The 143,504-nt window shown below is 46.7% G+C and overlaps 2 protein-coding genes and 1 non-coding gene across 3 annotated transcripts; 2 read left to right on the top strand and 1 right to left on the bottom strand.

The window, feature by feature from the left end:
* Positions 1-25,573: 25,573 nt before the first annotated feature.
* SMOX (spermine oxidase) lies at positions 25,574-77,157 on the top strand. The gene is made up of 8 exons (XM_049779461.1): positions 25,574-25,671; positions 58,777-59,010; positions 65,481-65,707; positions 70,860-71,033; positions 71,827-72,342; positions 72,421-72,610; positions 74,126-74,286; positions 76,796-77,157. Exons 2-8 carry the CDS (start codon positions 58,803-58,805, stop codon positions 76,931-76,933), a joined length of 1,614 nt encoding a protein of 537 aa, XP_049635418.1. The 5' UTR covers positions 25,574-25,671; positions 58,777-58,802; the 3' UTR covers positions 76,934-77,157.
* Positions 74,801-74,925, top strand: LOC126019464 (small nucleolar RNA SNORA40). The gene has a single exon (XR_007499154.1). It is a non-coding gene; the product is annotated as a small nucleolar RNA SNORA40 (small nucleolar RNA).
* A 25,634-nt stretch (positions 77,158-102,791) lies between the features above and the next one.
* On the bottom strand, positions 102,792-123,826 carry ADRA1D (adrenoceptor alpha 1D). The gene is made up of 2 exons (XM_049779215.1): positions 122,644-123,826; positions 102,792-103,747 (listed from the first exon to the last, which is right to left on the bottom strand). The coding sequence occupies exons 1-2, from the start codon at positions 123,797-123,799 to the stop codon at positions 103,176-103,178; spliced, it is 1,728 nt and encodes a 575-aa protein (XP_049635172.1). The 5' UTR covers positions 123,800-123,826; the 3' UTR covers positions 102,792-103,175.
* Positions 123,827-143,504: the final 19,678 nt, after the last annotated feature.

Below are 143,504 nucleotides of genomic sequence, written 5' to 3'. Positions count from 1 at the left end.
AGCACTGCCTGGAATGACCCCTTGAGTACCAACTTGGGTACTCTGAGTATTCCCAGGGGTTAAGTAACCTCTAAATCAAAAGAAAATAATATAAACAACAAAATAGAAATTCACAGAATCAGAAGCTTCTTAAACTACATGGCATTTAGATATGGTTAAATATGGTAAGCAAAAAAATATAAACAAGCTATTTCAAGAAGTATTAAATACAAATCTAGGATTAAAGGGCCAGAGAGATAGTACTGTGGCCTGAGTGCTTGCTGTATGACTCATGATCCCTGCCAAGAGTGATCCCTGAATTCAAAGCTAGGAACAAACATTGAGCATTGCCATGTATGCCCCAAACAAATCTCTCTAAGATTAAAGAGCCTAGGGCCAGATAGATATACAGGGGTTAAGGCACTTGCCTTGTGTCCCACAGACCCAGTTAGAATCCTTGACACAGTGTATTGTCCCCTGAATATCATCACTCCTGAATACAAAGCCAGGAGAACCTCCTGAGCCATAGCCTTTGGTAGTCTTTTCCTTTTCTTTTTCTTTCTTCTTTGGCGTTCTTTGGCGTTGCCCCCTTCCCCACAAACACCTTGGAGTGCTCAGGGACAATTGGCTCTGTGCTTGGGGTTTGCTCCAAGGACCATGTGGTGTCAGGGATTGAGCTGGGGTTGGCTGCAAGCAAGGTAAGTGCCTGAAATCTTCCTGTATTATCTTTCAATACAGCTCTTCTTTCTAAATCAGGCTTAGAATAAGAGTGTATTTTACAATCCATAGTGTTTCAAATAAGATGAACTAGACACATGGGTTGAGGTAATCATTCAAAGAACTGGAGCACATGAGGCCCTGAGATTGATTTTAGAACTGTATCATTCCCCAACATGAGATGCGTTGAAGGACCGATGAGCAGAAGAACTTCAGATACATTGAAGGACCTATGACCTATGAAGGAAAAAAGATGCTCAGAGAGATTTATGAGCAGCTTCAAGAACCAATTTAAATTAACTGATTAATTAATTAATTTTGTTTTGGTGGGGCAACACCCATTAGTGCTCAGGACTCGCTTCTAGCTTTAGTTTAGGGATCAGTGGCAATCAGTAGACCATACTCACAACAATCAGTAGAGCATATGTAGTTCTGGGAATAAGTACCCAGTAGGTTGCAAGCAAGATAAGTACCTTAACCTTTCATGCCCCTTAACCACCAAGTTCATTTATTTGCTGCAGCATGTTATATGTTTACGTGAGTGTTTGGGAGAGTGGTGGATCACAAGGGAGGAAAACACAGGGAAGATGGATACACACACACAAAAACAAATTGCACAATTTCACTTAGATAACATTCATAAAATTTGTAGAGACACTCAGTATGCATGTGACTCTTCCACCCCACCCTACCAGGAATGGCCCCTGAATACCTCTGGGTGTGGCCCAATTTTCTATGACCCAAAATTATAGGAATAGAAGGTAGGCCAGGCATTACCAGGCTTGAAAGTAGGAGTGGGGGGGGCTCAGAGAAATAGTGTGGAGGTAGGGCGTTTTCCTTGCATGCAGAAGGATGGTGGTTCGAATCCTGGCATCCCATATGGTCCCCATGCCTGCCAGGGGCGATTTCTGAGTGTAGAGCCAGAAGTAACCCCTGAGTGCTGCCGCCGGGTGTTACCCAAAAACCAAAAACCAAAAAAAAAAAAAAAAAAAAAAGAAAGAAAGAAAGTAGGAGTGGGGAAAAGAAAGACTTATTATTAAACACACACAGCAATTCAGTTTGGAAAGTCAAAATTCAGGAGGGCTCGGGCTGGGGCTCAAAAAAGCACAGCATTTGCATGGCATGTGTGAACCCCAAGGTTCATCTCTAGAACAAAGTGCCTCCCCAGTACCATTAAATGTGGCCATAGTGACTCCCAACGTTGCTTCACATGATGGACCTGAGCACCTTTGGGCCTGCTTGAAGAACTGAATGGCACTAGATTTTCCAGCACCCTTTGGGGAATGCTTCTATATAAAAATAATTCTGAAAATACAATGGTGGGGTGGTTTCATTGTACTCAATGCCACATACTTGTGAATTATGCCACTTACGTACTTATGCCACTTCAATGGTTAAAATGATACACGATTCTATCTACTTTCACAGACAGAAGCACACAAGTGGGACAGAAGAAAGGAAGAATTTTATTTTAGGCATGTTGTTGAGATACTTAAAGCAGGTGGAAAAAAATCTCAGCAGACAGGCGTGTCCTTGGGTAATAGAAGCCATAAGGATGAGAGAGCATAGAGAAGTTAAGTTCTGAGCTTCAGGGACCCCATAGGCTTAGAGGAGTTACAGAAAGTGGGAGGAAAGCCAGGGAAGATGACAGATATAAGTACAATGGTCTTGGGTCTGGAATGTTTCTAAGAGTCAAAGAAAGTGGGTGCTGTGGTCAGTCAGAAGTATAATGGGAAGGAGAGCACAACAAGGGTATTTGGGAGCAAGAAAGGAGAGTGGAACTATTAATGACCCTAAATTGTGAAGGTGTTTTGAAGAAACCTATCAGAGGGCAGGTAGGTGAAGATAGGTCTAGAACAGACTTTAAACAAACAAGCAAACAAATAAACATAAAATGTTTTTAGACAGGGGACAGACAGGACAGTAAGTGTAGCATGCAGCTAAACCTGGTTCAAATTCCTGGCATCAAATTTGGTCTTGGAACATGCTAGGGGTCTCTCCTGAGCAGAGTCAGGAAGAGCTCTGGAACACCACAGGATGTGGCCCCAAACAAACAAAATTATTTTTTTGTATTTTTGTTTTGGCTGACCCAGATTTTATTTCTACATTCCATATGGTCTCCCCCAAACTCCATCAAGAGTGATACCAGGGAGCAGAGCTAAGAGTAAGCTTGGAGTACTGACAAGTATAGTCAGAAATAAAATACCCCCCCCCAAAAAAAGAGCCTTACCCACTGTTCTATTCTATCTCTCTGGCCTTTATTTATTTATTTATTTATTTATTTATTTATTTAGTGTTCGATTCTCACTTGACTGTGCTGAGTGCTCATTCCTGGCTCTGTGCTAAGGAATCATTTCTGGTCATACTCAAGGGACTATATATATTGATTGCTAGGGATCAAGCCCAATTGGCTGCAAGTGAGGCAAGTAAGTGACTTACTCGGTATTTCTGCAGCCTGACAAAAATTATTATTATTATTTGGCTTTTGGGCCACACCCTGTAACTTTCAGGGGTTACTCCTGACTTTGTGCTCAGAAATTGCTTCTGGCTTGGAGGACCATATGGGATGCCTGGGGATCGAACTCCAGCCTTCCTCGGATAGCGCGGGCAAGGCAGACGCCTTACTGTTTGTGCCACTGCTTCAATCCCCCAAAAATTACTTTTAAAGATGAGAGATGCTGGAAGATGTTTGCCTGCTTATCGGAATGATTTCTATAAGAGAAGAACTGAGCAGGCATGAATGATATAGTTCAAGGGTTAAGACTCTTGCCTTGCATGAGGGTGAGCTAGGTTCCATCTCTGGTACAATATGGCTCCCTGAATACTGAAAAGAGTGACCTCTGAGCATAGAGCTGAGAGTAGTACTAGCACTTCAGGGGGCTGGCCCAATTTGCTTTTATCACAATAAACCAATAGAGAGACTAAGGGAAGAAAAGTGGGGTGGAGTGAAGAAGAAGGGATGTGAGGGGGATAAAGGTATTGGAAATAGCAGGTCACCTTGTTGGTCTCTGACTTGGATGGGCAGGGTCAGTAACCCTGAGTCAGGAGGGTCTGAGAATTGGGGAGAGAAAAAGGGTGATTTTCTCCTCATCCCTGGCTGGATGTGGGAAGCAGGCACAGCAGAGTAGGGTGGGCACCTCTGTGAAAATAGTGTCCCCAAAGACAAGGCCGACTCCTCCCAGTAGCACTGGGTCTGGATACAGAGGGACCAACTTGACCTGCTCCAACCACACTCACTACCTAAACGCTTGGGGCATGGGTGGGAGTGGGGGTGTTTTTAGACTACAATAATACTCCACGTAACTCCATGGTCTCATGAGCCTGTTGAAAGTATAAATGACAGTGCCCATATCCAACCTGAGGCATTGGCATATCCAAAGTTCTCCAGGTGCTTGCGACTGTTGGAGGTTCTGAGTTAGAGTATAGAGGCTGAAGCTCCCCAACTTTTTGTTGTTGTTGTTGTTTATTTGTTTTAGAACCACAAATGGCAATGCTCAGGCCTTACTCCTGGCTTTGCGCTCAGGAATTACTCCTGGTAAGCTCGGGACACCATATGTATGGAGTACCAAGGATTGAGATCAGGTTGACCACATGCAAGGCAAATGCTTTAACTGCTGTATGATCCATCCAGGCCAAAATTATTTCACTCTACTCCTCTTCTTCTGTTTCAGAAAAAAATCACTTGTGGAATTTCTGGAAATCTATCATTCTTAAGAGGCAAATAGAAAGTGCCCCCCATGACACCATGTCTCCTGCTTTTTCAGCAGCCCTTAAAAGGAGGCAGCATCCCCTGCTTTGAGAAATGCTAGTGCCATGAGCTCTAGTGACAAATCCATAAACAAACCCTGTAAGCTTAACTCTGATATTTTTCAGGAAAGAATTATTTTACAAGGCAAAACATCTTTCTTTTTTTTTTTTTTTTTGGTTTTTGGGCCACACCCGTTTGACGCTCAGGGGTTACTCCTGGCTATGTGCTCAGAAATCGCCCCTGGCTTGGGGGGACCATATGGGACGCCGGGGGATCGAACCGCGGTCCTTCCTTGGCTAGCGCTTGCAAGGCAGACACCTTACCTCCAGCGCCACCTACCCGGCCCGCAAAACATCTTTCAAATTATGCCTCCTCCAAAACCCCCACATTTTTTGCAGCGAGGTGGGGGAGGGTGAGACCAGATCTTTAGTGCTCAGAGGTTACTCCTGGCTCTGCACTCAGGAATAATTCTAGAGGTGCTGGGGGAAGCATATGGAATACTGGGGATAGAATCTTGGCTGCAAGTCGACAAGCACCCTAATCACTGTATTATCATTCCACATCCATCCCCCAGCCTGGAATTTGTTTTATCTTCTTCTTATTTATTTATTTTTTTTTGGTTTTTGGGTCACACCCAGTAGTTGTCAGGGGTTACTCCTGACTCCATGCTCAGAAATGGCTCCTGGCAGGCTCAGGGGACCATATGGGATGCCGGGATTCGAACCACCGATCTTCTGCATGCAAAGCAAATGCCTTACCCTCCGAGCTGTCTCTCAGGCCCCTGAATATTGGAATTTCTTGATTCTTGCTCTTTACCCCTGCCCTCAGGGTTTTAATAGGGCTGTACTCTGTCTGTCTGTCTGTCTGTCTGTCTGTCTGTCTGTCTGTCTGTCTGTCTGCCTCTCCCTCTCTCCCCGTCTCATAGTTGTGCCAAGAACCTGCTAAAAGTTCACTCCCATTGTCCATGAGGCTCAACTGTAGCTTTCAACTCTGAGAGTAAACAGTGATGAAAAGGCTCCTTGGCTGGAGTCTCCAGTGAGTCAGCATCTCCCACCTCCAGAAGGACCAGCCTCCCAGTGACTCAGATGGCCTGTTAATAGGTAAGTCTCCTCCCAGGAAGCCAGCAGCCCTAGCAACCCTCCTCTTGAGTCATGGGGCCCTGGGCCCTTCTATCAACACCCAGCTGCCTCCAGGATCCAAGGAGGCAGTCAGAAAGATGAGCGATAAGCAGAGCAGGAAAGAAGATGAGGTTGAAAGACTGAGATTCTCAGGAGACTGGGACTTTTGTGATGGCTCGAAGTACCAACCACACACTTCACATGTGAGAAGTCTGCGTTGATTCCCAGCACTACATGGTTTCTCCTGAGCACTGCCAGGGACATCCTCCAAGCATGGGCCCAGGAGTATCTCTTGATGTGCTCCCACCCTCTAGATTTAGTAGGCTAAACTTGCTCTTCACTTAGGGTGACTTCAGGTGATTCCAACAAAGGGTTCAGTGTCCCGAGTCCATCCATGCTAAGTTAATGAGTCAGGAGTGGTTAGGAAGGAGAGAAGTTGAGTCTCTGGGAATGTATTTGGTTGAAGACAAGTTGGCACATTTATGCGCAAAGGGAAGGGACACTGAGGGGCATTTTGTTCTTGAGGATTTCTTTGTCCCAGAGTAACTTGCAGGAGGATAAGGAGAAAGGTGGGTGCTGGCCCAGAACTGGGAGGGTAAGGAGGAGCAGTTTGTACCAGGTGGGAACACAGTCCTCTAAATCCAGGAACCAGTTGAGTGTCTGCTTCTGGCTCTCTCTGCTCTTCTCATTCCCAGCCACCAGTCTCTGTGCAGATACAGTTTTCTCCTTTTTCTCTTCTCTTTCTTTGTCTCCTCCATGGCAATGTGGGAGAGATGAGTCTCTTCCTGTCGTGTGTGTGTGTGTGTGTGTGTGTGTGTGTGTGTGTTTCTTTCCTGTTTGGATTGGTGATTGGCATCTGTGTATGGAGGCAGCCTTTAACCCATCCTGTTTACTTGCTGCCGACACAGTGGGTTGTGACTGGTGAGACTGTCAGCCACAGTTCCCACCACAACCTGGGGTGGGGACTGGAACATAGACACACAGAGGCACACAGAAGCAGCAGCCACTAGGTCTGCCTACTCTACTGAGATCTGGGACTCTGCAGCTTCGTGTCTGGCATGCTTAGGGTTGGCTCATTGCACTGAGGTCACCTCCCCTGTCACCTTCTCTGTCACCTTTTCCATCATTTTCCCCACTGCAGATGTGGATGGCTCAGCCATATCAGAGCCAGAAAAGATCACCTGAGCACATGCTACTCATACCTGCCATTACTTTCCTTTTCTTTTCCTTTTGGTTTTGGGATTACACTTGGCAGTGCTCTGGGCTTACACCTGGAAGGACTTTGTCAAAGAATCATATGAGGTGCTTGGAATTGAATCTGGGTCAGCTTCAAGCAGGACAAATGCCTTAACCCCTGAACTATTTCTCTAGCCCCAGTTACCATTTCCTCCAGGAGGATGTTAGGGCCAGAGAAGACCAAGGTGGAAAGTGAGGCCCTATCCTCCCACCCTCATTCTGCTCATCTCTCCTGGCCAGGCCTCACCTGACTCCAGTCAGGTGAGTCCTAGTCTCAGATGGTTTCTCTTGTTGTTCCCAGACTCTGCTCTGAGGCCATTGTGCAAGTGATGCTGGAGACTGACAGGCTTCCATGGGGGTGGTGGCATGAGTGTGAGAGGGGCAGGTGTTAGAGCAGACTGGGAGATGAGGCAGTAAAGACATAGAAGGAGTGACTGAGTCTGAGAAAGCCAGGCCAAGACCTTGGTGCTGCTTTCCTGGTGCTCCCTCCAGCTTGTTCCCTTGGAACCTGAGCACAAAGGCCCAGATTGTCCAAAGAAAAGGCCCTTCCAACAAACCAATACAAGACCAGAGTCTTGTGTATACGGTGGGATTCTTCCAGGGGTTCCCATGGACTTCCTGAGGTCATCTGGAGTCCAGCAGACGCTGACTCATGGCTGACTATGCACAGCTGTGACAGTGAAGGGCCAGCAGATCTGGTCAGGGTGGGGGTGGAAGTGCCCCTATGCAACTCCCTGCGCTGGGTCCACCACGCCCCCACTAAATACTTAGTCATGGCTTGTTTGCACTTCACTATGAGCTGAGGCAGATCCTCTATTTTTGGTGCTCCTAAGTGTTTCTCAGGAAGTCCAGGGGCCTCTCATCAGACCAATGCAAGGCCTGAGGGTGCCATGTTGCTCCATCGCTGCAGTGGCATGGATACCAGGGCCATTCTGGAGGTGCTGGAGCCTCCAGGCCACACCAGTCAGGGCTTGGTGCCAGAGATCAAACCCAGGTTGGGTGCAGGCATCCTTACCATTGTCCTGTCTCCAGATCCCAGATTCTGTATTTTACTTGTCCAAACCCTTCAATGGTTGAATCCCACCATGAGGCCATCAGCAGGAACCCCAAATTATAGTCTGGAATTTAACCTTAAAAAACACTTAAAATGTGCTTTTCTGTGTGGCAATGAGCATAGAGGGATGGCTATGAAGGCCTCAGGCACACTGTGAGGGTACAAGGTGGTGAGCGCACTCCCCAGATGCCAGGAACCAACCCTATTTGGCACTTGATGTCTCCTTCAAAATCACCATTAGAAGAGGACAACTTCCTCTTCTGCTTTGTGTCTTAGTTGAGGAAGGTGAAGTGGTGTGTGTATGCACATGCAAGCATGTATATGAAATTGTCTCTTAGGAGCACGTAATGGAGATATCTCTCAGGGTAAAGAGGTTGTGCTGTGACCCCTATAGCTGCCTACATAAGAGGTAGCTGAAGTTGGGTGGCCAGACCCACCATAGTCATGGTCTGCTCCATGTCCCTGAGGGGCTCATTCCATCTGGGATCATGAAGGTGGAGGAGACTGGCCCTGTGATGGCCGTAGCACATGGCCAGCTGACCAAGTTAAGTTCCTATTGCCCAACTTCACTGCCAATAGGCACAACACCTAGAGTTTAGTCTAAACTTCCTGGAGAACAGATGTGTCAAAATTGTGAAGGCACTTGCTTTACATGCAGACAACCCTGATTCTATCCCTGGCCTCCTGAATTCTTCCAGGAGTGATTTACAGAGCCAGGAGTGAGTCCTGAGAACTATTAACACTCCAAACAGAAAAAGCCTCCCACCAAAGAGAAACTTATTGGGCAGCATCAACCTCTCCCCCCAAATTCCTCCCCAAACGAATAAAAACCCTTATACAAAATGTAAATTTACCATGTATCTATCCTTGTTTTGATATCCAATCGGGATTAAATTATATAGGTTAAAAACAACCACCACAACCATTTCTACCCATTGAAACCCTAATGACAATTGGTTTAAGCCATGTTGAGGATACAGGAGTTCAAGGGTTAAGATGTTTGCATTGAATGTGGCTGACCCTGGTTCAGACCCATGTACAGTTTTAGAACATCACTGGGATTGACTCCAAAGCATAGAACCCTGAACACTTTTGAATGCTGCCCAACTGTCTCCCCCAAAAGACTCCCCTTCCCCCAGATGTGTGTGTGTGTGTGTGTGTGTATGTGTATGTGTGTTTGAGGCCAAGGCTCAGGGCTTACTCCCTACTAAGCTCCTAACTCCTAACAGGGTTCTCTGAAGTTTTCTGTTGTTAATGGATCATTGAATCTGTATTTTGTGCATGCAGAGGTCTCTAAAAGATAAGAACTTAGGCCACAGGGAACTAGCACTAGTAGCTCTGAATGAGGTGAAAGGAAGGCAGGGCAGGGAAGCTTCTGAGTTAATATTTTTCTCACCTCTCACCCATTTGGACAATTCCTGGAACTACCAATCAGCTTTTGGTATCCGAGTTCAGTTGCTTTTGACTCCACAAGTAAGGGGGATCTGCAGTATTTGTCTTCCATCTTCATCTGTCTGGCTTATCTCACTTGGCACCCTGCCCTCGAATTAATCGGTGTCTACAGCGAGTTTTCCTTATTCATTCATCGGTGATGGACACTTAGGTTGTTTCCACATCTTGGCCATTGTGTACAGTGACATTTTAAAAAGGTCACGTTCCTCCATTTAAAGGAGTCTTTTTCTTTCTCCTGTCTATTGCCATTTTAATTATCTGCATCTCTTCTTTCACAAAATGAGGATCCAATTTTGTTTAATTTAAATCTTAATGGGCAAAATGCAGTGGACTGACAAAGTTAGAGCCTTCAGAACACAAGGCAGAAAACAACGGGGGATAAGCCCCTTGAAAACAGCCAAGGGAACATTTAGGGATGTAACTGTCCATGACACTGGCCAGGTGGCACCCCTTCAGCTCTTGCATCTGGGTTTTCTTCTGATTTATTATTATTATTATTATTGTTATTATTATTATTTGTTTTGAGGCTAACCTGGTTGTGCTTTAGGCTTAGTTCTGGTGCTGTGATCAGGGATTACTTCTGACAGTGCCTTGAGGACCATATGAATGCCAGGGATCAAACTCAGGTCAGCGCCACACAAAGGCAAGCAGCCGATCCATTATACTATTACCTGGCCACCCTCAGTGCTTTAGGAAACTTCCTGGTGCTTCTGAAGCACAGCAGAGGGGGGCACCATGTCTGTAGATGTGACTGCCCAAAGTTTGAGGTGTCTTTGCATTAGGGCTTGTTAGAAGTGCAGTTAGGACAGGAAAGGGACCACTGTGTCAAAAATAGTTGGAAAATATCACTCTGGACAAGAACTGGGTGCTGAACGTAAAGTGATATGCATTATATCCTATCAGTAACAGTCTCAACCACAGTTCCTAAAAGGAAATGAGAAAGAGAGAGAGAGAGTAAAGAAAAAGAAGAAAGAGAAAGGGAGAAAGAGAGGGAAAGAGAAGAAAAGAGAAAAAGAGAGAAAGAAAGAGATAGGTTGGGTGGGGGTTTGTGGGGAACAAGAGGGGAAATTGGTGGCAAGAAATGAACAGTGATGAAGGGATGGGTCCTGGAACATTGTATGACTGAAACTCCATACTTCAACAATAAAACCCTTTTAAATTGTATCTCATGATAATTTAATAAAGTTTTAAAAAGAAGTTCAGTCCCTTCCAGGCCGCCCCACTCCCAACCTCCCACATCCAACAGGACCCACATGTAGCAATGTTTCTAGATGTTTGGATGCAATCTGAGAGAATGGGACCCTACCCATATGGGTGAGGATCATACTTCCTGCAGGCTGTCATGTGAAATCATGTGATCTAGGTCTGGTGCATGAAGGAATGGACTAGTATACTTCTTGCCAGGCCCCGTTTGCTTGTGTGGGGGAAGGCCACACCCAGTGTTGCTCAGGGTTTATTCCTGGCTTTGTGCTTAGAGATGACTTCTGGTGGGGCTCTGGGAACCATGTGGGGTGCTGAGGATCAAATCCAGGTTGGCCACATGCAAGGCCTTACCTGTTGTACTATTGCTTTGGCCTGAAAGGTAGAAATTTCTATTGATGTGAGAATCACAGTCACTGTCTTCTTTATTCAGAGGGCCAGTCCATTTTCTGAGGCTCTTCTGGCTACTCTGCCCTTACTGCACTGGACAGCCTCTGCCCTATGGGGGAGAAAAGCATAGAAATGCTTTTTAAGCCTGTGAGGGATTCTGCACTTGTGCCATCAATGCTTTAGTCATATTTCCACCCCCACTGGAGCTTAAGTCAGCTGTATTAATACAACTGGTATTGAAATCAGCCTCCAAGAAAAGAAGGGACGAATTCAAAATGAAAAACAAAACAAAACAGGACCAGAAGCACTGATGAAGTGTTTGTCTGGCCTGTGTGAAACCTTGGGTTGATCCCTTTGTACCGTTAAAAAACAGAAACAAAGAAGCAAACAACAAACAAAAATATTAAAAAAACTAGCAGCTCTTCTGGGCAGGAACTTGGTCCTTATCTTGTCCTCCCAAAAGCCCAAGATAAGGACAAGTTGAAAGCTGATTCAGAAACCTTTGGCTTTTTACAGATCAGGAGGGTGCCTCAGAGGGCCTGCCCGCCAGGGAATTGTTTTGGTTTGTTTTTTTCCTTTTGTCTTTGTTTTTTTAGGTCACACAAGCAGTGCTATGGGGCTACCAAAGTGCTTTGGGATCGTGGTGCTACAGCTCTAACCAGGATTTCTGCATGGAGAGCATGTGCTTCACCCAGCCTTGAGCTCTCTCTCCAGTCCCCAGGAGGATATTTATTAATGATTTTGGCATCTTCTTGACTTTCAACATCTCCCTTGCCCCCAAGTCTAAGAAAATGTGCCGGCTTGTCCTTTTTTCCTATAAAAACTGCTTCTCTGGGCCAGAGGGTAGCAGGTTTGCTTTGTACGTGGCCAACCAGAGTTTGGTTCCTGGCATCCCATATGGTCCCCAGAGCACCCAGGAGTGATTCCTGAGCACCCAGGAGTGATTCCTGAGAACCCTGAGCATCTCAGGGTTTGTTCCCAAAACTAAAAAACTTAGGCAAAAAAGCCAACTCCTCAAACCTACTTTTTGTGACCTTGCAGACAAGACGGCTGTTTTGTCTTTCTTTGATTGGTTCTTGAGTAGTGGTAGAATAAGGCTGAGATTGATGCCAATTAGACATCAGAGGGGACCTAATGGGTTGGAGACTCCATTTTGCCACTTTTTGTATCCTTTTTTTTTTTTTTTTTGAGGGGGGTTGTGTTGTTCTTGGGATACCCCCAGCAATGATCAGGGAGTATTCCTGACTCTGTGCTCAGGGATCATTCTTGGGGACTTGCTGAGAATCAAATTTGGTTCAGCCACATGTAAAACAAGAGCCCTATCAGCTGCACTATTGGTTGGCCCCCATCCCTGATTCTTTTACTCCTCAGCACAGCCTTGAGATGTCTTTTAACATTGCCTTTGTTTTATTCTTTTCTTTTGGGCAACAGGTTTTGGGACTCACTTGCCCGGAGCCTACTCTTGGCTTCATGTTTAGAGCCTGCTCCCAGAAATAGTAGGGAGATAATATGCAGTGTTGGGCATTGAATCTGGGCCCGGGGCATACAAGGCAAGCACTTTAACCTCAGTAGTGTCTCTTTGTCTCACATTGCCCCATTTTAAAGATGAGGAAGGGAGTCTACAGAATTATTGTGTGATCAGGAGCTTGGATCTGACCTTCCCATTGTGTTTCTAGAGGAAATAATGGGGATCCTTCTTAGGTTGCAATCACTCTACCAGATTAGATTCTAAAGGTCCCTTGGTGGAATAACAGCAGATTTTACCCCAAGGTTGTAAAGACCTTTGATTTATTTTACTCACATACTTGTTCTACTTTCTTCTTCCCACCATAATCTTACAGGGCTCCACCATCCCTTTCTCTTTAGGTCACCTTTCTCTGACCCCTGTTAGTTAATTTTCTGCCTTTGCATAGCTGAAGCCATCCAATACTTTCTTTTTCTTTTTCCTTCTGACCTCTTCCTTTTCATAACTTCCAGGAAATCTTTCCATTTTTGCTTCAAATGGTTGAATGTTATCTCAATTTTTTTTTATAAATGAATTGTATTCTATTGTAGAAAGGTTCATATCATTATCCAAACATTCATGGACACTGGGGTGGCTATCACTTAATGTTTTCATATTTTCTGGTTGGATCCTCAGAAATAGGGATACTGGATTCTATGGTAATTTGATTTTGAGCTTTAAAGGAAGCCCCATAACATTAAAATAATGAAGAAAGAAATGCCTGAACCAATTTACATTCACACCAACATTCTATGACCATTCCTTTTTTCCTTTTATTTTTTTTGTTTTATGCACATGGGCACACCCCACATACACACATAGTCCAACAGAATTAACACTATTATTTTATACTGTGGTGTTGCTGTACCATGCAGAGTGCCAGGATCCTGCTATTATTATTCCAAGGGTCTTGTCTTCCCCCACCATCTTCAGGCCACAGTTTTATTGACCTTACAAGAGTTCTTCCGCCCCCCCCCCAGGATTTTGTCAATACTTGTTTTTGCTACTTTTGATGGAAGCCAATCTCGTGGATGTGAGTTGGTATCTTATTATAGGTTTAACTTGCATGCCCCCAATAATCAGAGATGTTGAACATTATTTTTTATCTGCCCGACAGATTAGAAATTTCTCTTAGAATAAGTATCTACTCAAACCTTTGGGGATGGGAGTTTTAACATTTGAGCCCACAGACCTCAGGAATCAGTTGTTGCTGAGAGATAGATAGATAGATAGTCTGCTGTGTCAGATTAGTGTCAGATTATCTGAGAGATAACCTGGGAGACGGTTATTAATTATTCTTTCCATTCCTGTATGCACATGTTGTGGATTGAATTATGACTACCCTAAAAGATTAAGAAAGTCCTTACCTCTGATATTGCAGAATATGACTTTTTTGGGAGACTACAAATTTATTAAAACAAATGTGAGTGAAGACTCTAAAGCCAATACATTAAAACAAATGCCCCAACCCTAGGTCTGCAAGACAGCCACATTTTTTCCAGGGGTTTCAAACTCGAGGCCCGCGGGCCATTTGTGGCCCTCTGTACAACATTTTGTGGCCCTGCCCTAGGGGAATCTTTTTTTGTTTTGTTTGTTTTAGTTGTTTGTGTTACACCCCCAATGTTCAAGGCTTACTACTGACTTTGCATTCAAGGATCACCCCGACTTTGCCTCCTGCGGTCCCCAGGTAAATTGAATTTGAGATCTCAATGGTAGTGTGTTGTGTATGTAAATATTTTGGGGGATTACTATGTTGCTCACCCTAATCTGATTAGGTGATTGTGCCCTACCCTAGGGTGTGACCTGGCATTCTGCCCCCACCCTAGGGTAGGACCTGATTCTGCTTCCACCATTGGTTGGTATCTGATCCCACCATTGGGTGGGACCTGACTCTGGACTATAAGAGCAAGGGTCTGTGGAAGGCGAGAGGCTTTTTGCTGGCTGGAACTGAATCGGAGTCTTTGGACTTCAGTTTTGTCCATCCGAATAAAGCAAATATTTCCACGAGCCTGATTGTCTGCGAGCTGTTTACCCGCCGTTTCACCTCAGAACCGTGGGCTAGACAGGGTGGCAGACACGTGCTCCGAGCTGGAAGAAAAGGGCCTCATTCTCCATCCCTCCATCAGTCAACCTCTTCAGGGGCTGTCCTGCTACATAATGACGCCCGGACAGGGACCTGAACCCTGGACCCTCAGAACTGTAAGTGAAATATTTCATTGGAAATTTCCTATGCTGACCATCAAATGGTTTCTGTGGTTAGTCATGTGGATTTTACCACCCTTAGTCTTACGCATTGGTGCTCTAGTATACAAGTGGATCATTCCATTTTGTTTAAAACTAATTGGTTTTGATCTAAGGACAATCACTGCAGTTGGATGGTTGTGGTCTATATTTCAAATGAAAAGTGTAGTGTCTCTAGCCATCATAGTTTGTGGAATTTCTGTGTTGACTAACGTTATTATTATGAGCATAGTTATTTGCTGTTATTTCTATTTAGGAAATAGAAAGTGTAGAAATGGTGAGGCTAAAACCAGTATAGATAATAAGGAAATTTATCTGACGAAAACTCAGACCAAGGTGCAGGCTGACGAATCCAGCCCCACCATCAACAATATAGAAATTTTTGCTGGAAGAAAAACAACTCAGAATGTTAAGCCTGATTCTAGTGAATTGCTTGACAGTAGTGACTCAGATAATGATCTACCTCCAGTGCTAACTCCACGAAGTATGCCTCCTTCTAGTCACAAAATTGAATCGCAGAGCAGAGCAGATTCAAAAAATGAACCACATGCTCAGTCTCAGAGCTCTATTCAGAGTAATTTTGCTAATCAGGCCTTATCCCCTATAGACGGGGTAAATGTTTCTAACTATGTACCCTATCAGATGGAAGAATTAGATCGGTTTAAAAGATCATGTAAAGAAAATGGGCCAAAATCGCCATACAGTGTGGAGTTATTAAGACTTTGGAGTCATAACTCATCTTGGACTTTGTATAATTTTAAAAGAATCGCTGAAATATGCCTGTCGTCTAAACAGCGAACTGAATGGGAAATGTACTATTCAGAAGGCGTAAAAGCTAAATTATATAGTCCGGATGGTATGAAAAAGCAAGTGGCAGGTGTTACTCTATCGTATGAATTATTGATGGCAGAAAATCAATTTGCAAATATTCAGACACAAGCAGCTTTACCTAAGGAAATCTTAAATTTAATCAGGGAGATTGCATTGTCAGCATGGGAAAAAATTGATTCTAACAGCATTGGTAGAGGAAACTTTTTAAAAATTACCCAAGGTCCTTATGAGTCATTTGCAGAGTTTGTAGGTAAGATTAAAGATGCTCTGAAGTTACAGGTGGAAGATGAGGAGATTAGAAACTTCCTAGTAAAATCTGTGGCCTATCATAATGCAAATTCAGCCTGTAGATTAGTATTGAATACATTAAATGAAAAGTCAGATCTGAATGATTACCTTTATGCCTGCCGGAATGTCTATGTGGAACCCCAACCCCCACCCCACTCAGACTCAGTACAAACCTTCCCAGTTACCAAGGGAACAATGTCTTACTCCCCTCGGGGACAGAACACTTTCCGGAAACCAGGTCTTTGCCCAAAATGCAAAAGGGGTCGCCACTGGGCGAAAGATTGCAGATCCAGAAACCTCATTAATAATAACCTAAGTAGAGGTTTCAACACAGTCCCCAGGAGGCAAATCGCCTGCTACCATTGTGGAAAACAGGGACATATCAAAAGAAATTGTCGTCTCCTTATAAATTCAGCTCCCCAAGAACACACATACAAGATGCAGGGAAACGCCCACAGGGCCTCCCCCCAGGCCCTTCCAAATCAGGGGCAAAGTTCACAGACAATAATCCTTCCAAGCCCAGCCCAAGAAAATTCATCACGATAAGGGAATTAATCCACTCTACTTCAGGGAGTGCCGGATTAGACATATTATGCCCAGAGGACATTACAATTTACCCAGGAGCATGCCCTTACATGTTAGAAACTGGCATTGTAGGCCCGCCACCCCCAGATACCATGGGTTTGATTCTTGGCAGAAGTTCCCTCAACATAAAGGGTATATCAGTAATCACTGGTGTCATTGACTCAGATTCCATGGGAGAAATCATTGTAGTTATTACTGTACCAGTTACATGGACCTTTAAAAAAGGAGAAGCGATTGCCCAGATAGTAATAGTGCCTTATGTCAAATTTGGGACTTCAGATAAGACTAGAATTGGAGGTTTTGGAAGCACAGATCCGGGTGCTACTCAAAACCCAATCGTGGCTCTGGTTACTAAATGTAAAGATGAACACCCAATGATCAAACTTCACTTGGAAGGCAAACCCTTTGATGGAATGATAGATACGGGTGCTCAGGTTACCGTAATTTCTGATAAAGAATGGCCAGAAAATTGGCCTCTTCAGGAAATCCCGTATTCCCTAGAAGGAATAGGAGGCCTGAGTTCCTGTCTGTTGAGTACGAGGACTATACTATTTTACGGCCCAGAAAATCAAAAAGCAATAATCAGACCTCACGTGGGCCCATTTTCACCATCCCTGTGGGGCCGTGACCTACACAAACAGTGGAAAGCAGAATTCCACATCCCATTAGCTCCAGAAGAGTCCGAACCTTCTTTTGATTTAAAAACCCAAAATTTTTAGTGGGGGCCACTACCGTAAAAACACCAGCACCAATAAAAATAAAATGGAAATCTGATGAACCAATTTGGACAGGTCAGTGGCCCCTTAAAACTGATAAATTAAAGGTGCTGACAGAATTAGTGGAGGAACAGCTAAGTTTAGGACATATTGAACCATCTTTTTCTCAATGGAATTCACCTATATTCACTATAAAAAAGAAATCCGGTAAATGGAGACTTTTGATGGATCTTAGAGCTATAAATTTATCCATGATACCTATGGGCAAATTGCAGACTGGTTTACCATCACCTGTAGTTATTCCAAAGGAATGGCCACTAATTATAATTGATTTGAAAGACTGCTTCTACCATATTCCTATCCACCCAGATGATAAAAAACGTTTTGCATTCTCAGTTCCTTCTTTCAATAATACCCATCCCTGCAGACGTTTCCAATGGACTGTTCTCCCCCAAGGCATGCTGAATTCCCCAACCATGTGTCAGTTTTTTGTAGATAAGGTTTTGAGCCCTGCTCGTGAAAAATTTCCTCAAGCCATGATATTTCATTATACAGATGATATCTTGCTCACAATGAACAACGAAACAGATTTACAGGAATTATACTCTTATGTTACTGACTGTTTACAAACATCAGGACTGAAAATAGCTTTAGAAAAAATACAGATAATGCCACCGTATCAATATTTGGGTTTTATTTTGGACCGGACGTCTATACGTCCACAAAAATTTTCTATCAAAAAAGAAAACCTCAGAACGCTTAATGATTTTCAGAGACTTTTAGGTGACGTAAATTGGCTCCGCCCTGCACTAGGAATCCCAAATGCAGAGTTATCTAATCTGTTTAAAACGTTGGAGGGTGATCCTGCTTTAGATAGCCCGAGAAATTTAACAACAGCTGCAAAAAATGAATTGGACATCTTCTTGAGCAGATTACAAAAATCGTTTCTCTCAAGATTCATCCCAGGAGAAAAGGTATTACTGTTAATCTTCCCTACTATAGAAACCCCCACAGGGGCCTTGATGCAACAGTCAGGACCTTTGGAATGGGTGTATTTACATAACAAACAACCTCGCTCAGTTGTCCCCTACTTACAACTGATTTCAGAGATTATTATCAAGGCAAGACTCAGATCTATATCTTTACTAGGTTTTGATCCAGATATAATAGTTTTGCCAGTACCAAAAAAGGAAATTGAGTCAATATTGCCAATTAATGAATCTCTACAAAGGGCCCTCTCAGATTTCACAGGAGAAATATCCTCCCATTATCCAGCAGGAAAAATTTGGGACTTTTTAAAGAAAACTCAGTTTGTTATTTCTTCAATTGTTCGGGATTCCCCTATTCCCAATGCCAAGGTTTTTTACATTGATGGATCCCAAAATGGAAAAGGAGGAATAACTGGAGACAACATTAATATGACCATAGATACCAAATATAAATCTGCACAGAAAGTTGAATTAGCAACGTTAATTTACCTATTAGAAAATGTATCTGAAGCCATGAATATAGTTTCTGATTCTTTGTATGTGGTAAATTTATGTCATGTGATAGCCACTGCATCCCTTAATGCTAATAACCCGATCATACAGGACTTACTTAAACAATTACAGCAGCTTCTTCAAAAACGAACTGAGCCCATCTTCATCACACATATTAGAGCCCACTCAGGTCTTCCAGGACCTATGGCTCAAGGAAATAAAACTGCTGACTTGCTAGCAATGCCTATATTTAAATCACCTGTAGAGGAACATTCAGCCCTACACACAAATGCTCGCCGTTTACATGTGAATTACCAAATTCCATGGAGGCAAGCTAGAGAAATCGTAGAAAACTGCAACGTATGTGCACCGTTAACAAAAAAGACTCACATAGCAGGAGCAAACCCAAGAGGCTTACAGTCTAACGAACTTTGGCAAATGGATATAACTCAAACAGATTTATTTCCAAGGAAACCTTATCTTCATGTTGTGGTGGACACTTATTCTCGGTTTATGTGGGCAATTCCCATGTCTTCTCAAAAATCTAAGGCTGCTTGTAGTTTTCTTTTACAATGTTTCTCTGTGATGGGTATTCCATATTCTATAAAAACTGATAATGGGCCAGCCTATGTTAGCAAAACTTTTGAATTTTTTTGTAAGGAATGGCAGATAAGACATCTCAGAGGAATTCCTTACAATTGTAGGGGACAGGCCATTGTAGAAAGGACTCACAGAACCTTAAAAACTCAATTACAAAAAAATAGAAAAAGAGGTTTACCACCAACGGATTTGCTGTCTTTGACTCTTATCACACTAAATTACTTTAACTTACCCCAAGGGGAAAGCTACACTGCAGCGGAAAGACATTTTAAAGAAGATATTCAGAGACAAGAAACAACCCATAAACCTATTTGGATCAAGGAGGATGAAAAATGGATAGCTGGCTATCTTCTCCTAAGAGGAAGGGGTTATGCCTATGTTTCTATAAATGATGACCCTCCCAAGAAATTTTGGGTTCCATTACGTCTTGTTAGAAATCGGGCTAGCACAAATGATCAGGTTCAGACTACAAACTCCCCTTCAGAGAAAAAACAGAATACTTCAGACACTAACAGCAGTAATATTACTAAGGTCTCTGGGGCAGGGAACGATTTAGCTGTCACACACCATACAATGAGTGAGACTGATGGTAGTGATAAACCCTTACACTCCGAGATGCAAAAGGAAAGACAGGAACCTGTCTTAACTGGGCTCCAAAATATAGGAAACTCTTGCTACATGAACTCAATATTGCAATGCTTGTATAATATTTCAGACTTAACTCAGTATTTTTATAAAGATCATTATAAAAAGGATATTAACAAGAAAAATCCGATGGGGCATGAAGGTAAATTAGCCGAAGAATTTGGTCGGCTCATCAAAACCATGGGAAATGGATTTCATAGACATATTAACCCTGAAAGCTTCAAAGTAACAATTGGTTTACTTAATGACCAGTTTGCTGGACACAATCAGCAGGATCCTCACGAACTACTGATGTTCCTAATAGAGGGATTACATCAGGACTTGCTTACTGTAAATCTAATGACAGACAAAACTACACATCTCATGGGAAATGAAAATTATGAACAATTTAGTCCAGAACACCAAAAGGCTCATAAATCTATTATTTATGATCTCTTTCAAGGACAATTCAAATCTATACTCCAGTGTCTCACTTGCCACCAAAAGTCTGAGGTTTATGAGACATTTGTTCATTTGTCTTTGGCTGTTACATCTACAGATAAATGTACATTACAGGAATGCCTCTCTGAATTTTTTAAAGAAGAAGAATTAAGAAATGACAACAAAGTTCTGTGCAACAGGTGCAAAAATAGAAGGGATTTTTCAAAGAAAACGTACTTATGGAAACTGCCACCAGTACTTATAATACACTTGAAACGTTTTGCTTTTGATGGCAAACAAATAAAAAAATTGCATACTTACGTAGATTTTCCTTTAGAAGACCTCAATTTAGAGGAATTCACTTCAGAGAATAAAAGCAAGATTAAGAAATACAACTTATCATCGGTGTCAAACCATTATGGTAAAGTTCACTATGGACACTGTACTTCATACTGTAAAATTGCTGCAAAACAACACTGGATCAATTTTGATGACAAGAAGATCAAAAAAGTCCCTAATACATTGGTGAAATCCACAGCAGCATACATCCTGTTTTATACTTCTTAGAGATCTACAATGAACACCAGATAATCATTTTACTTCCTTATCAGTTGCTATTAATGCTCTAGGATTCTTTCCACAGGCATGATCAATGAATATAGATTGAAAATCATGAATCCCCAATGTGTTTCCTTGTAGGATGGATTTATGTCTTAATTTCATTATTGCTCTAGGTCTCAGTTAATCATGAAATTTTACAAATTAATTTAGTCAAGGTTCACCTGAAAGAGAAATTTCTCATCATATTAATGTTGTTTTTCTTTCTAGGTATACTCATTTAACGACTTTCACTCTTTTTATTTTAACATTATTGCTTTATTTCCCTCAATTTAGGTTTTAAGACGCTTACATAATGATAATTTTAGGTGGACTTTCTTCACAGTGCTTCTTGCCTATGATTGATTATCATAAAGTTACTGTTATACAATAATTTTGTATATATACTGATATACACGTATAGTATAGTTGTCCATGTTTGTATTATGCATGAAATTCTCTTTCAGATCTGCTAGGCAAAACCATAAAAAAAAAAAAATTTTTTTTGTGAATTTGAAATGATTTATCTAAACAATTGCCGGCTATTACATTTTAAGGAGCTTTTAATTGATTCAGCTGAATTCTCTTTTCTTTTGCTCTATTTTGGATCCTTTCCAACAAATATTTTTTAGTATGAGTGAGTGTTATGGCCATATTTTTTGTGAAGTCTGTGTATGTATGTCTTGTTTAGTGTCTGTTTGTTCTGCATATTTTGTATATAGTTTCCTTTTTCCTAACTTTATCTTCCCCAAATTAGTCTTCCTTATCCTTCCTTCTCTCTTCCTAGTCCTTAACATTTTAATTTTCAGGATTTCACATGTGCAACCCATCTCCTTCACCCACAACTACAAGCTTCCTGATCTCGGCGGGAAGAAGAAATCCATGACTGTTGGAGTTTTACACCATATATGCTGCAAACTTGTTGGAAATGAAGCCACCTGGGATTTGTGTCACAATGTAACACCAGAGAAAAGATCCATGGACAAGACCCACAGTCTCTGGATCCCAGTTAAACTGTGCTATCTGAATTTCTGGTTTTCCATCCACATACAAAATGCTATTGTTGACCGTTTCTACAATGGCTACCCCAAGATTGCACCGATCCCAAAGGAAATACAGAAGCCCAACCAACTTATGATGTAATGATGTAACGCTTGGGGATGCCCCAACACATGGATGACTGTACTGGCCTTCCTTCTTCATTCAGCTTGATGTTATCTCCTGTACAAGGCTTCAACCGGCTTTTCCAGACCCATCAAGTGTCTTCTGCCGGTCTTTTTGGAGTTCCAGACCCCTCATATTTACAGATTGGTATTGAACTCTGTAGAAATTACATCTGTTGTTTTTCCTATAACTGTAATCCTTTGAAGTTATGTTTGGTACTACGCTTCTTTTGACTATCGTAATTAATGTTTTTCTATTTTAGTTTTTAATATTAGGAATCGATGTAGTATTACATTAAGGTTTTGCTTTCTTGACTTTAGGTTTGTGAGTTATATATTATTGTCTATAATTTCCCAAATGATATTTTTGTCTGTTCTCAGGGTTTTTTGCGTGGGCGCATCATAGGCAAAATACTAGGTTTATAGAAGGTTCCATCCATTTTGGATGGGCCCTCAAGTTGTTTATTTACACAGGGAGGGTCTCTGCCTTAAACATTTTGTTTTGGTTTGTGACTTAAGCTCCCATCTATAAATAGTCGACATCAATTTCAGACATCTTATGGACTTCAGACCGGATTAAGAACTTGGACTAAGTTCAGATACCTATTGATCATCATTGCAGTGGCTCCCCACTGTGCAGAGGGTGTATGTGCCACTTCTTCCGAAATAAAGGCCTAGTTCAATGCCCTCAAAGATGGGCTTTCTGGTCTACCTGAACTTGAATGAAAATGGAGCTGGAGAGATAGCATGGAGGCGAGGCGTTGGCCTTTCATGCAGAAGGTCATTGGTTCAAATGCCGGTATCTGCCAGGAGCGATTTCTGAACGTGGAGTCAGGAGTAACTCCTGAGCACTGCCAGGTGTGACCCAAAAACGACCACCACCACCACCTACAACAACAACAAATAAAGAAAAGGTGCTTCTTCTTGCCTGCTACACAACCTTTCTGGTGTCTCTTCGAAAGATCTATGTACGTCTTAGATTTATCTTCTCAGGAGCTTGTAGTTGATTCCTTGATACATGTTTCTGGTTTTAGACACCCTGTGCTTAGGTTAGAAGTTTTTCTTTACATTTTCCTGTGATGCGCTTATGCAAACAGCCGCTCTTTTATTATTGACTAATTTTTCTTTTAATAATTGTAGACAATATTGTTTGTTTACTAAAAACAAAAGGGGGAATTGTTGTGTATGTAAATATTTTGGGGGATTACTATGTTGCTCACCCTAATCTGATTAGGTGATTGTGCCCTACCCTAGGGTGTGACCTGGCATTCTGCCCCCACCCTAGGGTAGGACCTGATTCTGCTTCCACCATTGGTTGGTATCTGATCCCACCATTGGGTGGGACCTGACTCTGGACTATAAGAGCAAGGGTCTGTGGAAGGCGAGAGGCTTTTTGCTGGCTGGAACTGAATCGGAGTCTTTGGACTTCAGTTTTGTCCATCCGAATAAAGCAAATATTTCCACGAGCCTGATTGTCTGCGAGCTGTTTACCCGCCGTTTCACCTCAGAACCGTGGGCTAGACAGGGTGGCAGACACGTGCTCCGAGCTGGAAGAAAAGGGCCTCATTCTCCATCCCTCCATCAGTCAACCTCTTCAGGGGCTGTCCTGCTACAGTAGTGCATTGTTGCAGTAGCCCTCTGGCAGACTAGGACAACTCTCAGGAGAGGTAGTCCATTCAGCCTATCCGTGAGCTTGGACTGATAATATGATTTTCTTTAATAGAATGCACGAAAAACTATGCATGGGAAGAAACAGTTATGGGATGAGATTTTCAGACAACTTCCATTTTAACCCTGGGGAAAACTAGCCTACTGAAGAGAAGAGATTTTAATGGTCTAGGCTCAGTGGAGTTTTCAGCTGGTCAGTGTCACATTGCAGTAGCAGAACTGTTGAGCTGAGCCCCAAGACTCATGACTAACAGGACATCAATGTCATTTTAAGCCACGGACTTTATGTTTTTATTTGGGTGCAGGGAGAGCTGGCTCCCACCTGGCAGAACTCAGAGGTACTCCTGGTTCAGGAGTGAGCCATGTTGGTGGTATGGAAACCATGTGTGGTGCCAGGGATCAAACTCATGCAAGGCAAGGGCCTTTATTCCTATCTGAAGTGTGACCTTCAGCCCTAAGACAAGTTTTGGATATGACTTGTTCTGCAGCAAGACACAACTGCTCTTTTTTCTTTGGCAAGAAATTCAATGCCTCTGTCACTGCTATTCCTACAGCCAGATACCATCCTTTGAGCTGAATTTGGGGGGGGGGGGGATGCTAGCCTCTTCATTGCTCACATAAAAGTGTTCAGGGGAGGAAGACAGGGAGCTAGTTCAAAGTGGTAGTGCACATGTTTTGCATTTAGAAGATCTAGGTTTGATCCGAGACACACGCTATGAGCCCCTGAAGATTGAGTTGGGAGTAGTCTTTAAAAAGAAAGAAAGAAAGAAAAAAAAACCAAGCAGTTCTGTGGTCTCTCTCTCTCTCTCTCTCTCTCTCTCTCTCTCTCTCTCTCTCTCTCTCTCTCTCTCCCTCCCTCCCTCCCTCCCTCCCTCCCTCCCTCCCTCCCTCCCTCCTTTCTTTCTTTCTTTCTTTCTTTCTTTCTTTCTTTCTTTCTTTCTTTCTTTCTTTCTTTCTTTCTTTCTTTCTTTCTTTCTTTCTCTTTCTTTCTTCTTCCTTTTTCTTTCTCTCTCTTTCTTCTTCCTTTTTCCTTCCTTCCTTCCTTCCTTCCTTCCTTCCTTCCTTCCTTCCTTCCTTCCTTCCTTCCTTCCTTCCTTCCTTCCTTCCTTCCTTCCTTCCTTCCTTCCTTCCTTCCTTCCTTCCTTCCTTCCTTCCTTCCTTCCTTCCTTCCTTCCTTCCTTCCTTCCTTCTACTAAGAAGCTTTTGGCTCTCCTAAACCATAAGGTAAGGATCTACGGAGAAGGGTGGAACTTCTCTCCTAACCTCCAATTCCCAAAAGGAGACCTCTGCACTCCTTCAGTCGTGTGTGTGTGTGTGGGGGGGGTGGGGGTGGGGGTGGGGTGGGGTGGGGTGTGTGTGGGGTGTGGTGTGTGTATGTGTGGTGTGTGTGTGTGTGTGTGTGTGTGGTGTGTGGGGTGTGTGTGGGTGTGGTGTGTGTATGTGTGGTGTGTGTGTGTGTGTCTGTGTGTGCTTGGACAAATGATTCTGGGTTCGTTGGGGGGCTAGAGCAAGATTGCAAGATTGCCCAGGACAAGAGCCCAGCTCCCACGGAACACTTGCCAGGCGAGGACGGATGAGCTGCCCCAGGCCCCGCGGAAATTCTGGAGACACTGGGGGGGGGGGGGGTGTGCAATGGAAAGCTGCTGTGGGAGATCCTGAGTCCTTCCACCACCGCCCCCTTGACCCCCAAGATCTTTCCGCTTAAGTGGCAAGCGCACTGAGTGGGGGCCGAGCTTGCATGCTGAAGCGTTCCAGGAGACGGAGGGCCGGGGACCCTCGCCCCGCCGGGACAGTGGCGACCGCGGCCACCGCGTCCCGACTGTGCCGGGCGAAGCGGGCGGGCCCGGGGCGGAGCCGGGGCGGAGCGGGGGCCGGGCGGGGTGGGCCGGGCCGGGGAGCGAGGCGGAGCGGAGCGGGGCCCCACACAGGCCGCGGCGGCTGGCTCGGGCCCCTACCGTCCCGGCGGCGGCTGGAGGAGGAAGCCAGGCCGAGGTGGAGCGCAGCCGGCGCGCACTGTCTCCCGGGTCCGCAGGGAAAGGTACCGCGCGCGCGCTCGGGGGGCTCGGGGCTGGGGGCCCCGGGGCGGGCGGGGCCGAGGGCTGGACCGGCCCCGGGGCTCGGGTGTCGCCCCTGGCAAACGTCGGGGGGATCGGCCGGGTGGGCCGGCCCGGGGACCCCGAGAGGGGAGTCGCCGGGGCGCCCGGCGGGTGCGCTCCAGGGGCGCAGACAAAGCCGGGCGCGGCGCAGATGCTGGGCGCCCGGGAGAGAGAAGGGCGAAGCTCTCGGGGTCTCCTCGGTCTCTGGGTTTTGGGGGGACACCAGCTCCCACCCAGGGGCTGTGTCTGGGGGACTTCCAGGCGGCGCCCCACTTGCCCACTTGCGGGCTGAGAGAGCGCAAAAGGGCCGGGGGTGGTGGAGAGGGGTTCCAGGGCTTACTTTGGAGGACGCTTGGAGGAGCTTTGAGGAGACCAGGGGCATCATCGCAGAGCATTAGGGTGTCTGTCTCAGACGAAGAACCCCGTGCACCCCAAGTCGGCAACCCCCCAGACTTTCTTCTGCCAGGAAAGGAAGGTATTGAGTGGCTTCAGGACACACAGCAAGCACCGTGGCTGGCACAGATGGCGACATGTGGCCACCGGTTGTTTGCAGAAGCTGCTGGTGGTGGCACATTCCGTGCCAGCCCTGCCCGGGCCACTGCTAATGGTCCTTGGCCTTAGCCAGCTGCCCAAGGGAAGGTTTCCGGGGTCACCAGCCCGGGTGCGAATGGAGAACACACAGTTTGGGAGCTGTGCCTCCCAAGGAAGGCCTGGCACCTGCATCCTGTCGCTTTGGTTCTTGGTAGCGGGAAAGCAGCAGGCCCTTCCTGGCCTGGCCACCCTGCCTCGGTTGTCTTGGAGAAACTTCTCCGCTCTGCGGCCCTGCTGAAGGGCCCAGGTAGAGCTCTGACCTCTCCCGCTCCTCCTCTATGTCTCCTCTCTCTACTTCTTGATAGTGGTCTTAGTGGGTCTGTCTGGGTCTTAGTGGGTCTGTCTGGGTGCTAGGAGAATGCACTTTGCAGAGGGGAGGCCTGGCTCAGAGCCTGGAAAACCGCTGGAAACATCCCTCAGCACTGAACTAGGAGCTGCTTCCGAGCTATGCTGCGTGGGGACATAAAACCAAACAGAGCTCTCAGACTTTCTTAGAACTTTCATACCAAGTCTGTATCTTCATACGTGCAGATCTACTTGTAATGATGTTTATTTAGTTAAAAAAAATTTTTTTTATTGTGGTCAAAGTGAATTACAATTCTTTCACAGTAGTATTTGAGGCACATAGTTGACAATAAGTGACGGGCATTCCCACCACCAATGTTGTCCTTCCTCTCCTGTTCCCAGCATGCATCCCACATCTCCCTCCTTTACCCCCGTAATGCTAGTGCAACTGTTCCCCCCCCCCCCCCTTGTACAGCTTGTTGTAGATTGGGTATCGATTATGTTGTCGTTGACTTTGGCTTTGGTATTCATATCTGATCAGTTTTTATGTCCACCAAATGAACATTCGACTGTCTGGATTTGGTACCATGGGTGGGGGAGGTAAACAAAAAAGAGAAAAACTAGTTTTTAAATTTTGACTTATATAAAAAGTGTTGATTCCCTTTCCCTTTGTTGTTATGAGGCTGGCAGTGTGTGTGAGGCAAATAGCCACAGCCAAGTCCTGCCTGGGCCCCCTTTCTCAGGATGGTTTCCTGCCTGTGCCTCTCTGATTAATGGTGTCCTGGATGCCTCAGGTATGAAAAATGGGAGGAACAGCACCCTAACTACTGCTTTCTCATCTTAGTATGTGCCCACCCTTCTCCTGCCCCACACTGTTAAAGACAGGCAAGTAGATGGCAACCCTGCCGTCCTCCCACAGCTAACCCCACTGGGAATCTTCTGCTGGTTTCTGCACAAATCTGTGTCAGGCACGTTTCACACTCTGACTTCCCTGCCCCGGGCCACCTTCAGCCTTGCCCTACCTGTTGGAATAGTTACTCCCTCCTTTGCCCAATCCCAGGTGGGTCCTCTGATTCACTGTAATACAACGGCAAGGTTGATTTAGAAAAATATTAAAGGTTGGGGGCTGGAGTGATAGCACAGCGGATAGGGCATTTGCCTTGTATGTGGCCGACCCAGGTTTGATCCTCTGCATCCCATATGGTCCCTCAAACCCTCCAGGAGCAATTTCTGAGCCCAGAGCCATGAGTAACCCCTGAGCGCCTCCAGGTGTGGCCCCGGAACAACAAAACAAAAAAACAAGAAAGGTATTAAAGATGTGGCTTTGTAGGCCTTGAATGTTTGAGGCCATGGATTGAGTCCCTGCACTGCAAAGAAAGGAAAAAAAAGAAAGACAGGAGAGAAAAATAATAGTGGTTAGATCATCTCTTTTCTCTAAACCCTGGCATTATTCATCATCATTTATCTGTTGAGATATTAGTTAATTTTTGTTTTATTTATTTGGGGGCCAACCCAGAGGTGCTCTAAGACTACTCCTGATGTGCTCCCCAAGCCCCACACAAGCCTTTTGAGCTGTTTCCATGGATCCTGGTTTACTTTTTAGAATTAAAATTGCCAGGGGCTGGAGCTATGGTGCAGCGGTAGGGCGTTGGCTTTGCACGTGGCTGACCCAGGATGGACCTCATTTCGATCCCCCTGCATCCCATATGGTCTCTCAAGGCAGGAGTGATTTCTGAGCGCATAGCCAGGAGTAACCCCTGAGCATTAACGGGTGTGGGCCCTCCTCCCAAAAAACGAATTGTCTTTCTATAATCATTGGTTATAGCTGTATGCTTTATCTGGCCTTTTATTGGAGGTGGGTGGGGTTTGTAGTGCTCAGGACTTATTCCTAGAGAAGAAATTAGGGATTGAAATGGAATCAGCTACATAAGGGCAAGCACTTTAACTCCTGTTTCTTTTTTCTGGCCTTGCTGTATTCTTCAGGTCTGGAGCCTTGACTGGATAGCATAGTGCTAAATTCCAAGCTTCAAACATTATGCTGGACATGTAACCAAAGCTCAAGAAGTCTGGAGTCAGGGCTGGACTAGGTTGGAAGGGTTCCTTCCTTCCTTCCTTCCTTCCTTCCTTCCTTCCTTCCTTCCTTCCTTCCTTCCTTCCTTCCTTCCTTCCTTCCTTCCTTCCTTCCTTCCTTCCTTCCTTCCTTCCTTCCTTCCTTCCTTCCTTCCTTCTTCCTTCTTCCCTCCCTCCCTTCCTTCCTTCTTCCTTCCTTCTTCCTTCCTTCTTCCTTCCCTCCCTTCCTTCTTCCCTCCCTCCCTCCCTCCCTCCCTCCCTCCCTCCCTTCTTTTCTTCCTCCCTCCTTTCCTTCCTTTCTTCCTTCTTCCTTTCTCTCTAATACTGACAGGACTCAACCCCAACATGCAAGGCAGGTGCTCTACTACTGAGCCACATCCTCAAGAAGGACTCTAAACTTCAAATGACCCAAGGATTTTCATTTGATTTTCACAAAAGCATTTGTGCAAATCACTGCAGAATCTCTGAGGACTAGTGGGATGTGAAAAAGGGAAGTAGAGAAGATTCTAGTAGCTGGAAGGCAGGGCTGTCTGACCAGGATGATTTTGGCCTGGGTATGGGACACATAGAGTCTGTGTGGGTCACTATCGGTTGAAATTATTTCTGTGTGTGTGTGTGTGTGTGTGTGTGTGTGTGTGTGACTCAGCAAGTGCAAATGGCCTGTGCAGACAGACACCTATTCAGTTCACTCCCATGGATGATGGTTGGGTACCCATCCCTAGGGGGCAGGAAGTTGATGGGGAATAAGCTGAGATGGGTGCATCTTTATGGAGACCCTTGTTCTATCCCCAGCTTAGCTTGCTTGTTGGCACAGATGTGCTGCTGAGAATTGAATTGTGTGGCCAGAGCACTAAGAACAAAGAACAGAACCAGGGCACATCAGATCTAGGGGAGAGAATGGGGGCTGAGCCCTGAACAGAGGAAACAGTGATGGAGCAAGTGTAACATTGGTGAATAATAGAGGGAGGGACTGTGGGTCTGGATCTGGGGTTAGGATGGCAAATCTGGAAAAGTCTTGAAACAGGAGGCCATATTGGGTGGAAGGAATAAGGTAGAGGCCAAGAGTTAGGCCAGGGCCTAGTGAAGTTTGTGGGCACCAGCCTTGTTCTGAGGACTGCAAATATTAACTCAGTTCTCATTCTCTTAATAGCTCTCTAATGTGGCAGGGTTGGAGCAATAGTATAGCAGGTAGGTTGGTTTGCATGCAGCCCACCTATGTTTGATCCCTGGCACCCTATATAGTCCCCTGAGCCTGCCAGGAGTGATTCTTGAGCAGAGAGCCAAGTAAGCCTTGAGCATTGCCAGGTGTGTCCCCCCAAACAACAGCAGCAGCAGCAGCAGCAACAACAACAACAACAACAACAAAATAACTCTCTAAGGTAGGTTTTACTCACATTTTACAGGTGGAAGACTGAGGTTGACTCATAATTCAGTAGTGACCGAGTGAGGAGTTGAGCTCAGTCAATCAGATCCAGGCTCCATACTCTACTCTCACCTTTTCCACTCTCCATTGCTCCCTGCCTCTCAGATATGCCAGTTGAAGCTTAACAGACAAGTGGTTCCCCACCTCCCTTTCCTCCCAGGGCACCTGGCCTGGGGTGGTAAGAAAGAAGCCCCATTCTTAAAGGTATAAAAGGTCCTCCCTTATTCTTGTAACTGAGTTTCTCTGCTTCTTCCTCCTCTGATTCTACCAGGACAGTTCCAGGACCCTGAGCAATCAGCTAGCATTATGGGCATGGCATTGTGATTTCAGGGTGCTGAAAAATCAATTGCTTTGGCTACAAACACAGTTTCCTTGCTTGAAAGGCCACTATTAGCATGTCAGCCCACTTGGGTGTGGCATCACCACATTACTTTTTCTGTCTAGCTCTTAGAATCCCAACACAGACAGACAGACATACATACACATCAATTTCTGGGAGGTCAGGCCAGGGTTTCTGGCCCGTTTTGGATTTCATCTAGAATGTTTAGTGAGGGGGAGACTTGGCCTGGGGAAACCAGTGTCTAATTGAGGGCAGAACTGAGGGAACTGAGAAAGGGGAACTGAAAATAGCTTAACCTCCACTACTTGTCACTTTTTTTTGTCTCTGTACACTGGGGTCAGAAGATTTTGTTCCCTTGGTGTCCCAGAGGTTGTGGGAGGTGGGAACATGCTGGGGTGCCTGACTGCAACCCTAGGAAAAGGAGTGAGGGCTTCCCCTGGGGTTCCTGAGCTGCCAGGAGAAACTGGGCCAGGAGGGAAGGAGGAAGTGGGAGCAGGGCGCAGCAGCCCTGACCTGCCCTCTTGCCTGTTTGGGCCTGAGGATACCTCTGGGCAGGTGCCTTAGCATCTGGGGAGACTAGGTGGCTGGCTAAGTAAGCAAGAGTGTGCTGATTAAAGTAGAATGGTGTTGCAGAATTTAAGGGAATTTGTGTGCTTGAACCTGCCAGCATCCCAGAAAGAGAGGGAGGAGGAATGGTTGGCATGCTTGGCTGACTTTTGGGAACTGCAGCACAGAAGGTACACATCATGGTCAGAAACCACCTGACCCATGGTTCTTGGGGTACTGGCTTCCCTGACAGCAACATGCACAGGGCTTATCCACACTGTCCAAGTCCTGGTCTGTGAGTGAGTGGAGGCCAAAGCCCTTGTTGCATTAGAGTTTAGTAGACTAGAGCTCAGGGTAAACTTCTTGACAGCATACTCTGAGGGGCTCAGATGCAGGGAATGCAGGATCTGGTCCCTCACTTTGTGTGAAAGGGGAGTGAGCCCTGCCAGGTGGGATGTCCTGGCATGTAGTCCAGGACAACTTCTTGGAAGTGGTGGTGTTTCTACAGGGTGCTGAAACCCTGAGTGGTGGCTTTGGGCCATTAAGAAGGAAATGATGTTCCTGTAGTATGTGAGTGGGAGGAGCCCACATCTGAAGAATAAGGTAAAAGTCCAACTGGAAGGGGCTGGAGTGATAATGCATTGGTAGGGTATTTGCCTTGCATTCGCTGACCCAGGACGGACCTGGGTTCAATCCCCGGCATCCCATATTGTCCCTTGAGCCAGGTGTGACTTCTGAGCACATAGCCAGGAGTAACCCCTGAGTGTCACTGGGTATGGCCCAAAAACCAAATAAATAAATAAAGGTCCATCTGGGAATGGCCTGGACTGCTAAGTCTTTCTTTCCTGGGGCCCTGGAAGCTTCTAGGCCTTGAGGGCAATAAATTGACACAGCACTGGTTTGAAAGTGCTTCTTATATTTATGTGTGTTTCTGGTTCTGTTGCAGTCTGAGAGTAGCACCCCAGTCCCAATCTTTCTGCTTGGCTCAGGTAGTGCCCAACTGGCCCACATATCATTCTTGGTGGAGCAAGGATGGAGGACCCAGACTCGGGGGGCCAGGCAGTTGCGATCACAAATGTAGCCGAGATGTGGAAGCATTTAGGCCCTGGATTGGAGTTTGTGCAGAAGGGATAAATGGTGGTAGGGCCCACTCTGCAGGGAGGTGGCGTTGAGGGAATAATTTTCATGGAGACCTGCTGCCTCGGGGATCTGACTGAAGGTGCTCCTGACCACAAAAAGGGTGTCTTTCCAGGGCAGTGGCATGCAACAGAGCATAGGGCACCTTATCTCTGCCCCCAGCTGTACCCGGCTCTGTGGGCAGCCAATCTGCTCCCAGCACCCTTCCTGTAGCCAGCCTGGGACCCAGGAGATTGGGAGAGGCAGAGGACACCAGCTTTAAAGGCAGACAGCTTCTGCTGAAAGTCCCACAGTCTGAGCAGCAGTGGGTGCCTATGTGGGTGTGGGAGACTGGAGCTGAGAACCAGGAGGTGGGGGTGGCCTGGGGATCCAAGCTGCAGGGCAGGACTGTTCTTATATCTGCCACAGCTGGTTTCAGGAGTCTTTGTGGGGACTATTCTCCCAGTGTACTGAAAATTGAGGGATTTTTGTTTCTTCCTGGGAGCAGAGGGTAGAGCTCAGGATATATGGATAGAGGGTGGGATGGTCTCAGGATAGCAACTTACTCTGCCCAAATTTAGTTTGCTATGAAGACTTGTATTCTAATGGCACTGCCAGTTAGGATCCTCCCAGGCACCTCCCTCAAGCGAAGGAGGGATGGACCAAGTCTGAAACACCTTCAGCAACGAAAGGAACCAGTCATATCCACCTTTCACTTTGTCTGGGAGTTCACTGCTGAGTCAGGATGTTCTGAAGTAGGGGTACAACAACACATCTCAAAGACTGTTCCGAGGGGTTCAGATATTTGTCTTGCATGAGGTTCTATCCCTGGCACCACTCTGGTTCCCCGAGTTTAGAAAAAGTAGTAAGTTTTGAGCCTCAGTGGATACGCTCAAACACCCCTTGCCCCTCCAAAACCAACCAAATACACAAACTGGATGGAGAAACCAGTAGGATTCTGATAGGCAGGGAGTAAAGGGAACAAAAAGAGTAAAAAAAAAAGTGACAAATGTATTTCCCACTCTGGGAGAGACTCAGAATCCACTTCAGGGAATTAAAGGTACTAATAAGTCTTGTAGGAAAGAAACTGCCAAACTGATTGGATCATAGGCACTTGCTTTCTGCCCAAAGACTTCCCAGTCGTGTCCAGGGAGCAGGTCACCACCTTGCTGGGCTGCAGAAAAGAGCTGTTTAGAGAGAGAGAAGGCAAATGGGGTAATGAGAGGGCCCAGCGTGCCAGGATGAGGACAGAGAGGCACCATGGGGCAGTCAGTGAGAGGAAAAGGCCCTGAAGCAAGACTTCGGAGATGAGGACAACCTGGTGGGCCCAGAACCAGCCCTGGTACTTGTGACTACAGCTCTGCTATCAGATAGGACCAGGATGCATGACAGAGCAGGAGTCAGGTCTAGTCTTTGAGTTTCTGGAAGCGCCTCACTCCAGCCCCATCTCCTTACTCCTGCCAGACCTTTTGTCCCAGGGCTGCAATGTCTAACTTTCTTGCTCTCATTTGAGCTGGGATTGTTCTGTGTGTGATTGATAGGCACTGGGGCAGCTCTCCAGGAAGGAGGCAGTAAAGAGTCCCCAGGGTCAGTTAGGGTCCAACTTCCTAATTTGAGTCTCGTGACCTCATGGGGAGGGGGGTGCAAGTCACTGAGTCTGAGGAGTTGTGAAAAATTTGGCTGCAGTTAAAGGTTTCTAAGCAGACAACGCCCCCAAATGAACTCATGGAGCTGAGGAGTTTGTTTGCACTCGCCCATGTGGCTTTTCTTGGGGGGAGGAAGGGTTGTGTGTGGGAAAAGGGGGAGAAGCCCTGGGTGGCTGGGCCTGGTTTGGGCATCCCAGAAGAGCCATTCTTCAGTTGGCTCTAAAAATAAAAAGCCATTTTTTGGGGTATGTTTGTTTGTCACACCTCATGGTGCTAGGGCTAAATCCTGGTTCTAGACTCAAGAATCACTCCTGGTGGGCTCCAGGGATCAGATGGAATGTCAGGGATCAAACCCAGGTCAGCTACCTGCAAGGCAAGTGTTCTACCCTATGTCCTACCCACTCTATGATCTCTCTTTTTTTTTTTTTTTTTGTTTTTTTTTGGGCCACACCCGGTGTTGCTCAGGGGTTACTCCTGGCTATCTGCCCAGAAATAGCTCCTGGCAGGCACGGGGGACCATATGGGACACCGGGATTCGAACCAACCACCTTTGGTCCTGGATTGGCTGCTTGCAAGGCAAACACCGCTGTGCTATCTCTCCGGGCCCTCTATGATCTCTCTTAACCCTCGACAGTTCTTTCTGGGTCTGCAATTCTGGTCTGGAACCTGAAGTTGGGGCAGTGGGTGAGGAGATGTTGCTGATAGCAGAGAGGAGGTTGTGATGGTGGAACCTTCTTTGGATCAGTGTCTCCAGGGAAGCTGTGAAGATTCCTGAGTCATGGCCTATGTAGGGCCCTGGATGGGGTGAGCACTGTGGAGGGTGCAAGCTGGGCTCTCCCTCCTTGGACTTTCTCATAGGAAAGCACAGCTCCTTCACTGGTCAAAGTAGGGGGAAAGTTTTTCACAGTTTCTGCCACTTATCCGTAGTTCCTCAGAGCTCTGAGTCACTTTCCCAAAAGGTTTGGAATCCCTCCCTTTCTGTGGTCTTCCTGGAAGGGGTGTTGCAAATGCAGGGTTGGGGGGTAGTTCCAGCCCCCTCAAACTCTGTGATGGGTTGCTACAAGCTTCCCCTTGCCCTGCACTGGTTCCTGGTGCATCTTCTGTCCTCTGAGGTGTGAGGACTTTGCCTTCACGAGGCTCAGGTTAGGGTAGGCAGATGGTTGTAGCAATCACAGCAGCGACCTAAGAGAAGTTATCTGTCTGGGCAGAATTGGGCTGGTATGGTGACACTCAGGAAAGCTCTGAGCTTTGGCTCTCAGTCCTGGCTGTGCTTTCTTGTCCTCCCGTCCTTCAGTGGCCCATCTCTTTTTTTCTCAAATAGGTGGAGCTCAGGGCTTTTCCTGCCTTCCCTAAGTCTGGGGCCAGGAGGACTGAAGATGAAGAAAAACAGCTAACCCCATTGCTTCCTCCACCCCCTCTGCTTCCCTGGCTGGATTTCTTTATACTCTAGGCACTTCTTAGGGAAGAGTGTTGAGGAAGCCGTGATTTAAGACCAGGAGAAGATTAACTTGGAAAGTCATTATAATTTACTAAAAAGAAAAAGTGGGTGGGGCCAGAGAGAGCATGGAGGTTAGGGCGTTTGCTTTGCATGCAGAAGGATGATGGTTCGAATCCCGGCATCCAATATGGTCCTCCGAGCCTGCCAGGAGCGATTTCTGAGCGTAGAGCCAGGAGTAACCCTTGAGCGCTGCCAGGTGTGACCCCCCGAAAACAAAAACAAAAACAAACAAAAAGAAAAAGTGGGGGAGCAATAGTACAGTAGGTAGGGCATTTGCCTAGCATGTGGCCAGCCTGGGTTTGATCCCCAGCATCCTATATGGTCCCCCAAATACTACCAGGAGTAATTCCTGAGTGCAGAGCTGGGTGTGACCCCCAAACAACCAAATCAAATTAAACAAAGACCCTACCCTAGCCATCTTCTGCCAACTTTGTGTTGAGCCCTCACCAACCCATCCTTCCTGTCCTCCCCATTCTGCCACCCTATTCTACAGAAGGAGATACTGGCAAGTGACAGCAAATGGCAGGTGTGGTCCTGAAATCCCAGTTCCCGGATAGCTGGGTCAGCAGTCTTTTTCAAAGCCTGTCTCCAAGCCATTGAGCCATGCTTCTTCACCTACCACCAGGCACCTCCAAATATATTTGGCATTGCTGTCTGAACTCAGACCCAGGGAGGAGGCATTGGTGGGTTCCCCTTTTGGGCTGGCAAAAAACTAGACTCCAAGTCAGCTCAATTTTCAGATGACTCAAGCTTTTTGTACCACCAGTGGGAAAAAAAATCTTGAAAAAGTTTTTTTCCAGTGAAGAAGGCCTTTTCCAGTGAAGTGTCCATTTCACATTTTTTTAATTTTAGAAAATTAATTAAAATATATCTTTGGGGAACATTTTAACTTCATCTGAAAAGATAACTCAAGAAAGAAGAATGAACCTGGTTTTACTTATTTTATTTGTTTGTTTTGAGACATATGTGGCAGTGCTTAGGACAATGGTCCTCAAACTACGGCCCTCGGGCCACATACTGTATTTATTCCCATTTTGTTTCTTCACGTCTAAATAAGATATATGCAGTGTGCATAGAAATTTGTTCATAATTTTTGTTTTTACTATAATCTGGCCCTCCAACAGTCTGAAGGACAGTGAACTGGCCCCCTGTTTAAAAAGTTTGAGGACCCCTGGCTTAGGAGATCATGTGGTACCCTAAGACTCAAACCTGGCCTCCTGCATGTAAAGTATGTACTCAGCTTTTTTAATTTTTTCCCTTAGGTTTCTCACTTTGACTTTAAAACAAATTGATTGGAGGGGGTTAGGGTCAAGATTGCTGAGTAGGGCTAGGGAGAACTTGTGTTGACTTTCATGGAGATCACAGCAAATGGACACCAAAACTTGGATTAATCTATATAGAAACTGATGTGAAACTTTGAATCAACTAAACTTTCGAAGAAATCAAGGCACAGAGGAGATCAGTTGGGTGGACTGCAGTTGGGTGGATTCCTTTCTATGAAAGGAATCTGCTGTGGGCAACAAGCTACAATTGGGAAGAGAAGTCTAAGGTGCAAAACTTCGTCCTGATGAGCAAGAGAGTTTTGTGCTGAACTCCTAGCATCCTACGTAGTCTCTGGTCCTATACTAACAGTACTGGAGTAGCACATAAGAAACTGTGAGGGACAACTGCTGACAGGCGCATCTTCATGAACTCACCCAGTCCTGCTGTGGTGGATACCATCTTGGATCTCACTCAGCACAGTTTTATTTTTTACTTTAATTAATTAAGTTTTTGTTTTTGTTTTTGGGCCACACTTGGTGGCATTAAGGAGTTACTCCTGACTTTAAGCTCAGGAATCATGCCTGGCAGTGCTCAGGGACCATTTGGGATGCCAGAGATCAAACCATGTTCAGCCATGTGCAAAGCAAGTGCTCTACTCACTGTACTATTGCTCTGGTCCCACTCTCCACAGTTTTAAAAGACTGAGACCTACACCCATCATCATCCCCTGCAAATCGTTGCTCTAACTGGGGGCTGAGAGACACTATCCAGTGTAACTTTATTTTGGCAGTGAAATGGACAGACCATATCTGTTAGCAAAAAAGTTGAATCTTTATAAAAATGAAAGTACCCCCCAGACTTACCCAGAGAGTAGACTTCTTTTCATTAAAACAGCAACAAAAACAACAGCAACAACAACAATGCCCTTTTGTAGTCACTTCATGTTGGCTGAAACTTATAGGTAGTAGGTGGAAAAGAGCCTTGGAGACAAATATAAACAAATGGTGCCATAGTCTCATGTCTCAGTGTTTTGCTCCCTCGGCTGCAAGGAGCTTTAAATTTTGGGGCTTCCTAGGATCTCTCAAATTTGGTATACTAGTGTTCCCAAAAATTTCCTATCTTGACTCCAAGATTACTTTCCAGGCCTTGTTGAGCACAGGCCTAGGCCCCACCGCCTTCAGGCTTGTATAGAAAATCAGAGTAATGAAGAAATGGAGGAATTCACCTACTCTACTAGAACAAGACAACAAACAGTACAGAGAGAAATCCTAACATAACAGAGCTTTGCAACTTCTCTGAAGAAGACTTCAAAGTGAAAGATTTAACAGTAGAACACTGAAGAGAATGTCAACAAAGACAGAACAAAAGTTTCAGAAGTTGAAGTAGAAATTTCCAAGCTAAAAAGACCACAATAGCGCAGCTTAAAAATTGCTGTGGAGGGTTCGATGAAGAAACTGGAAGTCAGATCTGCAAGTATAAAGGTAAAGTAGGTGAAATAAATAAAAAACACAAAGAAGTTGAAACAATGATGATAATATAGAGCTATATGGAGTAACACTAAGAAGAATTACATTTATATTATAGGAAATCCAGAAAGAAAGAAAGGAACAGAAGTTTCTCTTTTGGGGGGGGTGATAACTTCTAGTTTAGTGTTCCTGGTTTAGGGACCATGAGGCATAGTGATTGAAACTGGGATCTCTCATGCAAAGAACATGCTGCAGTCCAATGCGCTATCTTTATTTTGGGGTGAGCAGGGGTTGTTCGTGTCTCTGTGCCCAGAAATAATAGCTCCTGGCAGGCTCAGGGATTATATAGAATGCCAGGTATCAAACCTGAGTTGGCTACAGAGCGTCGTCGGGTATGGCCCAAAGCCTCCCCAAATTTTGTATTCTAATTTAATATTCTCCTTTATTTGCTATGCCATATATTTTTTTTCAAAAAAAGAGAAAGTCTCAAAGTCTAGCTGAAGGTCTAGCTTTAGCCTCAGTTGAGATATCTAGACCAGAGCATGTGAATTTTGTTTTATAGTTTTATGATGTCCAGTTTGTTTGTTTAGTTTTGGGCCACCTCCACATGTGCTCAGGGCTTATTCCTGGCTCTGTGCTGAGGGATCAAATCTGGTGGTGCTCAGGGGATCATATGGGGGTGCTGTGAAGTAATCTGATGCAGCTCTTTGGCTGCTTGCAAGTGCCCTACTCACTCTTCTATCACTCTGGCTTAATCACTACCCATTGTACTATTGCTCAGCCCCCCCCCCCCCCCAAATCAACTTAGTCTTTTTTTGGGGTGGGGTCGGGGTCATAACTAGTGGTGCTCAGGAGTTACTCCTGGCTCTGTGCTGAGAAATTACTCCTGGCAGTCTCGGAGACCGTATGGGATGCCCGGGATCAAATCTGCATTCGCTGCATACAAGGCAAATGCCCTACTTGCTGTGCCCTCAACTTGGTCTTATGCTAAATTCCACCATTGGGAAGTTTCTTTTTCTTTCCCTTCTACTTTCCAATGAACCTTTCTATTAAAACAAACAAACGTGTTACTGATGAAAAGGTAATGGGATGATTCATAATAAATATTAAATATTAATTATTAGTGTTAAAAAGAATTACTATGTGGGGCTGGAGAGATAGCATGAAGGTAAAATGTTTGCCTTGCATGCAGAAGGAGGGTGGTTCAAATCCTGGCATCTCACATGGTCCCCTGAGCCTGCCAGGAACGATTTCTGAGTGTAGAGCCAGGAGTAACCCCTGAGCGCTGCCAGGTGTGGACCCCCCCCCACCAAAAAAAGAATTACTGTTTATCATTGATTAATAAATGGAAAAAGAGAGATTATTGCTGATGCCTTCTTTAAATTCCTAAGTAAATTCTGAGTGTATTATATTGAGTGATTGGTGTTGGGCCCCTCTGAACCTCAGTGTACACCTTGTTAGAGTGGAGATGTTAGTCTTAAGATTAACTAAACCTTTCATGAAAGACCCTTTCATTGCACTCTGGACCTCAGTTATGCTCTGTGAGAAACAGCAGTGATGTTGCTGATAGAATTCTAAGAACGATATTGGTGGTGGGAACACCCCTGATTCAATATCACTATGTACCTAAAATATTACTGTTAAAGATTTGTAATACACTTTCAAAAAAAAAAAAAAAGAATTCTAAGAACCAGGGCTGGAACAATAGCACAGTGGTTAGGGCGCTTGCCATGCATATAACTGATCCAGGTTCAGTCTCTGTATGGAGGATTCCTTATGGTCATCTGAGCCTCACCAGGGGTAATCCCTGAATGCAGTCAAGAGACAGACCTGAGTACCCCCAGGTGTGTCTCAAAAGCGGAAAAAAAAAAACACACAAAAGAATTCTAAGAACAGACATTTTTTGTTTTCAAGAGCTTGGGAGTTTGTAAGCTTCTCTTTGAACTCGACAAAAGACTTGAATATGTTTATTGTCCAAGTTCTGCATCTTCACTCTGTAGGTGTTTTATGGACTGAATGCTGGGCTCAGGGCCCATGATGTGTTTGGAAATGAACAACTTTGGCTTTTCATCCTCTTGATGGGGGCAGTGGTGGGGTTCTTCCCTCAGGGCTGAACTTTATGGGGAGCCCTTTGTGTTTTGAAAAGCCTGTGTTCAGGCTTGTGGGAGTGCAGTTGAGACACTCTGAAGTTACACAGGAGAAGAAATGATGGCTTGGGAAGAGAAGACGACAGTCTGCAAAGGGGTTTATGATTTTGATGATCTTGGGATTTTCTTTCGTATAGGCAAAAGCACACCCTGTCTCCCCGAACCCTTCTCTAAATTTTGAACCATTCTCCAGAGAGCTCAGGGGCTATTTTTGGCTTTAGGCACAGAGATTGGGAGACTACATACAGTGCTGGGGATTGAATCAAGGTTGGTTGCATGCGAGGCAAGGGACTGGTTCCCTGTACTGTACCTTTAGCCCTTCCCCCCCATTTTTTGAGTTTTAGATAATATCCATAAGTATTTAGGGATTACTTCTGACTCTGTGCTCAAGGATCACACCTGGTGGTGCTCAGGGGATCATGTGGGGCATCCAGGATTGAATTTGCAAAGCAGCCACCTTACCCACTGTAGTATCTTTCCAGCTCCAAACTTATGTTCTTAACTTGGAGTTATGAACCCTTTTGAATCACTGCTCTATGGTGCCAGGTATGAATCAAAGCTTATTTTTTATTTATAGAAATAAAATTGCAGGGCTGGAGAGATAGCATGGAGGTAAGGCGTTTGCCTTTCATGCAAGAGGTCATCGGTTCGAATCCCAGCGTCCCATATGGTCCCCCGTGCCTGCCAGGAGCAATTTCTGAGCATGGAGCCAGGAGTAACCCCTGAGCACTGCCGGGTGTGACCCAAAAACCACCAAAAAAAAAAAAAAAAAGAAATAAAATTGCTCATGCACCATTTTTGAAAATACTATCCTTTCTCTAATGAATTTGTACCTTTGTTTTCCTTGTATCCCCCTACAATCTACAAAAAAGAACTCCCAAACTGATATATATATATATATATATATATATATATATATATATATATCAGTTTAAAGACTGAAAATAAGAAAATACAGAGGGAAAGTTTCCTTGACATGGATCATAACAATGTTGCTTGAACATCACGTTGATCTTATACCTACATTTATAAGCAACAGAAAAAATTCAGAAGAGCTGGACAAATGGCTCAATAAACTGGAATGTGTGCTTTGAATGCAGGAAGACTGGGTTCGGTCCCCAGAATCCCATGATCCCCTGTGCACTTCTGGATGCAAGTCCTGAGCACTGCATCAGAAGTATCCCTCAACGCAACGGGTATAAGCCACAACTCAACAAAAATGTGGGACTATATTAAACCCAAAAGCTTCTGTACAACAACATACTTATGAAATAAAAACCAGCTTATAAGATGGGTCTCTCTTTGTTCTTTTTTCCTCAAGGATGAAACTACAGTAAAGGGCTGAGTAAACACAGTAAAGTCAATAATTTAGAGGCAAGAGCTCAGAGACCTGGAGCCCACCCTGTGGACTTGTTGGCCAATGACCAGCCAGTGACCTCACAGCGGTAGCCCCAAGTTTTGGCGGTACAGTTGGGCGAATTCCGAAGCTGACAGGGGATGCCTCCTGTCAGCCTGGTAGTGCCTGGTACAAAGTGTCTGTGTGTGGGGGAGTGGTGTCCTTGCCACCCTCCCAGTCCCCGTGCCAGGACTGCACCTCTCTTTCCAAGCAGCCTCACTGAGCCCACTTTCTCCTCTGTGAAATGGGTGGTCAGTCAGAATGAGACAGAGGGCTCCATAAAGCAGCAAATGGAGCAGGCAGTTTGGATAAGTAGTTTGGGTCAGCAATGAAACTTGCTGTGCTGGGCCCTGGGAGAGAGCTCTGTAAGCAAAGAGTTAACAGTGGAGGGGCCTGGACCCCTCTGAGGTTTCTGGGTCCCACTCCAGGGAGTTCTCAGAGTTGCTTCTTCTGCTCTTTGTAAACAGGGGGAGCACAGGTCCTGGGCTGGGCCAAGTGGGGACCCCATGGCTCAGGAGAGAGAGAGGATGGAGCCTGGGCCTGCCCCCCCCCCCCACTCTCCCCCTTTGGGGGCTGGAGGCAAAAGCACAGACGGGCTTTGTGCAGTCACGAGGAGCCGCAGGGGAACTGAGTTCGCCTTCGCTCAGCGGCTCTCTCAGCCTTAGTTCTTGTCTGTGGTGGTTTTCAAGTCCTGGAAAGTGCTGACAGGGCTGTTCTCCTTCACCCCAGGGCTGAGGCTCCTGGCAGGGAGAGAGAGAAACCCCCGGAGAAGCCTGGTGGGAGTTGGGGGTGGGGGTTCCTCCTCTGCCAGCTCATCCCTTTGGGGCTTCCAGGCCCCCAGAAGGCTGGGCCTTTCTGTCAGGATCTTGGGGGTGGGGGCCAGGGGAAATGGCTCCTTCCTGCAGGTGATGCCTCTTAAAACGAGGCTGAAGAGGCTCCAACCAAACTTAGGTTAGAAGATTACTTGGGGTCTGGTTATAGATTTGAGGAGAGAACCAATCCCTGAATAAGATTCTCTGGGCACTTCCTCTGCCTCTTACCATTGAATTTCTCACCCCCCCCCAATGCGGAGTGAAGATAAAAGGGGGTTGCCGGTCCACACCACAAAGCTAAAACTTGTCAGAGTGTGTCCCATATGGTCCTCATGGGTCACCCAACCACCCTGATCTTGTCTGACTCTCCCTGCCATATCCTATCAGTCAGAGAGCACCTGGGAAGTCACCCCCTCATGAGCACCCTCTGTACTCTCCTGCCCATCACTCGCTTATCTCCATGCCACCCCGACCTCCTTGCATGAGAGCTGCCCCCCAGATTTTTTTCCCTTTGGGACACCTGTCACCTCTCACATGTCACTGTTTCTTGGGTGACTTCTGGCTATCACTGTCTCCTGAGAATCTGGCCTAGGCTTTGTTAATTTTTTTTTGGCTTTTTGGGCCACACCTTGGTGATGATCAGGGATTACTCCTGACTATTCGCTCAGAAATCACTCCTGGCTTGCGGGACCATATGGGATGCCAGGGGATCGAACCACAGTCCATCCTAGGTTAGCGTGTGCAAGACAAATGCCCTACCGCTTGCACCATTGCTCCGTCCCCTTTGTGGATAATTTTTATTGCCTCAAAATATGCAACATGTAAAACTATTTTCGAGGTAGGGAGAGAGCTCAAAGGGTAGAGACCCTATTTACTATGCACAGGACCTTGGGTCTGATTCTCTTATGACCTCCAGAGACCAATAGGTTTCACGTTGGTGGACCCTAGTACTATCAGGGAAGCTTCCCCCAAACATAGTGGAACTAAAAGGGCTTAGTCTTGGATCTGTGCTCAGGAGTCACTCCTGACCATTTTCAGGGCACCATATGTGGTGCTGGGGATCAAACCTGGGTCAGCCATGTCTAAGGCATGTGCTTTTCCTCTGTGCTACATATCTGCCCCCCCCAATTCACCATTTTATTTATTTATTTATTTATTTTTGGGGACACACCCGGTGGCACTCAGGGGTTACTCCTGAGCACTCAGAAATCGCTCCTGGCAGGCTCAGGGAACCATATGGAGTGCTGGGAATCAAACTCAGGTTCGTCCTGGGTCGGCCTCATGCAAGGCAAATTTGCCCTGCCGCTGTGCTATTATTTCGACCCTCAAATTCACCATTTTAATAATTTATGGATATTTAGTGCAGAACATTAAGGACCATCATGATATGATGGTCCCTCCCTCCCATTCATTTCCAAAGTTTATCTTTTTTATTCTTTTTAGTTTTGGGCCACACCAGGCAAGCACTCAGGGATTATTCTGGCTCTATGCTCAGAAATCACTCCTGCCAGTGCTCAGAAACCATACAGGATGCTGGGGATTAGACCCATTTCATCCATATTCAAGACAAGAGCCCTATCTGCTGTACTATGCTCTAGTCCCACCAAAGCTTTTCTTCGTCTTGGAAAACAAAAACTTTGTCCTCATTAAACACCTGCTCCCCACACAAAGCCCCTTCTAGGCTTCTCCCAAGCAATCATCATCTACTTTCCTAGAGATATGAACTTGACCCAGCAGCCTATCAGTAGAATCAGACAATAGCTGACCTTTGCCTAATTTATTCACTTAGCATACTAGCTTCAGAATTCATTTTATTTATGCATATGGAGACCTGGGTGAGAGTTCCTTTTTAAAATGTGTACCAAATCATTGTTTGTTTGTTTTGTTTTTGTGTCACACCTGGCAGCACTCAGGGGTTACTTTTGGCTCTACGCTCAGAAATTGCTCCTGGCAGGTTCAGGGGACCATATGGAATGCCAGGATTCGAACCACTGTCCTGCATGCAAGGCAAATGCCTTACCTCCATGCTATCTCTCCAGACCCCCAAATCATTGTTTATTCTTTTCTGTTTGTTTTTGGTCATACTTGATGCTGGCTCAGTGCTAAGGGATCGTTTCTGGTGGTCATGGGAATAGGTGGGGTGTCAGGGATTGGATGCAGGTCAGCTGTGTTCAAGGCAAGCCCCCTACTAGCTGTATTACCTCTGAAGCCTTATGGACATTTTTTGTTTGCTACTGGCCATGCCTTGCCATGCTCAGAGGCTCTTCCTGGTGCTATGTTTGGTGGTCAACTGGTGGTGGTGCTTCAGGATCAGGCAGTGCTGGGGGTTGAATATGGGCTTCTTGCATCTTTAAACAATCTCTCTGCCCCACTAATCAACACAGGCTGTTGTGAATAATGCTGTCATGTGGGTGTGCAGATGTTACTTGGAGATCCTACTTTCAATTCCTCACTGGAAGTAGAACCACTGTCTCTCACAGTAGTTCTTATTTGGGGAGAAACTGTTAGGCTGTTCTGTGGTCACACATTTTACCTTTCGATGAAAAATAAGTTCATGGCCTGGAGTGATAGTATATTGGATACGGTGTTTTTGCCTTGCGTGTGCGTGACCCAGGTTTGATCCTCAACATCCTGTATGGTCCCCCAAGTACCGCTTGGAATAATTCCTGAGTACAAAGCCAGGAGTAACCCCTGAACTGTGCTGGGTGTGGCTCTTAAACAAAAAAAGAATCAGTTTGTCATTTTCTCCCCACTCCCTGCTTATTTTTTGGGGGGTTGTGGTGGGGGAGGCTCATAATTGATGCTCAGGAAATCTAGGGTGATCATCAGCTAACTTGGCTGTTGGTTCAATGCAAGGGCCTGTGGAGGTGGTGCTATTTGAACCCTGTGGTGCTCAAGGCTTCCATGCTGCACCCAGCAATGTTCAGGGGACCATGTGCTACTGGGGTTCTACCCACTCCCTCCTTTTGTCTCTTACCTTGTTCAGTTTATCGCTAGTCTCTTTCCTATTGCCACATCCTCTGGAACCATTCTCCAGTCCTGCTTTTAGATACATCTGTTCTTTTATCCTTAATAGTTAAAACTACCCCCGTCTTTATTTTGCAAAATTCAAGGGTAGAAATGACACAACTATTAAAGTTCTCCTGATTTCTTAGCCCAACCCCAAAACTCAGGGGTTGAACAACTTCCTGTACCATTGAAAACTTCTCCCTGCCCCCACCCCATGTCCTCTGGGTGTGCCTGTGCCGTTTGCTGGGGTTGGGGGCTCTTACCATTTCTCACTGATCAGCCTGTTTAATCCCTACTATGGAGGGTTGGGTCTCCCCTCCAAGTGGGTCTTGTGTCATCTGGGGAACTGGGGTCATCCTGCCCTTTCTCTTGGACTCTGGGGTGGTGTGTGTGGGGGAGGTAGTGAGGCACATATTCGCCCAAGGAAGCTCAGAGTATCCCCCACACTCCAGTGGGGGTTGAAGGCTCTCGAGGAAGCAGGTGTAGCTGCCACAGCTGCAGAGGAAGTAAGATGAGTGTAGCTAAGGGTCCTCCTGGGCTAGGTAAGGTTTGCAAGGAGCTGCTTAGAGGGAGGGGAAGCTGTGTTTAGAGCTAACTTTTTTTTTTTTTGGTTTTTGGGCCACACCCTGTGAGGCTCAGGGGTTACTCCTGGCTATGTGCTCAGAAGTTGCTCCTGGCTTCTTGGGGGACCATATGGGACGCGGGGGGATCGAACCGCGGTCCGTCCTAGGTTAGCGCAGGCAAGGCAGGCACCTTACCTCCAGCGCCACCGCCCGGCCCCAGAGCTAACTTTTTTATGGTTCTTTTTCTTTCGGTTACATCCTGCAGAACTTAGGGGTTACTTACTCATGGCTCTGTGCTCAGAAATTACTCCTAGCAGGTTCAAGGAACCATATGGGATGCTAGGGATTGAACCAGAGTCAGCCACATGCAAGGCAAATGTCCTATCTGCTGGGCTATTGCTCTGGCCCCAGAGAGTTATTTATTTGTTTTTTTTTGGGTCATACCCGGCAGTACTTGGGTTACTCTTGGCTCTTCTAAGCTCAGAAATCGCTCCTGGCGGGCTCGGGAAACTATATGGGATGCTGGGATTCGAACCACTGTCCTTCTGCATGCAAGGCAAATGCCTTACCTCCATACTATCTCTTCGGGCCCCAGAGTTATTTTTAATTAAAAAAAATTAGGGTCTAACGATAGTACAGTGGGTACTGTCTTGCATGCTGCACCTTTGTCTGCCATCTTCTCTCTTGTATAAGTGAATCCCAGATATTCTGGGCCAGGCTGGAGGGTATATCTGGGAGCTGTTCTAAATCCTTGACTATAAGATTACTACTTATGAAACACACATGCTCAAGTCTTACCCCAAGGTACCTGAATTAGAGGGCCCAGTGTCATCATACCACAGCAGTATTACTAGGATAGGATGTTCTTCAGGATTCCTGGACATGATTGAGGGGGTTCTCAGTGACTTTTCTGCTGGCTAAACTTGCCTCCAGGTCTAGTCTTCTAGCTCCACCTTTCCAGTGGCCACTCTGTCTCTGTGTTTTTCAAGTCATTTATGATGGTCTCAGGTGACTGTTTCTGGTGCTGATGATTGAACTAAGATCTGTTCAAGATGTGTGCAAGGTACGTGCTTTACTCACCACCCTGTCTCTGCAGATACCTTGGTCTTGAGGTTAGTTTTCTCTTTCAACCTTTTGATGAATATTCTCAGGTGGTCACCACTGGCTCCTTTCACTCCTCCCTTGCTCATGCTACTAAGGGCATAGTTCCACCAACCATAGCTCTAGGATAGCATCCTGGCTGGGGTCCTGGACATTTTCAGTGGCTGATGACTTCCTGGAGTGGACTCCCTACTGGGTGCCAGGTTTTGCCCAGTGGGAAGGAATCTAGGCCATGATGACTTACCCTAAGGGGTTCTAAAGGGATCCTTCCATGAAACCACATCTTTATTCTTTATCTTTATTATTGTTTTTTGGACTTGGGGCCATACTCAAAACTTACACCTGGGGCCAGAGAGATAGCATGGAGGTAAGGCGTTTGCCTTTCATGCAGAAGGATGGTGGTTCGAATCCCAGCATCCCATATGGTCCCCCAAGTCTGCCAGGAGCGATTTCTGAGCGTAGAGCCAGGAGTAACCCCTGAGCGCTGCTGAGTGTGACCCAAAAATAAAAACAAAACAAAACAATGACAACAACAACAACAACAACAAAAACCCTTATATCTGCTTCTGTGCTCAGGGGACACTTCTGTGCCTGGGATGGAACCTGAACAGGTGCTTAGAAGACACATACTACTGCTGCTGTTATAAACCAACTTGAAAAAAATGTATGGGTACACGGTCTCTTAGCTAAAATCTCTGGGTTGCTCTGGCCGGGGAGCAAGTCCCCATCTAGCTGAAGCTTCAGCAACAGCATCCGTATTATGGTCATATCAATGGTCCATCTTTACTGCTTTTCCACTGTTCTCTGCAGAGACACTAACAGACAAAAGACTCCAGGCCTACTAGTTTGAGGTTGAGAAATCTAGGTTTTTTGGGAGTGAAGGTAGCTAGCTTCCCTTACCCCTCCGTACTTCCAAAAGCCTTGGCAGCCACAGCCACATCTCATAGCCCTCCCACCCCCCATGTCATCTCATTGGCCCAGCACCACAGATCTTGAAGCACTCAGCTGTAATGCAGCCTTGCGAACACTTCCAAGTTTTTCAATACTGATACCCATTAGAACACACTAAATTAGATGTCAAAGTAGCATAGAAGTCAGCTTAGGTAAAAAAACAAAACCAATAACACTGAATGCTCAGCTAACAACAGAACAGCCTAATAAACCTTCTGAAAATGACTTAATGATACAACATTGTTGTAAGATACGACAATTTAACAAATTTGCTTTTCCTGAAGTTTTTAAAAATACAATTCCATTACCATTTAGTTGTAACAAGCAATATAAAATAGATTATTTCATGCCTGTTAAAAAATAAGTGGGGGACTGGGGACAGAGATGGAGGGAATGTTACATTGGTGGTAGGAATGATGTTGGAACATGAAATGCCAGAAACAACTGTATTATGAACAACTCTATAAACCATTATGCTTAAATAAAGTGAAAGAATTAAAAGAAAAAAAAGAACAGGTGCTTGGCTCTTATAGCTATCTCCCCAGCCCTAGAAACATGTGTCTTTAGAACTTGGCTGGGGACACAGGAAACTGGTGGCAGGCTCTGAGGCTAAGGACAGCCTCCTTCAGCATAGGGGTGATCATTCCCATTTTGCAGATGGGAAAGCTGAGCCTCATGGACTCCTCTGAGGCTGGTGTCGTCAGAGAAATAGTCTGCTGTCTGGGCCATCTCATTTTTACCAGATTCATCCTGGAATCCCACTGTCATGATAGCAGGTGCCTGAGTTCTCCAAGCCAATGCTTGGGGCTTCTAGGCTTCTGGAAGCTCTAGATCGAAAGGGGAACTAAGGCTTGTCTGCACAGAGGCAGCCACTGACTGGCCAGATGGGCATCTGTGTGAAGGCAGATGAGATGCAGCCATGATGGCATGGGGAAGCAGGACATGGGACATGTGGAGTGGGTTTAGGTATGGCAGCCCAGCATCAGAGCTGTGCAGGCCTTCTGCATGAGTTCCAGAAAGGATCAGAAGAGATTCAGAATCCATCAATCACACTGGAATCCTACTTGGATCTTCACTGGGCCATTGTCAAGCCTCCCTTTGCTGGGATCTCCTGGGTGGAATTTGAGCTAAGCTATTTGAGTGTGGGGGCAGTACTGCAGTTCTAGCTCTTTCTCTTTTTGAATAATAAGTAATAATAATAATTAATAATAATAATAATAATAATGTTTTGGTAATGCTGGGATTTAATCCATCAGGCAAGGCATATGTCAAGTGCTTCAGCTCTAACTTTTTCTGGGAACTCAGCTTTCAAAATTCCCAGGTCTGCACCCCTCAGAAAGATGCTGCCCTTTTCCCAGCATCTCTCCATGCTCCCCTCCTTCTTCACTGCAGGGGCCAGGAATTCAGCCGATGAGCTGATTTGGCAGTGGCTGTGGGATATATGTCTGTGGCTTCTGGAAGTACAAAGGAGTTGGGGGCGGCTGCCCACTCTCACCCCAGCGTTCTCAGCCCCTAAACCGGTTTACCTGGAGTCTTTGGCCAGTGAGGTGTCTCCACAGAGAACAGTGGAAAAGCTGGCACTGGGACTCTATCTTCAAGGGAGTGCCTGATGGTAGCTGAAAGCTTGGGTTCTGGAACAATCTCTCTGGATCTAACCTGCCTTGCTGAGTGTCAGGATGTACAGGGCATGCCCCGCTCCAGAAAGATTCATGTCCTGCTTCTGGATCCTGTCTAGGTCTGGCTCTGCCTCAGGCCCCAAATCTTGGCTTCTCTGTTCATTGTAGGCTCACAGTCTTCTTCCTACAGAGTCCTTTATTTTTAATTTTAGTTTTTGGTTTTGGTGCCACACCCATGGCTCTGTGCTCAGGGAATATTCCTGGCAGGCCCAGGGGACCATGTGGGACTCTGGGGATCCAATCTGGGTCAGCCAAGTGCAAGGCAAGCACTGTACTATCTCTCTGGAGTCCTTACAAAACCCTTTAAAATTGTGCTTTTGGAGCCCTTTGGCCTCAGAAGAGAGGAAGTTCCCATCTATACCTCAGTCTGTGAGTAAGAGGTTACTGTGCCGGGGGCTCTACTTTCTCCCTTTTATGAGCTTGGGGTTGCCTAATGACCACTGTGGGATCCTCTCCACACCCTTTTCCTTAGATGGAGTAGTATAACCAGGTAGTAAATATGGGGGCTCAGATAGTCAGGGCAGCAGTGATTCAGACTTGGGACTACATAGGGTGAAAAGAGTCTCATAGTGAAATGGGGTTCTGGAGGAGGCTTGGATCTCAAATGAAGACAGGTTTTTCAGTAAGTGAAATGACTTTCTGGGTCCTAGAGGAGTGTCCTACCCTAAGCGGGTCCCTTTGGGGGATCATTCTTCTCTTCCTCTTTCCTCTTGCAGGGATCACACTTGTGACACATGTGAGCTTAGTGAAGCCCTTTCTAGCGGGTCCCCAGCCCCAGTTTGGAGGTGGGAAGATTCACAGACTCTAGGAGGCAACCTTTCATCACCTGGGACAGCAGGGGTTTTCAAGGGGTGCAGGAAGGGAGTCATTAGGGTGTTGGCCAGGTGGGATCTAGAGAAGGGAAGCCAGGACCACCTAGCAGGGGAGACAGCTGAGCCTGTCTATGCTCATGTCTGTTCCCAGCTGACACCCTCTCTCTCAAGCCTGCCCAGTTCTGCTGCTTCTTGCACTTCCTGACTGGCTTGCCCTGGTGAGGAGGCCTGGGAGGGTCTTGTTGGGGCTACTTTGGGTCCGGCCCCTCCCTGGAGTGAAGGGGTGGGAGGTGCCTTGGCTGTAGACACAGAGCCCCTTTGTCTGGGCTGTTGTGCAAAGCAGCTGGTCTGGGATTTCTGGGCGGTTTTTCACATTTGAAGAATAATTTCATTGTCTGGAGGACCCTCGAGAATTCAAATCCTTCCCCAAACCTGCCAGGCAGTCTAAAGAGAATCCCCTGGACCAGTCTCCCCCACTTTCCCCTCCTATTAGAGCAGAAGTGGGGGAGACTCCCTAGAGGACTGATGTAGGGCCATGGGACAACCTTCTGAGGTTGAATTTCAGCCATCTCCACTGGGAGGAGAGACTTGTAAGTTCCAAGGTTAGTTGTGGAGGTGGAGGGAGTCCCCTGAGCAAGAAGGAGCCAAGTTGGGGCTCAGGAAGGGTGGAACCTGTAAATTGGCAATAGTGTGTGCCCTCAGGACTGCTTCTGTGGGCCATGGGCCCCTGAGGGGGCAGGAGGTTAGCCGGAAGAGGGCAGGTCCTAATTGCTCTTCTCTCTTCTTTGGACCTTGATAAATGGACCATAGGACACACCTTCAACCAAAAGGGGGTATGGGTTTTGATGGGGGGCGTGCCTGCTTGGCTCTGATTCTGAGGCCCACCAGTACTGTGGACCACCAAGGCTACAGTTGGCAATGCTCAGGGGGTCTTCAGTGTGAATGGAACTTGGGGACTCTTACATACTAGGCATACCCTGTCCCTTGAGCCATTTCTGGACCCACAGTCAACCTGTTTGTCCTTGTGAGGAGCCTTGCTGGACAGATATGGAGTCCAAGTCGTGCACCCTTCCTCTGTGACAGTGTTTTGCAGTAGTGACCACTGTGGGGAGGAAAGAGATCCCCTGTTTGTTGGGAGCTGAAGGCCTTCCACACTGAAGAGGCCTGAGCAGTGCATGATGCCTCTAACCCTCTGCCATCCCTTCCTAGATTTGGGAGCTCAGGCCTTGGGGGAATGTGTCTGGAGTCTAGCCCAGCCCCCTAGTTCTGCTCCATCCTGGGGGCTCCAACCTCACCCTAGAGAAACTGGCAGTAGGGTTTTCTGGGGATAGAGAGTCCTAGGCCTTGAGCATTCAGGTATTGGGGGTAGTGGGTGGCCAGGGGCAGAATCAGTGCCAGGAAGCCCCGTTTCCAGCTTCAGGAAACTTCGGTGGAGTGGGTCTTGCTGGTTATTCTTGGTTGTGTTTCCAACTGCGTTGTACCCCGGGGATGGGAGGGGGACATGTGAATCACAGATCTGCGAAGAAGCTATTGGGATGCTTAAGACTGGTGTCAAATTGGGGTGTATGTAATGTATGTGTGTATATCTGAACATATATATGTGAGTGCATATACATATATGTTTTGTGTTTTTAAGAGAAAGAGGGATGGAGAGACAAAGAGTCAAGCATAGAAAGAAAAGAGTCAGGCATAGAAAGACAAAGTCAGAGTCAGAGAGGATGAGGACAAGAGAGTCAAAGGACAGAGAGAGAAGAGGGGAACGAGAGAGAGAGACAAGAGAGTCAAAGGACAGAGAGAGAAGAGGGGAACGAGAGAGAGAGACAAGAGAGTCAAAGGACAGAGAGAGAAGAAGGGAACGAGAGAGAGAGAGAGAGAGAGAGAGAGAGAGAGAGAGAGAGAGAGAGAGAGGAAGAGAGAGAGAGGTTATGGGCATAATGGGCATAGCTCAGTGACTGAGCACTTGCCTTGCATGAATAAGCCCCGGATTGGCTTCTTGGCACCATGGGGGTGTTGGTGGGAAGCCAGCAAAGTGATAGGCCCAAGGATTCAGGACTTGCATGTACAGTGCCTGGTTCCTTGGAAGTTCTTAGATGAACCTCTGGGTTTTGCTCTTTGTCAATTCTGGCTGGTGTTGGAGGAAATGGCACTTGACGTACATAGTCCTTATAGTTTCCTCAGGGAGTCAGAAGGAAGAGGCAGGCTGGGGAAGTTAGGAGGTTAAAGTGTTTGGAAGCTAAGGGTTTCTGGGCTTGATCTGATGGCCAAAGAATGGTCTTTCATGAGGACTTCTTCAACTTGTCTTGGGGTACTTGGTGGACCTGTAGTTTTAGCTGCTATGGAGACATCAGGGAGATTCCTGTTGCCCTGGCTCCATGCCTGGGTTTTAGTGCCATGCCTGACTGTGCTTAAGGCTTTCTTCTGGATCTGTGCTCAGGGATCAGTCCTGATGGATCTTACACGGGTTACTGGGGATTGAACTCAGCATGCAAGGCAAGAGTCCTACCCACTGTACTATTTCTCTGGCCCCATGCCTGGTTATTCTAAGAGGGGTGCAGCAGGGCAGATGCAGTCAAGACCAAAACCTGGCTCCAGAATTTGGCCATTAGGAAGGGTAATGGAAGGGTAATGGAGCTGAAAGCCTTGAAGTGTCAGGAAAAGCTGGGAGGTGAGTGAGTGAGGATGTGGCCAGGACTCATGCTTGACTGCTGGCACCCATCCAATCTGACCTCACCCTTGTCCTTTGGTGACCCTCCATGGGCCAGGCTCCTTATTTGGGCATCCTTTTGAAAATGTGTAAAGATTCTCCCAGTGTGGTTTTGGAGGTTCAGGAGGGGAGAGCTCACACTCAGTGTTGTTCAAGGCTTATTCCTGATTCTGTGCCCAGATATCACTCCCAGTAGTCTTGGAAAGCCATACGGAGTTCCAGGGATTTAATCTAGATCAACTACTTGCAAGGCAAGTACCCTATGTGCTCCATGCTATATCTCTAGCTGAGTAAGTACTTACTTTGATTGGGAGAGGGGTAGAGTTCTGTTAGTACAGGGGAGAGAGTTATTCCACTTCACCTGCTGTACTGCTCCAACTTCAGTTGGGGGAAGTTTTCCATTATTTTGTTACATCTTTTTTTTTAAATTACCAAATTCTGTAAGTTTAATTGTATGTCAAAACTTACACTGCAAACTAATTCAGTGCTGGGGGCCATGTGGGGTGGGGATCCAAGCCCCTTGAGCTCTGTCCCAGCCCCCTGCTGTCTTGTCTCTAGTTTGGCTTCTTGGTCTGGTTCTCAGACAATATTGGCGCTGGGTGGAGGAAGAAGGGAGCCTGCAGGCCAGAGAAGTGGGGGACAGAGGAAGAATGGGGCTATTTTTAAGGGGGATGAGACACCCGGCCCTATTCATGTCCAGCTAGCCTCATTCTTTAGAGCTAGCAGCTTGGTCCACTTGGGGCCAGGGGGGCTCCAGTTCCCCTCCTCTGCCAACCCCCCCATTTGCCATGGAAGCCAGAGCAAGGAGGCCAGTGTCTGTTGCTGTCTCCTCCTCCCTGCTCCTTCCCGCCTGACTGAGCCAGCACTATTTTTTTTTTCTTTTCTCCTTTATCTGCTCAAAAAGTACAGGGTGTTCTGTTTCTCCTGTGCATACAGATCGAGGAGCGGATGTTATTTATTTCTTTCTTTTTTTCCCCCCGAAGGCGAGAGGAGGCACAGTGGAGCAGTAAGTGATTGCTTCCTCAAGGAGACCTTTTCTCATAAAAATTCAGAAAGGAAAAGATGACACTCAGAGCAGCAAACAAGCTACACCCCTCCCCAACACCCCCCAACTGGCTGTGGATTAGAGCTCGGATGGCCTGGCTTGCGAGAACCTAGACTCAGGCTGTTTCCCCATGTTGCTTTCCTCCCCTTTTTCAGTTGGGAACTGAGGGTAAAAGGTGGAGGACACTGGACAGATTCATTTCTTTGTCCTCTGTTGGGGAAGTGGGTGTTTTGGAGCCCTGTGTGGGATGAAGCCAAGGAGGGACAAGATGGGGTTCACTGTGAAAAGCAGGGCACGGGTGATACCTTGGGCCCCATTTACCTGTTGACCTGCTCAGGTGTGCAGGCCTGAGTTCAAGTTCAGGGTGTCTGATCTATTGGCACTGCTTTTGGTGTTCTAGGTTCCTCTTAAGAGTACAGTACACATTGTGTTTCTCCCAATCCCTGTTCTGAAGTCTCTGCTCATAATTCAGTGGTAGAACTTTAGAAATAACTCGGTGTCCCCAAAAATGCTGACCACGGTGTCCCACTCCCCCTTTCACACTTCAGCTTGCTTTGACATATAGTGTCTGGACAAGCTGGCCAGTTCATGGAGGACGCTGAGGCTGGGGAGCTGGGCAGCCTAGATCTACATACACCCCAGTATTCTTTCTTCCTGCTAGCACTTTTCAAAGTAGTCACTCACCTGGTAACTGGTTTGCTTGTTTTGGTTATACCTAGCGTTGCTCAGGGGCTATTCTTGGCACTTTTCTTGAGAGATGCCTGACCTTTGTAGAGGGACCCCCTAAGTGCTGTCAGTGATCTAACTGAGTTTGGCAAGCACTTAGTGGTCAGTTTCCACTTGGGTTTGCCAAAGCAGTAACAGCACCCACATCCAATTATACGCCATATACCATTCCATTTCCCCATTAGCACTGAATCAATTTTCACTTTTGATTTGTGGATCACTGCATGGTGCTCATGACTGCTTGGGACCATGCTCAGGAACTGGCTGTGGTACCAGGGATTAGAACCAGGGTCACAGGCCCCTGCAGAGGCATGCAAGTGTCTCATCTCCTGTACTGGCTCCCTTGTCCCTCGGTTTCGAGGGAGCCTGGAGAAAGATCTGTGATAAGGCTTCTGGTAGAAGCAATATTTTTTACCCCCCTTTTCATCAAACTCATGCCCTAGACAGCACAGGAACTTTTCCTTGCAGTGGACCAGAAAATCATATAAGAGGTAGAGGTCTGAATACCAGCTTAGGCAGCCCCCCTCCCCCCTCAGAAGCTGTGGGGTAGGAGGGCAGCAGTGCCACCTGGCACGGCTGGATGCTGGGCAGTGGTGGTATCCGCCCACACCAGGTGTGTTTACAAAGTGATATAAGTTCATGGCACCAGGACCCTTTCTTCCAGTTGCTGCCCACTGAGCGCTGGCCTCCACTTCTCAGTCTAGTCCCCTGGAAAAGAACCTCGGAGAGGAGGTGGAGGAAAGGCAGCCAGACTTGCTGTGAAGGTGCCTGCAAGTTTGGATGTATGGAGTCCCAGTGCAAGAAAGACCGAAGGGGAGAGGAGCAGTGGGAAGTGGGGACACTCGCTCTCCCTGAAGGGGCCTGGGAGCCTATCTAACTGCCCCTGAATTGAGTCTTATGATCTGCTAGCCCTTAGGAAACTGGCCTCGCCCTCTCTTGCTGCTTGGATCTGGGGCCTCAGAGGCAGGAGTGGGGCAAATTCTCATTCACACCCTGTGTTACATGCAGCTGGAGGGGATAGAGAGCAGAAGCTTTTTTTGTTTTTGTTTTTGGGTTTTGGGCCACACCCATTTGATGCTCAGGGGTTACTCCTGCCTAAGTGCTCAGAAATTGCCGCTGGCTTGGGGGGACCATACGGGACGCCGGGGGATCGAACCGCGGTCGAGATCTTTCCTTGGCTAGCGCTTACAAGACAGACACCTTACCTCTAGCGCCACTTCACCGGCCCCCTAACTCTGGAGAATCTTTAGAAGAAGGCTCCTTATTCTATGATAAAGATGCCAGAGCCTGCTGAGGGGCCAGCTTTCAGTCTTCTGTAGGGAGTCGGGAATAAATATTTGACTTTCAGTGAGGTACACACACAGATAAACCTATATGCAGACACATACGGGAACATTCATGAATACACACAGTGCAGTCAGTCATTCATATGAGCACACACATACAATCCCATATACATTCACGCAGATTCATAAATGCGCACACACAGATGTGTATCTGTACCACAAACACGGTGACTGGCTCGAATACCAAATGTCCAACTCCATGACTCTTTGTACCCTACATAGCCACCATTCAGGTGAGCACAAATTTCTTCAACTAGAAGCTAACCCCCCCCCCCCATGCCATACCTGCCCCTCCACACTCTTTTTCTTTTAGCCTCCCACACTCTGCTTCAGGAGCTGTGAGTCTGACAGTGGGTGGGGCTTCACTGTGTGTTCTGGGCTCCAGCTTCTCTTCTCAGTGTCTTAGGGAGCAGATGTATGTTGTTTCTGTGCCCTGCCCTTGTCTGAATATGCTCCTCGGCATGCTGTGGGTTTATCCCTTTTTTTGACAGAGGGGCCTTGGACTGTTTCATGGGGCTCTTGAAACAAAAAGGCTGCCAGGATCATGCTGGTGTGTCTCTTTGGGAGAGTAGGCCTGGTTTGCTTACTAGGCTCAGGGGCCAGTGTTTACTTGTCTCCTGCTGCTGCACCGGAGATCCAGCACCTTCCACCCACATTCATTCCCTATGGTTCCTTCCTGGATACAACCAAAATCCACAACTTCTGCCAGAGGCTTCAGTCAAGGCAGGGGAGGAACCGGCACAGAAACGGTATCTTAGGGCTTCCCCTCATACCTTCAAACCCTGGGGTCACTCTGGGAATGTCAGGGGAGTCTCTCTCAGCCCTGGGGAGGGGCCAGGAAGATTCAGGTCTTCCAGCTGCCCATCCTGCCTGGCGTCTCTGAGCAAGCTGGCTTAGTGTAACTGTTAATTTGATGTCTGGCTTCTTGGTCCACAGGTCCTCCTGGTCCACTGCTTTGTGGTGACCAAGAGGCTGGGTGACCCGGGAAAACTACCAGGGAAAGACTGGAAATAGCAGAGGCGCTTCTGCTACCAGCCTCGTGGCACTTCCTGAGAGGAGGGCGGGTTTCCATCCTCCCTCCACATTGCCACCTCATTGAGGATGTGAAGGAGAAGGAAGGGGCAAGGGAGTGAGAAGGCAGGGCAGGGCCACAGGAGGGGGAGCTGTGGTTATGTGCGCCGTCTGTGTGCCGTGAGCACTTTGAGATCCCTGCTGGCTTTGCAAGGTGGCCGTGAGGAGCATCGTGAAGTTGGGGGGGATACCCTGTATTTCCTGTGAGTATTGTGGGGTTCCTGTGAGCATTCAGAGGTTATGTGAACACCTTTGGATGCGTGTGAAGATCCTGGGGTCCAGGCAAGCAGTCTGGGGTCTGTGTGAATATTTTGAGGCATAGGTAGGTGAGCACTTTGAGAGTTGTATCGGAATTCTGGGGTCCAGGTGAGCATCCTGAGGGTTGGCATGAGCATATCAGGGTTGCTGTGAGTGTACTGGGTTCTGTGTGTGCCTCTGGGGGCATGTCCTGTGAGAACTTGGGGTCTGTGAGCATATCCCAAGGGTCCCGCTGGCATTGGTGTGAGCATTCTAGGATTAGGTCAGCCTCCTGGATGTGTGTGGAAGAGTGTGAGTGTGGGGCCATGACTGCGTGTGAGTGTGTGTGCGCAAGAGTTTGTGAATGTGACTGTGTGTATGTAAGAGAGAGAGTATGTGAGAATATGTGATGTGTGTGGTCATCTTGGGGTCACTGCCAGCAGTAATGCTGGGTGGAGCTGGCTCCAGGGTCAGAGGTCCCAGGCCAGTTTCTCTGACTGCTGCCCTCACTGTCATTCTTTTTCTTTTTTTTTTGGTTTTTGGGTCACACCAAGCAGTGCTCAGGGGTTACTACTCCTGGCTCTGCACTCAGAAATCGCTCCTGGCAGGCTTGTGCGACTATATGGGATGCTAGGATTCGAACCACCATCCTTCTGCATACAAGGCAAATGCCCTATCTCCATGCTATCTCTCCGGCCCCAGTCATTCTTTTTCTTGCTGATACATGTCTCAGCCCTGGGTAGTGAGAATGCCCTGCAGGTGTGGGATGGGCTGAGCAAATATCAATCAGGGACTCCTTGCTCTCTCTTTGGGGTCATTGGTGGGTGCATGGTCCGTCTCTCTTGTCCCCCCCTCCCTCTGTCGTGTGTGTGTGTGTGTGTGTGTGTGTGTGTGTGTGTGTGTGTGTGTGTGTGTGTGTGTGTGATGTAGCAGTGCACAGGATTACTCCTGGTTCTGCACTCGGGAATTACTCTTGTTGTACTCAGGGAGCCATATGGGATGCCAGGAATCGAACCTTGTGGCTGCCTGTAAGGCAAAAGCCTTACCCGCTACACTGTTTCTGACCTCCTCTCTCTGTCTTTTCCCTTCTCCTTCCTTGCGTAGCCTCTTGTCCTGGTCACTGATGCATTCGTGGTGGTAGTGGTGGGGGCAACTGGGGATCTTCCGGAGGGTCAAGCCCTGGCTCTGACATTTCCTCTCTCTGCAGGTTCTTAGGAGGTGAGCACGGACGGCATGCAAAGTTGTGAATCCAGTGGTGACAGTGCGGATGACCCTCTTAGTCGTGGCCTCCGGAAAAGGGGACAGCCGCGCGTGGTGGTGATCGGCGCCGGCTTGGCTGGCCTGGCTGCAGCCAAAGCACTTTTGGAGCAGGGCTTCACCGATGTCACCGTGCTTGAGGCTTCCAACCGCATCGGAGGCCGGGTGCAGAGCGTGAAACTCGGTGAGTGCCACCATTTGTCCCCCCACTACTTCGCCGCCTGGTCCAGCCAGGCATCTTCCTATTTTAGCACTTTTCTGGGGTAAGGATTTCATTATGCACCCTACACATTTTCCAGAAGCTTCTTTTGCTTCTCTCAGCAGCCTGCCAAGGGGGTAGTTGGATTTTTCACCTCTGTTTTGGGAACATGATTGAGGCCTCATTATACTTGGGAGGGAAAGGGCCCCTGAACCACATTCTCGTGGGAGTTTCTGTTCCCCAAAAAGGGGGGAATTCTGCAAGTTTCTATTAGTCATGAACTTGGTTGTGGTGGTGGTTTGGGGCCACACTTGGTACTGCTCAGCAGCAACTCCAGGCTCGGTACGCAAGGTGGTGCCGTGGATGGAGCCCACCCTGACCTCCCGCAGGCAAAGCATGAATTTCAACCTATGCAGTTTTGTTTTTGATGCTGTTTTTTGCGGGGGCCACACCTGGATCTACTCCTGGCTCTACATTCAGAGTTCATTCATTCTTGGCTGTGCTCAAGGGACCGTATGGAATGCTGGGAATCAAACCCAGGTAGTTTGCAAACGAGCAAGTACCATAACCATTGTACTATCGCTCTGGCCCATTTTAGCGTTGAGTGTAAATTGTGTATCACATGAGAGCCTCAGGGAGTGGGTAGGACTGAAGTTTAGGGCAATAATGGCAAAAGAGGACACGGGGCTGAAGGGGGAGGGAGGGCACTGGTCTAGAAAGTACAGTGGTCAGTCCAGACTCCATTGTCACTGAGGACACATATGGCCTTCTCTCCTTTGAGGAGTCACAATGAGTTTCTCCCCGAACATTGCTTGGAAGGAGTGTGATTATTCCCTTTTCTCCCTGGTACACACAGACATGAAGGAGATTGTCTAAGCAGCGAGGCTGAAAGTGGAGTCCAGGCCCTCATTGACTTGTGACAGCTGTGGGAAGCTCCTGGCCACTTTATTTTCTACCTGCCTGGCCAGATACTACTGAGAGCCTTGTGTGTGTGTGTGTGTGTGTGTGTGTGTGTGCGCGTGTGTGTGCCTGTTTGTATGCGTGCACGCGCACGCACGTGTGTGTGTATGTGTGTGGTGGGCTACTGGTGGGCTCAGAGGACCTTATGGGGTGCTAGGGATTGAATTTAGGTCAACCTTGTGTAAAGCAAGCTTCAGCTTCTATTTGCTGTACCACCTCTCCTGCCCCTAGTGGTTTTCTTTTTATCCAGGTGGATTTTTCAGCTGGTCTTGTTGAGGCTCCTTGGGTAGCTAGCTGTATGGTTTGGTTGTATGTCCCCAGTGATGGACCGGCCCCATGGCCACTTTGTGTTCATGGTGGTCAGCACTGGCTGTTGAGGCTGGGTCATGTATCTCCAGTGACTGACACCAGGGTTTCTCCCCATGATAAGAAAACATTCTGAGGGGATGGGAAGGGAGCCACAGTTTTAAGGGGCCACATCAGAAGGGGTGCTTTGACTTTGAGGTCTCTGGGGGTATTAAGGAATTGGAGAAAGATTGGTGGTGGGGGTGATGGGCAAACATGATTCTCTTTAGGTCACCTAGTTCAGTTCCCTGGGTGCTCCCAGAAAGCCTCCCAGGGAAGGGCACACATGAGGGTGGTCTTGGTGTTGTCTTTCCAGGTTCAGTCTTGTCCAATGAGGTAACTTGGGCAAATCACCGCAAATCATAGAACCACTCAGGGTGGCAGGTAGGGTGATCCTGTATTGTTAGGGCACCCCACAGCTCAGTTTCAAATGGGGTTGTGGGTAAGCCTTTCTACTCCAACAAGCAATAGTAAGGGCGAATTCAGCTCAGTCATGCCATGGTCCACCTGTGCCATATCCCAGTCCATTGGCGAATGACTTAGCCTCCCAGAGCACCCTTCCTCTTCAGATGCAGAGAAGATACTGTTTAGACTCCATGCTGGAGATTTCCATGACCCTCTCCTCAAAATTGAGGTACCTGGGGGCAAGGCTACCTTAGCATTTGTGCCTCTGCCTGCCTGACTCCAAATCAGAGATTCTCAGGCCATCCTCTTTGGATTTGTTAATTGACTATAACAGCTCCCAGAAAGCAGGAAGTCCATTTATTCATGACATCTCAGATTTAGTCCAGAGGCTATGAAAGGACCCACACTGGCAGCCAGGTGGAAGAGATACAGAGGGCAGTAGATGGATAAAGGCTTGGAGCTTCCAGACTTACCCTGGCACACTGTCCTCTAGATCTTTACCCATTCATCAGCACCCTCACTCCAAAGTCCCTCCTCTTGTTCTTTTTTAAGCCATAATTTAGTGAGTGACTGGTATTTACAATATAGTTACTCAGACTTCTCAATATCCCAAGGACCCTCCCTACCACTCCTCAGTTCTATACATAAAATCTTCACTTCTGATGTTGTTCTTTACTGTATTTCTTTTCTATCTTATATTTGAATTCTTTCTCTCTCTTAATTGTGGAGGTGGTGACACCTACATTCAGGTGAATAGAGCTAACCGATTAGAAATTGTAGGTCAATGATAAATTAATAAAGCTAATCTTTTTTTTTTTTACAAAAACTATTCTCTTTATTGCAGGTAGATACATAAAGAGATTAATGCTATGAATTTTTTTCCTTTTCTTTTTTATTTTTTTTCTTTATTTTTTTTTCTTCAGTGCTCAAATGTTACTCCTATCTCTGCACTCAGGAGTTATTCCTGGTGATGCTTGGGGCCACCTTGCATGCGATCAACACAGGTTGGACCCTGGTTCGAATTCTGGCATCCTATATAGTTCCCCATGCCTGCCAGGAGCGACTTCTGAGCACAGAGCCAGGAGTAACTCCTGAGTGCCGCAGGGTGTGACCCAAAACCAAAACAAACAAACAAACAAAAAAACACCAGAAAAAAGAAAGCAGAATATCTAGGTCTATAGAAGTATGAAAGTGTTTAATCTTAAGAATGAGAATATTAACTTGGTGTGACAAAATATTACATTGTGGGGTTGATAGTCTTGCTGGTGGCTAACCTGGATTTGATCTCTGGCATCTCATATGGTCTCCTGAGCTGCCAGGGGTAATTTCTGAGCACAGAGCCAGGAGTAACCCCTGGGCACCACTGGGTATGGCCCAAAAAACAAAACAGAACAAAAAAGAAAATGTAACATTGTAGATACTATTTAAATGCCTGTAATTAGTAAGTAAAGTATAATAAAAATTTCTATGGAGATTGGTGTACATGTGCTCCTTGGGCCCATGCATATGGTACCGTAATATCTCCTCTCTTGAAACGTGCATTTTTCTTTTTTTTTTTTGAATTTGGGTCACACCGGATAGCGCTTGTGGAGGTGGGCTCTTCCTGGCTCTATGCTCAGAAATCGCTTCTGGCAGGCTCGGCGGACAAATGGGATGCCGGGATTTGAACCACCATCCTTCTGCATGTAAGGCAAACGCTTTACCTCCATGCTATCTTTCCAGCCCCATGCACCTTTCTATTTTTATTCTGGGTTGTATAGTGGGGCTCTCTTCACTTTTGGAGAAGCTCGTGTTCTCTCTTGGGCGTGATATTTTCTCCCTTTCTTATCCTTTCTCTCCTCTTCCTCAGTACCTTTGAATAAAGCATAAGCAACAACAATACACGGTCAGATTTAACCTTAGGTGTAAATAATTCTTAAGTACTTAATTAATTTTGCAAATGTATAAAATCCCTTAGTAGGTTAAGAGTAAAAAAGCCTTTCTAATCTAGTAGAAGGCAATCGTAAGTGCCATGAGTGAATGTCATCCTCAATGCTAAGGGTTTGTCTTACCTTCTAAAGGAGCTCCTTTAAATGCTTTTTACAAGACTGGTTCTAAGGAATGACCTAAGCTGTTGCCTGTACTTGAAGCTCTGTATCATTTCTTCAAATATGAATGATGGGGCCAGAGAGATAGCATGGAGGTAAGGCGTTTGCCTTGTGTGCAGAACGTCAGTGGTTCGAATCCCAGAATCTCATATGGTCCCCTGAGCTGCCAGGAGCGATTTCTGAGCGTAGAGCCAGGAGTAACTCCTGAGCGCTGCCGGGTATGACCCAAAAACCAAAAACCAAAACCAAAACCAAAAACAAATATGAATGATAACCTAGCTGAATAGGGTTTTCTTGGTGACATGTACATTTTTTTAAAATTTTTATTTTGATCATATTGGCTTACATGACATGTACATTTTAATGACTTTTTGTGCTCTTCTGGCATGTAGATCTCATTTGATCTGCTCTGAATCACATGGGTGTATGCAAATTCATTTTTCATATTCACTGCTTTCAATACTTTTGTCTCTATCTTTGGATTTTTGTAATTTTGAATATGTGTTTTGGAGTCTTCCTATTTGAGTCTGTCTTCATAGGGTCCCTCTGGGCCTCTTGGACCTCGGTGCCTCAACTCTGGGAAATTCTTATCTATGATTTCTTTAATTCTTGTTTCTACGTCAAATTTGTCTTCTTGTACTTTAGGGACTTTGATGATTCTTATATTGTTCCTTCTGAACTTACCCCATTGTTTTATGGTATGCTCTTCACTTCTTTTCAGACTATTTTCCACCTTCCATGGTTTTCTAATGGTTTCTTATATCTCATCTTGGTGCTCCTTAATATTACCATTGGTTGCTATGATTCTGCTGCTCAGAGCTTCTATTGAGTTTTTTGTTTCTGAACCATATGACTGGTGCTCAGGGATTATTATTCCTGATTCTGCACAGTAATTACTTTCTGCAGACTCATATGGGAAGCCAGAGATCAAAGCTGGGTCAGTCATGTGCAAGGCAAATAACCATACCTGCTGTACTATTGCTCTGACCCCCAGCTTCTATTGAGTTTTTTTTTTTGGGGGGGCACACCTGGTGATGCTCAGGGGTTACTCCTGGCTATGCGCTCAGAAGTCACTCCTGGCTTGGGGGACTATTTGGGACTCTGGGGGATCGAACCACGGTTCATCCTAGATTAGCTGCATGCAAGGCAAATACCCTTCCATTGCACCACTGCTCCGACCCCTCTATTGAGTTTTTTATATCACCTACCATACTCTCTACTTCTGATTTTAGTTTTCTCATTTTAGCACACACTTTATTGAGCTTGCTGACTTTCTGTGCCATTGTTTCTTCAAGTTCATTGAACATCCTCACCATGGTGTCACTAAAGTAATTGAAGATTTACTGAGCTGTTTGAACCTTCTGTGTTATTGTTTTTACTCATTGGTAATGGGCTTTTATGTGTGTTCATCACTAGATTTACAGTGCTCCTGCAGTGCTGAGGGTAAATCTTTGTAGCTTCCCTCCCTCCTCCCACCCTTGGAGACTCTGAGGAATCAGGCTGGGAATTGCTCTTCCCCTTCTCTGTCTTCCTATCACCCACCCATTGATAGGAAGCATAACTGTGAGCAGTGCGAAATCTGATGAGGAGCTGTTGCTTAGCTGTCTATGCAGAGGCTGTCAGGCCTAGCTGGAAGGAAGGGGAATCTGCCTGTCCCTCCACCCACCCCCCATTCCCAAAATACCTCCGAGTTCTCTCAGTCTGGAGATCTATCTGGAAGTCTTGTGTAGCAAGCAGAGGTTCAGTAGCTGTGGAGCTGGACACTGGAGAGATAGTACAGTGGGCAAAGTGCTTACTTTGCACGTGTCTGACTTGAGTTTGATCCCTGGTACCTCATATGGTCCACCCGAGTATGCCAGAGTGATCCCTGATCCCTGAGCCAGAGTAAACTTTGAGAACCATTCATTGAGGCTTACAAACAAACAAACAAACAAACAAACAGAAACCAAAAGAAATAGCTCCTTTTGGTTTTTTTAAGGAATACTCACTACTTAGGCATGGCAAATGAAGTCATTAGTAGCCATGGACTACCCTAAATTTTTGGCCTCTCTTCTACCTCTAGAAGTCAGGGGAGTAGGACTAGAAATTCCAGTCTAATCCTATTATTGATTTCCCTGGCATCCAGCCCCATTCTCTAGTATTTCCCCAAAAAGTAACTTCATTCACATAATTAGAGACACTTTTGGGCTGGAACAAAGAGCTTTAAGGGCTAGAGCACAGGCTTTGCAGACTGGAATCCTGGGCTTAATCCCTGATCCTCTCTACCTCTTGTCCACCCAGCACTGCAAATGTGGCCTCAGAATCAAAAACAAACAAGAAAAAAAACTTTTCACATTTTAAGCGCTTAGGAATCTCTAAGAATTTTAGGATATGCAAGCTTTTTAGGAGTTAGGAACTGTGGGCTGAAAACCAGCTATGTAGGAGAGCTCTAGTTTGGTGATTGAATAACTTAGCATGTCATTTGCTTGTAAATCACAGTATCATAGGGATACCTGAGCTTCCTGCTGGCAGCCTGCCTCTGGCTACTCTGGTTGGTTGCTACAGGGAAGGTGCCCACCCTCCGTCCTGTCCTGTTGAGTGGGGATTGAAGGAGGAGATGGCAGACTTGGCTCTTTTTGAAGCTCTTGCTTCTCTAAGAACTATGCTTGTCACCCTCAGGACAAGCCACCTTTGAGCTGGGAGCTACCTGGATCCATGGTACCCATGGGAATCCCATCTATCATCTAGCAGAAGCCAATGGGCTCCTGGAAGAGACAACAGATGGGGAGCGCAGCGTGGGCCGCATCAGCCTTTACTCCAAGAATGGCGTGGCCTGTTACCTTACCAACCACGGCCGCCGGATCCCCAAGGACGTGGTTGAGGAATTCAGCGATTTATACAACGAGGTGAGGTATCAGAGGGCAGCTGTACCTGGGGTGTGTGTGGGGGACTGGGGGTAGGGAGGTCCCTGGCATGATGGAGGAGGGGAGTGTTGCCAAGCCTTCCGGGATCTTTGAGGAGCCTGGTTCTGTCTTTACATACTCTCTGGGTCAACATTTAGAAAAACAGAACAATCAGAAGATGGAATGGCAGATTAGTGAAGTACTAGGGAAGTTTACGGTATGCGATACAGCTCATTTTTAGATATTATCATGGATAGATTTTATTTATTTGCTTTTGGGCCACATCTGAGGTGCTCAGGAATTACACCTGCCTCGAACTTTGATCTTTGTCAAAGATCAAAGACCATATGGGTTGACAGAGATCCAGGTCGGCTATATGTAAGATCCTATCGCTTGTACTATCTCTCCAGTTACTCCTCCTGCCCCCTACTTTTTTTTTTTTTATAAAATTGTTATTGTTTTTATGCTATACCTGGAGGTATCCAAGTCTTGCTTTTGGCTTTGTGGTCAGGGATCACTGGCAGGACTCAGAGGACTATATGGGGTGCTGGGGATTAAACCCAGGCTGACCACATGCAAAGCAAACATCCTACACACTGTATTCTCTCTAGCCCCTAAGATGGTAGATGATAAACTTTTAGAAAGTTTATTTTTTAAATTGTTTCTCGTATATAGAATGATAACAGGTTTTCATACAGTGATTTGAGCAGCCTTGTTAAATGGTTTCATTCTAGTCATGTATCTATTCATGTCAATATGAATGCATTCTAATATTTTGGAGCTTCGGAGTGTAAGTTATTATATTAACAATAGGAATTTTGATTCTTTTTCTTTTTAATCCTTAGGCCTGTGTGGTCCAATAGAATTTTTTCACCATGATGGAAATTTTTGCTTAGCCATGCCTGGTTTTTGAACACCGAAATGTGTAGAGTGTAAAATGGAGGAACAAAATAAATTCATTTTCATCACTCTTGGTTTCCAGTGGCATCTGTATTGGATGGTACAGCTATGCTCTTTAGTTCATGTTCTAGCAAGAACATTGACTAGTATTAGTATTAGCAGTACAATGTTGAATAGTCAGGGCAATGGCATACAACACTGTTTTATTCAGATTTCAAAAGGACTAAGCGATGTTAATATTTTGTGTATTGTTTAGTGGTGTGAGCCACACGAACAAGGAAGGTAATGTAGGCACTTCCTTCTGCTAGCTTGTCGTTTTGTCCTTTGACCCAGTGAATGCACTAAGCAAAGTGTCTCATTGAAATTTCTTTGCCTTGGGCTTGGGAAAAGAGAGAGGACTCTTTTGCTTTTGTGCCACACTAGTGACGCTTAAGGGTTACTCCTGGCTCTGATCTCAGGAATCACTCGACGGGGTTGGGGGACCATATGGGATGCCAGGGATTGAATCCTGGTCAGCTATGTGCAAGGAATGAGCCTTACCCACTCTGCTATCTCTCTGGCCTTACAAGACAGGACTTTCGATTGAGTGTAGTTGACTTTCGATTGAGTGTAATTGGGAGACCAATTCTGTGTGTGCACCCACAAAGTTGGTTGAGTACAGTTTCCATGTGCCTTCTTGCTCACACCCAAAGGAATTAGATTTTCCATAGCAAATATGAGCTAGTACTCTCCAAATGAGATCTTCCTGGTTCCTCCCCTTGCTTCTTTCAAGTGCTTTAAGCCTGGATACCTCTGGAAGAATGGCATTTAGGGTCCATGACTGCTCGTTCTTTTAAATGCCCTTACAACTAGATCATTATCAACATCTGCTTCTGGGTTTGGCTTCTGCAAGTCACGACTTCTGAGTCATGGGAAATTGGAGGGATCAGGTGGGTTATTAATCTGAGTGGTGATGCTAATATTAATCTGGTGGTCAAAGGGAGGAGATGTTAGCCAGGAATGCAAAAAATAGATATCCTGGTGTGGCTGTGTCCATTCTGAGGGTAACTGAAACCTACTGGTGGCTCTGTCTGGTGTAATCGATTTGTAGTTATTCCCAAACCATTGACTTTGGCTACTAATTTGGCTATATTATATTTGTTAATAAAGCAGTAATTCTCTGCAGCAGTATTCTGTGTAGATAAAGATAAACTTGCCTGAAGCACTGTTCAACCATTAATTCACTCTATAATTTTAGCAAGGTATACTGCTTTTCTGAGCCTTATTTCCTCCTTTGCATGCCATGATGTCAAACTGACATTAGAAGTTGTAAGGAGGCTTAAATGAGAAAAGTGTTTCCTGTGATTTGGGATATTATTCACCATCACAGACCCGTCCCTTCCTAATTCCCTGAGAGGTTGAAGTTAGCTTTTACTCAGGACAGGAGAGGGTACCCATGGGACAGATCCATGTTCAGTTAAGACAGGCTCAGAGAGAGGCTTATGGGGGTGGATGACTCATGTAAATGGATTCAAGTTGTTACTCCTCAGCTGGGCACTTGGCTGTGGGTCAACATAAACAAAAGCTCAGCTGCCATGTTGCTTCTCACCCAAGGCACAAACTCAGGGAGGAGAGTGTGTGGCAAGTTCAAAGTCGGTCTCCTTGGCAGTGGTACTAGGTGAGAAATTTGCTGGAGGTTTCAGGAAGAACTAGATGGACACCCCACATATTGTGACTCTAGGGAGGAAAATGAAACCTTTTTTCTCTTAAAGTCGACACTGGGCCAGAACAATAACAGCACAGTGGGTAAGGTATTTGCCTTGCATGGGGCCAACCCAGCTTTGATCCCCAGCTTCCCATATGGTCTCTCAAGCCTGCCAGGAATGATTCCTGATTGCAGATCCAGGAGTAAGTCCTGAACACTATTTGGTATGGCCCCAAACCCCCAAAAGAAAACTTCAGAAAAAGAAAAGAAAACCTGTACCTTGGAAATACATTTATGGTGGTTCATAGTTCTCTTATGCAGTCGAGTGCATATTCTTATTCTCTTATTTCCCTGGAATGAATGGTGGGAGTGGGGCAGGGAAAATTTCTTTTCTTCCCTCTGTGGCAGCCCCAGGATTGGGTTATAGGCAAATAGCATGCAGGTGTGGTAAACAATTGCAAGCACACTGGAAGAAGAAAAATGTGAGAACATGGCACTAGGCACAGTGATTTGGCCAGGGACCCCATATTTGCCAGTGCCCTGGGAGGGAGAATGGCTGTGTGGTCTTGCTTATAATCCTGCAGTGATGTTTGGACCTGGGATGGAGGCCAGTGTCCTGGACATAACCCTTAGTCCTTTGTTTCCTGACACTGCCTGCCTTTCTCAAGCCACCTCTCACTGCTTCTTCTCTCCGTGCTGCTCGCTTTAACAAGACTGAGCCATTTTGAATATAACTTACATTTTCTTTTCTTCTTTCTCATCTTTATTTTTTGGAATGTTAGGTGATTGTGGGGTCACCTCTGAGAGTACTTAGCCTGGTGCTGCTGCTCCGATCCAGTAATATTGCCACCCTGTAGTACTGGGGATCAAAACCTGGTTCTTCGCCTGCCAACATGCTCTCCAGCCCTCTGAGCCACTTCCTGTCTTTTCTTTTTTTTTTTTTTTCTGTCTTTTCATATCATCTTTGAATGTGTGTGTGTGTGTGTGTGTGTGTGTGTGTGTGTGTGTGTGTGTTTTCCTGCTTGAAGTGCTTTTCTTCTCCCTCCCCCTGCCAACTGAATCTTCTGACTGACCAAGGTTTTCTCGGTGGATTGAACAACCCTGGGGCTCTTTTTGGTCACAGCAAACCTGGTCCTGTTATGATGTCAACCAACTCGAAAGTGCAGAAGTTTGGGACAGGTTTGTCGTGACAGTCAGGGTCAGGAACAAAGCCAGCAAATGTTAGGTGAGTGAAGGATCCCAGATTTGAGCCAGTGCTAGTGTACTTCTTCAGGTGGAGACTGCATAGTGCAGGGTGGTTATATACTGGGCAGGTGAGAGGGGGCACTAGGTCTTGCTCCTTGCCTCTTGTCCATGGATGTGGGCTGGTGTTCATATGACAATGATACAACGAAAAACCTTCCTGTCCCTTGGCATTCTGAGATTCCTCCCCCTATATGTGCTGGTCTTTCATGGCCATTTCCTTCCCTGTGTCTGAGACATGCAAGAAAGGGGTGCCTTGTTTGTTTTCTTTTGGGCCACACCTGGTGTTGCTCAGGGATTATTCCTGGCTGTACACTCAGGAATTACTCCCGATGGTGCTTGGGAGACAATATGAGGTGCTGGGGGTTGAACCTGGGTTGGCTGTGTGTAAGGTAAGCACCCTCTCCACTGTACTATAACTCCAATTCCTGAAAAGGGATGTCTTTTATGAACCTGATTCAGAGGTCTCAAACTCAATTTACCTGGGGGCCGCAGGAGGCAACGTCGGGGTGATCCTTGAGTGCAAACTCAGTAGTAAGCCTTGAACATTGGGGGTGTGTGACCCAAACAACTAAAACAAAACAAAACAAAACATAAAGATTCCTCTAGGGCAGGGCCACAAAATGTTGTACGGAGGGCGGGCCGCGAGTTTGAGACCCCTGGTTTGCAGGGTCAGGGCCCCTTCTGCTCCTCCTCGAAACCCCAAACACTGGCCAGGCCATCATTCCAGACTGTCTTTCTGGGATAGAGTGAAGCAGATATGTTTGGTTAGGAGTGTGCGACACAGAATCTGTGCATTTGGTTTTTGGAAAATCAAAATGCATGTAAGCCAGGGTTCTCCAGATGGTGATAAGCTCAGCCCTGCAGAGCTCCTGGAGGCCTGGCTTCCTGCCTGTAGACTGTAGAGATAACCCAAGACTTGACTTTGTTCTTTAAAGATATTAATTAGTCAATGATGGTGCTCAGGGTTTATCCTCAACTCTGTGCTTATGGTTGACTCCAGGCTGTGCTTGAGATCGCACCAGGGACAGTCATGTGCAAGGACAAGCGTCTTACCCTTAGTACTCTCTTGCTGTCCTCTATCACTTCATTCTATCCAAGTGAAGACTCAGCCCAGAACCCGGGGGGCTCCTAGTCTGTTTGCTCTGGCAGCTGCCATTCTGGTCTTGGCCCTTGGAGCAGTATTACATTGCTGTACTCAGGAAGTGGGGCCAGAGGCTCAAATGCGTTGCCTCTCGGGGGCACACCTGAGAGGTGATTTCCGAGGTGAGGGGCCCAGGTGGGAGAAGGGAGTGTTTTCATGGTGGCCTGGGGTCTTCTCTTTGCCAGGTCTATAACCTGACCCAGGAGTTCTTCCAGCATGGAAAACCAGTCAATGCAGAGAGTCACAACAGCGTGGGGGTGTTCACCCGGGAGAAGGTGCGCAATCGCATCCGGGAGGACCCCGATGACCCGGAGGCCACCAAGCGCCTGAAGCTTGCCATGATCCAGCAGTACCTGAAGGTAGCGCGTGTGTGTGTGTGTGTGTGTGTGTGTGTGTGTCTGTCTTATCTGTCTCACCTTGCTTCTCTGACTCTTTCCCTGCTATCTGGCTGGGGTGTGTGTGTGTGTGTGTGTGTATGTGTTGTCTGTCTGACCTGGCTTCTCTGACTCCCTCCCGTGTGTGTGTGTGTGTGTGTGTGTGTGTGTGTGTGTGTCTGACCTGGCTTCTCTGATTCCCTCCCTGCTATTTGGCTGGGTTGTGTGTGTGTGTGTTTGTCTTGTCTGTCTGTCTGACCTGGCTTCTCTGACTCCCTCGTGTGTGTGTGTGTGTGTGTGTGTGTGTGTGTGTGTGTGTGTCTGACCTGGCTTCTCTGATTCCCTCCCTGCTATTTGGCTGGGTTGTGTGTGTGTGTTTGTCTTGTCTGTCTGTCTGACCTGGCTTCTCTGACTCCCTCCTGTGTGTGTGTGTGTGTGTGTGTGTGTGTGTGTGTCTGACCTGGCTTCTCTGATTCCCTCCCTGCTATTTGGCTGGTGTGTGTGTGTGTCTGTCTGTCTGTCTGACCTGGCTTCTCTGACTCCCTCCCGTGTGTGTGTGTGTGTGTGTGTGTGTGTGTGTGTGTGTGTGTGTGTGTCTGTCTCTCTGGCTTCTCTGACTCCCTCCCCGCTATCTGGCATTGTGTGTGTGTGTGTGTGTGTGTCTGTCTGTCTGTCTGTCTGTCTGTCTGACCTGGCTTCTCTGACGCCCTCCTGTGTGTGTGTGTGTGTGTGTGTGTGTGTGTGTGTCTGTCTCACCGGCTCCCGCGTCCCTCCCCAGGTGGAGAGCTGCGAGAGCAGCTCGCACAGCATGGACGAGGTGTCGCTGAGCGCCTTCGGGGAGTGGACGGAGATCCCGGGCGCGCACCACATCATCCCGGCGGGCTTCGCGCGCGTGGCCGAGCTGCTGGCCGCGGGCTTCCCGCCGCACGTCATCCGGCTGGGCAAGCCGGTGCGCTGCGTGCACTGGGACCTGCAGGCGCCGGAGCGCGGCCGGGGGGCCCCGGCCCCGGGGCAGGAGGAGGAGGAGGCGGCGGGCGGCGCGCGCTGGCCCGTGGCCGTCGAGTGCGAGGACCGCGAGCGGGTGCCGGCCGACCACGTCATCGTGACGGTGTCGCTGGGCGTGCTGCAGCGCCAGCACCACAGCCTGTTCCGGCCCGGGCTGCCGGCCGACAAGGCGGCGGCCATCGCGCGCCTGGGCTTCGGCGCCACCGACAAGATCTTCCTGGAGTTCGCCGAGCCCTTCTGGGGCCCCGACTGCAACAGCCTGCAGTTCGTGTGGGAGGACGAGGCGGACGCGGCCGAGGCGGAGGCGGAGGCGGAGGCGGCCGGGGTGGGAGCCGGGGCCGACGGGGCCGACGGGGCCGGGCCGCAGGGCCGCTCGCTGTCCTACCCGCCCGAGCGCTGGTTCCGCAAGCTGTGCGGCTTCGACGTGCTCTACCCGCCCGAGCGCTACGGCCACGTGCTCAGCGGCTGGATCTGCGGCCGCGAGGCGCTCGTCATGGAGCAGAGCGACGACCAGGCCGTGGCCGACGCCTGCACCCGCATGCTGCGCCAGTTCACGGGTGAGTGCGCGAGCGAGGCCACGCCCCTCTGCCCGGGCCACGCCCCTCGAGGGCACGCAGAACCCGCCCAGCGATGGTAGGCGCCGCCCCTCGGCCCTGGGAGGCCACGCCCCGTCGAGGGCACACAGCACCCACCTGCAGATCATAGGCTCCGCCCCTCGGCCCAGGCCACGCCCCTCGAGGGGACGCAGAACCCGCCCGCAGATGATAGGCTCCGCCCCTCGGCCCAGGCCACGCCCCTCGAGGGACGCAGAACCCGCCCGCAGATGGCAGGCCCCGCCCCTTGGCCCGGGGAGACCACGCCCTAGGCTCAGGCCCCGCCCCTCACGGGGACGCAGAATTCGTCTGCAGATAGTAGGCTCCGCCCCTCGGCCCTGGGAGACCACGCCCCTAGGCCCAGGCCACGCTCCTCCAGGGGACGCAGAATCCGGCCAGTAGATTGTAGGCTCCGCCCCAAGGCCCGGGAAGGCCACGCCCCTCTACTGCAGAACTCTCTGTGTAGACAGTAGGCCCCGCTCCTCGGCTCAGGCCACGCCCCCGGAAGCAGGCCCGCCTCCAGGCCAAGACCACGCCTCTCAGCCCAGGCCATGCCCCTAACAGCAGGCCACACCTAAAGACAGCGGGATTTGCCCCTCCCAGGACGAAGGCACCGCCCCTCTACCCGGGGAAGCCACACCCATCGGTCCAGGCCATGCCCCTTGGCGGCAAGACCCGCCCACAGACAGGCCCCGTCCCTCCCTCAGCCAAGGCCCCGCCCCAGGCAGCAAGCCCCGCTTCTAGACCGTAGCCACGCCCCTCGACCCAGACTCTGCCCCTCGACCGCAGAACCTGTCTGTAGACAGTAGGCCCCACCTCTCGACCACAGAATCCATCCTAGACAGTAGGCCCCGCCCCTCGGTCTCAGACCACGCCCCTCAGCCCAAGGCCCCGCCCCTCGGCCAAAGGACCCGTCCTATGGCCACAATTCCCCCCAGACATCAGGCCCTGCCCCCAGCCACAGGTGCAGCCCCGGGCTGACCCTGGCTTGGGGTGCTGCGCCTCCACCTCCTTGAGAGCCACCCGGGTATCCCCAGGGCGGCCACAGCCACAGCCACCGAGCTGAGCATTCACCCTTCCCACCCAGTTTCCACGCCTGGAGTGAGTTCAGTGCTGTGAATGAGAGGAGCAACCCAAGCTGCCCCGACTGCACCCCCACCCTAGTGCCAGCGTCCCCCTGCCCCTGCCCTTCCCCTCCCTCCCCTCACCCCTGCAGGCTGGAGGAATTGCAGATAAGGGAAGGGAACTTGGGGCTCTTTGCAAAGTTCTCCAGACCAGAGAGAGGAGAGATAAACGCAGGGGGTCCTAAGGAAGCATTGGGGACCACCCTCTGAACCCACCTCTGCCAGTCCACTTCCACACTCCACTCCTACCCGCCGTATAGCCGCCCTCCTTTTTGCACTGGAGTGGGATGGACTGGTGGGGTCCTTCTGTGCACACGACTATACCTCATTCCCCTTTCTTGTGACTCTCCAACAGGGAACCCCAACATTCCAAAACCTCGACGAATCCTGCGTTCGGCCTGGGGCAGTAACCCCTACTTCCGAGGCTCCTACTCCTACACGCAGGTGGGCTCCAGTGGGGCCGACGTGGAGAGGCTGGCCAAGCCCCTTCCTTACTCGGAGAGCTCCAAGACTGCGGTGAGTAGGGCTGCAGCGCCCCAGAGAGGGGGTTAGGGTGCGGGTATGGTCCAGGACGGGGAGAGGGGTAGGTAGTGTTCATTCTAGGGTGGGTGGGGGTCCTGGGGGTCTTGGGGACCTCTTGCAATAGATAAGAAAACCAGAAAGTGTATAATATAAGCACTAGAGGAAAAGATGACCTCAAATGGACACTTTTTCATAGACTTCTGAAAACAGTCATTCACTGCTTTCCTCATCCTCCATCCTACTTCTCATTTAAATGAAGGAAAAGCACTGTTCAGTCGACATGTATAGTCCTGGCTACCAAGTTGGATCTTATAATCGTCCATCTTTGTAGCTGATGGCTGGGCATCCCTGATTCAAGACTAGCAGTGTCTTACGACTGAGGAAGTAACTTTGAAGCTAATGACTTTTCCCCAAGTTGTATCAGCTATGAGTTTGGAGGAAAAAAAACAATGAGTCGGAGAGAAATGATTTTATATATTTATTTCCCCAAGGCAGAACCAAGGCAGATAGCACCTGTGAGGGTGTTCGTTGGCATGTGGACAAAGATTTTGAGATTGATAAAAACAAATTCCTCTTTTGCAGCCTAGAGCTCATTGTTCTGTATGAGTTCTGATACAGATCAGAAGGAACATGATTTTTTAAAAAAATGTACACGTAGAATAAATACGTCAAATCCTGAATGAAATTATATTTAAAGTGGCACTTTGGTGTAACTAAAGGACAATCCAGTTTACCCACATGCTTTGTGCCTGCCCCAACTGTGTGCCAGAGGAGAGGCAGGAAAAGGCCCTCATCTCAGCTACAGCCACCCTCCTGAAAATCAAGCCTTCTCTTCTCCCCTGCCTCAGCTTTGGTGAATATAACAAAAAGCAAAATGAAGCAGAAGTACCTGCCTAAACAAGGTGGAAATTGGCTTCTGTAACACAAAGGAAAACCCAGAGGCAGGTGTCAGAGCTCGTATCATTGCACCTGATTCCTCTCTTCAGTGTCATTTGTGGCACAGGAGGGTTCCCTATGTCTGCATCCTTTAGTCTATAAAGAAGAGGGTACAGGCAGACCAGCAAAAGAGGGGAACTTGTTTCAGGGCAGTCCAGTGGTATGGCTCCCATGCCAAATTGCCTGCCTGTATGCATAAAATTTGGGTTCAATTCCTGGCACCACTACCACCAAAATGGGGAGGTAGGAGGCCTGCCCTGGATGTGACAGTAAGCAACCATGAACTTGAAGCTGATTGGCCAGAACTCAAGTCACATGACCTGCCCAGGCTGGACTGTTCAGGACCTGTGATACAGTCCTGGGTGGCAAGGAACTCAGTTAAAAAGCAGGGCTTTGTTACCAGGGAGAAAGAGATTGGGTGTGGGCGTCAGCTGCTTGCCCTCTGCCACCTCCTTTTAGCTTTACTTCTGTGGGCCCCTTGTTGGTGGATTGAGGCCTCATAACTCAGAGTGGGTGGTCCTGGAGCAGCAGCTTCGGGGTCTCTGGGGGTGCATGTTAGAAATGTGCACTCAGCCCACTCCAAACCTGCTGAACTCTCCCACTGGTGCTTCTGCCCTGGGTTTGAAGGCACTAGGGGAAAGTCCAGCTCTACTTCTGAAGGCCAGTGCTCCCACAAAGTCTGGACCTCGCCTGGACACCCAGTTTTCTTTAGACTGCACCCCGACAGCCTCGAACTCTCCCTCTCCCTCTCCCCCAGCAAGGCATGCTTGGAGATTAGTCAGCCTCCTTCCCTTTCCTTCTTCCCCAAACATCCTCTGACCGTTTACTTACTAGCAATTTCTGAGAAGCAGTTCAAAGGTCACGTCTAGGGAGGGGCAATTTTGTGCACCCCGGATCTCCTGACAAAAGGACTTTTTTCTGGGTCCTCAGCTCCTTGCTCAAACACTGCCCTGTCATGTGTGACACTATTTGGTAACTGGATTTCATGTCTGACTTCCCCACCATCATGGAAGCACCTCAAAGCAGCAGTCACCTTTTATTGGTGATTTTTTTTTTAACCCATCACCTTTTATCTTCCAGCTGCCCAGAACAGTCCCTGGACCCTACTAGGGGTCCCATCAAGGTTTGTTAAATCACCACCTAACTTGACTGAGTGCCGATGTTCTTCCAGGTTCCCAGTGCTTTTCCTCCCTGAGCATTTCTTTCTTCCCTTTCTCCTGAGAAGCAGGTGATAAATGTGCTTGTGCCAAGGAGAAAGCCAAGGCTCTGGGAGGTGAAGTCTTGGAACCTTGGAACCACTGGCCCCGAGCTCAGTGGAGGACCAGGGAGGTCTCCAGGCAGCTTCAGGGCAGACAATAGGGAGGCCCAGATGTTGGGGGCAAAAGCCCAGGAAGGGGCCAGGAGGGACAGGCCATTCTGATTATGTGGAAGCCACAGGTCTGCCTCTCGAGGCCCCCTGGTTCCTCTCTGGCTGGGGATAGGGTTGGGGGGCTCTGGGACAGACAGGCGGCCTCTGGGCCACTCCTGCTCCCTGCTCCCCTCACTTCCTGCCTCTGTCACCCTCCAGCCCATGCAGGTGCTGTTTTCGGGGGAGGCCACCCACCGCCAATACTACTCTACTACTCATGGTGCTCTGCTCTCGGGCCAGCGCGAGGCCGCCCGGCTCATCGAGATGTACCGAGACCTCTTCCAGCAGGGGCCCTGATGGGCTCCCAGCATGTTCCTCAAAGAACCACTAACTTGTGATGCCCTGCACCTCACAGCTGGGGCTCCTAACTGCCTAGTCCCTGGTAGAATGGATGTTACCCACAAGTAGAGCTAGACACCCTGATGGAGTGCACGCCTGGCCCTGTAGTGCTTTCCTTCCTTGGTGCCAGGTTGTGACCCTGGTGGGGACTATTGATGACTGTTGATATATCTTTGTCTCTGATTTCCTTTCCTTTGACTATCCCCTGTCTCCCCCTCCCAATGCTGTCCCCCTTCTTGTCATTATTGTAAGTGCCTTCAATACTTTGCATTTTGGTATAATAAAAGAGGCTTGCCCTTCCTATGCTCCTCAGCTTGTTGCTTTGGTTTTTGGCTTCATCACCTAGTTTGAGAGAGGGGTGGTGAAGGGAGTTGTGATCTACTGTGTACCTTGCAAACAAAGGTGCCTGCCTTCTCTGGAAGGGGTGTCCTTTCGTCCCAACTCGTGGCAGTGCCTTGCCCTCTCCAGGGATGTCCTCCTGGAGGTATAGAGACCCTTAGTCACCCAGCTCCTGGTCAAGCCTGGGTCGGCCCAATAGCCATTGTAGAACTTCTTCAAACCCTGATGACAAGGCTGAATGGAATGAAAGTGAGTATCAAGCTATGTTCTTATTATGTTTGGTTTTGGGTGTTTTTTTTTTTTTTGTTTTAGAGGCATCACAGCTGGCAGTGCTTGGCTCCTTACTCAGGAATGACTCCTGGTGGTGCTTTGGGTGCCATCTGGGACTCCTGGGGTCAAACCTGGATCAGAGGCATGCAAGACAAGCACTTTTCCCACTGTACTATTGCTCTGGTCCCTGGTATGTTCTTATTAACTGTTGTCACCTGGCCCCAACACCCTCTGGTTGCATTAAATGACTTCTGGAAGGCGGAGAGATTTTTTTTTTTTTGGTCTGGAGATATTTCTGAGCATTACCTACTGTTATAGAAACTGACATTTATTGGCATGTAGTCTTTTTTGCAATTGCTGAGCGCATGCGTGCGTGTGCATGCGTTCTCTCTCTCTCTCTCTCTCTCTCTCATGCACATTTACCTGCCTTCACACATATAGATCTTCCTTCACTCACTACGGGCTTATGTCTTCAATCATGCACGACAAGTTGAAAATACGTGAAGTGAAAAAGCTGCCTGGAATTTGCAGCTCATTGCTACTGCTTGGTGTACAAGGGAGAACCATCTCATGGCTTCTCTCTTTTTTGGGGGGGGGTCCCACCCGCCAGCACTCAGGAATTACTCCTCACTCTGTGCTCAGAAATCACTCCTGGCAGGCATGGGATGCTGGGATTCAAACCACCGTCCATCCTGAATCAGCTGTGTGCAAGGCAAACGCCCTACTGCTGTACTATCTCTCCAGCCCCATGGCTTCACTACTGAATTTGTCAAGCTTCATTTCATTTGTCAAATCAGAAAGCCATACACTATATGCTGGAAAGCCATTCATTGATGAGCTGAGGAGATAGGTAGCTCAATGAGCTAGTACACAAACTTTGAAGGCAGGAACCCTGGGTTCGATACTTGGCACTCCACGGTCCCATGAGCACTAAGGAAATAGCTATCAGGAACCTCAAGTAGTGGTATGGCCCAAAGTGAAAACAAAACAAAGAGAAAAGTTGTAAATGGAATGATTATAAGTTGGGAATGTCTGTACACAACCATATATATGTTCACACAGATACGCTACCAACACCTGGACACATTTCTATATGCCAACACACTCTTATAGAATATGAAGAACATTTAGTCGTTTTCTCATTCTAGATTTCTAGTGGTAGAATTCAAATTCTTCAGACTTGATGTTGAAAGTTGTGGAGAAGCTTATAAAAAAGACTAACATACTGTTCTAACTTTTTTCCTTTTTGGCTTTAGAGATCACTCATGGTGGGCTGAGAGAACATATTGAGTGCTGGGGATCAAACATAGTACCCGATTTACTAATCTCTTTGGCCCCATGTCCAGCTCCCACTTAATCTGAGTTCAGGTTGGGTCTTCCTTGGAAATGTAGGGTATTGTCCAGAATATGATACTGTTGTTTCTCTGCCACTCTAGCTTATGATGGAGATGCCCAACATGTGTATGGATCGATTCACTCCAGCTGTGGCTACTGTGTGGAAACATCCACTGACATGCACATATCTCACAGACATTTTTTTTTTGCCAGGGTCGATCCAACCACAAATATTCATGGAGTTTCAGTTCAGGGTTTATATTAACCAATGCATACATTTAATGGGGGAGAGACAGAGACAGACAGACAGACAGACAGAAGAAAATGTCTGTCATTGAGGTAGGGTGAGTGATGGGGTGGAAACTGGAGACATCAGTGTTAGAAAATGTGCACTAGTGAAAGGATGGGTGTTGGAAATTGTATGTCTGAAACTCAATGATGAACAACTCTGTAACTGTGTCCCATAGTAATCCAATAAAAAATATAAACAGAAATAAAGCCAGCAGCTTCAACCTTGACTAGAAGGACTCATGAGCAGTCCATGTTTGAACCACAGCTACATTTCCACTTCCATCACCTTAGTTTGCACGAGAGGAGAGAGCTCTTCAGGTCTATGTGAAACTGCTGCCTGGTTTCCTGTGCTGTCAACTGCAGGGATCTGCAGCCAAAGGTTCTGCTGTGAGTGTGGGGCCTAGACATGTTTCTTTGTGGGGCTGGAGGTAACTCAGCAGGCACTTGTCTGCTCTGCACCCAGGCTATGGCAGCCTTCAGTGTCTGGGTTCTCTTCATGCCTGCAGGTCTCCCCAACACAAACACAGGGGAGAAGAGGCTCTGGCTGGAGTCACCCTGATTGACCATACCTGGGAGATGGGCCTCGGGTGCTGCAGGAGATGGATGCAGCTCTGTTCCGGCAGCTGGTTGTCTAACTCCTGTCCTGCCAAACTTGGCTTGCTCCATGCCAAGAGACTTGCTCTACGTTTCCTTCAGATGCCTGCAGGCAGTTTGGAGTGATTTGGGAAGATCATCAATCTCAACCCACCACAGGAGGGCACCCCACCAACATAAATCTGGGAGATCAGAGCTTCACATGCAGGGCAGAGATACGGCTCAAAAGCAGAGTGAGAGATTGCTCTGGGGGAGCACTAGCTTAGTGTGTGCAAGGCCCCACATATATGCCTAATATATGCCTATACACACACACACACACTCCTTCCCAAACCCTCACACCTCCCACACACAAGGCACACCCCACACCACACGTACACTCATATTCACTCCACACGCACCTACAGCCCCACATTCACCCACATATACCCCTAAATCAAACCCCATGTTCATCTTACATGTATCCCCTAACCACACACATAACACCCCATATTCACCCCAAATGCATCCCATATACCTCCAAAATTAACCCCACAGGCACACCACTCTCACATTCCCCCACATTTACTCCCCATGTACTCCAAAGTCACTCACCTCTACATTCACCTCACAGGTACCCTCCACACCACACATACTCCCACATCGATACACACACCACACTCCTACCCACATTCATGTACACATCATTCCCAGGCACCAAATCAAATTGAATTTGTGTTTGATGGAAGAAAGCAAAGGGCTGCCAGTCTTACTTCATACCATTCCTTTAGTTGGTGTTGGCTAACCAGGGCCACATTCTCTGTCAGATTCTGGTGGCAGAGGCTGAACACCGATGGGCAGAGGTGTTGGAAGCCCAGACCATTGTCAGCAAATGTCAGTGCCGGGCAGGTTCTAGATCAGCGAACTCTGCATTTGGACACCTTTGATATGCTGGCTTGGGTCTTCTTGTGCACTTTATAGGAAAGCTCATTGATTACTTCATCTTAAATCCATCCCCTTCCCTCTGCCATGTGTGGGGTACATGGAGCTATATGCTGTCTTAGACCTGATGCCACATGGTGCTTTCTTCCTCCATGCGTGGCTTCCATGTTCTTTCCAGCTACCAGAGCTTCTGAATTCTTGTCCTTACATTTTTTGTGGGGGGCACACCCAGTGACACTCAGGGGTTACTCCTGGCTCTGCGCTCAGAAATAGCTCTTGGGGGGGGGGTTCTTTACATGACTGAAACCCAAGTACAATCATATTTGTAATCAAGGTGTTTAAATAAAGATATTAATTAAAAAAGAAATTGCTCCTGGCTTGGGGGACCATATGGGATGTTGGGGATCGATCTGAGGTCCCTTCTGGATCAGCCATGTGGAAGGCAAATGCCCTACTACTGCGCTATCACTCCAGCCCCTCCTTGACTTACTTTATATGGGTCAGGTTTTTATCACTTGCATTCAGACTATCTGAGGAAGGAAAATGGATGTCAGGAGTGAAATTTACATTTTCTATCCTTTTGCTTCGTTTCTTTCCATGACCCTTAACTCTCTTGCCATTTGATCCATTAGAGCAAATCAGTGGACCCACCCTCATGGGCCATCTGCTTTCTCCACAGTTGCTTCTGGTGGAGAAAAACAGAAGTGGTGTTTCAACATTCTTCACTACAGCATCAGCTAGAGCAGGGGTCCTTAAACTATGACCCGCGGGCCACAAGCGGCCTGCTGAGGACATTTATCTGGCCCACAGGCCCACTGAGCCAGCTGCTGCCTGTCATTCATTCATTCATTTATTTATTTATTTATTTACAGAAGTACAGTCATTTGTGGGAGAGGGAGCGGGGAATTATGGGAATTGATGTCCGGCCTTCTAACTATTCAGCTTACACTTAAGTATGTTACATGACTGTATGCTGTGAAAAGAACAAAATGGGTCTATTTTCTTTCACTGATTTGTCTGGATCATTCAATAAATCCTACTATTTTTGATGAATGATGGGATTCATTAAGCATGTAATAATGTAATTTATCAAATTTATTTACACTTATTCCCTTCCTCCATCTTTCCCCCAAGTAGATGGAATAGCAACTAATACTTACATCAAAATGTATATTTGTCGATGGCATGAGGAATTTCTGAGTTGGGGAGCAATCTAACATTTATGTGCAGTCTGATTTTATGAATTGATTGAATTATAATTATGGTCAGGCTATGCGTAGAGGAGTTGAGCAGAAATCAGGTGAAGTATTATGTAAAAATAAAATGTCTACATTCATTTACCAAATATATTTACAGTAATTTATATTCTAACATTTTAGTTATTTTAGCAGTTGTGTGCTATTAGCATTCTGTGAACACATGTACACAGTTTTCTCTGCCTCTCCACAAGGTTTTTAAACACTCTTTATTTCAGCATCGGATATATTAGAACTACTGCCATTTTTACAACAGCAAGCTGAGCCTGTAAGAAGCAGCATAGAACATAATCATAAATGGAGTTAAGAGATGAAGGGAAAGAAAGGCTATGCTGAGATGACCGATATATTTCAAATTATTCTTTCTCTCTTTTTTTGGGGGGATTTGTTTAGTTGAGTTTAGGTTTCTGGGGTTTTTGTTTTTTGATTTTTGGAGGGATTTGTGTGTGTGTGTGTGTGTGTGTTTATTGTGTTTTTGTCTGTTTCTTTTTTTTTTTGTTTGTTTGTTTTGTTTTCTTAGGAACAAGCATGCAGAAAGTTTAGAAAAATGACTTCAATGCCCCCTAGAAAAATGTCATCCCATTGTTGAGACCATGGGCAGTGCCTTGCTATAGAGCCCTAAGGAGAGCAGATATTAATGTCTTCGCAACAAAAAACACATTTCATGGGATTCCCTGGTGGGACTCTAGGCACCTATAGCCCTGAAGTTCTGCTTCAAGACTGTCGGAATTCCGGGGAAATGTTCTCTGACTCTGGCAAGCACATAAATATTCTAGTATCTCTTCTAAATATCACCCTATGATAGGTGACTATGAGGGGGGTCTCTTGTGTATTGTCATCAGTGTGTCTAGACAGCAGAATCTGCTAACATACCTCATGGAGGGAGGCTATGTCTGGCCACATCCCTAGTCTTCATCATCATTGACCTACAGACACTTCCCAAGGGTAGCAGGGTATTGGCTGGGATACGATCGTCAGCATCTGGGGAGGGCTGTTTTAGCTATGGAGGAGTGTGCAGCAAGCCTGAGAAGGACACTGAAGTTCCATACAGGGCCATCTTCTCCCTCGAATATTCTTCACATCGCCACTTTGCACAGTCCCAGGAGGCATTGCTTCTCCCTCTCACCTTTGGGACCCCAAAGATAGGTGGCCATCCAGTCAGTGTTTCTTCCCAATACCTCTTCAGCATCTTCTCTTGGAAGGGCCACACTCCTCGTGTGTTCTTTCCAGAGAGGAACCAATGAAACAGACTTTCATGCCCCCCACATCCAGAGACATATCTGCATGTCCACCTCTGGTTCCCGCCTTCCTGTCAATCGGGTCACACCTGCTTCTGGGCCCAACTGAATCTTTGATTCTCTTCATGAAAATTCTCTACAACATTCACAGGGCAAGGAGCTGCTTCTAACTTCCTAAAAACCGAAAGTCCTCCACCTTGTTCCAGGAGGCGAGGGACCACTGGGTTTCTGCTCCCTAAGGAACTCCAGGAGGCGGCAGGGGTCTCTAAGAGCTGTGTCACCATCATCTTTCCCCTGAACCCCACCACTTGCAGCGTCAAGAAAACCAAGAGTCAACGAAACGTTTTATTCTTCTGTCGAGGCAAAGCAACACAACAGGTGTCTTAGGGTTTTGACTATCCTGTTTTTGGGGGGCCCATGCGGTGATCTGGCTGGCTCAGAGGACCATATGGGATTTCAGGATTTGAAACACCATCCGTCCTGGGTCGGCTGCATGTAGGGCAAATGCCTCACTGCTGTGCTATCTCTCTGGGCTCTCTATGCAAATTTTATTCAATAAATCAACTTGCATAAGGTAGTAGGCAAGGCTGTCTACTGTCTCCAATCTAATTCAATATAGTATTAGAAGTCTTTGCAACAGCAATCAGACAAGAGAAGGAAATCAAACGAATTCAAATAGAAAAAGATGAAGTCAAACTATCCCTATTTGCAGATGATATAATGATATACATCAAAAACCCTAAAGAGTTCACAGAAAAACTCCTAAAACAATAAACCAATACAGCAAAGTGACAGGCTACAAGATCAGTACACAAAAGACAGTGGCATTCCTTTATACAAATAAAGACGCAGAAAAGGAAGAGACCAAAGAGTCTATCCCATTTAAAATAATGTCCAAAACTATCAAGTACCTAGGAATCAACCTAACAAGAGAAGTGAGAGACCTATACCACAAAAACTTAAAAACACTTCAGAAAAAAATGGAAGAGGGAGGCCAGAGTGATAGCACAGTGGTAGGGCATTTGCCTTGCATGCAGCCTACCCGGTGCAGACCTGGGTTCTATTCCTGGCATCCCATATAGTTCCCTGATCCTGCCAGGGGTGATTTTTGAGCACAGAACCAGGAGTAACCCCTGAGCACTGCCAGGTGTGGCCCAAAAACAAACAAACAAACAAAAAAAAAAAAAAGAAAGAGGAATTAAGAAATCAAAGAGGACCTAAGGAAATGGAAGAACATTCCATGCTCATTTGGAAGAATCAATATCATTAAAACGACCATCTTACCTAAACCATGTAGATTCAATACAATTCCTATTCAAATTCAGATATCATTTTTCAAGGACTTAGAACAATTAATTATAGAGTTCATGTGAAACATAAAACATCCAGGGTATCTAAATTTATATTAAAAAACAAGAAACTGGGAGGCATTTCATTACCTAATTTGAAGCTCTACTACAAAGTTCATAATGATCAAAACAGCATGGTATTGGGACAAAGACATAGCTCAGTTGTGGATGATAATGTCAGGCGTATGTAACTAGAGATCTTGGCATTTGCACAGGTCATAGAGCAAAACCTAGGAAGTCTTTCTTTATGGTTCTAGACGTCCTGTTTCATCACTGTTGTTGTAATCAGTCTTCTGTAATTGGTGGTCTTGGTTTTTGCACGATCTTAGGACAAACACTAGGATAGAGTCTTTCATTATGTTTCCAGAAGTTCTGCTCAGTTGCAGTTGTCAAAGTCAGACCTCTGGAATTCGAAATCTTGGTTAATGTACAAATCCTAGGCTGAAGCCTAGGTCCCAGAATAAATTCTGCTCTGTCATGGTTGTTAGTTAGCAATCTTGGTTTTTGCATATATCAGAGAACCACACCAAAACCCATTCTTGATAAAAAAAAAACAAAACAAAACAAAAAAACTCTCATCAAGATGGGAATGAAGGGTTGGAGAGATAGCATGGAGGTAAGGCGTTTGCCTTTCATGCAGAAGGATGGTGGCTCGAATCCTGGCATCCCATATGGTCCCCTGTGCCTGCCAGGATCGATTTCTGAGCATAGAGCCAGAAGTAACCCCTGAGCACTGCCAGTTGTAACCCCCCCCCCAAGGAAAATAAAGAAAAAAAGGATGGGAATGAAAGGAATTTTTCTCAGTATAGTCAAGGCCACCTACCACAAGCCAATGGCAAATCATATTATCAATGCAGATAAACTAAATGCCTTTCCTCTAAAATCTGGTACAAGAGAAGGCTGCCCTCTCTCATCATTCCTATTCAACATAGTGCTGGAAACTCTTGCCATAGTGCTTGGTCCTCAAACTATGGCCCACAGGCCACATGAGGCCCACTGAGGATATTTATCCAGTCCCGCCAGCCCATCGGGCCATCTGCTGACTGTCTTTTTTTTTTTTTTTTTTTTTTACAGAAGGACAGTCATCGGTGGGAGAGGGGGTGATAAATGCCTGTCCTTCAGGTGGTGAGAGGATCTGAACATTGAACCTGGACTACATCTACCCAGGATTCAGAGGAATCATTTGGGAAGGCCGCCTGCGTGGTGGCTTGTGGGCAATGAAGGTCAGAGAGCGGGAGAGAGCTCGGGAAACAGAAGTGCAGCGCAGAGGCAGCTTGGAGGAAGTTGGCAGCATTATAAAGAGATGTGTCCCATGGTCACTACCAGAAGGAATAGAAGAAATTTTAGATTATAAGAAGAGGGACTGGGGTGGTGGTGCAAGTGGTAGGGCGTTTGCCTTGCATGCATTAACCTAGGATGGACCGTGGTTCAATCCCCGGTGTTCTGTATGGTCCCCCAAGCCAGGAGTGATTTCTGAGGGTCTAGCCAGGAGTAACCCCTGAGCGTCACTGGGTGTGGCCCAAAAACAAAAAACAAACAAAAAAAAGAAGAAATGTAGTTAAGGGTGAAAATGAAAAGAAGGAAACATTGAAAGATGGACAGAAGTAAAGGTAGAAAGAAGGAAAGATGTTATGGTGTAAATAAGGAAAGAAGTAATGTAGATGGGGCCGGGCGGTGGCGCTAAAGGTAAGGTGCCTGCCTTGCCTGCGCTAACCTTGGACGGACCTCGGTTCGATCCCCCGGTGTCCCATATGGTCCCCCAAGCCAGGAGCAACTTCTGAGCACATAGCCAGGAGTAACCCCTGAGCGTTACTGGGTGTGGCCCAAAAACCAAAAAAAAAAAAGAAAAAAAAAGAAATGTAGAACAGAAGGGAAAAAGCAGGAAAGAAGGAAAGGTAGAAAGGAAAAGAGAAGGAAAGATGTTGAGCTGGATGAGTGATAACAGAGTGATCTCTGATCTCTGGATGGGTTGCCTGCTGTTCTTCCCTGCTGGTCAGTAACAAACAGCTGAGGAGTAGCAAAGCCCAATTTAAAATACAATAAGTGCATTTATATTCAGTTATATAATGTTATATGTGGTATGTTGTGTAAACCCCTGTCTATACTGTTGTGAACTATGAACAAAACTGCAGGTGTAATTAACCTTTTCACTGCTTAGGGACCACTGTATTCTAAAAATGATAATAAAAATTAACATTTACTATACTTTTTTGTTAGCTTACAAAAAAAATAGAAGTTGCAGAAGTGATCAAATTAACTTAAACAAAAGCTCTAGATATGGTGGGAAAAGTGCATTGACCTGATTGCTCATACTATGTGGTATAACTGTGCAATAAACCCTTAAAGTCAGAGCACAACATTTCTTACAGGGGCCTAGTCATTAAGGAGGTGGAACACTGCAGATGTCAAGTGGTTAATGGCACCTGCACCAGTGTGAGCCTGAGGGAAAAGCGGAGTCTCACCAATCAGACTTTAGACTGCATTGCTGTCTGTATGTCTCTACGTGGGCTAAGTTACTGCTGGTATATTGTTTTTGTAGTGCTATATATATATATATATGTATATATATGTGTGTGTATATATATACTATATATATTGGTATTTTACTAATAGTAATTTGGAATCCGTAGGAAACAATAATGTCAAGAAAGAGAAAAATTGATTGGAGTGTCGGATATTCAAAGAACAGTGGACTTTTGATTACTTTTTCATGAAGTACAAGGAAAGAGCTGTGTGTCTGATATTCCAGAAATTAGTGTCTGTGTTCAAAGAATACAATTTGCGTCGACACTGTGAAACTCAACATAAAGATAAATATGATTGTTTGGTCGGGGAAGTGAGAAAAGATAAAATATTAAAACTTAAAACTACATTGACAACTCAGCAAAAATACCTTTGTGAAGCAGAAGCAGCTAAATATTTCATCACTGTGAGCAAGTTTTCAAGTTGCCAAGCTAATAGCATGCACTGACAGACCATTTGTGGAGGGAAAATTTGTTAAAGAATGCCTTTCTTCTGTTGCCAAAGAGATGTGTCCAGAGAAGGATGATTTATTTAGTACAGTGAGCCTTTCAGGACCTACAATTACATGGAGGATTAAATAAATGGGAGACAATTTATATCAGTATTTGCAAAACTCCACCAAAAAACTTTCATATTTTTCCTTGGCACTCGACAAAAGCAATGATGTTCGTGATTCTGCACAACTTCTAATTTTTATTTGTGGGATGAGTGATTAGTTCAAAGTCACAGAAGAGCTTGCTGCACTGCAAAGCATCAAAGGAACAACTACAGGTGAGGATATCTATGAAAAGGTTTGCCAAACTGAATGGTTTGGAACTGGACGGGCTAAACAAGCCAGTGTGACAACTGATGGTGCCTCTAGTGTGATGGGGGTCTAAGAAAAGAATAATTGTTCGTATTAACCAAGAGATGGACAAAAATAATCATTCTCATCTAATCACCATACACTGCCTCATCCACCAACAAGTGCTGTGTTGTAAATCACTGAAGTGGGACTCTGTTATGAAAATTGTGGTATCTTGTGTTAACTTTATTAGAACTCATGCACTAAACCACAGACAATTTCAGGAATTTTTGTCTGAACTAAATGTTGACTATGAAGATGTTCTATATCACAGAGAAATCCATTGGCTGAGTTGAGGGAGAGTTTTGAAACGTTTCTATGAGTTACTTCCACAGATTACAACTTTTCTGCTTTCATAAAAAGAACAACAACAACAACAACAACAACAACAACAAAAACCCAAAGAAGTACCAGAGCTCAATGATGCAGAATGGAAACGGCAGCTTGTCTTTCTAACAGATGTAACTGAGCTACTCAACAATTTCAATGTGCAATTTTAAGGAAAGGGGAAGCACATCTGTGAAATGCAATCACATGTCAAAGCATTTGAAGTAAAATTAGACCTCCTCATCAAACAAGTGAAGGAGGAAAACTTCTGCCAACTCCCCACAACTCAGAATCTGTTAGTGGAAAAACCATTGGTTGCATTCCCAAACAAAACATCTGTGGATTCACTGGAAATATTACAAAAGGAGTTCCAAATTCGATTTAAAGTGCTTCATCTCCACAAACAGGACATACAGCTTTTCCGTAATCCATTTTCTATTGACATTGAAAATATGGACACAATTTGCCAAATGTAACTGGCTGAACTGCAGAATTGTGACTCTCTAAAAGACGCATTCAAGTCAAGAAGCCTTCTTAATTTTTATGCATCTCTCCCCTCTGAGACATATCCTCATCTCAGAAACAATGCACTCAAAATGGCAACCATCTTTGGCAGCATTTATGTCTGTGAACAGACTTTTTCTAGAATGAAACATTTGAAATCTTTCACCAGATCAAGACTAATGAATGCACATTTGCATCATTTGTTATGACTAGCAGTGACAAATATTGAACATGGACCATCTCATTAGCCAAAAGCAGGCCTATCGTTCCCATTGAAATACTTAAGTTTGTTGATTTCATTTTGCTTCTTGTTTTTGTTTGTTTGTTTGTTTTTTGGGTCATACCTGGCAGCGCTCAGGGGTTCCCCCTGGCTCTACGCTCAGGAATCGCTCCTGGAAGGCTTGGGGGACCATATGGGATGCTGGGATTGGAACCACCATCCTTCTGCATCCAAGGCAAACACCTTACCTCCATGCTATCTCTCCGACCCCGATTTTGCTTCATTTTAAATTATGTATTTGTTCTCATTTTGTTTCTTCACTTCAAAATAAGATATATGCAGTATGCATAGGAATTAGTTCATAATTTTTGTTTTTACTGTAGTCTGGCCCTCCAAGTTCTGAGGGACGGTGAACTGGACCCCTGTTTAAAAAGTTTGAGGAGCCCTGACCTAGAGGACTTTCAGGACTTATATCTGGAGCACAACTCTTCATTTTTGATTTTTGGGGCCTTACTCTTGGCTCTGCACTCAGGGATCACACTCCTGGCAGGGCTCAGGGGTCATATGCCTGGGTTGGCCTCACTGAGGCAGAATTATTGATGTGCTCTCTCCATGTTGGTAGCATCTACTCTATTTGAATAAGTGAAATGGTGAAGTAGCTCAGGGCTAGCACCTAAACATGGTGGACAAAGTTTTCTCTCATACTTCCTGTCTGATTGCAGCAAACTTGCTGGCTTATGAAGGGAACATCCCAAATATGCCGTTACACTCTTTCTCTGTCTCTCTTATCTGTATTTCCTGTGATGTGTTCCTTCTCCTTTGTCTTTGAAAACCAGGCGCCACCTGGAGTTTGGCTGTGTTTCTTGGGCTGAACAATAAAGAGTGATTTTTAATTTTGTTTTTTTGGGTCACACCCGGCAGGGCTCAGGGGCTATTTCTGGCTCTGTGCTCAGAAATCGCCCTTGGCAGGCTCAGGGGACCATATAGGATGCTGGGATTTGAACCACAGTCCTGCACGCAAGGCAAACACCCTACCACTGAACTATATCTCTGGCCCCAAAGAGTGATTTTCAACAACTGTGAGGTCTGTCCCAACCCCTTGTGTCTCCTTCCTTTGGCTTGTCCTCACCACTTCGTCACCCTTCCATAGTTGCAACTTTATTTCCCGGAAGATGTTTAGACCTTATCAGCATACAATAAGTATCCCCATATTCACAGCACTCTGTACACATCCCCTCTTCTATCGCCCACTTTTTCAAGCATGAAAATACCCAAGCCCTCATCTGTGTTGATTTACATGTTGATCTTTTCTCTCTCTCTCCCTGCCTCCCTGTAAGTTACAATTCCAGCATTGTGTCTAGGGTACCAGGAGTCAGTATTTGCAGAAGAAAGACAAAGATGAATAAGGATGCCCAGATGAATGGATCCAACACCCAGCAGCCCACCCAGAAATCCTCCTGGGTTCTCCATGTCAGCTCTCTCTCCTTTTCTACCTCTGGTGCCCCCAGTCCTCCTCATCATAAATTTGCAGCAGGGTTTTCTGCTTCAGAGATGAAATAGAAGTGTCTGGAGGTAACTTCCTTGACAACGTCTCCCCCTCCCCACCACCATACAGACAGTGGAAATATTTTGTGGCCCTTCCACATGTGCGTATTCCAAACACAGGGAGCTTGCTACGTCCTTCTTTTGCTTCTTTCCTCTCTTCCATCCCTTCCATCCATGATTCAATGTGCTCCCTTGCCTCTTGCTACTCCCATTGCCTCCTTTGTTGCCATATGTCATACCATCAGATTCTATTCTTGCTTCCTGCATCCTCAGCTTCTGAATCTCAACGACTTGTGTTGGGGTTCTCAGGCTACAGATTGACCGGTTTCACTTCTCCCCTGGGGCACCCTCCAGATCTCTGCAAGCCAGCTTGGACGAACTCTGTCCTATGGTGCCATCTGCTGGTCATCTGGAACTAACAGCGCTCGCTGCATGGAAAACGGTGCCCTGCCCTGCCTGCTCTGAACTTAACTGACTTTTTTCTTGCAAAGTGCAGGGCACACCTGGCAGTGCTCAGGGTTTACTCCTACTGTGCTCAGGGATCACTCTTGGAGGCGTTCAGAGGACCATATGCAGGAATCTGGGTCATCTGCGTGAAAGGCAAGTGCATTACCTATTGTATTAGCTCTCCAGCTCATTGACTAAATTATTATTATTTATTATTATTATCATCATCATCATCATTTTGTTTTTGGATCATAATTGGTTCAGAAGATACACCTGGATCTGCACTCAGGATTTATGCATGGTGGTGCTCAGGAGACCAATGAACTCATGTTGGCCGTATGTGAGGCAAGCTTGACCCACTATTACTCTCTCTCCAGCACTTTGACTAAATTATTTTAATAGCTGTATATCAGTCTCTATTGGTTTAATTATGATTTGCTAAATAACATTGCTAGATATGTGCACTGATAGAAGGTATACGATATATGTTCTGTATAAAATGAATTTATTTTGAACTTACATGGACTTATTTAAAGGTGAATTAATTTTGTTCTCCAAATGAAACTGAGGTATAAATTTCAATTTTGACATTTGCTGAGTTTTATTTTATGTCACAGAAGATGGTGTTAGATGGAACCTGCCAGAAATGTGTGTGTATTTCTGTTGTTGGTGCAGAACAACAGACTGTCATAGTTTTTCAGATCCTCATTGATGATTTTAATTGTTTTGAGACATATTGCAGGAGGGCTCATGAATTGTTGGGAATTGTTTGGGGAAAATGTGGCAGGAAGGGGTTGGGACACTTTCGGTGGTGTTCAAAGATTGTTCCTGGTTCTGTTTGGGACTCACCCCTGGCATTGCTCAGGAGACTATATGTGGCATGAGAAATCAAACGGACAAGGTAAGAAAGCCCCTTACTTGAGGCTGTCTGCTGCCACCTTTCCCACTTTGAAATTTTTTTTTTTTTTTTTTGGTTTTTGGGCCACACCCGTTTGACGCTCAGGGGTTACTCCTGGCTATGTGCTCAGAAATCGCCCCTGGCTTGGGGGGACCATATGGGACGCCGGGGGATCGAACCGCGGTCCTTCCTTGGCTAGCGCTTGCAAGGCAGTCACCTTACCTCCAGCGCCACCTACCCGGCCCCTCCACTTTGAAATTTATTTGGTGATTTCTTGTTGCCATTATGACTATAGCGAGTAGGAAGGAAATGCAGAAGAGTCATTTCCTTCCTTCCTTCCTTCCTTCCTTCCTTCCTTCCTTCCTTCCTTCCTTCCTTCCTTCCTTCCTTCCTTCCTTCCTTCCTTCCTTCCTTCCTTCCTTCCTTCCTTCCTTCCTTCCTTCCTTCCTTCCTTCCATCCTTCCTTCCTTCCAATTGGCAGTTCTCAAGGCTTACTTCTTTCTCTCTACTCAGGGATTACTCCTGGTGGGTTCAGGGGACCATATGAATGCTGGGGATTAAACACAGGTTGGCTGTATGCAAGACAAGTTCCCTGCCTTCTGTATTACACTCCATCTCCTTCAGTGCCATTTACATCACATGATGGTCATAGGGATGTCCTCTCTCCCTTAGTTCTAACTAAGGATAATGACTTTGACCTCTGGGTTGAGAAAGTGTTTGCTGTGTTCCTCTGCAGTTAACTTCTTCTTTCCAGTTCCTCTCTGTCCTCTTCGGAAGGAATTCACTAGATGCAGCTACTCACCACGAAGTACCGCCCTCATTTGGCATTTCTACATCATTTATCTATAGAGCAATAAAATTCTATAGGGTTCTACTAGAAAAATTATAATCAAAGATTTGAAAGTATTCCTTTGCTCAAAATTGTCCTTTCTTCTCCTTTCCCTTAATTTATTAATGCATATGATCACTTACTTAGCTCAGAATGGGCTAATGACTATTTCTTTTCTATTAATGGAGGATAATGCAGACTCACTTTCTTGAATTAAATTCCCTTTGGGTCTCTTTTCTGTGGGGACATTCCAAATGGTTCTTGGAGGCCTCAAGGGCCCCTCCTGGAGATTCTTAGCCAGCAGGGCAAGCTGTTTCCTGCAAGAGTGCTGGAGCTCTGAGCCCTTTAGAGTATATATGCTGATTCTGTGACCTTGTGGTGCTGGATCTTGAATGGGGTCAGATGCATGCAAGGCAAGGCAAGGCAAGGCATATACCCTGACCTTGTGCTATTTCTCTAGGTAGCTCCCATATTTCTTTGACTCTCCTCCAGTCCCCCCAGCCTTTTTTTTTTTTTAACTCTTTCTTACTTTGTGGTTCTACAAGATACTCCAGGCACATCTTGCTTCTGCCACAGTATAGAATTAGCTATTTCTTCAAGGAGCCCTAGTGTTTGTCATGGAGAAGATTGAAAACCAGGATCTGTGTGTTATTACAAGGTCTCATTGTTGTTTTGATTTTTGGGCTTCCCCCAGTGTTGCTCAGGGCTTCCTCCTCTTCTCTGTGCTCAGGGGTCATTACTGGTGGAGCTCTGGGGACTATATGGGATCTAGGGATCTAGCCTGGATCAGCTGTGTACAAGGCAAGTGCCTTTCTTGTTGTATTCTATCTGGACCCAAGGGTCTTGTTGTTTTAACTTGCATTTTTCAATGGCTGATATTTTCACTTATAATTATTAGCCATTCAGGTTTATTTCCCCGTAGGGATTATCTGTTCTGTCCTTTAGCCCATATTTCTGTGTTGTTTATTTATTCCTTAATGATTTGTAGGAGTTTTAAAAATATATTAAGGATAAGTTTTTGACTTGTGATATGAATTATAAATGTTCTTTCCCAGTCAATGCTTTGTTTATAACTATATATAGAGATCTATAGAGAGATACTTTCAATTTAGAAATAAACAATATTTTCTCATATGATTTGCTCACTTTGAAACTTGTTTGAATATTCATTTCTATCCCAGGTAGTAAACTTATTATTTTATGATTTAAAAATAGTTCATTGGACTGGAGAAATAGTACAGGGGTTAGTTAAGGTTCTTGGCTTGGTTCAGTTATCTTTGGTTTTCTCTCCAGCACTATATGTGGTCCCCTAAGCCCTGCCTGAGTAGAGAATCAGGATGCAATCCTTGATCAACCCTAATGTGGCCAACCCACAATAAAAAGCTAGTCTCTTGATCTATTTTCCCAGTGGGGGGGGGATTGGTGCCAGGGCATTATGTTTTGAAGAGTTTCTGTACATTCGGTGGACAGACAGGAGGTGTGAGGCAGTGACAGGAGTTTGTGTTCACTCTTTCTTCTCTCTTTATTTCTCTCCCTCCCTCCCTCCCTCCCTTCCTTCCTTTCCTCCATTTCTCCTTTCCTTCCCTCCCTCCCTTATTTCCTCCCTCCCTCCCTCCCTCCCTCCCTCCCTCCCTCCCTTCCTTCCTTCCTTCCTTCCTTCCTCCTTCCTTCCCTTCTCCCTTCCTCCCTTCCCCTCCTCCCTTCCTCCCTTCCTCCCTTCCTTCCTTCCTTCCTTCCTTCCTTCCTTCCTTCCTTCCTTCCTTCCTTCCTTCCTTCCTTCCTTCCTTCCTTCCTTCCTTCCTTCCTTCCTTCCTTCCTTCCTTCCTTCCTTCCTTCCTTCCTTCCTTCCTTCCTTCTCTGTCCTCAGGGATCACTCCTGGGGATGCTCAGGGATCATACATTGTGCTAGAGATTTAAATTAAGGTTAGCCACCTGCGAAGCAAGTGCCTTACCTCCTGAACTATTTCCCCAGCTCAAGAAGGATATTCCTCTTCTCATTTTTCCTTTTCCTCTCCTTCTTATTATCTTTTTTTCTCATCCTTCTCTTTCCCTTCCTTCTCCTCCAACTCCTCTCTCTGATTCTGGGGATGGAACCCAGGGTCTTACATATGCAAGACGTGCAGTCTATTGTTGAGCTACACCCTTGAGCTCCCCCCAAAGTGCTAGATCCTAGTGATGCAATGATCGCAGCTCTTTACCAACTTACGCCTCATGCCAACCAGAGTCAGCAGAAGTTTCAACATGCAAGGGAAGCCTCTTACTTCTTGTACTATCTCTCTGGTTCTGACATTATCTTTCAATACTGCATTTTCAGCTCTGGAGGTCCCGCTCTCTGTAAATTGTTGACTGAACTAATTATTGCAGGTTCTATGCTAAATATTTTTTCTAAAATGGTTGGGAGCAACTATCATGTGGCTTAATATTGTGCCAGTATTGCCTAAACATCATTTATTAGTAAATTTCTATCTAATTGATGTGTGACACATGGATGAAAGGAATAATTGGGAATAGATATTAAAAATGTGGCAATGATTTTGTAGTGAAACACTGTACAGCTTTGTTTAGCTTATCTTTCCCCCTTGTAGGTCTCTGCTAGCATTACCAGGAAGAGGGATCTTATAAAGTGCTTAACAGGCTGCCTATAAAGACAGTTGAGTCTGTTCTTCATTTAAACAACAACAAAATCTTCCCTCCACCAGGTGGGGGTGTGAGTCTCAGCAGTGGAATAAAGAGAAAAGTTGTATATGGACAACCTGAGTCAAATTTATCTTTTGCTCTAACCCATGTGAAATCACAGAAATAGTGTTGAGGCTGTGAATGTGGATTTGAACATAGAGGCACCACTGGCTGGCAGCTAGGACAAAAGAAACTGGACACTAAAACATCCAGAAATGCTTGGACTTAAAGGAGGAGGAGCAGTACAAAGGTATTTCTTATGTTAAGGCTGTTAATCAGGTAGATGTGGGCAGGATCAGCACACAGAGATACTAAAATTCTCAGAATCATCCTCTTCTCACCAACTGCCTCTGTCTCAGTGGCCAATAGTCAGTCAAACTGCCTGACATCAACTCTTGCTTAGGTTTCTGCTGTCTCTGCTCTCTTCTGGCTCTGGGGCCCACCTCTGCATGGTATGTTTGATTTGGTTTGGTGTTTTAACACACAGTCAGAGAGATCCTTCTGATCTCAAGTCAGATTCTGCACTTCTATCCTTGAAACTTCCAGAAGATACCATCATCCCTTACTCAGAGAATCTAGCCATGACCGACAGTTCCTGGTGTTATGGGAACCTTCATCCTCTGTCCTCCTTCTTTGCTGTATTTACCCTATTTTGGTACACACCAACTTTCCTCCTGAATTTGCACCTGTTGTTCCCTCTGCCTGGAAGGTTTCCCTAGAGTCATAGAACTCCTTTCCTTACCACTATCAGGCCTTTTTACACATCTCACTTCTATGAACTCTTCCTGTCCCATGTGGTCTAAAAGTACCATTTGCCTCACCCAAACCCCCTTCTCCTTTCTGCTTGTATTTCTTTTGTTCTCTCATTTTGGAGGCACACACAGCTGAGCTCAGAACTTATTCCTGGCTTTATGGTGAGGGATCACTCCTGGCATGTCTTGGGGGCAGCATAAGTGATGCTAGGGATTAATCCTGGATCACCTGAATTGCAAGGCAAGTGCTCTATCCACTATACTATCTCTCTGCCCCCTGCCCCCCTGCCCCATTTATATTTTGTCTGTTTATCACCAGCTACTGTATATATTACATAGTCTGTTGTTATTCATCTGTTTTTGATCTCTCCTAAAATGAGAGTTTTGTTGGAGGCAGTGTTTTTCTCTTTGTACCTGGATATATTCCCACCTATTGGTCACCTAACAGGTTTTCAGGAAATATGATTGGGCAGCATTGGGAAAGGAAATCAGCTTGAGGGTTCTTGCTGGTTGGTAGATTCAGAAGATACCTGGAACTCATTTGTAGTATTTTTTTGGTTTCTAAAACAAAAACATATAAGGTCTCACAATTGTTTTCTAAGGGATTCTCCTGAGAGGGTTTCATGATAGAGATTGGAGGCAAGTGAAGTGAATGTAAAGGCACAAACAGTGAGAGAAGAGCATAGGATTGAAGTCCAGGATGGGAGCAGGGAAATATTTGCATCATAGTGACAGGTAGGAGAGACTGGGATATGAATTCTGAATTGGAGACTGAATATTATGTTGAATATATCAAGTCCACTTACCTTCCTGTCTCTGCTCCTGATTCCTTCTTCTCCTAATACTGTCTCCATCAAGGCCACAGCAAGGTGGAGTCATGTGATGGTAAAGCTACATTTCTCAACAAAATGAGCACATTGGCCTTGAGCTTATGACTTATTTGGGGGACTGGGCCACATCTGCCAATGCTTAGGGCTTACTCTTGGTTCTGTGCTCATGGATCATTCTTGGTGGGGCTTGAGGAACCATAAAAAACTGTAGATACAATATGGATTGGCTTTGTGCAAGACAAATACCTTACTATCACTCTAGCCCCAAGGGTGTGGGTTTATGAATATTTTTGCCTGTTCTTGCCTGTCATCTTGGCTATCTGGGTCAGTGTGGATGCGACTGGCAAAAGCAGATACTAACTAAACCCATTTTTCAGATCTACAAAATTGAGGAGCATCAGCCTTTTCCTGGGAGCAAATTCATTAGGCAAGTTATGCTCCATGGGACATTTGGGATGGACATAATCATCTGAATATTTCTTGTGGCCCTTTTTACTTTTCTAACAAAAATGCTACACATTTGCTCAATTGGAGAAGACAGGCTTGAGGCTGAAGGCTTCCAGAAAACTTGCTTTGTGTTAGGTTCCTGACAAAAGAGGAACATTGGAGTCAATGCTGCTTTCAGATTAGACCATGGGATCCAGGATTGCAAAGAGTTGATAGATCAGTGTCACTGACCTTGAAAACTGCCTCTCTCACACCCATTTTCTGCTTCTTTCTGCTGCCAGAATCTAGATTTTGCTTGAGACCCCCAGCTCCCTGTATTCAGGACAACACTAGCCCTTACTGCCCTTAAGTGCTGCTCATCACAGTTTTTCTTTTTCTTTTTTTTCTTTTTTTTCTTTTTTCTTTTTTTTTTTGGTTTTTGGGCCACACCTGGCAGTGCTCAGGGGTTATTCCTGGCTGTCTGCTCAGAAATAGCTCCTGGCAGGCACGAGGGACCATATGGGACACCAGGATTCGAACCAACCACCTTTGGTCCTGGATCAGCTGCTTGCAAGGCAAACGCCACTGTGCTGTCTCTCCGGGCCCTCATCACAGTTTTTCAATGAAAGGCAAGAAAATAAAATGTAGACTGTGAACCAGGGAGTAACTTTCGCATATTTTTAAAGCTTTCATTAGACTTTTTCTCTCATTTATGTAAAAACATTAGTCTCAGGCTAGGAAGAGAGCACATGAATTAAGGCAGTTGCCTTGCAGGCTGTTGACCTTGGATCAATCACCAATAGTACATGGTTCCCAGGGCCATTGGGAGTGACCCCTGAGCACAAATCTTCTAGGAGCACCTGAACACTGACAGGCCCTAATCATTCTACAAAAGAAAACAAAATTCAATACACTAAAACTGTGAAACAGAGTTAGGAAGAACTTGAGTTTGTGACTGTCCAAGCTTGTAAGAAGCCCTGCATAAGCAGCCATCAAGTAACTTAGCACTAGTTAGAGGGCAGTTAACAAACCATAGTTGACAGTGATATTTTGGAAACTGGTGGCGGGGGGAGGGGTGGGGCAGTTCTGAAGACTGTTCTCAACTCTGCTAGAAATCACTCCCTATGGTGTTTAGAGAACCAGGATCAAATGGCCTTCTAGCATGCAAAACCTTCACTTAGAACATGGAGCTTTCTCTTTCTCTCCACAAGTGTTTTTCTTTTTTCTTTGTTTTTGTTTTTGTTTTTGTTTTTGGGCCACACCTGGCGGTGCTCAGGGGTTACTCCTGGCTGTCTGCTCAGAAATAGCTCCTGGCAGGCACGAGGGACCATATGGGACACCGGGATTCGAACCAACCACCTTTGGTCCTGGATCGGCTGCTTGCAAGGCAAACGCTGCTGTGCTATCTCTCCGGGCCCCACAAGTGTTTTTCAACCATTTTTATGTCTGAAAAGTGGCCAGCAGACTGGAAGTGAGAACCACTGGGCATGAAATGTCCATCCTTATCTGCCTGTTCTAGTTCTATCTCATCCCCCACCCCAAACTGCCTGCCCTGTGCTGTGTCATGTGATGCCTGCCACATGCTTTGCCTCCTCACCTGATCAGACTTGACCTCAAATGAGCTAGTCCAGAAAGTTGGTCAGTGACCTCTGTGGCTTGGCTCAGCTGATCAGCAGGACCTATTTGGATATCTCCCAGAGAGGGGAACTGAGACTTTGCTTTTTGGCAGTAGGATAACAGGGGTGGAGTCACATGAAAGCACACCCCCTCCCAAGGCTGTCCAAAATGTCCCTGCTGATGTCCTTGGAGCTGATCCCAGTGTTTCATGTTCTTCAACCCCTATTGCTCCTGTTCTGATAGCTTAGTGGGTAGATGAGGCCATGGCCCAATTCTTGAATCTCTTCTTGGTTGCCAGTGTGATTGCCACTGGTTCATTCCCAGACTGGAGCAATGCAAATATGAATGCAAGTGTTGCTCTGTGGTCCTATTTAATGTTTTGCCTCCTGACTCCTGTCAAGGGGTGTGTGTATGGGGAGGGGATTGGGGGGGAGAAGGCACCAACTCTGACCTGAAAGAGCATCCCACCAGTAATAGCCTCTTTCCGAAGTTTCCCTTGTTCTTCACCTGGGTCAGTAGCTCCCCAGAGCTATAAACCAGATTTTGAGACAGGCTTAGCCTTTAGAAACATCTGGTTTTGTGTTTTGCTGGGGCCACAAGCTTTTTTTTTTTTTAAAGAAGGAAATTCTTTCCAAGTGGCCGGTGCACATGGGTCCCCCAGGGGTGTAAGGATGGAAATAGAAACAGTCAGGGGAACACTGAAGAACCGGAGTGGTAGGGTCATAGAGGAAGGGTGATCAATTACAAACCATTCCCCAGGACCTGCCAATGTCCTAATTGAGGGACAAAGGGACAGCAAGGGGGCTCCTAAATAGCAGGGTTGGACATCCTGCAGATAGTAAAGCTGCCTCCTTTGCTGGGGGCAGATGCAAGTTTAACTCCCTCCGATGTTGTGCAACCAGCCAGGATGGGGCTTGAAGAGGGTAATGTTGAGCCAATCACCAGGTGGGCTAAGGGAAACAGGGGAGGGGAACTCCCCAGAAAGGGATCTTGGGTCAACTCCATTGGACCAGTATTTAAGAAGCCCCCACATTTGCTGGATAGACTCCTCTCCTGGATTCCCTCTCGAGATGAACTATGCTCTCAGGGATGAACTATACCAGCTAAGCTAGATTCTGAGCTGGGGGGGTCTGGAAGAAGGACTTGGGGAGAAGGGGAAGGGGAGGACATACAGCTGCTCTCTCCCATTGACCCTGTCATGTCAGCATGTAGAGGAGGGGCCAGGGTGGTTTGTATGTGGGTGTCCGGGGGTCAGGTCCATGGGGCGGATAAGCATTTACATCTGGATCAACCATCAGCCCCGCGGGGAGCGCTTTAAGTACAAGAGGCCCTGGAGTCGACTAGATTGTGGGGCTAATTGAGAAAGAGCATGGGAGGGCAACTAGGAGCTGAGAGAAGCCCTGTGTGGTCTGGCATTGGGGAGACCCCAAAGCAGGGCTCTCACAGACAGAGCAATCAGAGTGGCCCCATTGGGAGCTGCTAGAGGAAAAACAAAGGTCCCAGGTGACTTGTAAAAGGGGCCTTGGGGGATGCTGTGGAGAGAGGTCCCAGAAAGAGTGTGGGAATTCAGGCAGGATGGGTGGCAGGAGCCCAACTGGGGAGGAGGGGTATGAATGTGTGCGGAAGAGGGTGAAGCAGGAAGGCGACTTTCTAAGGATGCTGGGGTCGGCAGTTGGGCCAGTGCCAGTGTCTTTGAGGCTTGTTTCTGGTTTCATTTTATCCAGGACCATCCCGTTTCCATCACGCTCTTCCTTCTCCCATCCGGAGGAGCATGTAAAATTCCTGCTCTACCAAACCTGCAGTTCCTTCCCGGTAGGAACTACCCAGGGAGGCTGTAGTAGCCTTGGTTGCCACTACGGGGCGCTTCATGTTTGTTCGATATAAGGAGGAAGATTTCCAGGAGGTGGAGCCATTTTTTTCTTTTTTGAAAATAGGGTGTTAGACCAAATAAGCCCTGGCACCTCCGGGTGAAAGAACCGTTCACATTTGATGGAAACGGAATCTCCTTGGCCTACCACTGACATTTCACAAACTTGAATCAGATAACTGGACTTGGGCTGGAGCAGCGGGGAGGTTGGGGCACCGAAGGATCCAGGAAATGGTTCCCTGAATACACATTCCCCAGTTGTTCCCAAATCACTTGCAAGAGGCCCCCCTTGCAAGAGGCTGTGACTCTTTCTGCCATTCTGCTCACAGCTCTGCTGCCAGTTTCTTCAGTCCTGAGAGCAAAGCCAGCAATACTGACTCTCATCACTGTCCATCAAATCAGGTCCCAGATACTGGTGCTACCTCAGAGCCTTTCTGAGGGTTCTGTAATGGTCCCTGCTCTCGAAAGCCCCCTTCCCTGAGTAGAGAGGACATGAGAGGTTAGCCATGTACATGGACCTTTGTACGTAGGAGACAGGGTCGAGGGCCTGATTAGACATGTTTTGGGATGATGCAGCACCTTCCAGCATCAGCCTGAAACAGCCCATCCAATGTCTTGGGTGGCACCAAACTGGAACCCAGCACCTGCTGGTGCCCCAGGACATCTGCTCCCATTCCTGCCACGGGTTGTCTTTCTAATGCTGTAAAGGTGAAGTGGTTAGACATGGCAGTGATTTCTAACAGGTCTATCTCCTTTTTGTCAGGAGAAAACTGCTGCCTTAAACTTTCAGCTTATGTCGGCCTCAGTTTTGGAGTTGGCTTCCAGTTTTAGAACAGCCATCTGAACATTTTTCTTCCAGTGCCATTGATAATCCCTCTAAAGCTGGTTGGATGGATGTGCTTGACATCCATCAGCCAAGGACTTGGATGCCAGTAATCTTTTGGGAATATCTCAATTGCTGCACATTTTACTCAAAGTGAACAAACATGGCTCCCAAGTTAGAGGGATATCTGTATCTCACTGAACACCTAATTCTTTGAGTCTATGTTATTTCTTTCCCGAGTTGTTTCACCCATTGAAACAAGAGATGGCTGCCCTCCTCACTGAGGCCTTCAGAGCATAACAGATCAATTTGGGAACATGGACAAAGCAAAGAAAAGAAACTTGAGCTTCTGATGACCACGTGGTTCCCAAGATGAATCATGTACGTTTTCAAAGGCAATAAAACCTCAGATTCCTTTGTTCTGGATAAAATTCAGCAGCCATCAATGGAGAGTTAAATGAAAACTAAAAAGGTGAACACAGACCCACTCTCTCCTTTTGTGGGCCTTTAGTACTGGAAAGAATTTAAAGTTGGGGAATCTTTATAGGTTATAAACTAAAGAGGGACAGTTTGCACAGTCTGGACAAAATAGAAGAACTCTTCCCAATAAATATGTCTCAGAATGACAAAGCTCTTCCTACTTAATGGCAAAGCGATGGCCATGGCACAAGGAGTTATGTACAGTGTAAACAGTAAGGCCCCGGGGACAGGGACAAGAGGGCAGAATGGGCCCAGGGGAAACAATCAGGCTTGTGGGACTGTCACCCCTAAGCTGGGACGATGGGGAGGGGGGTACTTCTGGGTTCCTCTCATAGGCAGTAGGAGAAATCAAATCCATTGAGAGACACAGCCCTCATGGACTGATTCCTGTGGGGAGACAATGAGGGGGCAGTCAGGCAGGGCCTGTGCTCTGACCCCACCAACAGAGAGGCTGGAGGGCAGGGCCAGGTGAGGGGGTGTGCATGGAGGAACCTGAGCAGGGTAGAATGGGCCCAGGGGGAACAATCAGGCTTGTGGGACTGTTACCCCTAAGTTGGGGTGAGGGGGGTGGGTGGGTGTCTTCTGGGTTTTTCTCTTAGGCAGTAGGAGGAAATCAAGTCCATGGAGACACAGTCCCCATGGACTGATTCTTGTGGGGAGACATTGGGGGGACAGGGAGGCTCTGCCCCTACCAACAGAGGGGCAGGCCTGTGTCGCTAGGGCTCAGCTCATGGATGGGCAGTGGGTTTCAAAGAATGACACAAAGCAAACACCCCACACCCCCTCCTCCCCACTGTAGAGCCTCAGGGGTGGGCCACTGTGTTCTGAATGTCCCTTCACTGTCTCTTGAGCCCAGTTGGACTCAGTTCTTAGGGATGGCGCTGGTTCCCCCATCACTGTGGTGGCATGGATCAAAATCAAGTCCACACCTGGCCGACTCTTTGGTTCCCCATTTCTTTGCCTTCACCCCTTTCACACCCTCTTCGGGTCCTCGGGTCCTTAGATGTCCGTCTCCCTGAGGTCCCCGTAGTCAGCCAGGTCGTAGGGGGCTCCTGCAGCGCCGTCCTGGGGGACATCCAAGGACACAGCCTCCACCTCGGGGCGCTCCGCGCGCGGTGCGCTCCCCGCGCGGAGCTTGTGCGACAGGCTGGACACCTTGGCGCGCAACCAGGGCGCACGCAGCCGCCACTCCCGGAGGGCGCAGGGGGGCTTGGGCCCGTCGGGGTCGGGGTCGGGGGCGGCAGGGGCCAAGGGCGGCGCGGTGAGGGCCAGCGGGGCCCCGGGGGGCGCGGTGGCAGGGCCGGGGTCCTCGTAGTCGGCATCCTCGGGCCGGGGGCCTCCGACAGATGTGGCGAGGCTGGGGACCCGCCAGTGGTGGCCGTAGACGCGCCACAGGGTCCGGCGGCGTCTGCGCCGGCGACACTGGCAGCGCAGGAGGCGGAGGAAGGCGCGCTTGAACTCGCGGCTGGAGCAGGGGTAGATGAGGGGGTTCACGCAGCTGTTGAAGTAGCCCAGCCAGAAGATGACCTTGAAGACGCCCTCGGATGGCTTTAGGTGCGGGAACAGGGAACCTGTGTGGGGCAGAGGCCCATGCTGGTGAGTGCTTGGATGGGAGGACCAGGAGTGCTCCTGGCTCAAAGGGGGTGAACCACCCTTTCCCAGGGGGTCCCAGGCTACTTAAGACACCACCTCCAGAGTCCTTGGGAGGGAGCCTGGCAGCATTCAGGTGCTCCTTAGGTAGGGGACAGGGGACAGTCCTCTTTCCATCCCTTAGTGGGCATTTCCCCAACCCATTGGTGAGCACAACCCGTCTGAGCAGAAGGTTTAGGATAAGCCTTATTATATTATGATATTATCATAGGATAATACCATAATCACATAATGTCATAATGTTATCATATTATGATAAGTGAAATTGCCACTGAGGGGCCTGGAGGAGCTGGAGAGAATGGACAGCGGTAAGGCCGGCCCTTGTCTTTCTTGCACATGGCCAGCTCTGATTCGACCCCAGGTCTCCCCAGCACCACTTGGGGTCATTATGGAGTACAGAGCCAGGAACAGCACCTGAGCACAACAGGGTATGGGGTCTCTCTCTCTCTCTCCCACCTCTCTGTCTCTCTCTGTCTCTGGGTCTCTCTCTCTCTCCCTTTCATACACACACACACACACACACACACACACACACACACACACACACACACACACACACACACACACACACGCCATTTCACATGCTTCAATTTAATACCAGCAGTCTTCTTTCTGGCTCTTCCCTCCCCATACTTTCCTCTCACTCTCAGTTAGTTGCCCGTCTTTTGAAATCCTGTCTCTGGAAGTGGAAAGAGCTCAGTCATGAGGAGTGCTCAGTTCCCTAGCACTGCTGTTGTGGCCTGGTGGCTCCTGGCACCTCCATCCTGGCACCAACTAAGTTGGCTGAGAATAGCTAGGGGGTGGCCCCGGGACCCCTGATCACTGCTTGGAGGCCCCCACTTTAAAAAAAAATATTATCTCCACTCTCATTTGGAAATGACCATCATAAGAACATACTACCACATTTCCTTAAATAATGCCTGAACTTAGATATTCATTTATTATCAAGTCCCACATTTCTTTGAGACATAATTTGTCAGCTGGAGAGACAGATAGTACAGGGGTTAAAGCTTGTGTTTTGCATGTGGCCGCCCTGTTTGATCCCTGGCATCAAACTTTGAGCATCGCAAAGTTCAGCTCTGCAGGCTCTTTCCCTCAGACTCCCTATGCTGCCTTCTTCCCCCCTCCAACCCTTCTGCGCTGCCAGGATAGTCTGAGTGGTGCCTGGTACTGCAGGGCCTGATGACCACTGCATCCTCAGGAGCCTGTGTGTAGCTGTTGATACAGTAGCTTAGAATCATCCCAGGGGGACAGAGTGATAGCAGGGTTAGGGCATTTGCCTTGCACGTGGCTGCCCAGGATGGACCTCGGTTCAATCCATGGAATCCTATATGGTTCCCCGAGCCAGGAGCAATTTCTGAGTGCATAGTCAGGAGTACTCCCTGAGTGTGACTAAATGTGCCCCCCACCCCAAAATAATCAGCCCTGGGCCTCCTGAACACTGTTTAGAGACTCAGAAAAAAACATGATTTTTTTTAATAGTTATAAGACATACCCAGTGGTGCTCAGGGCATCATCCTGACTCCGTACTTAGGAATTACTTCTGTTGGGTTTGGGGGACCATATGGGGTCCTGGGAATTGAACCTGGGAATCCCCTTGCAAAACAAACAACCTAACCACTGTGCAAGCTGTTTTTGACAATTTTCAGTGAAATTCCTTGGAGAAACCAGAATCAAAAGATGGTCAGGGCTTGTCCTAGGCCAGACACTGGTCTGGGCTCTCATCACACATGGACTCATTTCTTTGGTGGCCAGAACTCAAGTCTCCAGGGTCCCTTCCACCATATTACATTAGAATCCCTGGTGCTAAGAGAAGCAGGCAGCAGCGTCGTCCAGTCCAGGCCTTTTCAACCTCATCACACAGTAAATTCTTGGCTCCTGCAGATTTCACTTTCCTCTCCTGGAACTGCAGATAACGAATATTCTTTGGGGGAAGATTCCTACATCTCAGGGCCAGCATTCAGCAGGCCTTTCTGATTACTGGCATCTATCCACACCCCCCATTTCTTCCCCTATTTCTGGGGCTTTGGAGAGAGACTGAATCCTGGGAAATAACACAGTTCTTATCTCAGGACCTGAAATAGTGTCTGAGACCTGGTGGGTTTGGGGAGAAGGGTGCAGGGGGTATCAAACAGGGTGCGTTGAGGAGGCCATGCCCCTTGGGAGAGGAGCTGGGCAATTGTCCCTGGAATGTAGGGGCCACCAGAGTTGACCTCAAGACTCCAGGACGGCGGCTTTCACTAGGATCCCTGCACACTGCAAAGGAAGATGGAGTGCTGAAAATAACTTTCTGACTCAGGCCACGATTCTCTTATATTTAGCCCGGGATGACAAATCTGTGGACTATGCTTTCAGCAGCGAGCCCAAAGCTGGCCAAAGGGCATGGCTATCTGTGTGGCTTAGATTGCCATCGGTGTGCCACTGGGGTGGATGCTGTCAGACAGGCTGGGCCTGGTTGTAAATATTTGTCCTTAACTTATGCTTCACCAACCTATGCAGCTGCCAGCCGGGAATTCCTTCAGACCAAGTTGATGGGCTCACACAGCCTGTCAACGCCAAATTTTGCAGCTATCTGGAGCCTAGGCTTCCTTTAGATTCTCTCAAAAGCCAAGTCCAGACAGGGACTTGAATGCAAGTTGAAAATCTGGCTGGTAAAGGAAATAACAATAGTGGAGATGAAGAGGGTAACATGGGGAAGAGGAAAAGCCAAAATGGAAAAGTTTAGTTGATTATTACTATTAATTCCATTAGGAGCTCTGGGATGCAGAGATGCTGGAGAACAGGGAAATTAAAATGTGTGAGAGAGGCAGGGCAGCTATACACTCACTGCCATCACTAGTGGCTGCATTGCTCCCTTAGTGGGTAAATCCATGAGTATAGATTTTCTGTACTTTCTATCTTTTGTACAATGGAAATGGAGTTTTTTTGAGGGGGGAGCAGGGGTGCAATGACACACATAGGTGCTAGTGAAAGCTGAGTTTCTATGAGAGATGGGTAGCACTGGCAGAATCTCTTGTAAATCTCTTTGACTGATCTCTGCCCCAAGTGCACAGATAACTTCACTGGATAATGCATATGTCTTCACCTATGCACATTTCCTGCTTTCCTCTTGGTCTTCCATGTAGGCAATACAGCCCGGCTAGGCTAACTCATCTTGACAATTGTCATGGGGAAGTGACCTGGTAGGATGCCTCTCTCAGCTTCTCACCTGTCTACCTAGACATTGCATGTTCTCAGATGCTTCCCCATTCTCTCTGCAATTTTCTACACGTGCTTCAACCAAGTGGCCTCCCTGATTTCTTGCTATCATTTTGGTATGGTGGGCTCTCTCAATTTTATCTCTGGACTCCTGTTCATGAAAGGAGCTTCCATTTCCCTCTACTGGCCTGTGCCAGCATTGATAGCACTTCCTCCAGGAAGCCTTTCTTATACCACTCCCCTCTTGACCCTGTTATTTTGTATTTTTGTATTTTTTTGTATTTTTGTATATTTTGTATTTTGTATTTTTGTTATTTTGTATTCTTCCCACATCATCACTCTCCCTAGCCCCAGTGCATCTACTTACTCTCAAGTGCTAAGAGTGTGGGCCAGGGAGGCAGTGTACATGGTAGAACATATGCCTAATACATGCAAGTCCAATGTCTGATTCCCAGCATTCCTGGTTACTCAGCATCATTGCCTGGCAGTCTCAGAGTATTTCTTTTCTTTTCTTTGTTTATTTAAAAAAATTTTTTTTGGGCCACACTTGGTGATGCTCTGGGGTTACTCCTGGCTCTGCACTCAGAAGTTTCTGCACCCAGCTCAGGGGACTGTAGGGGATGCTAGGGATTGAACCCAGGTTTGTCCAGGGTAGGCCATGTACAAGGAGAATGCCCTATACTGTGCTATCACTCCAGCTACTCAGAGTATTTCTTTTTTTAAACTTTATTTATTTATGGATTGTTGGGCCACACCCAGTGGTGCTCAGGGCTTACTCCTGGCTCTGTACTCAGAAATTGCCCTTCACAGGCTGGGGGACTATATGGGATGCCAGGAATAGAACCAGGTCTCTCCTGGGTCGACCGCATGCAAGGCAAAAATCCTACCATTGTATTATCTCTCCAGCCCCTCTCAGAGTATTTCTGATTGTGGACCTGATGGCCCTTGAACACTGCCTTTGGCCAAGCACCCCAAGATAGCTCCATACCTTTCATCACTACCACTGGAGGCAGCCAGAATGATAGTACAGAGGGTAGAGCATTTGCTTTGCCTGTGTCTCACATGGGTTAGATCCACAGCACCACATATAGTTCTCCAAGCCTACCAGGAGTGGTTCCTGAGTGCAGAGCCAGGAGTAACCCCTGAGCAATACTGAGTGTGGCCCCCAAACCAAAAATAACTAAATAACTTTATAACTGACTACTGGTTTCTATCTGTCTTGTTCTTAAATAAGAAGGTCCCCATAGCATGCCTGGTGTTACTCCCTCACTTCTCAATTGAGATGTAACGGACAGATGAAGCGAGTTTCAGGGCTACAATATGATGACTCAGTGCTTATATATCTCGTGAGGTGATCATCACCGAAATTATTCACATCCATCACACACGATTATGCTTCTTACAATGAGGTTTGACGAATGACTCCTAGTGATAGAATTATACTATAATTAGCTATAACAAACAAGCCATTTGTTAGCTCCATTCATTCTTGACCCTTTCTTTCTCTTCATCACCAAACTGCTATAGGTCCCGAAATTCCCCCTCACTGGACATCATCCCATTATGACCTGATCCACCATCACTTGTGCCTTTCCAACTAGGTCCTCTTCTCTGTGTCCCTGTATCCCATCCAGATAACAGCAGCCAGGCGAACCTATAAAAACATAACTGGAGCACTTGGTTCTGTAGTGACTGTTTTCTGCTGTGAGCTGCAACTTCCTGTCCTCTGTCATCATACTTTGACTGCCTGCCAGTCTCTTGGATCTCTCCTATCATCTCACTTCAGTTTGCCTTCTTTGCTTGGCTGTGACTCTGACTCACACCTCAGCTCTTCTCAGTTCTTCTGCATTCACATCCTACTGGCTCTGGATTGTCCTTATCCAGCCAGACTTTCGCACTGGCAGTGCCCATCCCCTTTCCTGCTGCTGTTACTCAGAGCCTTTTTTCCTTACAAGTCTTACTTCCTTGTCTACTCCTTTCCCACAGCAGCTGATCTTCCAGCCCATTCCACTGAGAAAAATTAAAGTCAATGGGCACTGGCTCAACTCTCACTTCTCTTCCTTCTGGGAAATAAAGGTGTCTCTGTTTGCACCGAAGTGCCGTGTCCTGGATGTGTGGGGTCAACTCTGCATCCTATTACTGTAACAGCTGTAGCCTCTGCTGCCTCTCAGCTCTGCTTCTTTCCTTGGACCCTTTCCATTCTCACCTGCTTTCACTTGCTGTCCCATAGTCCCAACCCATGCAAGTCCCAAACCTGAAGACACTGTTCTCAAGTACTCCATTCATGGCTTCTGGGAAGGAAAAATCTGGAATATTCTCTGAAGGTAGAATCCTGCTCAGATATTCTTTTCCTTGTCAATTTACTTTGCTTCTGCTTCCTGATTCTATCCTCTATCCCCCCAACTCTAGTTTCCAAAGAAGAGACATGTCCTCAGTTTGCATTCTTCCTGAATCTCATTGGCTTTAAGCACTTAAGCACTTTAAGCACATGGCTTTGGCCCATGATGTCTGCATTTCTTTCTTTGTTCCTTTGTTTTACACTTACTTTTATTTATTTATTTTTTGGAGGGGGGCATACCTGGCTATGCTGAGGATTTATTCCTGCTTTGCACTCAGGGATAACTCCTGAAGGGACTCAGGGATCCATATAGGGTGCTGAGGATTAAATCTAGGTCAACCACAGTTGGCCGAGACCATATTTAGTTCTGGGGATTGAATCAGGGTCTTGGCCAAAATACCTGACCTCCAGTACTATCTTCAGCCTCTGCATTTTATTGTAATTTATAATTGCTCTGGCTATCTATGCAACCAGATTCTAGGGTTCCTGAAAGCTTGTCTGAGTTACTTGTTCTTTTTGGCCATACCCATCAGTGTCAGGAGTCATTCTTAGTGGTGCTTGGGAGACTATGAGGTGCCAAAGATGGGACCTCCCACATACTGAACATGTGATCCAGCTTACTGTGTGATATTTTACCCATGAGCTCTTTTTTCTAAGTCAATGTCTGTTCCCAGCCCTAGCTGGTTGGGAAATATTTGTTGAATGAATGCAGAAATGGTGTTCTTGTCCAGTGCCTGCTAGCTCTGCACTCCAAGCAGCAGGTAGTTAGCCCTTCTCATTTTATTCCCAAGGCACTCCACTTTGCAGAGATGCTAGTTCAGGGCAAGAGTTGGCTCTGAACCTGAGTCAGTCCAGTCTTTACACATTGATTTTCACACGCATATATAAACAGAATGTCTCTTGCCTTCCTTGGGTCCCAGGAGGTAAGTGGGGACTGGGCTACAAACCCTCATTTTATTTATTAATATTTTAAGCTGGCATTTGGGCCATTCTCTGTGGTGCTCTGTGATTACTCTTGGCTCCAAACTTTGTAAAAACTCTTGGTAGGCTTGGTCAACCCTATGTAGTGCCAGGAATCAAACCCAGGTCTGTGGCATGCATGGCAAGTGCCTTACCTTTGTACTATCTCTCTGGCCCCATAAACTCTCACTTTATTCCCCTGGCAGTGGCTCTATATATAATCATCATGCCCATACTTCACATTGGAGTGCTCTTCTAAGCAGGCTTCCCCACTTCTCTAGAGTCTCCTTCTCTATATGCGACTCCCTGATGAACCCCATTCTGCTTGGAGAGGGAACGGCGGTTTCTGGAGTGTGCAGGCACCTCCTGATTCTGCCTCCACCAGTATCAGTGGCATTTGTGGCTTTCTGTATGGACTCAAGGGTGGAATGTCACATCAGCGTCAGCTCCTGTGGGGGCCTGCCTATCTAGAACACTGGGGGATATAAGACTGTTGTCTGCTGTCTTTGTAGGAAGGGGCATCTGTCACCTGGAAGAACACAAACCAATCCTTTCTCCTAAGGAACAGGAGTGACCAGGCCCAAGAGGAGATGCTGAGATGCTGGTTAAACTGGGTTGTGTCTTTCCATGAAGGGATAGTTCTGAAGCCAGGTTTGGGGAGGCGGGCAGAGGCGGGCGGGGGACCGTGTGATTAATGGTGCTCTTTTGGCATCACCAGAAGGGAACTTATTTTTGGCAGGGCGTCAGCCTTCACAGCCAGCCTTTCTCATAACTTGCAGCCAACCCTCACATAGCAGACTACACCCCAGCTTTCTCCCTTTCCCACCCTCTCTGTCTCTCTTTAGTGACTTCCCACCCCAACCAGCCATGCTTGAGGCAGAAAGAGGTCAATGGGGTGAAAAATACTGCAACCTCCTAGAGAGTAGTCAGGTTTCTGTCCCACTATAGGGCAAGAACAGGAATTCCCAGTCCCAAACTTTAGCCTCTCACTCATTTTTGTGCTGCACTCTTGGGGTTTATTTATTTTTGTCTGTTTATTTTGTTGTTTTGTTCTTCAGCCACACCAGGATGCACCAGGTGGTGCTGAGGACTTACTCCTAGTTCTAAGCTCAGGGATCACTTCTGGAGGCGAATGGGGAACTATATAAATTGATCTCAAATTGGCTGTGTGCAAATTGGTTGTATTATCTCACATTGGCTATTCTATCTCTCTGACCCCTCTCCTTGGTGACTCTTACCCTATGCTCTTTTCTCAAGAGGCTGGAGCTTCTGCTCTCAACAGACCTCTTCACTGTAGTGAGAACAACCTCTCCCCGAAAGTGGACTTGTGCTGAGAGCTCAGGACACTACAGGAAGGTGAGCCTGGCATCAGCATCAGGAAAGAGAATTATATAGATATAGATGGAGCAAAGGGCATGTGAAAGGCCTGGAGGCAGCAAGGACTTGATGAGCTGGAGGTAAACCAGCAAAGTAGGTCGTCCAAAGGCTGTCAGGAAGAGGTGATCTGAAGAGGGTCCAAGTCTGAGGCAGATGGGGAGGACATAGAAGGCTGCTCTGGAAGCACAGAGCAAATCTTTGTGTGGAGGTAAACCTTTTGCATCCTTGTACTGCCATTCTTATGTAGTGGGTTGTGCACTAGGATCATCTCAGGGCTCCTTCTTTTCCCTTGGGATCTATAGTCTCTGTGGGGGCCAAGGCTGGTCTAGCCTGCGTACCCCTGAAGAGGAGGGGCCTCTGTTACCATGAGTATATATATCTATATATATCTTCAGGGGGGCCCTGAGTATATCTTTATCTCCTGTAATATGGTATATGAAAAAGCTTACCAAGGGTTTTACCAGGGGCATCAACTTTCTCTCCTCTCCCTTCTTTATCCCTTTCTGCTCTTTGCTGTCTTTCATTCTTGGAGAGTGTTCCCAAGTAGTGTTCAGAAGGCCCAGTGACTACTCCTGGCGATTCTTGGCAATTGGAACCTCCATATGGATATCTGAATGCTTTGCTATTCAGGCTTTGAGGTGATAGAGACCAGGGCCACCCTGACAGTTTTGGGGGAAGCTTTAGGGCTAATGCCAGTGGTGATCTGGAAGCCATTTGGTGCTGAAGAAAGCACCGGACTCATGCATGCATACTATGCACTGTCCCCTTTGTGAGCTCCCCACTCTATTGTCACACATTTTTTGGAGGGGCCACACCTAACAGCGCTCACAGGTTACTCCTGGCTCTGCACTCAGGAGTTACTCCTGGTGGAACTCAGGAGACCATATGAGATGCTGGGGATCGAACTCAGATTGTCCGTGCATAAGGTAAGTACCCTACACACTGTGATATTGCTCCAACTTCCCTGTTGCTATGTTTTAATTCACTGATTTCTGGACCTCTGGCTTTGGAATGACCACATAGGTCTGAGGCTGAATTCCCTGCCCATCTGCCCTTGTGCTTATGAACATGTGCCCATGTGCTTATGTGAACATGTGCTTCTGGACTTTGAGGCTTCGCTGACCAATGACTTTCCAGCCTAATCTGAAAAGGGGTCATTTTGTCCTGCAGACTCGCGCTCCAGACCTGTTGGACAATGCCTGCTGTACTGGCCTCTGTACTGACTTTTGGGGTCCTGGAACTCTGAGTTCCTACATAACCATCCACAAAGCACGAACAGATAGATCCTATGGCATGACAGATCCTTTATGGGCATACGGACTAGAGCTCAGGAACTAGAAACTCCCTTTAAAGGAAAAGCAGGTTCATGACACTCTAAAAGCCTGAGGGCCTGCGGTCTGTCCTACGCTAGCGCTTGCAAGGCAGACACCTTACCTCTAGCGCCACCTTCCCGGCCCCTAGTATTATGATTTATACTAGATTACTTTTTGGAGTAAGTAGCAGGGGATGTGTGTGCACATAAGAGAGGAAGAGAGAAGGCAGTGAGAGAATTGGGTAGATGGGGCAAAGAGGCCATAGGATGAGGGAGAAGTTACAGATTCATCTACATGCTGTTTGGGCAGAGGGAAGATATGGGAAACAGGCCAGTTTGGAGTTAGATCTCTCGGGAAGGAAAGAAGGTGGAGAGACTGTAGGACCTGGGAGACTCCTTGAGGATTGTCCCAAGGAAGAGATTTGATGATGGAAAGCCATTTTTCTTAATAACACTCAGTTAAAAACCTGGTTTGTATTGATTCATAAGAATCAACTGAGTGTTGCATTTTCAGGAATTTTGCAAGCTGGCTGTCTTTCCTAGCTCTCTCTACTGAAGTTAGTAACTAACTCTGTATCAAAGCACACCTGAGATTTCATATTTAACTTTTACATGATCACCTTTCAAGAAAGGTACCAGGATCTTAGCACAAAAAGAAAAAAAGCGGGGCCGGCGAGGTGGCGCTTGAGGTAAGGTATCTGCCTTGCAAGCGCTAGCCCAGGAAAGATCGCGACTGTGGTTCGATCCCCCGGCGTCCCATATGGTCCCCCCAAGCCAGGGGCAATTTCTGAACCCTTAGCCAGGAGTAATCCCTGAGCATCAGATGGGTGTGGCCCGAAAAACCAAAAAAAAAAAAATAAAAAGAAAAAAAGCACAAGCTGATACATCTTAAAAAAAAAAAACAAGAAAGTGAGGTAACACTTGCCATTTTGTTTGTGTCAAAGGTCTCAGATGCCAACTCGAAGGGCAGCCACTGGCCAGCCCCAAGAAGTGATGTTTATAATGTGCAATCAATTGAAAAATAACTCATGGAAAACCTAGGGACTGCAGTGGAGGGATATTGGCAATGCTTTTTTTTCAATAAAGTGCTAAAAATCTTCTACATTGAAAGAAATTTGAGTTAAAATCAAGAAATCCTACTGAATAAGAGAGAATACTGGCACATCATATATCTGACTAAGAGCTAATATCCAAAATATATAGAGCATTCCCTAGGTCAGCAACAGAAAAAAACCCAACAAAATAAGAAATGAATCAAATTGGGGAGAACTGAATAGACACTTCTTCAAAGAAGACATAGATATAACCAACAAGTATATGAAAAAGCATTTACATATCTGGTTCATATACTCATCACTGAGTATCAGGGAAGAGCAAATCAAAATGATAAGGAAATGTTGCATTATACCATTGAGTATGGTCTAATTTTAAAAGGCTGGAAACAATCACTGTTCATGGGAATATGATGAAAAGGTTTTTTATTTTCTTTTGGTGGAATGTCTATCTTATTTTATGGAAAGCAGGGTGCGGGTTTCTCAAAAAGTTCCTATAACTACCAAATGACCCAGCAATTCTATTTCTTGGCATCAATCCCAAGAATACAAAACCATTCATTTGTAAAGCTATACACATCTCTATCCACTGCAGTGCTTAATGCAATATCCAGGATATGGAAACAACCCAAATATCCAAAGGCAGATGAATGGATCAAGAAGCTGTGGTATATAGAAACACAATGACTACTACTAGACAGCTATCAGAAAAGACTGCTGCAATTCACTACAACTTGGATAAAATCTAAGACTTTCATGTTAAGCAAGTGAATGAGAAAAAGAAAGGGTATAATGAAACAATGCTAGGGAATAAACAATGAGCAATGAAAACAAACCCTGATATTCTGCCAATAGAGTCAAGTGCTCTTCTGATGATAGGAATGGGGAGAGAATAGATCTTGGGGCAGTGGTAGAGAGGTATTGGAACAGTAGGGTGAAGGTTAGTATAGTAAACATCATATGCCTAACACATTAACAAATGTGTTATACCATTATAAATTGTACCTTTTTGGGGGGCCACACCTGGTGATGCTCAGGGGTTACTCCTGGCTATGCGTTTAGAAATCGCTCCTGACTTGGGGGACCATATGGGATGCTGGAAATCGAACCCAGGTCCATCCTGGGTCAGTCGCATGCCAGGCAAACATCCTACCACTGCACTATAGCTCCAGCCCCTATAAATTGTACCTTAAATAAATGAAATTGAAAAAAAAAACTTCTTAGTCACCTTTGGAAAGAATGCTAAGAAACTAACCTATTGATAAAGAGCAGCACCAAGTAGCTTTTCTGTAAGGTTCTATTTTAAGTAAAAAATATTCTAAAGGTAAATTCTTTCTCCCTCTCCTGAAATACCTCCTTCCCTTCCCAATTCTAGAAAATAGATGCTGAAAGACTTTGAATCACTTAGCTTTATCAAGGGTTCAGCCATCACAGGAAAATGGCTGATTGGGACATTTTATAATGGACTGGACGCCTGGTTCATCCTAATGACACAAAGAGGTGAGAACTAGCCTCTGACCAGACCATTTAGCTTCTAAATGACCATCTTTAAATGGCCATCTTTCATGAAAGGAACCAGGCACTTAGAGCAAAAATAAAAAAAGGCACAAGCTGAATCTAAAACATGCCATCAGACCAGAAAGTACTGAATGAAGTATGCTTGTCATTTTGGTTGTACCAAAAGTCTCAAGTGTCACTGATCTTGAATCTGGTCAAACTAGTGTCCATGAAGTGCAGAGACAGAAGGACACATTATGTGGCTCATCCTACACTGTGGGATGCTCCAACAACTGGTTGCTTCACCTAATAAGTGGAAGAAAAAGATATGGAGAATGAATGGATAATTCTTGGCTAATTAAAGAATCTCAAGAGGCTAATCCTCCACATGTTATCTATGCACTTTTTTCTACTCTCTTGATTCAAGCAAACACAATTTAGGAGGCAATCAGCAGCAGTTGAATATCGCCAAGTAGTTACTGGATGGTACAACACAATTATTTTTATGTGTTAGAATGGATTGCAGTTATTTAAAACAGAAATATTCTTGTTTTCAAGAAATGCCCATTGAAGAATGTACAGTTGAAATGAAAATATCTGGGATTTTCTTCAAAATAATTCTCAGTGGTGGGAAACTAGTAGCAATGGTTGTGAGGAGCTGGACCGGAAAGATGGCACAATGAAGGAGCATGCAAGAGACCCAGGGGCGATCCCTGGCACCAGAGGGTCACCCAGTACTGATGGAAACAAAAGACTCCTTCAAGTATAGAACAGGAAGTAGTTCCCAGCACTGTCAAGTGTGGTCCCCCAACAAAATACAAGCGAAAGTAATAACTGGCTCTTATAGTAATTGAAATAAGCCTATTAACAAGGACTGCCAGCTTCCATTCAAACGAGGCATCTTAAACAGGCACATTCATTGACTCCAAGCATGGAAGAGTGGTTGCCAGGATCTGGGGAAGAGGCACCTAGGGAATTGTGAATTAACAGACACAACGTTTCAGTTAAGCTAAGAGAAGAAAATTCTACAGATCTCTTGATCAACAGCAGTTAGTACCGGACACTTGGACGTTTAATAGGGTGAGTCTCCTTTAGTGTTTTTCCAGCAATAATAAAGACAGAGGACAGGCCTTTACTCTCCAAGCCTGTGGCGTGGCATGATGGCGGGTGCTGCCATAGCTTCCTCTTATTCACACTTCTAAGTACCTACCAGGAGGAGAGGAGACAAATGCGAGCACTCCCTGCAGGTACCAGTGATATGTTACCAGGTCTATCTCCAATCTCCCCTGCCCCTGACTGTGGGGGACACTGCACCATTGACTCAGATACAGGAACCTGGAGAGAGGGGTTCCTTGACACTTCACTATCACTCACAGATTGGACCCTCTGTACCTGCCACTGTACCTGGACACTAACTCTTCAGTAGCCCCTGATAACACCCAATCCTCTCCCAACCTCAGAGATATGGACACTCACACAGCAACAATCTATCCTGATTGTGTCTGGAGAGATAGTACAGTGTGTAAGAAACTTGCCTCACATGGGGTTGAACCTGGTTCTATTCTCAGCACCACATATGGTTTCTTGAGCACCGACAGGAGTAATCTCTAAATGCGGAGTGAGGAGAAGCCTTGAGCACAGGTATGGCCCCCTCAAAAAGGACAAGAAAAAAATCAAACCAAAACAAAAAATATATCCTGATTTCAATGGTTCAGAGAGGATGGGGCCACCAGGGCTATTGCTGGTGGAACAGAGGGCCAGGACATGCTGGAGAGCTAATATAGAGCCTTGAGCATGCCAGGCACATGTTCTAGACCTGAGAACTAACTCCCTAGCCCCACTGTGACCCTGACTTGCAACGCCCTTCACAATTTTTATCTGCTTTTGAAGCACAGATGCACAGAATTTCTATGGTGGACTTACATTCAATTTGCGATCTGCCCAAATAGGGTGCAGTTCCTTCACTTCCTCATGGATATCAGAGTTTGGGATCTTTCCTAGCTGTAATCGTGTCAGTGAGCACCTTAATCCAGGGGTGGCATCTTGCTTTATCTTCTGACCATCTTGTCACAGACTCACACTCAACACCCCCCCCCCCATAGACAGGTATCCTTACCCTCTTTTACCTCCACCCTCTGTTGTCTCCACATGTAAAATTTCCCTGATCCTCCTCCTTAATAGTATATGTCAGCATATTGACTATCACAGTGCATGGTAAGAGAGGAATGTGCAGTGTAACTATGTCTGGTGTGAGCAGGGCATCAGTGACCCAGCAAAACTCCATCTTGCCTTCCCATTTACTATACCTTTCCTTGTTCCCTTGGTTCTTTGTTCTATCCACCTGTTCTAGGAGAAGTTCTCAGGCTTTGTCTGAAGTGAAGCCAGATTCCCTTACAGGCAGCGTGGAGGAGGGGAGAAGAAGGAACAAAACAAAAAAATTCCCTGAGAACACTCCTGCTCACAGACACCTCACTCCCTTGGAGAAGAGAGTCTCCACTGGGAAAAATTCTTCAAGGTAGTTGCGCAAACCTTGGAGAGGGCTGATTGTCTAATCACTCCAAGGAACTGGCATCCTCCAAGGATCCCTTAACCATGATACCAACTCCCATATCCTGGAGAAGGAAGTTCATGCTCCACCCAGAACCAGAAACTTCTAACTTTCCTTTCTGCCTTCTAAAAATCTCCAGTCCCAGTCTGAGAGCAAGATAGTTTTCTTCAGGATAAGTTCAATCTCTCAGCTTGCCAACTCCTGAGCAAACCCTTTTTATCTTGCATCAACTCTTGTCTCTTGGACCCTGTGCTTTTAAAACCTGAGTCTGGGATCAACAGAGGCAGCAAAGCTACAGGGTGCATGCAGACTGGGTGGGACTGTCTCAAGAGAAACTCCTCAAGTCAGAGCCCGCAGACAGCCTGTGCGCCCTGGAGGTGTGCCATGTAGGGCTGGGCACTGAGTTCTGTGGCTGTTTTGTGAGACCGATCACAGTCAGAGGCCAACAAATCTTATTTACCCGCCCTTCAGAGATCAGGGTCTGACTGTAAGTAATGTGGTGCATGCGTGTATGTTTGCACATGTGCAAAGGTGGTCTCTACACAGGTCTGTCTCTATGTTTAGGGGACAATATGTGGGTATTGAATCAGACTTGCCAGATACAATGCAAGCATCTTAACCTCTATAGAGTCTATACTATCTCTCTAGTCACTCCTTTCTTTCCTCTTATTTTGGGAAAGAGTATTTCCATCGCCTGGGGTTCCCTTATCTAAATTCTCCATGTCCTCCACTCCACACTCCACCATATGTGGCATTTCTGCACCAACCTTTGCCCTGGTTTCTCTTCCCCAAAGTAGCAATTCAGAATGTTCACTTTGCTTTCAAAGGTATCTCGTTCTGTCTGGGCTTGGGCCTTCTGCTGGAGCTGGGTAGAGTCAGGATCCTGTGGTCTCTTCTAGTTCCTCCCTCTTGTATAGACCTCAGACCACTCCTGGGCCATCATGGGCTCTGCCTCTCCAGCTCTTTGCTGCCCATCCATCCAGTCTCAGTACAATACGAGTCCATATTCTGTTTCCCTGCTCAGACTCCATCTGTTTTGCTCTCTGTTGCCAGATGCTATTAGTTCAGATCCACCAGCAGTAGAAAGCAGGTGACAAGGACACTCCCTGGCTTCCCTTACTATGCATGAGAAAGGAGTGGAACAGATATGAGTTTTGAGAAAAAGAGTCAAAGATCAGGAAAATTTGGGACGACCCGGAAGAGGGGGACATGGAATCTAGTTCATTGTTTCTCAACTCTTTCCTACTGTGGTCACCTTCTAAGCTTGTTTCCCTCTGACCCCCCTGCACCACCTTCTCCTACCATGAGACCCCCACCTAGTATTGTGCTGTGTCCTAGTTTACATGATTTTCACCTATGATCTTGTTGGAAGGGACTGAATGCCCAAATAGGGGTTTAAGAAATAATAATCTAGTCCAGGGACAAGGGCTGGTTCACAAATGTGATCTGGAGCCCCAGAAATAGTAGTTTTTGTGATGTTATTTGAATATAAAACAACTGTAAAAGCACAGTACTCAGCAGCAGAAGGCTCTACTTTATGAAACAACTATTAGAATACTAGACTATTGTCAAAAATGAACCATTGCATGCAAATCTTTTTTTTTTTTGTGGCTTTTGGGTCACACCTGACAGTGCTCAGGGGTTACTCCTGGCTCTATGCTCAGAAATTGCTTCTGGCAGGCACAGGGGACCACATGGGATGCCAGCATTCGAACTGATGACCTTCTGCATGAAAGGCAAACACCCTACCTCCATGCTATCTCTCCGGCCCCGCATGTAAATCTTGAGGATGGATACTAAGAGGCCAAAAAATACTGACAGTCATCTGGTATCACTTGTGTTTTTTTGTTTGTTTTATTTTTTTTTGTCACACCCAGCAGTGCTCAGGGGTTACTCCTGGCTCCATGCTCAGAAATCGCTCTTGGCAGGCTCGGGGGACCATATGAGATGCCGGGATTTGAATCACTGTCCTGCATGCAAGCCAAACTCCCTATCTCTATGTTTTCTCTCCAGCCCCCTCACTTGTACAAATCTTAAGACATGCAGCCTCTAATACCAGGTGCTGTCCAGGATACAGATGGTTGGTGGGAAGAGCAGATGCCTATGTAAGCAACACTGGAGTAGGGGCTGGAGTGATAGCACAGCAGTAGGGAGTTTGCTTTGCACACAGCCGACCATGGACAAACCCAGGTCCAATTCCTGGCATCTCATATGGTCCCCTGAGCCTGCCAGGAGCGATTTCTGAGCACAGAGTCAGGAATAACCCCTGAGTGCTGCCAGGTGTGGTCCCAAACCCCAAACAAACAAACATAAATCACTGGGGGAGAGGGACAAAATGAGAAAAGGCCATTGTGGGATAGACAGCTTCACTGAGGCTGTTTTATTTCTTTGAACAGAGAGGAAGAGAGCAGAAGCAAATATGGCCAAAGGTACTATCTATTCAAAGTGGGAGATTAAGGGGAGGACTTTTACTATATCACTCTATATCTGATACTGTTCTCTACTGAGAAACCTTGCTAGGTAGACACCCACAAAGGTTAGTGGCCTCCCACATCATTTCCTACCAGTGGCCAGAGTGAACCCCCTGGTGGGGCAGGGCTGGGACAGGGGCAGCGTGGCAGAAAGAAGCTGGGTGTGTAGGTTTCCTCAAAACAGAGCCCAGAGACCTCTTCTGGTCCTCTTCCCTGCTTCTTCAAAACACTTCCCTTCCTTTCCTCACTCTTCAGCTGTTTTTGGTTAAGGATGCTAAACTGAGTCGATTTTTCATTCTTCCTAATGAGCATCAACTAAGCCCCCCCAAAACAACAACAACAACAACAACAACAACAATAACAACTTAGGGCTGATCCTGAGCCCTGGGTTCCACTAATACAGTCACTCACTGAAGTCTAGGCACTATCCTCATACTACCACTGTCACCCCTTTTTCTTTTTTACAGACAAGCAGGTTCTGGGATTTGCAAAAGCTATCCAGCAAGGACGTGGGAGGAGCTGGGCTTTAAACCCAGGCCACCTGGCACCAGAGACCAGGTCCCTGCAGCCATGCCTTTCTGCTCCTCAGGCCAACTCTGGGTGCTGGAGACCAGTGGCACACCGGACACCAGGCATCTATGTGGTCACAATTAAGGAGCTAGTCAGGCACTAGACCCTTCCTCCCTGGGGAAAAGACAAAGCTACAGGAAGAGCCCCGGGGTGGTGGGGCAGTGGAACAGGAACCCCAAAAGAGGAGCTGCAGTCAGAGAGGCTGGGAAGGAAGGGTGGGCGGACAAGACCCAGAAAAAAGCAAATATAGAGGCATGATCTGGATGTAGGCAAGAAACCGGAAAAAGGGTCAGGGGGACAGAGCAGGCTGGAGGAGGGAACAAAGACATAGGCCGGGGTGGAGGCTGCTTTCACACTCTCCCATTGGTCTTACTCACGGGAGGCAAAACATGCAATGGCTTCCCACTGTCGTGGCTGAGCCTGAGGTCATTTACTCTGGCCACTGCGTGGAGAGGGCCTCCACGGAAGCAGGCTGGGTGCCTCCTCCACCCTCTTTACTTCCATGCAGAGCGAGGAAGGAGTGAGGTAGGGGTGGGAGGAAAGAAGCCTTGGGCTGGCTGGAGTTGTAGCCATGAATCAAGGGACTTAGGGTGACAGTGTCCCCAGAGATGCCCCCATCTCCTTCTCCCCAAGGATCTTCTGAGAGGCTTAAGAAAGCCCTTGAGAACAGCTGCTCAGCTCCCAGCACTGCAGCAGCAATGCCGGGAAAGGAAACAGGAAAGTTCTCGGAAGAGCTAAAAGGACTCAAGGAAGGGAAGACATGGCGTTTTGCAGCAGAACTTCGTGATCCCTAGTCTGCTCTGTACCTCTTCTCCACACTCCCTTAATCTCTCCTCAACATCACAGCCCCTTCCAGGTCTCAGACATCAGATGGGAAGGGACTCCAGGCAAGGCAGGGGATGGGGTGTCCAACTTGAATGGAAGCTGGGAGGAAGGAGGTGGCCAGGTCTTGGGGGACGTGGCTCAATCCCCAGACCTCCCTGCACCTGAATGAATGAGCTCTTGAAGGCCAGCTCCCTCTGCACCCTGACCTTCCTCCCATGATTTCTGGGGCTGATGATAGCCAGGGAACTTGAGGACTATGCTCTGCCCACCACATGCCATGGCCAGATGTCCACTGCACTGTCCTGTGCGTCAGGGGTGTAAACAAGCCCGTGGCTTCTCATGCTCGTGGAAAGCAGGAAAGAAGAGAAGGATGCAGGCCTGTCAAAGACACCCCCAGAGCTCGAGGAACCTTCGGTGTGCCCCCTTTCCCAAAGAAGCCAGGCTGGGGGCACCCGAGAGAGAGAGAGAGAGAGAGAGAGAGAGAGAGAGAGAGAGAGAGAGAGAGAGAGAGAGAGAGAGAGAGAGAGAGAGAGAGAGAGAGAGAGAGACAGACAGACAGACAGACAGACAGACAGAGAGGTCCCTTCCTCCCCGGGCGGGCCCCGGGACCAGACAGGGCCCCAGACGAGGACGGCACAGGCCGTCGGGGTCACTCACTCACTCACTCACCCAGCGGCAGGACGAAGAAGAAGGGGAACCAGCAGAGCACGAAGACCCCCACGACGATGGCCAGCGTCTTGGCCGCCTTCTTCTCGCGCGAGAACTTGAGCAGGCGCACGGACAGCGAGCTGCGGAAGGCGTGGTGGCCCTTGGCGCCGCGCAGGGCCCCGTGCGCCCCGGACCCCGGAGCGGCCGCCGGCCCCGCCGCGCTCGAGCCCGCGCCCCGGCAGTGGATGCGCAGCACCACGTCGGCCGAGGCCTTGCCGCGCTCGCGCTTGACGCCCGCCTCGAGGCTGCGCGTGGTGCTGCGGGCCACCACGTACACGCGGCAGTACATGACCACGATGACGGCCATGGGCAGGTAGAAGGAGCAGAGCGAGGAGAAGACGGCGTAGCCCGCCTCCTCGGTGATGCCGCAGAAGCGCTCGTCGGGCGGCACGGGCTCCTTCCAGCCCAGCAGCGGGCCCACGGACACGACGAGCGCCACGGCCCACAGCAGCGCCAGGATGGCCGCCGCCTTGCGCTCCGTCATGATGGCCGGGTACTTGAGCGAGTGGCGCACGCCCACGTAGCGGTCCACGGAGATGGTGCAGAGGCTCAGGATGGACGCCGTGCAGCACAGCACGTCCACGGCCGCCCACACGTCGCAGAAGGCGCGCCCGAAGGCCCAGAAGCCCAGCACCTCCATGGTGGCCGAGAAGGGCAGCACCGTGGCGCTCAGCAGCAGGTCGGCCACCGCCAGGTTCACGATGAAGTAGTTGGTGACCGTCTGCAGGTGCCGGTTGCAGGCCACCGACAGGATCACCAGCAGGTTGCCCGCCACGGCGGCCAGGATGAAGACGGACAGCAGCACGCCCACGCCCACGCCCTGCGCGCTCAGCGCCAGCCCCCCGACGGCCGCCCCGGAGCCGTTCACCGCGTCCGCGCCGCCGCCGCCCGCGCCCCCGGGGTCCCCGGGCGCGCTCCGGTTGTCCCCGCCGCCGCCGCCGCCGCCCGCCGCCGCGCCCGGCACGCCGCCCACCGCTGCGCCCTCCGGGGCCGCCGTGCCGCCCGCTGCGCCCGCCGCGCCTCCGGGGCCCGTGGGGGAGCCGCCCGTGGGGGAGCCGCCGCCGCCGCCCGGCCGGGGCCCCGCCAAAGCCACGCTCAGCAGGTGGCGGAGAGTCATCTCCGGGCGCGGCCGTCGGGGGTCCGAGCCATCACATCACATCAAGGCGCGGCGGGCATCGCCGGCCCCGTCCTCCCGTCCGTCGGGCTGCGTGCGCCAAGCGGGGCGCCCGAGGCTCCCCAAGGAGGGCCGTGCAGCGGCTGGCACCCGCCGGGGCGCTCCGGACAAGCGTGCCCGGGAGGGAGGTCCGGGGCGCTGCTGCGCGCACGGTGCGGTGCGGTGGCCACTGCGGCGCGCGCTGCGCTCCGCTCGCTCCGGGGCGCGGGGGGCGGGCCGGGGGAGGAGCAGCTGCGGGAAGAAGGAGCAGGGGGCGGTGGAGCCCACGGAGGGACGATCTGGACGGAGCGGGGAGCTGCGGGGCTCCCGCCGCCTCCCACCCACCCACTCACCCACCCGCGGCTGCTGCACCCTTGCTCCCTGCTGGCGCCGAGCTCACCCCTTTTTTGCGCGCTCCGCCGAGCTCTCGCTCTCCCTCTCCCTCGCTGCGCTCGCTTCTCCTAGGACCTAGAGTCCTACGCGCTCTCCGTCACCCCAGCCCTGCCACGGCACCCACTCCTCCGCCTTCGCCCTTTCCCCCCCTTTTTTCCCCGGGTGGGGGCACTTGGGCTTGGGCGCGCGCGGAGCTCTCAAGTCGCGACTTTCGGGTCCTCGGGTTCTCGCGCCGGCCGCCAGAGAGCAGCAAGATCTTGGCCACGCAGGATCGCCCAGAACTGCGGACTGGACCGCACCACCCCGCGGTCGTGGCCGGGCGGGCATCTCCCGGGATTGCCTGCCTGCCTGCCTGGATGGATGGATGGATCTGCCGCACCGCACCGCTTTGCTTCGCTCAAGCCACTGAACAGACCAGGGGAAGCGTGCTAAGCTCTCCAGTCCCAGGGTGGTGGCGTGGTGGGAGGCTGGGACAGACCCGTGCTGGCTTAGTGGTGGTCACGGACACAGGATTCTATGATGACAGCTCTTGGACCGTGCTTAGGTGTGGGGATCTGCACATAGGTCTTTACAATTAGTCTACCCCACACTAGATGTCTGAATATTGCTCTGCGTCTTCCTATTGCTAGACTGCATAAGTGGCTTGAGGGAAGGGAGGGTTTAAAGGCAGGAGGGTGGGAAAGAGCATTGGATACAAAGAATAAATGGGGAAGGAGAAATGAGGACCGGAGGGCGGGGGAGGGAAGGCTAGTTATTCTGGCTCCAGATTTCTATCTCGGGTAGTTTGACCCCTCCATGCCTCAGATCTCACTACGAATGTAAGGCTATTCTGAACCTCTCTATCTGACAAAAATGTCCAAACACATGATGGGTATTAATGTACCAGAACATCACCTGGTTTGGTCAGAGAAGTTGGTCCTTGGTGGACCAACAAACCAGGGTTTGTGCGGGGAGGATCATGCACGGGATGGAGTGCTGCTTAGCATGGTGAACCCAGATGGAGGGGAGGATTTGAGGAGCCTCTTGCCAAAAGAGATCATTCAGGGGCCCTGAGATAATGCAGTACCATCCGCCCGTGTGCCCAGTCTGGGTTTCATTCCCAGCCAGCACCCACACCTGCACCTGGAGTTCCCTGCTCAACTCCAGGTGCAGCCCTGGGGAGATGCCCGCATTGCCCAGGCAGCCTACCACGACTCCCGTCCCTCAGGCTGGCAACAGTGACTCCCCCAGCCCTTCATTGAACCACTGGTCTGGCAGGCACAGAATTGCTGGTGGGGCCTCTGGGTCTCCTGAGTCCTGTTTGGGAGTACTAACTACCAAGTCACTTCTACAACTTGCTAGTCATAGAAGAATTAGCTGTCCTGTGATGGGAACTGATCTATTAAACCCTAATACAGTTACAGCTTTTGCCACAGTCATGGTTATCTGATAATCTCTCCAACTCCCTCCTAAACTTAAGTCTGTCTTTTAAAAACACATCGTATTTGTTTCATTGAATTCAACCAATAGTTTATAAAGGCCGATGTTATTAAGAAGAGTCATTTGAGACTGAAGAGATAGTACAGCAGTTTTAGAGCATTTGCCTTTCATGTGTTCCAGGTTTGATCCCGGCACTCTCTGTGGTTACCCCAAGCACTACTAATAGACATTCTTGAATGCAGAGCCAGGAGCCCTCAGCATGACTGAGCATTATCCTTTCTGCTCCCTTCCTCTCCCCCCCCCTTTTTTTAATTTCACCTTCATTGTTTTCCTCTAAACGCAATAACATATGATACGTTTGTTTTGTGTCTGCTGCTGGCCAGTCTGTTCAGTGTGGGACAGAGGAAGTCTGGCCAAGTCCAGCTCATTTTGGACTTGATCCGGTTTCAAGGATGGCCTGGAAAAGTTAAAGGCAAAGTTAAACCTAAGCTGGGGCCGGTATGACCGACCATCATGGGCGTCACATTTGGGCCTGGCTTAGGTCTTGGGATCCCCCAAGGGCTGGCAGGGCAGAGGAGGAGAAGTGGGAGAGGGTTCCTGGAGGAAGACAGGCCACTTCACTTAGTGTCCTTTCTTGAGGGTCCTTGGAAAGCCTGCAAGAGATTTTTGGAGGTTCTGGAGATCAAGAGACAAGAGTGTAAGAGGATTGGTGCTGTGAAGCGGTCTGTGAAACTCCAGTGCCAGTTTATCAGATGCATAAGTCAGAAAGTGGTCAAATGTCCCACCAGGCTAAGAAGTCCTGAAACTCATGGGGTTTTCAGGCTCTTTGTCATCCAGCTGTGTGATGACACTAGTTTGAGGTGCAAAATGAAACTCTGTTGATCTGGTTCACTTAGGAAACTCCAACTTGCTCTGGGGCTAGCCTAATAAAGCAGATCAGTCTTTGTTTTTGTTTGTTGACTACACCAGTGGTATTCAGAGGTACATTTTTTTTTTTTTTTGCCACACTTAGCAGAACTCAGGGGTTATTCCTGGCTCTGCATTTAGAAGTTAATCTTGGCAGGCTTGAGGGACCATAGGGGTTGCCAGAGATCAAACTTGGGTTGGCTTCAGGCAAGGCAAACGCCCTACCTCCCAAAACACTCTTGAGTTCAGTCTCCATGGGTAGAAGTGACAGCCAGAAGGGTTAGGAGTGTGGACAAGTTTATCCTCTAGAGTTGATATCTGGGTGTGGAAGATGCTTCAGTTTAATCCTTGAAGAAAGTACAAAGCCATAAGCTTCTGTTCCAGTCTCCCCACATTTCTGACTAGCTGTGGAGCAGAAAGGATTTGCACAAGACTTAGCTTGGTGTGCCACTGCCACTGTCAGGGATTAATCTCTGCAATACAGCATTTTTGTTCTCCAGTGATCAATAGCTTCTTAGTTCTGTCATAACCTTTAAACCGAAGTGCCTGACTCAAACCCCTCCAAAACCTGCTACTTAATCCCAATAGATCCACAGCCTAAGCCTTCATTTTTTGGTCATAAAAATGATACTCAAGGGTTACTCCTGGCTTTGCACCCAGGAATTACTCCTGGGGGCACGTAGGGGCCCCTATGGGATGTGAAGGATGGAACCTGGGTCAACTACATGTAATAGCCTGCCCATTATACTATGACTCTGACCTAGAGCCTAAGCCTTCTTATTCCTTTCCATTGTCACTCCAGATGCATTTTCTGTTTGTTTGCTTGTTTGTTTTCAGGCCCTACCTGGTAGCACTCAGGGCTTATTTCTGCCTCTGTGCTCAGGGATCACTTGAAAGAAGCTTGGGGGACCATATATAGTGGCAGGGATCAAACCTGGGTTAGTCATGTGCAAGGCAAGTGCCCTGCCCGTGGTATCATCTCTCTACCATTCCTCACACCCAAATGCTGTCTGTGATCAGCAAGGTCACTGAGTAAAGGACTGAGGTCCAGAGCCCCTCTTGCCCAGCCTCTACATTACAGTTTGGGCCCTCTGCTGTCCAGGTGAGGGCCTGTGAGTAGTGGGAGAAGCAAACTGCTTCTGCTGGAAGGAGACACTGAGTAACCCAGCCCCATCCTTATATCGGCAGGTCAGAGGCATTTTGAGGTTGGTTCTGCTTTGTTTATGTTCATATCTGCTGAAAATGAATGGAGTTGGAGATGAGTGTCTCCAGGTCCTCTGTGAGTGAGGTCCTCTGGTGGAGGCTAGAGAGGGTGCCAGTGAAATGATATTATGCCTTGGAGCCTGGCAAGCAGCCAACTTCTCTGGGAACCCTTGGGGTGTCTATTTGCTTTGCAGCTGTGTTTGCCTCTGCTCCTAAGAGATATCCATTTTTTTCTTTTTCTTTTTTTCCAAGAGAGGAAATAAGCTGGGAAGCAGGATGTTGGACAAAGTTGGAAGACCCACTAGGGTGAAAAACTCTCAGAGGAGGGCAGAGATTAGTTAGGGTAGGCTAAAGCCATGTTAAATAAACCCCCAAAGTTCAGTGACTTAATCCCAGGAAACTCTGTTTCACACTGACTCAAATTCAATGTGAATGGGTCTGGCTGGGCAGTGATTCAGGCAGATCCCATGGATAACCCAGGAATCCAGGCTCCTGCCCCGGGTGGCTTCACTCTTCCATCCCTGGAGCCTTTGAATCGCATAGGATTAGAGGATTCTAATATCAGTTAGGCTCTATCCAAATCTCAAATAACAAAGAGGTTATGTGTGGAGAAGATGTAAAATGTTGTAAGATGTATTTTTTTTTTTTTTGGTTTTTGGGCCACACCCGTTTGACGCTCAGGGGTTACTCCTGGCTATGTGCTCAGAAATCGCCCCTGGCTTGGGGGGACCATATGGGACGCCGGGGGATCGAACCGCGGTCCTTCCTTGGCTAGCGCTTGCAAGGCAGACACCTTACCTCCAGCGCCACCTACCCGGCCCCAAGATGTAATTTTTTTTTTATGTTTTTGGTTTTTGGGTCACACCGGCAGCACTCAGGGGTTACTCCTGGCTCTAGGTTCAGAAATCACCCCTGGCAATCTTGGGGGACCATATGGAATGCCAGGATTCAAATCACCATCCTTCTGCATGCAAGGCAAACTCCCTACCTCCACGCTACGTCTCCGGCCCCATGTTGTAAGTAGTAAATGTAAAATGTTCTCTCTACCTCTTGGGATGAAGCAAACTTGTGTATGCCCATTTTTTCTTTAAATGCAGTTTGGGTCCAGAAGAAAAGAATGGCTTTGATAACCACACAGCCTGTCTCTGATGCAGGAGAGTCAGAGTGCCAGAGAGACTTTATTTGGATGTTAGATAGGCAATGCTTGACTGATAAATGCAACAGAATAAGCAGCCTAATCAAGGAATCCACCTTCAAGAGCCAGTTCAAGAGTTTCCTAGAACAGGGCAGTCAAACTGTTGATCCGGCCTAAATATCAACAACTCCCTAGCAAGGGCAATGGAAACAATCTATTTGCTCTATAACCCTAGTGATAATGAGAGATGGTTTCATGGTTACTAAGTAGGACCCTGATCCTTTATTCCTTTATCAGTCTCTGCTAGGCACAATTCACCCTTACAGCTATGTGCCAATCTCAGGGAACCATGGTTGGAAACCCCTACTAGGCATGCGCGCTAACCAGAAAATGATGCTTAGTTGTTGGAGCTGAGTGTTACATTTCCTAACATCAGATCGTGTGTTTGTGTGTGTGTGTGTGTGTGTGTGTGTGTGTGTGTGAGATTGGATGGATGTTTTCAAATTGAAGCATGAGAGATAAAATGCCCCATTGGTCTCTTTGAAGGGAACCAGCCATGACACTTGGTCCTGTGGGCCTGTGCTTCTTTCCTTGTGCACTTCCACCCCCCCCCCCCTTCATAGTCCCTTTTGGTGAATAAACTTTGGGAGTTTTTAGCCTCTAGTAAATGTCTTCTCAAAAGTCCAAGTAAACAAACAGGGTCCTTAGCAAATTGTGATACGAACAGAAGGATAAATTGATTGGCTACTCTTAAGCTCCACACAACACTCTACCAGCTCCAAGAGATTGATTTGTAACTTTTTATGTTATTCTTTCCAGACCAGAGTCAGACCCATGTTTCCATTATGGCTCATTAATAAAGGGTTAGAGTTTGGAATGCCATTTGGGAACATCAATATCATTCCCTTAAACTCTGGTAAAGCAAAAGATTGAAGGGTGGAATGTGATGGTGCCTGCTTTAACTATCATGGAGAATACTTAGTGCCTCTCTGGTAAAATCCCCTTGGCTATGTGCCAAGGGGAATTTTTCAACTTTTTTAAACCAGTGCCTGGAATGTCACACTAACAATTGGGTCCTTTAACTCCAAGAACAGGAAAGTACTTACATTGTATTATCAATCTCCTCGCAGAGGTGATATATAAACTGACCCTCTTAACCTATGCAGAGGTATCTGATTACCCATTGTGAACTGGTGGGCAGGGAAGGGTAGAATTCCATGGTTCTATGGGGCATGCTCTGTGATGATGAACATAGTTGAGAAAGTTCCAGGTGTCTACTGTGCTAACCTGACAAAAGCTCCTCTGCCTTGCAAATGAGATGGGGCAGCATCTATGCTAAGGAGGGAGATAGCCTAACAAACAATTAAAATAGACCAGTCAGTTTAGAGGAAGTGGCCTGTAATCATCCTGAAAGGCCAAGGCAGGGTTGCCTGACTCCAGTCCCAATTAGGGACAGTGACACAGCTCCTGCTGGGAGCGAATCTTCCCGCTCACAAATAAGATGGCCTAAAGCCATTTTCCATTTCCTTTCTTCTGGGTGGAAATTCAATCTCTGGAGAAGTCAGTAAAGAAAGGAGGATTTCCCTTGATGCTGATTCCCTGGAGGAGTGAAAGGACTGAGATGGACATGGACGGGAGGAAGCAGAGATCCCAAGGGTTGTTGGGGGAAGAAGGGAGATGCAAAGGAAATGAGATAGTTCCTTTCCTGTGTACTTTCTCTGTTTTAATCCTGGGTTCTGACCAGTTCTCTCCTCCTCGCTGCTCTGCTCTTCGAGGTAGTCACTTTATCTCTCTGATCCTTCATTTCTCCATAAGTGCAAAATGCTGATAAGAATTCGGTCCCATGTGGGGATTCCTTAATCCCAAACCCTGAACACCATCTTCTTTGATTTCCCAATTTTAGCCTGCAATCTATTTCTCTGTAGGGTGTTATGATTTCATTGTTTACCTCTGAGTATCTAATGACTTGGGTTTGCTGGCAACTGTGGTATATTTGTCAGCAATTAGTGCAATGTTGGCTTCTTGAAGCTGCTCATTGAATCTTCTTTGGGTCAGTAGATGAAAACATACACCAATGAATGAATAACACCTATCTTTCTCTGGGTCCTAAAACATAATACATTTCTTCCCAACCTCCACTCTCACTCTCTGGTTAGGTTGCTTTTAAGATAATTTCTTTTGGAAGCTGAGTACAGTGCCTCACACAGAGCCAATTTATGAATGTGGCTGACCAGGTTTGATCCTCAACATTATGTATGGTCCCCTGAAATGATCCCTGACTGCAGAGCTAGGAGTAAACCCTGAGCACTGCTAAGTGTGTCCCCCCCCCCCCCAAATATGAACAAAGAAGATGATTACTTTTACACTTTTTGCTCCTGGTCTTTTGATTATGATATGCCTTAGATTGGTGGATTTAGATTATTTACCAAATTTTATGGCCCGTTTTTGTTTTTGGGTCACTCCTGGCAGCGCTCAGGGGTTCCTCCTGGCCCTACCCCTAGAAATCGCTCCTGGCAGGCTCGGAGGACCATATGGGATGCCGGAATTCTAACCACCATCCTTCTGCATGAAAGGCAAATGCCCCACCTCCATGCCATCTCTCCGGCCCCAGTGGCTTTTAATCCTACTTAGAGGTCCTATGTTTCTACTTTGGGTACCCGGTAAATCTTAGTCAGATGCTAAACATTATGGATTTCACCTTTTGAAAGCTGGATTTTGGGGGTTATAACTATAAACATAATTATTTTTGTTTGTTTCTGGGCCATAACTGGTGGAGCTCAGGGTTTAACCCTGGCTCTTTGTACTGGTGGGGCTCAGGAGTAACATATGAGATACTAGGGATTGAAACCTGGTCTGTTGCGTTCAAGGCAAAAGATTCACCAGCTAGAACATCTCTGCAGCCTTTGGACAGCAAAGTCTAATTGGAGACTAATGCTTCTTAGGGAACTTGCTTTATTCTGTTAAGTGGGACCAGAGCAGTGCTTAACATAGGGCTCATATCCAGTTACTGAGCCAAGACCAGTCTGAACTCTGCCTAATGATCTGTGAATGAGGAAGTTTTCCAGTCTGGTGGGTTGGAAGTGGGCTTTTCCCCTGCCACTCTGAGGGTCAAAACTATAGTTCTAATGCATTAGGGAGCGGAGCTGCTCACAATTCTGTGCTGATATTACTCTGCACTCTGTTGGTATTTAAAGGGGGAGTCTAATTGCATATATCTTTGGTCCCCTCAAACATCTCCTGTTCTTTTTTACTTGTTCGCAGACCTGACAGTTAAGACAAAGGGATATGAGAATCTGGAAGTTCTGAAAGTGGTGTTTAGTTTGGGATCAGCTGCATACAGGCAAGTGCTCCACCTCCTAGTCTGTAGTAAAGAACTAACTTACTTCCTCCTGTACTGTTTCTTGAGGATATTTGACATTCCTGCCCTCTGTGAGGGATGTTTACTCTGTGGCAGAAGTAAAACCAAATGGGATTCATTGCATGTATTTAGCAGGAATTAAACAGGATACCCATCTTGGCTATGTTCAGGAATCATTCCTGGAAGGTTTAGGGAAACCATACAGGGTGTCGGGGTTGAATTTGGGTCAACCACATGCAAACAGCTGGACTATTTCTCCAGCTCTAGACTCAGACAAGATTGTATGTTAGACTTTTATTTCTTTCTTTTAATTAATATCTTTATTTAAACACCTTGATTACAAACATGATTGTAGTTGAGTTTCAGTCATGTAAAGAACACCCCCCTTCACCAGTGCGATATTCCCATCACCAATGTTTTAAGGTATAATTTCTTCTTCTGGGCAGCTTTAGTTTGTGCTTTTACAATCCATCCACACTGAATACTGATGTGGCCTACCCAAATGAATCTTTGTTTAAGGTAAACCAATTTCAACATCTTTTAACATCTTAAATATTATACTACAAACATGTAGATGAGTTTGAATTGAACAACTTTTCTTTGGAAAAGTTGATTTAGGGCTCAATAGACTTTTTATTAAGAATTTTCTCAAAAAAACTTTAAAAATTAAAGAAAGGGGCTGAAGGGATAACAAAGCAGGTAGGGTGTTTGTCTTGCACACAACCAACTCAGGTTCTGTCCTTGGCATCCCATATGATATCCATAAAGTCAGCCAGGAGTGATTTCTAAGCACAGAGCCAGGAGTAACCCCTGAGTGATGCTGGGTGTGCCCCCCACAAAAAAAAAACATAAAAAAGTTTCAAAAGTGGCTTTTAGGAATCCATGTCAACATTTGCAATCTAGGAGCAACCGGTTGTGAAAGTTGATGAGGGTCAGGGAACCCTGGGTCGTATGCATGCAGTGAGGTTCATTTTTCTGTGACTGGTTGCTGGTCTTATCTGGGTTCAGGAAATCCTTAATTACAGTTATTAATTTAGTTCTGGTTTAAGACTTAAATTTGACAGTTGTCTGCCTTTTCTGCCTCTTGGAAGGAAGGTATCTTTAGAGACAAATGACCTTCAAATCTCTAATGAGTATTTCAGAGAAGAGAGGCATTTGGAGAGGAGAATAGGAGGGAAAAGTAGCTGGTAAGGAGAGGGAAGAGTTGAAAAAATAAGAAGGAAGAAGCAGGACTGGGTTGAGGGAAGTTTCTGGAGGGTGGAGGTGGAAGATACATTAAGAAAGAGAATCTGGTTTTTTGTTGATAACATTTTTCAAATTGCATGTCTGCCTTTGCCAAATAATGCCTTAGTAAAGCCATTTTATAAACAGCATTGCCTTTGGAGGCCTCTGTACACCAATAAAAACACCCTGGTTCACAATTGTCTATAACATTACCAGGATCCAAGCCTCTACCAGGGAAGACCTACCACTGCTTTGGCATTGACTTACTCCAAAGAGTGCTCCCAACACCCAGACGACTCAGCAACAGTCTGCATGCAAGGCAGATCGCTCCGCATTGAATGGTATGCTGAAACTAGAGGATGCTCCACATCAGCCTGACATCGATGAAAGAAATGCACAGAATCCAGAGTCTTTAAGTATAAGAATCTGATACCAACAATAGCTAAAGTGTGAAAAAGTTTCACCGGGACCTTGAGAATGACTCGGGTTGGACAGGCTGGTATGCCTGGAACCCAGAGTTGGTCTTATGCCAATAAACTTCTGGGGTGAGGCCTTTTCGTAATCAGGTCAAGGATTTTTTTCCATTTTCCCATTTTTCTGGACCTATGCAAACAACGACGATTGCCACTACCACACCTTTACTATATATTTTTTACTCTTATCCTTTAAGGAAAAAAAATACAACTAACTGAACTTAAAAACAAATAACTGTAGTAGAATGCCTGTCTTGAATACAGTTAGGGGATGGGAAGGGGGGGGGTAATGTTACACTGGTGAAGGGGGGTGTTCTGGTTATGACTGTAACCCAACAATGATCATGTTACTTAAATAAAAAATATATTAAAAAAAAGAAATAACTACTTGCTCAAAAACAAAACAAAACAAAACAAAAAAACCACCCTGGTTCCTTTTCTTTCCAATGAACAATCAAGTGAAAACTTTGTTTAAATTACATATTCTCCAAGAGTGGCCACGGATGAAGTGAACAATTGCTTGGAGAAGGTAGGTAGAGGGATCATATCTGTTAGGATTCCAGTAAGAATATATATAAGAAGCAGGAGCTCCTTCTGGAGGAGTGGACTTAGTTGGTCAATAAGAGCAGTGAAGATAGGTGGAAATGGGACCTCAGGTATCTGCTATTTTAGGCCCTATCTGGATCATTGGTTCCCAGTAAATATCCGCCTGACAACTTACCGTCTTGCTAGAGAGGCAGAGAGAAGGTAGTGGAGTGGAATGGCAGAAGATCTCCACCCACTTTCTTTTATTTCTGTTTTTTATTTTTTTAACCATTCCTGTGGTGCTCAGGAGCTTCTCCACCTGGTTGCTCAGGATCACTTCTTTGTTGCTTGGGGAACCCTCAGGGATCAAACCTGAGCCTCATTCATTTAAAGCATGCTCTATCTCAGTTTCTCTACCCATTCACTGGTGACACCTAGTCTGGATGGATTCTGGTCTAGTGAGAATCACATGCTTATTGGTCTCTGAGAATGCTTAATACCTGACCAGCGAGGGCCCTACATTCAGATGTTATAAGGCCCTATGACAGATGAGAAATTTAACAGCACAGCCCAAAGGATATGAGAAGGGATATCTGGATTCTACCAAGGATGCAACAAATGGGATCCAACATCAGATGTGGGTATGAAACAGTTAATAGCCGAGATCTCAATGCAGAGGGAGGGATTCTCCGGACCTGGATTAACATATAGTATTGACATGCTATCAGTAAAGGTCCATGAGTCATCTCTATATCAGTCATCTAGCCAAAGGCTTTGGGGGTAGGAGGGCTGCATGCTTAACAAGAAGCAGTTGCTAAAGGTATTTGGGTAGAACCACTTGGATAATAGTAGAAAAGAGCCTGGTATGAGGATCAGTAAAGAGCAAACTGAAATGAGAACAAACAGGAACTATATTGAGAGCTTGTTATTGTAAGGGAGTCATCCAACATGTACGAAGTAGAAGAATAATGTAAAGTGAGAGAGAGAGAGAGAGAGAGAGAGAGAGAGAGAGAGAGAGAGAGAGAGAGAGAGGGAGAGGGAAAGAGAAAGACAGAGAGAGCGAGAGAAAGAGAAGACTTCAGGTCTACTGTGATTGGAGTTGGGAACCTTGGAAAGGTCTTGAGTTGGCAGCAGGTATAAAATGAAAGTATCTATAAGTCATGGACCAATTCTGGACTACAGTGCTGATAGATGCAGATTGACCTTCTTGGTCAGATGCCTTAGTCAAGAACCCCTTGTCTGTCTACTATTGTCTTATATGATCTGGCTCTACTTTTCCTGTACTTCACTCTTGGAAGAGATATTTGTGTTTTTCTCAGAAAGTTCACAAACTGAGAAAAATAATAAATTTTATACTTATCCCAAGACTGGCCAGAGGGTAGAGGTGGAGAGCATCCAAAAGGCTATATTCATACTTGCCTGGGGGTCCTGGGTGTGGTCTACTGAGCCCTCTGGAGTGTGATCTCTGAGCATCTCACAGGGTCAGCTTCCTTCTCCCCATCTTCCCCCTAGAAAAGGACTGTGGGTAGCTTTGGAGCAGAAGTTTTCAAACTTATTTGACCTACTTCCATCTTTGCAGAAAAATCCCAGTCAGTACATTCCTGGAAATTTATTTTCTTTAATTAAACAAATAGAATGCACACATGACACTACTGGCCTCCAGGATTATTTCAGCCTCTCTCTCTTGGGAGGTCTTTAACCTACTCTGGGAAACACTTTAAAGGGTCCTGCTAAGGTCAGGTTAGGAAGTGAGGGGTGGGAGTGAAGGTCAAACTGAGGAAAGGGGGCCCTCTGGTAGGGAGTCCAAGTAGCTGGGGTACAGGTGGGGAGTTGTCAGAAACGTCTGTTGGGGGCATGCTGCTAATGCAAGATTAATGCAATAATGCTGGGACCCTCTCTGGCTAGATCTGTGCTCTTCCTACTCTCCTATCATCTCTGGCATGAAGACACTTGCCCCACCTGCATTTGGCCTTGCAGGAGCCCTTATTAGGAATATTCTAAGGTTGGAGAGGAAACTGGCTTTGGTATGGGGTCAGGAAATGACAGCCTCCGCAGGAGCCTCTTATTCCCTGCTGAGGGGGAAGATTCATCTAGAAAGAAGCTTCCCAGCCTCTCCTTTGACAGGCTGGGTTCCACCCCTGAGCCATTGTGTTAAGTATCATGATGCTACCAAGCCACAGGGTTCCCAAGCTGCAGGGGGGAGATGTCCTTCCATTGTGCTCTTGTGGGCTTTTTTCTTTTTTTTAAATAAACATTTTTTAAGCCATTCCAGGTGATACTCAGGACTTACTCCTAGTTTTGCACTCAGGAATCACTCCTGGTGGTATTCAGGGACCACCTGAGGTACCAGGGATAGAACCTGGGTTGGTCCATGTAAGGCATGTACCCTATCCATTGTACTGTTGCTTGGGATCTTGTGTTCTTTCCTTCCAATTTTTATTTTAGAACTATGGTTTACAAAACCTTAATAATAGAGTTCCAGACACACAGTGTGCCATATCCATATCTACCACCAGAGTGTCCATGTCAGCCCACTGATATTTTAAGTTCCCCTACCTTCCCCATTCTCATTCTATTTCCCTGACAGTAATGTATGGTTACACCTTAGTCTGTTTGCATTGTACAGTTGTTATTCTTTTACTATGATTTTTTTTGGGCAAAGTAGAAATACTCAGAGCTAGTGGGGATGTGGGAAAAAGGAGTCTCCATTCACTGTAGGTGGGAATGTCATCTAGTTCTGTCTCTATGAAAGCAGTAGGGGTATTTCTCAAAAAAAATTAAGGGTTGAGCTTCCATATGAGCTTCCAGCAATGAATTCCACTTCTTGTATCTACCCTATCAGTCCAAAGACACAATTTTGAAAGTACATTTGCATTCATGTATTTATTGAAGCATTGTGCTGTCTAATGCATTTCCTTCTCTTTAAAAGGTTGGCTCTGGGGTGATACTAAATCATTATCTCCTGTTATTGTTTATCAAAGGCTACTGGAAGAAACCCACAAAATTCCACCAGCAAAACTTTTGTCTTGCTAGAGAACAGAGGAGGCCACACAATTCATCCCTTCTTTTGAGTTGAGCATTGTCTGCCTCTTCTTCATACATCTAGTTCACCAATATTTGTTACAAGTACATACTATCGGATAAATTCATAGGTCATTGGAGAGAAAATGTTGAGCAAGACAAAGTCTTGACTTTCATGGATTTTATCATCGATTATGGGTGACAGATGATAATAGCAAAAGTACAATGACCCCAGTGTAATGAGGAGATCCAACAGGGCAGTGTGACAGGATGATGGAGGGTATGAGCAGGGCCACTGGGCAGAGTGAGGAGGCCATTGTTCTTTTTGATGAAGGCATCTCAGGCAGGGAGCGTGCTTCAACTGGGATTGGGATTTTTAGAAAATGAAAGGCTTCTGAAGAAGGCAAGTGCACCCAAGGCAGAAGAAAGGCCTGTAGACAAGTGTCAGACCATGGCAAAGTTAACTTTCCTGACACCACAAGAAAAGCATTGGAGTTTAGAGCACAGAGGATGAAGACTGGGGGCATGAGTCATACTTTGGAGGAGGCTACACAGAGGGAGCAGAAAGGTGTCTATTTTAATTCCAAATGTAAAAGAAAGGCAGGGAAGGATTTTAGGTCAGAGTGTTCAATCAGAGTTGGAGATCAATAGTAGACATGGACAATTGGCCTTGCCACCAAGTCTAAAGAGAAAGAGCGTTTGTCCTAAAAAAAAAAGCCTAAACATAAGGCAGTTTTGTTCATGTTCTTTTCTCCTAAGTCCAATCTTTTGCTTTGTTTAGGTTTGTAATAAGATAGTAAACTTTGGTGTCCAAAAAGATAGAACAGAGGGTACTTGCTTGCCTTACATGTGGCCGACCTAGGTTTGATTCCCAGCACAATGGATGACTCTCCTAACACTGCCAGACATGGCCCTTGCATACAGAGCCTGGAGTAAGTATTGAGCACAGCCCTGACCCAATGTTTATACACTTTAGGGGGTGAGGTAATGAGTGAACTGTGTGATGAAGTGGCCTTTCACCTGTACTATAAAATAATAAAGAGGCCCTTTGGATGGGCTTGGATGGTGATGGATGGTGATGGAGGCTTTTCTCCTCCTGCCCAGGACCACGTGTATCCACCTCCTTCAGCCGTAGGGGCAGCAGCAGCTTCAGGATAGCAGTGAGTAAATTATCCACAGACAGGTTCCAAGAGATATCATTTTTATTCAGGTCCTGCCAACATGTATGGCCTACCATAACCATTCACGCTGGATCCTTATTCAGCCCTGCATTCTAACTTGTCTTTTAGCCATCTCTCCTCCTACTAACTTCTCCACCCATGCAAATCCCCTTTTGCCCTTGAGGCCAAACCTTTTGTAACCTCCCCAAGACCCCTCCTAGAAATGGGAGTGTCTTTCTTGTAGGTAAGGTTACACGAAGAATGCAGGGTGGGGATACATCACCCACTTCATGGTTGATGTCATAAATCCCAGAAACTGGCTTGTTTCAGCAACTAACATATATTATTTATTTATTTATTTATTTATTTATTTATTTATTTATTTATTTATTTATTTATTTGTTCGTTTATGCTTTGGGACCACACTAAGTGGCACTCAGGGGTTACTCCTGGCTCTGCATTCAGAAGTTGTTCCTGGCAGACCCAGGGGACTATATGGGATGCCAGAGATTGAACTTGGTTGACTATAGGCAAGGCAAATACTCTATTTCTGTCCCTGACCCTACAACCAAGATTTATTGCTCCACAGTTCAGGAGACTGAGAATTTCTAGATCAAGAGTTAGGCTATTTGGATTCTGGTAATATAGTTTCCTGGGCTTGCAGATGGAGACTTCTTGCTACAGTTGTGTGTGTGTGTGTGTGTGTGTGTGTGTGTGTGTGTGTGTGTGTGTTTGTGAGAGAGAGAGAGACAGAGACAGAGAGAGAGAGATTATTGTTCTGTCTTGTAATTTTTGCTTCTTTGCTTCTTTGCTTCTTTGTTTTGAGGCCAAACCCATCTGTGCTCAGATTTTACTCCTGGCTCTGTGCTCAGGTATTACTCCTGGTGGTGTTTGGGGGACCATCTGGGAATAGAATCTGGATCAGATGCATACAAGCAAGTGATCTACCTGCTGTACCATTGCTGCCACACACACCCCTCCCCATCTTGTCTTTTAAAGACACTAAGCTCCTCATGGAGGTTCTAGCTTCATGACCTAATTTTCTCCCAAAGGATCTGGCCCTAGTGATATTTCTCTGGGGACTAGGGCTTCAATATGTCTTGAAGGGCACAGACATACTTTATATTAGCTGACAAGTGTTCTGGGGAAGGTTTGTCATGAATTTGCTAAGGCTGGAAATTCATAATAGTTTCACATCGCAGAAAGCTAAAGAGAGAAGTACAAATGAGATCAATGTTTATTCTCTGATGTTAGGGCAAAGCTGTGAATTTAATGTATTTATCTGATGTAGGATTTTTTTTGTTGAAACTATTTTTTTCGGTTAATATAATTTCTTTTGGGCCATACCCATTTGATGCTCAGAGGTTACTCCTGGCTATGTGCTCAGAAAACTCTCCTGGCTTGGGGGGACCATATGGGATGCTGGAGGATCGAACTGCGATCCATCCTAGGCTAGTGCTTGCAAGGCAGAAGGCTTACTTCTAGCGCCATTGCTCCGGCCCTAAGGTTAACACAATTATTTTTTTTTTATATAAAGTACTAGTTTACTAAATGAGTTTAAAATTGTGAGCAGGCTTAAAACTTTAAGTGTAGGCTGATGAGATAGCACAGGGGTTAAAGTGCTTGCCTTGCATCTTACCAACATTTGTTTAAATCTGTAACACGGCATATGTCACTGCCAGGGTCACTGTGCCAGAGCATAGAGATAGGAATAGCCTCTTAGCACAGCCAGGTTTGCCCCAAGATGTTTTCTTCAAATAAAATAAATAAATACAATAAAATAATTTTCTGTATTGATTGGGGTTCTGACTTTGAAACTTTAACAAAGCCTTTTCAAGCCTCATAATGCTGAGGGGAGAGAAATGGATTTTTAAGGTCCTCCTACTGGAAGAAATACCAGTGAATGAATACCCAGACTTTCAGTTGAGACCCCAGTGTAGATTAAAAAAAAATATAAAGTTCACATGTTGGGTGAGTCCTCTCTTGGCACAGCGTCTCTAAACCCTTCAGCTGGCAGGTCTGAAAATGCAGAGTAATGACGGAGAAATAATTCACAGTCAGTTAAGATATTCATTGGAGTCAGTTCGCTTTATTCCTCACAGTTTTTTCTCTGCCATGAGTCTTTCTGCCATCTGCTTTCTTTGCTGAGCTCTCCTTGGCCTGTGCTCCTAAGCCATGTCTTTATTCCTGTCCTTTTTCTGTCCTGTTTCTCACCTCCCCCAGCCAGACATTTTTAATACTCTATTTAAATCAGCCTGCCCCACCCCAGGTGTGGGTCTGATCATCCAGGTGGGATTAATACCTCAAAAGAAAGTTTAGGTAAAAGGGAATTGGGGGAACAGTTATGCCCCAGAGAGGCTAGCCCCAAGAAAAAGGTAAACTGAAACAGTGACACAGAGACTGCCACTCTGATTAGATTCAGGCCATCTTCCTCTGTGATCTGTGACAAGCAAAGGAATGTAGAATGTTCCAGAACCCTCTGTAGTTTTTATTAAACAATAATCATTTTATAATCTGAAATTATCAGGCATTTCATGAGGATAAAAGAGTTGACTAGCTGGGCAGATATATCAGAGGGCTGGGGTTTATGCTTGCAATGCATGGAGCCAGATTCATGGAACTGCATGGTCCTGGAGGACTATCCTGAGCAACACTAAGCAACCCCAGCACTGCCTTATGTGGCCTAAAAAATAAATCAAGTTGACTTCAATGAAGGTGAGAAAAATAGACTAAGGGAAATTCAGACATTGGGGTTTTTCAGACATGTTTTATTCAGAAGAACCTCTCAAACATTACTTATAATTTTGGGGTGCCCAGGGGGTTCAGTAGTCCATTAGTACCACATCTAATGATGCTGGGGTAGGAGAGGAGTATGGTGTTGAAGATCAAATTGGGTCACAACCTTTGTATGTGCTCTACCCACTGTACTATCTTCCTAGCCTTTATCTTGCATATATAAAAATAATTATGATTCATTTATTTAAGAATATAGGGAACAGAGGAGAGATTGAGTTATCTATCTGAAAGCTTTGTATTTGTACTTTTCCTTCTACTTGGTTTGAGGCTTCTTGGAAATCCTGTTTTTATGTAGTTGTTGGATTAAATGGAAGGCAATTCTATTCAATGGAAAGCAAAATTAGTCTTCTGGGGTATTCCAGGAAAATTTTTTTTTTCAAAAAAGACACAAGCAAAATTCTCATCGGTTTCTAAAATGATTGTTTCTATCACAATGTTTGCAGTACCTGCATTCATCTTGGGACCACAAAGACTTAGATGAGCAAGTTAAAACTTTGGGTTTGACAGAACAAAAGGGCAGAGAGAACCTGGGCTTGTGTGTGTGTGTGTGTGTGTGTGTGTGTGTGTGTGTGTGTGAGAGAGAGAGAGAGAGAGAGAGAGAGACAGAGAGAGAGACAGAGAGAGAGAGAGACAGAGAGACAGAGAGAGAGAGAGATCCGTCGAACTCAAGGTCTACTCTTGGCTTTGTGCTCAAAGATTCCTCCTGGCAGGTTCAGGAGGGCATATGAGGTGCTGAGGATCAAATCCAGGTTTCCTGTGTATAAGGCAAGTACCCTACTCACTGTACTATCTCTCTAGCTCTCTGAACATGGGTTCTTGATGACTGAACTGCTCCCTAAACTACCCTGCAGCTGCCATTTTATCATGGAGAATGATAGAAGGTTTTCCCATGCTACTTTGAGTTAGGCTATCTTTCACCCATAGGTGTCATAACTGCTCCCATGAGGTTGGAGGTTAAGAAGTGTACTTACAGGGCCAGTGAGGTGGCGCTAGAGGTAAGGTGTCTGCCTTGTAAGGACTGCGGTTCGATCCCCCGGTGCCCATATGGTCCCCCCAAGCCAGGGGCAATTTCTGAGCGCTTAGCCAGGAGTAACCCCTGAGCATCAAATGGGTGTGGCCCGAAAAACCAAAAAATAAATAAATAAATAAATAAATAAATAAAAAGAAGTGTATTTACTTATTTGCCACACATTTTGCCATCTCTAATGTTCTATGAATTCCCCATCAACAATATCCAATAAAGATGATACACAGATAGTTGAGTGTGCACATTAGCGCAAGTCTGATCTCTGAAAGCATTTGTTGACACAGGAGATAGGGCTCCCCTCTGAGGAGAGAAATGCTCCAGGGGCAAGGCTGGAAGGGAGCCCGTCTTTTCTTTTTTTTTTTTTCCCTCCAATTGAAAGGGAGAGTTAAAATATGTATTGGGAGCCTTAAAAAATTTAAGTGACACTGTAGAAAATAACATTAGTGATAGGAAAGGGGAATTTAGGAAACTCTTCAAGGATGTCTCGAAATGGGTCAGAAAGAGACAATTGATGAGAAAGAAGATGATAACTCTTGGAAAGAAAGCATCAAGCCCAGAATAAAAAAAAATGGAATGGAAGCAATGATTGATGGAGCAAAAGACTATTTTTCTGAGACATGCTATGAGAAAGATCAAAAGAACTAAGCAATATCTTATTTGGGGCAGTGTTTGGGCCATATCATGGCGGCTCTCCTAGTGCTGTGTTCCAGGGACCATGTGGAGATGCTAATCTAATTGGGACCAAGAGTGCGCAAAGCAATTACCTGAATACTATATATCCAGCCTTAAGTTATGTTTTATACAAAAAGTAATCGTCTGAGTCATGAACCTGAAATAATGGTGGTTTTTTTCAATGCATCCCAGTGATGATTTCATCTAGTTTTATGGAGAAGAGCAGTTCAGTTTGATTGTTTGTTTGTTGGCTTATTTGTGGTACAAGGTCAAGGCCTCAGGCATGCAAGGCAAATGTTCTGTCTCTGAGTTTCATTCCTGGCCTGGAGGAAAGGAATTCAGTCTGGATTCAGATTT

The sequence above is a fragment of the Suncus etruscus genome, chromosome 9, assembly GCF_024139225.1.
Source record: "Suncus etruscus isolate mSunEtr1 chromosome 9, mSunEtr1.pri.cur, whole genome shotgun sequence".
Lineage (NCBI taxonomy): Eukaryota > Metazoa > Chordata > Mammalia > Eulipotyphla > Soricidae > Suncus > Suncus etruscus.
This window is presented reverse-complemented; position numbering and strand designations above follow the sequence as displayed.

Excerpts from the sequence above, each read along its gene's own strand:
- SMOX (XM_049779461.1), top strand. The coding sequence starts at position 58,803 with ATGCAAAGTTGTGAATCCAGTGGTGACAGTGCGGATGACCCTCTTAGT. Across the intron at positions 72,343-72,420 it reads TGTGGGAGGACGAGGCGGAC|GGCCGCTCGCTGTCCTACCC; the intron begins GCGGCCGAGGCG and ends GCCGGGCCGCAG. Across the intron at positions 72,611-74,125 it reads CATGCTGCGCCAGTTCACGG|GGAACCCCAACATTCCAAAA; the intron begins GTGAGTGCGCGA and ends ACTCTCCAACAG.
- ADRA1D (XM_049779215.1), bottom strand. The coding sequence starts at position 123,799 with ATGACTCTCCGCCACCTGCTGAGCGTGGCTTTGGCGGGGCCCCGGCCG. Across the intron at positions 103,748-122,643 it reads CTTCTTCGTCCTGCCGCTGG|GTTCCCTGTTCCCGCACCTA; the intron begins GTGAGTGAGTGA and ends TGCCCCACACAG.